The 141,958-nt window shown below is 43.2% G+C and overlaps 7 protein-coding genes and 1 long non-coding RNA gene across 13 annotated transcripts; 5 read left to right on the top strand and 3 right to left on the bottom strand.

Moving 5' to 3' along the window:
• Positions 1-7,696: 7,696 nt before the first annotated feature.
• On the bottom strand, positions 7,697-12,491 carry LOC136764476 (C-type lectin mannose-binding isoform). The gene is made up of 6 exons (XM_066718594.1): positions 12,348-12,491; positions 9,404-9,496; positions 9,131-9,258; positions 8,472-8,612; positions 8,200-8,311; positions 7,697-8,019 (listed from the first exon to the last, which is right to left on the bottom strand). Exons 2-6 carry the CDS (start codon positions 9,462-9,464, stop codon positions 7,910-7,912), a joined length of 552 nt encoding a protein of 183 aa, XP_066574691.1. The 5' UTR covers positions 9,465-9,496; positions 12,348-12,491; the 3' UTR covers positions 7,697-7,909.
• Positions 12,492-23,175: 10,684 nt separating this feature from the next.
• LOC136764475 (uncharacterized) lies at positions 23,176-26,462 on the top strand. Its single transcript, XR_010821201.1, has 3 exons — positions 23,176-23,476; positions 24,718-24,973; positions 25,819-26,462. It is a non-coding gene; the product is annotated as an uncharacterized LOC136764475 (long non-coding RNA).
• A 799-nt stretch (positions 26,463-27,261) lies between these two features.
• LOC136764474 (ribosomal protein S6 kinase beta-2) lies at positions 27,262-38,273 on the top strand. Of its 3 annotated transcripts, none has more exons than XM_066718591.1 (16): positions 27,262-27,371; positions 28,029-28,104; positions 28,216-28,253; positions 29,305-29,419; positions 29,626-29,694; positions 30,006-30,153; positions 30,301-30,358; positions 30,573-30,673; positions 30,762-30,852; positions 30,959-31,049; positions 31,155-31,262; positions 31,494-31,556; positions 31,674-31,751; positions 31,924-32,031; positions 36,294-36,406; positions 37,225-38,273. In XM_066718591.1, the coding sequence occupies exons 2-16, from the start codon at positions 28,030-28,032 to the stop codon at positions 37,412-37,414; spliced, it is 1,446 nt and encodes a 481-aa protein (XP_066574688.1). In that variant the 5' UTR covers positions 27,262-27,371; position 28,029; the 3' UTR covers positions 37,415-38,273. The 3 variants fall into 3 exon arrangements, with proteins under 3 accessions (XP_066574688.1, XP_066574689.1, XP_066574690.1); XM_066718592.1 differs by having other exon boundaries at positions 27,358-27,443; XM_066718593.1 differs by lacking the exon at positions 27,262-27,371 and adding an exon at positions 27,473-27,537.
• A 308-nt stretch (positions 38,274-38,581) lies between these two features.
• On the bottom strand, positions 38,582-44,455 carry LOC136764473 (uncharacterized). The gene is made up of 2 exons (XM_066718590.1): positions 44,143-44,455; positions 38,582-39,811 (listed from the first exon to the last, which is right to left on the bottom strand). Exon 2 carries the CDS (start codon positions 39,799-39,801, stop codon positions 38,989-38,991), a length of 813 nt encoding a protein of 270 aa, XP_066574687.1. The 5' UTR covers positions 39,802-39,811; positions 44,143-44,455; the 3' UTR covers positions 38,582-38,988.
• Positions 44,456-60,594: 16,139 nt separating this feature from the next.
• Positions 60,595-69,252, bottom strand: LOC136764472 (CD48 antigen). Of its 2 annotated transcripts, XM_066718589.1 has the most exons (7): positions 69,087-69,252; positions 63,154-63,492; positions 62,224-62,526; positions 61,977-62,138; positions 61,677-61,753; positions 61,523-61,579; positions 60,913-61,031 (listed from the first exon to the last, which is right to left on the bottom strand). In XM_066718589.1, exons 1-6 carry the CDS (start codon positions 69,133-69,135, stop codon positions 61,550-61,552), a joined length of 960 nt encoding a protein of 319 aa, XP_066574686.1. In that variant the 5' UTR covers positions 69,136-69,252; the 3' UTR covers positions 60,913-61,031; positions 61,523-61,549. The 2 variants fall into 2 exon arrangements, with proteins under 2 accessions (XP_066574685.1, XP_066574686.1); XM_066718588.1 differs by lacking the exon at positions 61,523-61,579 and having other exon boundaries at positions 60,595-61,031.
• A 16,237-nt stretch (positions 69,253-85,489) lies between these two features.
• LOC136764471 (SLAM family member 5) lies at positions 85,490-103,355 on the top strand. Of its 3 annotated transcripts, XM_066718584.1 has the most exons (8): positions 87,055-87,522; positions 87,792-87,816; positions 87,992-88,066; positions 91,793-92,095; positions 92,717-92,986; positions 94,336-94,608; positions 96,760-96,897; positions 102,054-103,355. In XM_066718584.1, the coding sequence occupies exons 1-8, from the start codon at positions 87,424-87,426 to the stop codon at positions 102,086-102,088; spliced, it is 1,218 nt and encodes a 405-aa protein (XP_066574681.1). In that variant the 5' UTR covers positions 87,055-87,423; the 3' UTR covers positions 102,089-103,355. The 3 variants fall into 3 exon arrangements, with proteins under 3 accessions (XP_066574683.1, XP_066574681.1, XP_066574682.1); XM_066718585.1 differs by lacking the exon at positions 96,760-96,897; XM_066718586.1 differs by lacking the exons at positions 87,055-87,522; positions 87,792-87,816; positions 87,992-88,066 and adding an exon at positions 85,490-85,548.
• Positions 103,356-113,775: 10,420 nt separating this feature from the next.
• LOC136764006 (Fc receptor-like protein 3) lies at positions 113,776-122,289 on the top strand. The gene is made up of 7 exons (XM_066717836.1): positions 113,776-113,910; positions 114,795-115,106; positions 116,402-116,674; positions 118,730-119,002; positions 119,738-120,007; positions 120,624-120,767; positions 122,234-122,289. The coding sequence occupies exons 1-7, from the start codon at positions 113,865-113,867 to the stop codon at positions 122,287-122,289; spliced, it is 1,374 nt and encodes a 457-aa protein (XP_066573933.1). The 5' UTR covers positions 113,776-113,864.
• Positions 122,290-123,353: 1,064 nt separating this feature from the next.
• On the top strand, positions 123,354-137,963 carry LOC136764470 (SLAM family member 9). The gene is made up of 7 exons (XM_066718583.1): positions 123,354-123,502; positions 123,751-123,897; positions 124,546-124,848; positions 126,767-127,039; positions 128,661-128,930; positions 131,351-131,488; positions 136,653-137,963. Exons 2-7 carry the CDS (start codon positions 123,852-123,854, stop codon positions 136,685-136,687), a joined length of 1,065 nt encoding a protein of 354 aa, XP_066574680.1. The 5' UTR covers positions 123,354-123,502; positions 123,751-123,851; the 3' UTR covers positions 136,688-137,963.
• Positions 137,964-141,958: the final 3,995 nt, after the last annotated feature.

Here is a 141,958-nt window from a genome sequence, read left to right as displayed (position 1 = left end):
TGTCACTTTTTACCCAGTGGAGGAGGGGCGGGAGAAACACCACACCGCCCGCCCGTCCTCTCTACACGCTTAGAAAAGTGGTTCTTTGCGGTTCTGTATGGCACCGAAGGCGGCTTTGCCCATATTTATAGAACCACTGGCTGCGAGAGGCGCTATATAGAACCCGTGTGCAGACTGTCCGCAGCTGCCCTGCTCTCATTGGTCCAGATGGGTTCTCTGCGGATGGACAACAGCTGTCAACAGAATTTACGCGAGGCTGCCAGTGAATTCAGATTTTCTCATTTCTGTGGTAAGTATGAACAGCGTTATATTTAAGTTTTTTTATTATTATAATTTGTATTAACATGGTTAAATTGAGTCACTTAATTACCTAGAATATCGATTATGTAAACTCCCTTTCAATAACATTACGTCAATATCTTGTTTATCTATCTATGGATATTAATACTAAGTTCCAAGATGTTGGTGAGATTTATTTTACAGGCGTAATTATGTAACCAACCATTATTCAGAAAATATATACAATCTATTTCCTAGAATAAAAACATTACTTGATGTTACCAGAATTAGATTTTTCTTGGAAACCTTTGAAATCTTTTTAGATCGTGCTGATGCTGGGCAGGTACCAAAAACTATTCAGTTATGGTTTTGTGACGACTACTTTAAAGAATCGTTTTATGTATTATTATGTTTGTACACTCTTCCAGTATTCCCACCAGAAGTACTTGATGCTTTACAGAGGAAGGATCAATAGTTTATAAGGAAAGAAGGCTCGCTTGCGTGCAACATTAGTTCAAGTGCTTTTTGATGACATTGCAAAGCACACATGGTAAGATACACCAATGCATAAGTAACATACATTTAATATTCTCTATTGGAACAGGCATGGTGATATTAAAATACAGGTTTACCAGTATTCATTTCAATATATTCATGTATATGACATCAGAACAATACAGAGCCTTATTAGCCTTATTACATTACTTTAACAAACATGATTTATTCTACACACCTATTTAATATGAAATTATGGCACTTTGAGTCATCATTGATAATTCAATTTACAAAATGTGTTCAGATGTCCAGGGCAGTGTCATTACCAAATTTCAATTTCTAGAAGATGGAAGCCACTCTGGTTATGTAAGTGTTATATGTTACAGTTTCCTTAAATCCAAATGCTATGTTTCACTTAATTGTTACTTTTTATCCTATGATCATTTTTTATGCTATAACTAGCATGCCTCAGAAATTATTTTAAAAATGAGAGAGCCATTAATACACCTCAACACCCATTAATGAGATGAAGGCAAATATGGCATCAAAAGAAAAAGAAGCCTTGAAACAGTCTCAGATTGTGAAACATCAAGGACATCACAACAGCAGGTCTTATTATTGATGAGAGCATTTTTATTTTAAATTGCAATTTTAAAATGTTGTAAACTTCAGCCTATCTTCTAACCACAATTTACAGCAAATGTGTGCAATTCTAGTAAATTAAGGTTGTCTGCATATATAATTTCCTGCAGACTGCTAAAGTTGGAGGACTTTGGAGAGGATGACCATAGCTTCAATGAGCACATTAAAGCAATGCACCTAGAGATGGAGAAATGTAGGCCAAATCTGGAATCTGTCAAAGACAGAATGCACCACACTGTACATGGAAGGACAGAATTGATGCAAAGGCCTTCTGCAGAAGTCATAGTTTCCATTTCTTCAAATTCCTCAATTGGTAAGTTAATTTCTATCCTTCCTTTTCAACAAGTTTTAATGACAGAGTACACTGTTGATTTATAGGATTGTTATATATAATGTTATATGTAACTAACATGACCCTTGTGTTTCCTTTTAAGCTGCTGTATCAGGTGAAGGAAAGATTTGGAGAAGATCTGAACAGCAGTATAAACATTGGACTCCATTCCACTGCTCCCAATCCTAACAAATGCAAAGTGTTGGGCATTTGAAAAACTCTTAAAAAGATATATCCATGAAAATGTAGAGGAGTTCAAAAGGAAAGGTATGATAATTGTAAAATTTAATGAAAAGAGGAACATGTATTTAGATTTCAATAGTTTTGCATAAAATATTTTGTATCATGTCTGTATTCAAGTTGTTTCACTACTCTTGTTCGTATACAGAGCTCACTCGACTCACTCCCTGGATTACCTGAGATGTTGACTAGTGTTGAACTATACAGAGAGAACCAAAAAATTGCTTTATAGCACTATGCTATGGTGTTTCTTTAAGAGAAACACTGTTCCCTTTGTTTGATTGCAGGTTTTAACATTCATCCCCTACACTTACAGTGAAGATAGTCACTGTGAAAGTGTTTGTTGTTAAATCAGTAATCTGATTTATTTTTGTCTTTTTAGAAATATAAGCCAATGCAGCAGTTTTGTTCCTTCCTTCATTATTTAGAGTGAATGGAAAACTAATATTTTGTGTAAACAAGGTGAGTAACTTGATTTGGGTTAATAAATACATTCCTGTTTCTAGCGTATTCAGCAGTCATTGTCTGTGGGTTAATTACATTTCCTTTGAATTGATAAATTGATAAAGTAAAAGGATATATATTTACCATGTACTTTTTGACTTAAGTATCTGGAATTAATTTTGTGTGAGCATTTACCGTGTAACAAATTGAGGAGTTTGTTTCCACACAGTGCATATAGGAAATGAACAGGGACATGCAGAAAGGGGGGGACAGGGGTGGTGCACTTTGGTCAAGAGCCTCCCCCACCCCTCGCCGGATCCTGCTGTGTTTATACTACCCAACGATACATCAGCCCCACCCCCCTCGGCAACCCCCCCCCGATCAACAAATATAATATATCGTTGCCCTGAAATGATACTTTCCATGTATAATATTGCAATACATGATTTGTTGATGTATTTCAGGATCCAGAAGCAGCGACGCCAACAATTACATTTGAGTCACAAAGGAACAACCCCCTCCGAGCTGGGACGGTCAGCATCAAAATGGAAGTAGTAACCATCATACGGCCCTCAGCAGACATGGATGCCTCCATAGCCATGGGCTGTTTGTTGGCAGTGTATTATTTGTTTGGGGTGCAATACCCAAGAAGGGCTCAACACACTCTACATTGTATGGACACATTTTTGTTCAAATTAAATAAGGACAAAATGAAAATGTTAATACTGGTATTAAGGATGTGCTATATGTTGTCCTAAGAAAATCCAGGTTCTATACACTTTTAAGGCATTTTGAGTGTTACATATGAACATATAATTGTTATAAGCTTTTTGTTTTTGGTTGTATGTAATATAAATGTCAGCATAGTTTTAGCAATCTTATTTTTTATGTGTGTACATTTATATACTAAATAATTGTTTGCTAATAGTTCACTTTTTAACAATATGAAATACCAAATACTTATTGACATATAAGAACAGTTTTTTGAGTTTTTTGTATGTAATTAAATAGTTTCAAGCATAGTTTTAATAAATCTACTTATTTATATATATATAAATTATTTGCTAGTAGTTAACTTTTTACAATATTAAACAAAGCAATGTGTATGTATATATGAACAGGAAGATGATTTTTATAAGCATTTTTAATTTAATGAAATGTAATAGTAAATGTACTTATTTGTAATTATTATTTTAATATACATATATATGTTTCCCACTATTTAACTATTTAACAAATAAAAACAATGTTGAATGTTTATATATAAGTCTGGTTATCCATCCATTTCAATAAGCACTTCATCCAATACAGGGTCACAGTGAGCTGGAGAAAATAAGCTGACCAGGCAGGACATCAGGGCATCTTATATAAACACTTCTATAAATAAGTTCCACTAAGGTTTAATATGAGGTATATTAAAGCATTTCTTATTACCCCAGAAATGTCAAAGGGATCATAAGAGATCCCCCAATGGTTCTATGCCATGATACAGAAATGGCACCCTAAAAGGATCCATTCAGAACCATTTTGGTTCAGTGGAAAGAACCCCTTATGGTCCTTTTGAAAGAACCCCTAAAAAGGGTTCTATATAGAGCCATTTAGGGTGCCATATATGTATCATCGCATAGAACCTTTTGGGGATCTATACTGAACCATTTCTTCTAAGAGTGTACGTGCTTCAGGCTTCCCTTTTCCTTGTGCCGACATTGATCATTCAGTATTTGTTAGCAACATTTCCTACTGCAGAGGTGGAGTGATGCCGTCCTGCTCTGGCTCGCTTATCTGTCTTTACCTGCTATTAATCATCAATGGACATTCACTTGACAAATGGACATGTTGGTAGGGTGTTATAGTGTATACATTTTATAATAATATTTGTATACATGTTTAAAATAAAACACACTCGCCCAACGTGGGGCTCGAACCCACGACCCTCAGATTAAGAGTCTCATGCTCTACCGACGGACGGGCTCTTGTGAGAGATAGCACTGACCTGCTGCGGTGCTGGCATGGCCTCTGCCGGCTCACCAAAGAACTCTGTCAGCCAAGATGAGTGATAAAAGGATTAAATCAGTGAAGACGCGCCGACTGGACATTCAAATACATGAACAGTGCACCGAGAGGGCGGGAGAGAGTACACAATAATACGCACACTGGTGTGAAGTGTTTCAAAGTATTTAAGAAAGTAAATGAAGTAAACAAAACACTGCGCCCGAACAGGGACTTGAACCCTGGACCCTCAGATTAAAAGTCTGACGCTCTACCGACTCTGATTCCATCTTTCGAAAGATGGACAGAACCAATCACAAGCTTGCTATGCGCCGGGGGCGTGTCTCAGCAGCGCTGCGTCACCGGCGGACAGAATTCAGTCTGACTGCTGCAGGTAATGTGTTCAATATCTGAATTATATTAACCGTGGAGAACAATATTAATTCCTTTTCTCTATTGTGTAACGTTATAGCAAAGTGTCTTGACAAGTGTCGTGATCAAAGCTAGACTCTGAACGATTTTTTAAATCCCAACCGATATTTAAAGTGGTGGGCTGCCCCAAAACAACTATTGTTATTTGAACTAATTTAATAAGTATTTATGAATATCAAAATCAAATACTCTAAATAATGTAACTTTATTTTTGTCCATGTGCTCGACTCTCATTGTCTGCTGCCGGTCTCCGTTCTTATCATGATCTCTGACCCGAGTCCAGTCTTTAATATAATCGTGTTTTAGATTACTTAATTGAACCTTAATTGAATTAACAATCTGCTTAGATGTTACTTTTCAAATTGTTTAATAATATATACATAACTTAAAACCCCTACTGCTTAAAATAATTAAAATGCTCTGATTAAGAAATTATTCATAGTTACTTCAATTAAGGTTCAATTTAGCAATGGAGATCTTATCATTTGGCTGCTTTACACTATGGCTGCAGCATTTCAGGGAGTAATGACAGATGCTTTTAGCTCACATTAGTTACTGTGTCGTTTGCTGCCAGACACCAGGACAGGCTGACCACAGGGAGGTTCTGGTCTCCTCAGAAGAAGGTCGCGTTCTCCCCTGGAGTGGAGAGCCTGAAGCGGTGTGGGCTGGCGTCGACTGCTGTGCTTGCCTGGTGGCCAGACTGCTGCCGTCTTGTGGAGGCCATCTTCATCAGGCTGTGTGGGATCCACAAAGCTCCCAGAAGGAAGGTGAAGGGCTCATTGACGAGATGGTCTCTGATCTTTCAAGATTACCACAAGATCCGGCAGCTGAACTTGGCCAACGGGGCCATCATGCAGAGCACCACCCTGTTAGCTGGTACAGGTGAACCAGACAACCCTTGTCCAGTGGCACAATGGGCGGGTGAAGAAGCAGGACCTGGCTCTCATGCATCAGGGGATCAACCTGCCTGACCCTCTCCCTGTCGCTGCCGAGCATTTCGCACAGGCCAACGTCCACCCTGCTGTTGCTCCACCCCGGCCCCAGGGAGTGGAGCACACCTACAACCTGCCACGAGCACCGCAGGGCAGGCCAAACTGAAGAGGCATGCCACCTCTGCAGTGGTTCCACTACCATCACCACCACCACCACCACCGCCTGAGGCAGCTGCTCCCTCAGCCTCCTGCCTTCATCCCACCAGCAGCCTCTGTCCTCCCTTGTGCTCCCAGCACACGTGTCACCCTTGCCCCCCGCCCTGCCCCCCGCCCTGCCCCCACCTCCACTGTGTTCGTTGTGCCTCAAGCACAAGGTGCCCTCCTACCCTCTGGCACCCCCTGGTCCACCGCCACCTCATCATCCCACTGCCCCACGTGCCTACAAAAGGAAGGTGGAGGCAAACACATGTCAGAAGTGTGGGCAGTTCAGGACAGCGGAGACCGGGCACAGCCAGTTTAAGGGCACAATATATTGCCCGGCCACAGAGACTCTTTCTAAAGAGCAGTGGCTTAAGCAAATAAAAAAACTGTAGGGCAGAAGCAGAGGTTCCCAAACTGGGGTCCGCGACCCATCAGGGGTCCGCGAGGGGGCGCTAGGGGATCTGTGGCAAAATCTCTTCCCCCACGAAAAAATATCTCGTTTTATTTTAATTTTTTTAAATACATATTTTAATTGATCAATTATGAAAGAACGTACAGGCCCATCCATCTCATTAGGTGTGAGTTGACCTAGTGAGTGAGTATATAGTAGTGAGTTGAATAAGGTTCTATGTTCTCAATTTTTCCCTTTTATTAACATTGTATAATGAGCTTTTAGCTCAGGGGTTAGAGCACTGGTCTTGTAAACCAGGGGTCATGATTTCAAATCTTGCTGGGGCCTCGGAATTATATTTTGAGTCTTTTTTCCCCTATTAACAAGTACAGTCTGTATAAACTTCAACAAAACGGTAACGAGTAATAATCGCAAACTCCGTTTATGTTTAACAGCAATAGCATAACTGTCAGACAGAGCAGCTCTTTCCTTTCCCAATGACCTGCTGCAGCGCTGCCTTACACAGGGTGGTATAATGAGATTAAATTGTAATTTTTTGTCTCCTTCGGAAGACCACAAATCTGCTGCAGTTAGGGCAAAATGCAGCTGCACGAGTTTTGTCTCAAACGAAAAAGACACAACTTATCGTTCTTGTTTGAAAGCCTTGCACTGGCTATCTCCTATCTGTGACTGTTCGGATGGATTATGAGATTGTATTGCTTGTTTTTAAGGCAATGAATGATAGATCATCAATTTACATCACCGATCTTTTATTTGAATATCAGCCCAGCTCAGGTCTGCTGCTGCTGGCCTTCTCCAATTTCCAAACGTCAATGATAAAAGAGCGGGACTGCCTCATTGTCTTTTAATGCACCAAGACTCTTTACCACATCAGATCAGAGGGGTGACATCCATAGAACATTTTAAATCTCAACTAAAAACTTATTTTTAAGTTAGTTTTTACATAATTGTATTGTATTGTTGTTTGTTTTATTCTTTGTATGCACCTTGGGCTGGAAAATATGTATGCTTTAAATATGCTTTATAAATACAATGTATTATTATTATTATTATAATTATTATGAAAATGACCTTGAAAATTATCTGTCTGTACTCCATTTCATTGTACTGTTCTGTCTGTCTATCTGTATGTTTTTACTACACTGTATTGCTGTCTGTGTGTCCATCTGTCAGTACTCCACTACACTGTACTATACCGTCAGTCCATCCACACTATACTGTTCTGTGCTTTGTGTTGATGTATTTTCTTTCAATATGGCAGCCAGTGAGGACATGGTAAAAACGAATAGAGCCACACAGTTCTTACACACTGGCAATTTATTCAGCAGAGAAGCGGCATTCATGAATTCCATGATTGACTGATTGATTTATTGATCCATACTGGATGATGGATCAGCTGGTCTGTATGGCATTTCATCTTGCAGGTCTTTTGCAGGTCCTCTGACTCTCTGTTTACCTCTAGGATCTTATTGTAAGCAATGCAGCAAAGCGGTTTACTCCACCTCTCCCCCCTCACTCTCTTTCGTAATCTCTCTCCTGCTTGCTCTCTCTTGCTCTGTTCTTGAAGGCACAGACGTAGCTCTTCTGAGCAGAGCAGCGGTCATCATTCCACTTCCCTGTGTCTGATAGAGAGAGAGGGGGAGAGAGAGTGTTAATACAGTACAGTACAGACTGATATGCTACCCCTGCCTCCCTCCCTCTATCCTCCTCTCATGGAAACTCACCCCCCATTCTCTTTCTCTCCCCCTCCCCTTCACCCCCCTCCCTTCCTCCTTCCCTCTCTCTGCCACCCTGTCACTCACTCTTCCAGTTCATCTCCACACAGTCTTCCACATTGGCTGTGTTGTCGGGCTGCCCCGGGAGCCAGTTGCTATAATTCCAATCAGAACCATCTGTCCAAACAAACTTAGTAGTCTGAGAGAGAGAGAGAGATATTGGGTTAATAATACAATATAGTACAGACACACTCTGAGATATGCTCTGTTGGTTATACAAAACATGTGTTATACTGAGTGTGTAATTACGTATGTGTGTTATACTGTGTGTGTAAAACTGTGCAAGTCCACACTCTTACTCTGAACAGTTCAAACGCGCCCAGCCACACCCTCTGAGAGGTCTGGTTATACTTGGTCACCAGACACAGCACATTCACGTTCGCCTCATTATTGTGCACTGACACCAGGTGACCCCCGAGGACGCTCTTCCTACAGGCAAACTGAAACAGAGACCACAAGGGAGCAGGTTAATATATACACTGACTGACTGATACACTTTTACACTGACAAAATTTAATACAGACACAATTGGCATTAACTGGCATGGCCAGAGTGCTCTATATTTTCAAAGCTTTCAAGACACATTAAAGGATAGGGACAATACAACACATAATGCAATAAGAAATCATAATAATATATAAATAAGAAAAACAAGCAAACACTGAATTAAACAAAAAAACACCTTCCACTTTCTCAGTTCCTGATATAAACATTATACTCTCCCCCTTTTGTTAATGAATTTAATCAAGAACAACAGAAAAGTCAATAATCCCCCCCCCCCCGGGTGTATTACACAGCTTTCTTACATAGAAAGAGAGTCCTACAGACACCCCACCCCATCAAACATACATAATCTCTCTCTCTCTCTCTCTCTCTCTCTCTCTCTCTCTCTCTCTCTCTCTCTCTCTCTCTCTCTCTCTCTCTCTCTCTCTCTCTCACACACACACACACACAGTACCTCAGCTTCAGAGTAGTTGAGTGGAGTGCCCTCATACTTGGCACACAGGGATCCAATGCTGTACCAGTTCTCGTAGTTCTTCAGTGGACAGGGGCGAGGGAAGTTCACTGAACAGTACTTAGACATGTCTGAGAGAGAGAGAGAGAGAGAGAGAGAGAGAGAGAGAGAGAGTAAAATCTCAATGAAAAGAAAAATGTACCTTAGCATAGAAAAATACAGCATCGTACTGTACAACGCAGTCTGGTATAGTAAAGTTCTCTCTCTCTCTCTTACCCAGCGCAGTTCCAGCTCCCAGACAGAAGACCAGCACAACCAGAACTGACTTCACTGCCATCACAATATCTGTTGCTTCTTTCCTCTCTTTATCTGAGAAGGCAAGAACACATTACCTACATTAGCATAACAACAAACGAAACCGCGCAAGTATGAATCATGATGTCTCCCGGGGTTACACGCAGCCTACAGAAACCTTGTCTTATATATAAATACTGTAATTACCAAAGTCGCATAATGTTGCTTTACAATATGAAAATACCGTGAAACCTGTTGGGACTGAGGGGCAGAAGCGCAGTTGGCTTCTGGTTTGCTTTGCCCCTCACATTAGCAATCGCTAGTGCAGAAAATGTAATAATTTATGTTTAATCTTAATTGTATACTACTGAAAATAAATTAATCAACGTATACAGTTGCCCCTCGAGAACTCCGCCTATTATGTTAATATTGTATTTTCCAAATTTATGTTTGCTGCACTTATATAATATTTAGGGATGATTTAATAAAGCATATATAGCTATCGTAACACGAGCTTATTAGCAGCCTAGCTATAGCCTGTGACGTTACTGCGTACTGGCTCGCTACGAATCGCTTCTCTGTGCCTGCGAGCAGTGATGCATTACGGAAATGTTCGCAGCGAGCCTATGGTATTTTAAAAAACGGAGATTTAGCATTTATTTAAGTATTTGTTTTAAAAAACGAAATATTTATAAACTTGGAAAAAAAAAGTAAAATGTGAAAAAAGACACTGTTTGGTTGAACAATGAAACTGAAGACTCTTACTTTTTCAGAATAGCGAAACAAAGCCCCTGAATTCTGCGATTCTGTCAGTGCTCTCCTCAACTGGGATTTCTTAGCGCCCTACACACCCCTGCACGTCTATCTATTTACAAACGGTAATTTCATTCAGGGGCATGACACATTTGAGCCACCGTAACTCTGCCAGCTTCAGTGAAGAGCGCAAAGTGAGGATGTTCTAGAACAGGGGTTCCCGAAGTGCGGCCCCCCAAAGCCAACCTTCAGCCACCCCTTTTCTGAAGATGCATTATACTTTTACACTTCTTGAACATTTTCTGTTAAAAATTGCACATGTAACTTGTGGGACAATAATAAAACAACAATTAAAGTTCATAAATGTTCCATAACAGAAACGTACAGGAAATAAAATCGGTGGTTCATTTTGTACTGTGGCCCCCAATCCCATGCAACCTCGGGAAATTGGCCCTCCATTACCAGACATTGGGAACCCCTGTTCTAGAAGGTAAGAACATCCCTCACGATCCTTTAACATTATTTCTAGTGCACTGACGATACTCTAGCCACCCACCGTAATAATGATATAGGATTGTGGCACACACTGGTGTATTTGGTGATGCTAAAATTGTCATGACAGGTAGAGGTGAAGGGGCCCCTAAACTGAGCTTTGATTGGGGCCCCAAAATTGACAACCCCGCCCCTGGACTTAGGCTACTTAGCAATACCATTGCGTTGCCTTAGCTATGATCAAAACTTGGGAAGCTAGATTATCTATAGTAACATTATAAACAACTATTTTTAATATCAAACATGATTATTTACAGTGCTGTTGTCTACAGCAGATGTCTGCCCCAGGCTAGGCTTCCCTTCCTGGAGATTAAGCAGAACAAACTCCTCGCACACGTTTACACCAGTGACTTGAACTGGGGCTACAGATGCGAATGACATCAAACTTTATATATAAAAGTTTATTAAGTTTATTAATAAACTTTATTAAGAATGTTTTCCACTATTCGTTTATTTTATTTATCATCCATACATATCAATCGTACATAATAATGGAATGTTCTTCATTACAAAAAAGCATATAATATAAAATCCATAGTATGCAAATACTGTAATATATCGTAATATAAAAATACACTTAATATATAATCCACCACAAATAATACAAATACTGTAATACATCATACATTTATTTGACAATTATAAAATCCATAAAATATACAAAATGTATTTCAGGTGGTCTGGTTCGTTACTTCCCCAGACTAAAATATATATTAAATAAGCCAAATAACAATTACCTCCATAAAAATGCAAATATATTGGTAATAGCAGCTTCAATTGACTTTTTGATTTTACTTATTATAATAATTCCTAACGAGATAAAGACAGTTTTCAATATAGCTCTGTGTTCTAAAATACTAATTTAATATATAGCCTACATATAGTTAAATTTGGACATGCGTGCTATAATGCGGCTTGTTTTAAAGGCAGGAGGCAGACGTGCAGACGTCTTTGAAAATGCAATTGCATTTGGATTTTGCATTAACATTGTCAGCGAACTAGTAAATTAAAATGCAAATTGAATTTTTGCATTTTCATTATAATTTTGTCCCAAATAACGTGTGCATAAATGGAACATGATTATGCGATTTTCGGACTGCATAATGCTGTTCAATTTTGCATTATCATATGAATTAAGTCCTCTCCAAGCTAACACACAATGTTTCAACAACGTAAATTAAGTTGTGGCAACATTGTGTTTTAGCAGGGCTATGCTTCCATACATCAGTGGATCAGAGAGAACACTTCCCTACGTCCCTTATAAATAACATTTTGTAACTTATTTTATGTTATCAAAAGACATAGCCTATATTGATTGAAAATGCTTCGGTTGCGAATAAATGCAAGTGCTTTGGTTTTACTTGCTATAATAATTCGTAACGAGTTAAAATTACAACTTTGGCATATAATTAAGTTTGGATTTGCGTGCTAGTGTATTAACCCTCTCTGTCTCAGTGCAGTGTTAATGAATAGTGAATGCATTCATTTTTTCTAGTGGTGTTGTTAATTGCATTATGTATTTTATTTACAAAGTATAGTCCTTTGTCTTCTTCCCCTTTGTCTTAATCTTAAAAATCTCTCTCCCCCCATCCTCTCTAGATTTTCTTATGTTTAATCTTACCTTGAATCTCAGTGATTCTCCTTCTCTCTCTCACTCAAATTCTCTCTTTTTCTTTCTGCTGTTTCTCACCTCCTCCCTTGTTACCTCCTCTCTCTCCTTCTCACCTCCTCCCTCCTCCCTCTCTGTCTGGCTTTCTTACTCTGACAATCACTTGCTTTCTTTAATGTATATTTGTACTTCTCACCTCCTTCCTCCCTCTCTCTTGCACTCTCATTCTGTTAGACCTCCATTTCTTGTTCTAACATCTCCCCACACTCTCTCTTTATTTTTCTGACTCATAATGTTCTCTAAGTTTATTTATTCCCACATTGCTCTGGCCCTCAACTGGTTCAGTGACAAACCAACAGTCTCTAATCTGTTTCTTCCACCCTACTCACCATACCTTTACCCTATAGAGGGTTTATCAGCATGGCAGTGGAAGGTCTATGACCAAAATCCCTATGAATGGGAAAACCTTCTACAGGCTACGGAGGAGGCTTGTGGGGACATAGCTACAAAGTTATTCTGAGTGATCACCTTTATCCTATGGTGAAACATTTCTATCCTGATGGGAGTGGTCCCTTCCAGGATGACAATGCCCCCATCCACAGGGCACGAGGGTCACTGAATGGTTTGATGACTGTGAAAATGATGTGAATCATATGCTATGGCCTTCGCAGTCACCAGATCTCAACCCAGTTGAAGACCTATGGGAGACTTTGGACCGATCTGTTATACAGCGCTCTCCACTTCTATCATCAAAACACTAAATGAAGGAATATGTTTTGGAAGAATGGTGTTCCATCCCTCCAGTAGAGTCCAGAGACTCGTACAATCTGTGCCAAGAGCATTGAAGCTGTTCTGTCGGCTCATGGTGGCCCAACCCGTCTGTATATACTGTAATTACTGTTATTCTTGTTATTCAGATAATTGTATGGTCAGTGCAAACCTACTGACAAGCACTACTGCTACTGTTTGTCAAGCCAATACAGCAAACTTAAATTTGAAAAAATCAGAGATAGAGAGGGTTAATACAGTACAGTCCAATACAGAAACACTGGCTTGATTTTATAGTACATTAACAAACTGAAAGGGATGGGGAAGGTCAATGTCATTGTGTTGTTAGTTTCATTTCTGTGTCGTTTAACACCCCTTGCACAGGAAATTCAGAGAATGAGAGAAAGAGGTGAGAGGAGGCAGATAGAGGTGAATGTGGTGGGGGGTGGCAGAAAGGGGGGAGATAAAGAGAGAGAGTTGAATGTGTGGATGAAGGAAGAGAAAGAGAGTTATACCTTTTAAGACTTTTTAATACAGTAATTGTATTTTAAATAATATTGTGTTATTATTGTCAATGTTAAAATACTGTAGTGTCCAATCAATGTATAGTTCATTATATGCGATATTTTATATGAAATTATATATTGTTTCTGACTTTGTAATTTTCTTTGTATATTATCAGAGTTTGGGAGGTTAAGTTTCTTAATTGCTTGAGCACTTTTGTCCAAACAGAATTAACTTTTATAAAAACAATGAACATGCAGCCCCAAACTGAAACACTTAGACCAAAATCACAACTTTAATTTGCAAAATCCACTAAGACTCTCAAAATATTAAATACATGACACAAAATCAACTACCTCCATCAAAACATACAACTTATCTAATGAAAAGATATTGAAATCATTTGTTACATATGGCTGAATAAATACAAAATACTATCAATATACCCTAACATGGTTAACCCACTATGACATGTCTGTGCCATTTGTTGATACTGTAATTATAGCATGTACCATCAAAGACAAGTAAACATTGGACCGGATTAAATCAAAACTTTGACCCACCCGCTAATAGCAAGCTACAAACCTGTACATCATAGCAGTTACATTTATGATTAGAAGAAAGTGTCATCTCACTAAAAATGAAGCCGCAACTGAGTACAATTTTCGAATAGTGGGTGGGTCAAAGTTTTAATTTAATCCGGCCCTTTATCACAGCATAGGCTGTTTAATTTTTTACTAAAATTATTTTACCAAAGATGATCAATGCATAAAGAATGTCTATCAAGAGCAGGGATATCCAGAAACAAAAGGCTATATTTAACCTTTATCATTGTGTCCATTACAAATTCAATGATGCTGTACATGTGAAGAATATAGACAAAATACTCCAAGCTAACATATCACTGCAAGAACAAAGCAATGTCAAAAAAGGCAACACAAATACAGTATGCACCACATTCAGTCCATTCTTTCTTGTCGATCAGGCCACATGTTTTCATCAGCATCACACTGGATGTTTTCCCTTACAATGCAGTGTGGGAGAAATTGCATCACCATTCATGGGTGGGCTGCAAACCACTCAGTACCCAGATGGGAGCGATGGAAAGCAACATTTTCACATATGATATTGAAATGGGACATGTCAGCCTCACCAGCCCCATCTCTTCTGGTGGAACAACTCTGGTGCATCAAGAAATGAAAGGAGACATTGAGTATTGTATGGGCCAATTGAAGGGATGTGGTAAAGAACACCATGGCTGGAGAGAGTGGCATACATGGTGATGTTGGCGTCCTTTTGCCCTGGCACATTTACAGTGGCCCTCTTACCAGTGAGGTTCCTCCCTTGTCTCTTTACTTTTGAAAGGTCAGCTTCATCCACAGAAATGAATGTATGGGGTGGAAAGGCCATGTTTGACAACATGGTCAATAATTGTGGCATGAATTTCATCTGAAACATTACTTCTTTGTATTCCCCTTTGAGCAACTCCACAATCACACATCTGATCCCCTCTTCCTCTATTGGCCCTTCAACCTCTCCTTTGTCCTTGTCCTCGTTTTCACCCGCAGTCTCTTACTAGGTCTATTCTTCCAAACACCACTTTTATGCATGAATAAGGACTGATTGCTGAACAAACAATTGTACAGAGAAATTTTGCAGAAGAGGTTCACATTCACGGGAGTAATTTGTAATAAATATGATAAAAATGTTTTAATTTTATTTGACATGATATACTCAACTGAATTTTGTCTGTCTTTTGTAGATAGTTATTTCCTGATTTGCAAAATGTGCTGAGCATTTGCATTGTGCGTGACATGCAAACAAATAATACTGTTGTGCTCATTAGGTTATGATGGAGATGAAGTTGACCCCAGTTTAATTAAAAGTGTCTTAGCAATCAAGAAAAACTGTAATGCAGTGCAGTATAGACAGTATATCCATTTATTAGCTCTCACACATCAAGGTAGAGTGCAGTGAAGTCAGCTTGATGAATCTTGAAAAAGATGCCTGCTGGGAATAACAAGAAGAGACAGAAAAGCAAGTACATGGATCCGAGAACAAACACAAGTCAATAACATAATTGAAAGAGAAAACATGTTAAAATGGCAATGAGCCGTACACATTGCAAGAAGATAAGTACAGACCAAAGATGGAAAATGTGCTATAGTATGGATCCCAAGAGAGATTAGACTAGAAGATGAGAACAGAAGATTTGCTGGCGTGACCTGGAAAAGAGACACTGTACATTGGAAATAATATATACATCATATATAAGTGCTCGTCCTTACACTCGACAATACAGTAAAACTCACGGTGTCCTCACTTCCGCCCCGCACTTCACACGGTTCCTGCCCCGCTTGCCCCGCTTGCCCCGCACGCTGCTGTTGCGCTCGGAAGCCAAAGCAAAGCGGATGCTGTCAGAGTCCGGAGAATAACAAGTTGTCTTTCGCGCACGCCGTCTCTGTGAGGATCCCCGTGTTTGTGTTGCAGCCGCGATTTTTCGAGAGGTAGGTTGTGTTTATGTTGTGAGTTTGTAATTGTGTGTTCGAGTAAGAGAGAGAGAGTATTTAGTGAGTATGTGTGTGTGAGAGAGAGAGAGAGAGCGAGAGACAGGGATGGATATTGTGTGTGTCACAGAGAAGACTGATGGAGAGGCTAGATCTATGTGTATGTGTATGTGTATGTGTATGTGTATGTGTACATACATACATACATACATATATGTGTGTCTGTCTGTCTGTGTTTGTGAGGGAGAGAGAATGCGTGTGCGTGAAAGTTAGTGTCAGTGTTTACTTTTTTAGGGAGAACTAATTAATATCTCTCATTGGTGCTTTGACAGGGCAGACAGGGCTTCTGTGTTTGGCTGGCTCCCCTCACCTTCCCCCATTCTCCTCCTTCTTGTCCTCCGTCACCCCCTGTACCCACCCCACCCCCCACCCCCCACCCCCCCACCGCCACACAGAAGATGGGAAAAAACAAGCAATTATCTGAAGATGTGAAGCAAGCGATAGTGGACGGACACAAGGCAGGAGAGGGTTACAAGCTGTTGTCTAGGCGACTGGGCCTGCCACACTCTACGGTGGCCACGGTTGTCAAAAAGTACAAGGCCCGGGGCTCAGTGGCCACTCTGCCTCGCTCTGGCCGTCGGAAAGCTCTGTCTCCCAAAACCAGCCGCCTGCTTGTCCGCAGGTACGACAGGAAGAGGACAGTGCTGACTGGACACCAGAGTACTTAGGGAGAGAGAGTGAGAGTGTTGTCTGCTGTAGTTAGTTTGTTGGTGTGTCAGTCAGTCAGTGTATCAGTCACTCCATTCACAGGCACACTCCCTCTCCTTTTCCCTCCTCCCCCCAGGTTCCAGGAGAATCCCGGAATGACGGTGCGTGAGGTGAGGGGGGAGCTGGCATCCAGTGGGACCCTGGTGTCCCTGTCCACTGTGGGCAGGGTGTTGCACGGGAGACACCGCCGGAAGACAGGGGGTAAGGGGGGGGTGGAGGGAGAGGGAGAGAAAGAGAAAGAAGAGGGCGAAGGCTGTGGAGGTGGGGGAGGGGGAAAGCGAGAGAGTAGGTGTGGGGGCAGGAATGAGGCAGGGACAGAGGGACAGAGATGCAGATGTAGAAAGGATAGTTGGGGGGGGGAGGTAACAGTTAGCGGGCGTGGAGGGGGGCGAGGGCAGCAGAGCCATGGCAGGGGGGGTGGTAAGGGACAGGAAGGACTATTTTGTCCCAGAAGGTGTGGAGAGGAGAAGAGGAGAGAAGGGGGGAGTGAGGTAGTGAGCAAGGGAAGGAGAGCTGGAGAGGGGGATGTACAGAACGCTGCCCTTCCACCTGAGAAGAAACACGGCTGGGAAAGAGAGAGTGAAAGCGAGGGAGAGGAGGGAGATGGGAGCGATACAGACTCTTCGTTTACCACTGAGCTCCTGCTGGCAAGCGCCCAAATGAGACGAAGATACATTACGGAGAGCAAAGCACTCTGGGAAGATTGGCAGAGTGAGGAGGAGGAGAAGGCGGAAGAGGAGGAGAGAGACAGAGAGAGGGAGGAGGGGGAGAAAGGGGGAGGGAGGGAGGCTGAAGAGGCAGATTCATCTGTCAGTGTGGCTGTGATGGCAGGGAGTGGACTGGAGAGAGGGGTAGGAGGAGGCAGAGAGGGAGGAGGGGGAAGGAGCAGGGATGGCTACAGTGCAGAGAGAATCCGAGCATTTTTTGAGCTGATGAAGGGCAAGAGAGGGACCCATTAAATCGCTAATATTAAAGTTTTAATTCCATTTCAGTTTGAATTCACTTTCAGTTCCATTTCATTGACTGCAAGTTCATTCCATAGAGTTTAATTGAGAGGGGAGAGAGGAACGGTGTAGAGAGGGCAAGAGAGATGGCAGTGCTGGGTCTGAACCAAGCAAGAAATCTTTGAATAAATTCCATTGATAAATCAATGTAGACTTTGACTGCAAGTGGACTGAGTCCAAAGTTTTCACACACATAAACTGAGAGGCAGTCACACACTGAGAGTCTTCCTCTTCTCTGAGAGTCTTCACTCCGTTCAGTCAGCTGGTCGAGGTGTCTCTCTTTGAGACTGAATTAGTGCTTCAGCACAGACTAACCACTGACTGGATCCCACTGAGAGGCCAGGAAGAGCTCAAGCAACTCCCAGCTCGTTGCCCTGACCCAGACGCACAGTAAAACCAAGTCAGACACACATGGTGAGAGACTTGCGGCTGCGTAGTTTCATCCACAAGTATGTGTTCAACCCAACTGAATCAAGACACTGAACACCATTGTGTCTAGACACTTCAGCCCCAGAGAGACTAGTGGACAGATTCTAGGGAAGGAGAGTGTGTGTGTGCATACATGTGTGCATAAACATTAGATGTATCGATAAACATATATGTTAGTGAATATATAGAATAATATACATATATAACTGAAAAATGTTGTCTTGTGGAAGTAATGAATGGGGGTTGGAGAATGTTTGCATTTTTGTAAGTGCATAACCAATTACAATTATAAGAATATTTGAATCCTCTTGAACTGATGTCCAGGTTTTACTGCAAATGATCTTGGAAAATTAAGATAATCCCCCCCTTCCTTTAAAATTTTAATTTTGTAACGTGTATGTGTGAGTTGGGGGGAGGGGGGTTGTCTAATATGGAGGGTCATCAGTGTCAAAATTAAGATGAACGTGATTATGAAGATGAACATGAAGAGGATTATGTGCATTGGATTAGCCAATAAGCACACTGGCTACCGACCACTAGCTCTGATTGACAGAGTTCAATGTTTTGTCACATCGAAAAAGAAAAAGATATACAAGAAATGCTACGAAATGTAGAAGCGCACTGAGAAATGTGAATAGCAAAGAGACAAACAGAATAAATATATACGTGTTGAAACTAATGAATGAATAAATAAATGTTGAAATACATAAACAAATAGATGAATAAATAAATAGAGAGGTCTTATTGTCCATGTATTCGTTTACTCATGTATTCATTTTCTCTGTGTATTTATTTTAAATTTCAGTTTGGATAGTCCATATATATATATATATATATACCTAAAAGACATAATCCATACATCATAATTGGAACCCACAAAATACCACTGAAGATGAATATGAAGATGCAGATGCAGACTGTCCGCTTTTACAATGTTGCCATAGAAAGTGGTCGGAAGTCAGACACAAGAGCGATGGCGGACAGACGTGTTTCAATGGAAGTTAAAACTTAATAGTTTCTATATTGTATTTTGTTTGTTTTTATTCGGGAACATTTACAGAGACACATCTACTCGCTCACACGGTATCTATAGATAAAGGGAGGTGTTAAATGAAGTCCTACATTTTAATGTATTGCATTTATTTTAGGCTTTATACAATGTATTGTGGAGCTATAGAACACATACACATACAGATATAGGTAGGCTATATTCATAATGTAACGACTCGGGGGTTCCGGCCGTGGTGGGGACTCGAACCCCGTTCTCCCGCCACGATGCAGATTCACCGGGTTGCCTTTAGCAAGGCTTGAAATCGCTATGCTATGTAGTGGTTAAGGCGCATGACTGTGAGTCTGGTATTTTGTGGGTTCCAATTATGATGTATGGATATTTTTTAGGTATATATATTTTTTTTACAAATATATCTAATTTCATGTAGTTACACGGTTTCATAGTATGGAGGACTATCCAAACTGAAATTTAAAATAAATACACACAGAAAATAAATACATGATTAAACAAATACGTGGACATTTAGGCCTATCTATTTACTTATTCATCTATTTATTTGTTTATGTATTTCAACATTTATTTATTCATTCAGTAGTTTCAACACGTATATATGTATTCCGTTTGTCCCTTTGCTATTCACATTTCTCAGTGCGCTTCTACATTTTGTAGCGTCTCTTGTATTTCTTTTTCTTTTTCGATGTGACAAAACATTGAACTCTGTCAATCAGAGCTAGTGGGCGGTAGCCAGTGTGCTTATTGGCTAATCCAGTGCACATAATCATCTTCATAATCATCTTCATAATCATCTTCATAATCATCTTCATAATCATCTTCATGTTCACGTTCATAATCATCTTCATGTTCATCTTCATAATCATGCTCATGTTCATCTTCATGTTCATCTTCATAATCATGGTCATGTTCATAATCATCTTCATGTTCATCTTCATGTTCACGTTCATAATCATCTTCATGTTCATCTTCATGTTCATCTTCATAATCATGGTCATGTTCATAATCATCTTCATGTTCATCTTCATGTTCACGTTCATAATCATCTTCATGTTCATCTTCATGTTCATAATCACGTTCATCTTAATTTTGGCACTGATCACCCTCCATAGTCTAAGGCAGTCACCAAGTTTGTTAAGTATCCAATTGGGTTTATGTTAACCAACTCCTTGTCTTTTGATACAAAGTGATGTTTGAATTAGACCAGTGCTGCCAAAACCCAGTCCTCAGGTGCCCCTATCTGACAGGTTTTATAGGTAACCTTTAATCAATGCTTTCTTAACACCTGGAACAATTTCAATGTGATCAATTAAGCAGGAGATTTGTAAAATGACTATGTAGAGAACTGGTGTGAAGAAAATGAACAACCCTTTTCAGTCCTCAGTGACCAGAGTTCCCTTAATTGAACAAGTTATTTCCCTAATTGATCAATAATTTCCACATGGTCCTAGTCTGTCAATATGAGCAATTTAGGGTGACTGACAAAACTTACTGGAAAGGGGCTCTCCAGGACCGTTTGTGGGCACCACTGAGTTAAACACACCATGAGTAATTAAGGGTCTGGGTATGGGAAACTGTAAGTGAACCCTGGTTTAAGTAGCTCACTGGAAGGGGATAATTCAAATCAGGTGTTTATTGCATGAGGTGGATCTTCAGGGGTGACTTTTGGAGGCCCCACACTACTGTGGGTATTTATCTGTGTCATTTGAAATAGTGGGGAAAGAAACCATGGTTTGTGAGCTGGTGAGTGTGTGAGAGAAAGTGTGTGTTACAGTGGGGTGTAGTGAGTGTTTGTCTGTTAGTGATTGTGTATCAATGAGTTTGTGTAAACTTTAGTGTACTATAATACACTCTGCTCTTTAGTGTTCTCCTGTACTGTATAGTATGTAAGTTAGTGTGTTACAGTGTATGTACTTAACTGTGCTATGCTTCACTATAGACTTGTGTGCTATACTTTGTTCTTCTATTTACTTACTGTACTGACAAATCTACAATATTTATTGTATTGTACTATAGCATACTGAACTATAGGCTTATGTACTGTACTGCTTAGTGTACTTTAAATATACTGCACTATTTAATGAACTGCTAATATACGGTACAGTACTACAGTATTTACCACACTACATCATACTATTTAGTGCATTGCTTAGTGTAATACTTTAGTGTATTACTCTACACTCTTTACTGTAACATCAAATGTGCTGTACTTTATTACACTACAACCTTTTCTCTACTGTACCACACAGTATGGTTTGGTGTGCTGGACTACACTACAATTTTTACTGTACTACACTTCACTATTTAGTGTACTGCACTATACTACACTAGTGTTTAATTAGGGCAACATTTTTATTGCAGACTGCAGCTGAAAGTGAGATGGGGGTGGTTTAGTACTAGTTGGGAATTGCTGGATTGTGTTGTGTTCATGTTATGTGTGATTGAAGAAGTTTTGAAAATGAGTGATGATTAAATGCCACTTATATCACTGGTCTGTGTGTCTCAGTTCATGTGTGTATATCTGAATGTCTATCTGTGACTGTGTGAATCTGTGCCTTCTGTCTCTCTCTCTCTCTCTCTCTCTCTCTCCCTCCCTACCTCTTCCCCTGACTATACAACATTAACAATACATGCATAAATCACCCTCTCTGTTTCTTTTCCCAATGCCTTCTGTCCCTCTCTGTGCTCTTTTGTATATTGCATTCTATTCTCCTGTACTGTAGTGTGCAGGGTATTACAGTGTATCATGCTGTACTGTAATATGTAGGACTAGAGCTAAAGGCCCTTGCAGACCGTAAAATGACAAAAGTATGGGAGGTTTGCATGAGGCAGCGGAGGGTGTCGGCATGGTGCTAGTTTCAGTACTGTGCTGTTTAACACCTCTTACACAGGAAGTTCACAGGGGGAGAGATAGATGAGATGAGTGGTGAGAGGGGGAAGTACAGTAAAGACACACTGACTGACATTAACACTGCGCTGAAAGAGTTAATACAGTACAGACACACTGACTGACGACACTACAGTACATTAACACTGCACTGAGAGAGAGAGGGTTAATACAGTACAGACACACTGACTGACTGGACACTACAGTACATTAACACTGAGCTGAGAGAGAGAGGGTTAATACAGTACAGACACACTGACTGACTGGACACTACAGTACATTAACACTGCACTGAGAGAGAGAGGGTTAATACAGTACAGACACACTGACTGGACACTACAGTACATTAACACTGCACTGAGAGAGAGAGGGTTAATACAGTACAGACACACTGACTGACTGGACACTACAGTACATTAACACTGCACTGAGAGAGAGGGTTAATACAGCACAGACACACTGACTGACTGGACACTACAGTACATTAACACTGCACTGAGAGAGAGAGGGTTAATACAGTACAGACACACTGACTGACTGGACACTACAGTACATTAACACTGCACTGAGAGAGAGAGGGTTAATACAGTACAGACACACTGACTGACTGGACACTACAGTACATTAACACTGCACTGAGAGAGAGAGGGTTAATACAGTACAGACACACTGACTGACTGGACACTACAGTACATTAACACTGCACTGAGAGAGAGAGGGTTAATACAGTACAGACACACTGACTGACTGGACACTACAGTACATTAACACTGCACTGGGAAGGAACGGGCAGAGAGTGTACTGTACTCTATAACAATCAGCCTGTATACAGTAAGAAACAGAGACAGTGTTGTATACAGCCGACATTACGGTAGGTATTGCTGGTAACCCGGATGTGTGCACTGCCCACACTGCTGCTCGGCCGGGCCCACGGGTTGACCCGCAGGAAACCGGAAGCAAGCTGCAGCCAGACCGAGGCGGAAGTTCCGTGGTTTCGACGGACTGTTGACATCAGGGAACGACGCTGCTCCGTCTGTCTGTCTCTCTCTCTCTCATCCTCCCTTCCCTCGCATTCCATCCCATCCCTTCATCTCTCTATCAGTTTACTCCTCCTTTCGCCTCCCTTTGGCGTTTCTACTCTCTTTTTCTGCCTGATACCACTCTCTCGCTCGTCAGTTTATTTATTTATTTATTTATTTATTTATTTATATATTAACTTTCGCAAACTACAAAGAATAAGTACACAATAGGTAATTATTATTATTATTATTATTGTTATTATTATTATTATTTTTATTATGACTAGCTGGCATACGTATTAGCAGCATCCGTATTAGTATTGTTGATATTTCGGGACAGTGTTTTGAGGTGCGTGTTAGCTGTGACGTCATGTCCCCACTAGTTTTTTAATAAGTTCCTTGTTTTGTCCGTTTGTATTATATTCATACAAATATGAATAATACTTATTAGCTATGTTTGATGTTTTGTGTGTTTGTATAAGAGTGCGTGTCTAAATATACAGGTAAGCTCGTGTAATTATTATTTTTACTATGGCTATTTCTGCTTATAGCACTACTGCTGCTGTTTTATTGCTACATTCTCCATTCTCTCGCCTCCCCCCACACCTCCTCATCTCTCTCTCTCTCTCTCAGTGCAGTGTTATTGTACTGTATTTTTCAATCTATGTCTATACTGTACTATATTAACCCTCTCTATTTCTCTCTCGTGCAAATCCCTTATTTACATTCTCTATTCAAAATTGCTCTCTATCCCTGTGACAAATGTACAAGGTGACAGAGGCAGTAAATATATACTGTAAATAAACAGTCTCTTTCTCTCTCGGTATTAATGTACTGTAGTGTCCAGTCAGTCAGTCCAAATGCACTTTACAGGGCAGTCAGCATTAATGTACTGTGGTATCTAGTCAGTCAGTGTGCCCTACTGTATTATACCACAGTGTCCTATTAAACTCTGCCACACTATACTACACAATACTGTGCCATGCTATACTGCACTATAGTATACAACTGTATACTATCCTATACTTTACTGCACTATACTATAGTGTATTAACCCATATCTTACACTAATATACTGTATTATGACACACTAACCACCCTGCCTTCTCTCTCCTAACCTCCTTTATTTTCCCAATCCCAACAGTATACTAAACTACACTGTACTATACTACACTGTATTAAGGTATACAATACTGTACAATACGCACTGGCACTCAGGTTCAGACACACACACTGACCTTGAGATACAGATACACACACAAAGACACACTTTAAGATACACACCCTGACCCTAAGACACAGACTCACACCTCAGCCACACCTACCCCACGCACAACCGCGTCAATCACAACAGCTTCACAACTAGTGCACTCGGCCATTTCCACAACCACAACAACAGCGCAACAAGCTGCGTGACTTGTGTAGCAACACACAAGGGTGCACTCCTCATCAAAACAACTGTCGCACAACAGACCACACCGGCGACACAACCCAGAGACCCAGCGGCCGAGGGAGGAAGAGGAGGTGGTGGAGGACGAGAGGGACACCGCCACGGCGACCGCCCAGTCTCTACGCCCCTCCGTCGCCCCGGAGACGGGGGAGGAGGATGTTGCTGTGGGGGGCGTGAGTTGTGGTGCTCATGGCGAGGGGGGCATTGCCACGACGACCACCTTCTGCCTGGGCACCACTGGAGCAGGGGGGGGTGAGCTGACAGCCGCGGAGAGAGAGGTGAGGGAGAGTGTCAGTCTGTAAGTCAGTGTGTCTGTACTGTACTGTATTAACCCTCTCTCTCTCAGTGCAGTGTTAATGTACTGTAGTGTCCAGTCAGTCAGTGTGTCTGTACTGTATTAACCCTCTCTCTCTCAGTGCAGTGTTAATGTACTGTAGTGTCCAGTCAGTCAGTGTGTCTGTACTGTATTAACCCTCTCTCTCTCAGTGCAGTGTTAATGTACTGTAGTGTCCAGTCAGTCAGTGTGTCTGTGCTGTATTAACCCTCTCTCTCTCAGTGCAGTGTTAATGTACTGTAGTGTCCAGTCAGTCAGTGTGTCTGTACTGTATTAACCCTCTCTCTCTCAGTGCAGTGTTAATGTACTGTAGTGTCCAGTCAGTCAGTGTGTCTGTACTGTATTAACCCTCTCTCTCTCAGTGCAGTGTTAATGTACTGTAGTGTCCAGTCAGTCAGTGTGTCTGTACTGTATTAACCCTCTCTCTCTCTCAGTGCAGTGTTAATGTACTGTAGTGTCCAGTCAGTGTGTCTGTACTGTATTAACCCTCTCTCTCTCAGTGCAGTGTTAATGTACTGTAGTGTCCAGTCAGTCAGTGTGTCTGTGCTGTATTAACCCTCTCTCTCTCAGTGCAGTGTTAATGTACTGTAGTGTCCAGTCAGTCAGTGTGTCTGTGCTGTATTAACCCTCTCTCTCTCAGTGCAGTGTTAATGTACTGTAGTGTCCAGTCAGTCAGTGTGTCTGTACTGTATTAACCCTCTCTATCAGTGCAGTGTTAATGTACTGTAGTGTCCAGTCAGTGTGTCTGTGCTGTACTGTATTAACCCTCTCTTTCTCTCTCTCTCTCAGGATCAGTCTCTCAGTGAGGTGCTGTGTGTGCTGCGCTCCCTCAGGGCTCTGGCCATGTCTCAGGGCGAGCGCATCGCACAGCTGGAACAGCAGCTGGAGAGCATCGAGGAGGGACAAGTGTGAGGGAGAGTAAGAGGATAGGGGAGGGGGAGGGAGGTTTAAGGTAATACTGACACTAAGTCACTGATACATACCGACTGACTGGACACTATGGTACCTAGAGAGTAATTGTGTGACTGTGATTCTCAGAACAGTACCAGTATGGAAAGATGTTCAGTGTCTCAGCACAACCCTGTACGCCCTCTACACACTACACTGTGCGGTCTTCATTATTTCTAAATTGCTTAGCTTTCGTTTATTTGTTTGTTCATTGTTAATTACTGTTGTCTTCTAAATGAATGTTCTAGAATGTCTTCATTATTATTACTATTATTATGATTATTATTATGGTAACACTTAATGCATTCCTTTTGTTAGTAGTTTGTAGTTGCTGAAGCAGGTGGTGTTGGGGCAGAGTGGGGCATAATTGTGGTGCATTTGACTGCACTTACAGATGTTTATTAAAATATTATATGTAACCTAATATAATGAAAATGAATTGTAATTGAAAAGCTTAATGAAATGAATAAAGGGCTTCACAATGAGGTGGGTGGAGTGTGTTCTAATTGAGTCTCATTAGCTAATTGTTCTGGACCTCTGAATTACTATTATTTATTTACTGTATGTATGTATGTATTCTGTTCTGATCATCACAGATTCCACCCACAGTGATTGCACTACATGTACCCCACTTCATGTTGTGATTTTACTTGAATCCTAGTATGATGCTTTTATTTATTTTTTTACCAAATATGTTCAAAAATTATATATTCATAATCTATTTGAAATATGAACACAGTGCTGTTGAAAATTGGGCAGAGTATGTTCCTAGCAGGCAAGTTGTATCATATGGTCCATAGCCAATAAACAGTCAGTCACAAATTTCATAGCCAATCTGCAGTGCAATTTACAGCAATTGGAGCAGTTGCCTTTATTTAAAAATATAATTCAGTAATTATCAGCAACATTTATCTTTGACCATTCCATTAAGTAATGCATAATTACTGTATGGTGTACCATGCTAAAACATGATAAAACATTTTTAAAATATGCTAAATTTGCAGTTTGCAAAGTAGAGCATAATATAAAATTGTAATATAAGCATATAATATAGTTTGCACACTATGGTACAGTCCGGTACAATACAAAACCATATAGGACATTTTATTACAATACAGGAATATAAAGTAGGCTACAATATAGTATAAGAGACTACAGATCAATACAGCATACTAAAATATATTACAATATAACAGCAGAAGAGAAATTACTTTAATAATGACTAAATTACGGTAATCAGGATACGACGCGGTAGCCGCTTATACACTCGGCTTTACGGTAAAACAAAGACGATCTGAGTCGCTATTTGCTGACGTAAAAGGACACGTTAAAGTCCCGGAGTCGCACAAACACACTTCCAAAGAGTGATGACAGATGGTCGGATAAACATACAGGTAAACAAACACAAGGAGGCAGATAAAGAGAAAGGGAGCGGGAAGGAAGACACACAAAGCAAGAACGAAAGAGTGAGAAATAGAGGGATAAGTTCAAAAGACACGATCTCGGCTGTACTTCCGCACAGTGAACCGCATCAGCACCCTGTCAATCAATACTGTCCTTGTGTGTGTCTGGCAGTCATGTGTATATTTGTGTGTGTGTGTGTCAGAGTCAGTTTTGTGTATTTTTGTGTTTGTGCCAGTTCTGTCTGTCTGTCTGTCTGTCTGTCTGCCTGTCTTTCAGCCTTTGTGTCTCTCTGTGCCTGTTTCTTTTTGTATCTATCTGTATTTAACTCACTGTCTGTGTGTGTCTGTATCTGTATGACAGTAAGTGTTTCTGTTTATCTGTCTGTCTGTTTCTATCTATTTCCCAATATATGTCTCTAACAGTAAAATATCCTTCTATTAATATTATACGTTTTTTAACATTATTATTATTATTATTATTATTATTATTATTATTATTATTATTATTATTGCTGTAGTGGTCAGTATTATGGCATGTGCATCAAGGCAGTGATTTTATTTGACTTATTTTAACACTCACCTTCCCTTTCCCTCTCTTCTGCCCTTCTTCCCTCGCTTTCGCTCTCTCTCTCTCTCTCTCTCTCGCAGGATGGCAGGAGTGTTTGATATTGACATGGAGATGGAGGACCAGAACGATGCAGAGGAGAGAGAGAGAGAGAGTGAGGTACAGCTACACTGAGTCTCGACAATATAGATTGACTGATACACTGACTGACTGACTGACTGACTGAGTGTAGTTTGTAAACTGACTCATTGCCTTTGTGTGTTTCTGCAGGAGGAGTTTTTTGAAGTTACACCTAGTGAACTAGAATTGTGAGTAAAGTTGTGTGGCTTTCTGTGTGTCTGTTAACTCTCTCTCTCTCTCTCTCTCTCTCTCTCTCTCTCTCTCTCTCTCTCTCTCTCAGTGCAGTGTTAATGTACTGTAGTGTCCAGTCAGTCAGTGTGTCTGTGCTGTATTAACCCTCTCTCTCTCAGTGCAGTGTTAATGTACTGTAGTGTCCAGTCAGTGTGTCTGTACTGTATTAACCCTCTCTCTCTCAGTGCAGTGTTAATGTACTGTAGTGTCCAGTCAGTCAGTGTGTCTGTACTGTATTAACCCTCTCTCTCTCAGTGCAGTGTTAATGTACTGTAGTGTCCAGTCAGTCAGTGTGTCTGTACTGTATTAACCCTCTCTCTCTCAGTGCAGTGTTAATGTACTGTAGTGTCCAGTCAGTCAGTGTGTCTGTGCTGTATTAACCCTCTCTCTCTCAGTGCAGTGTTAATGTACTGTAGTGTCCAGTCAGTGTGTCTGTACTGTATTAACCCTCTCTCTCTCAGTGCAGTGTTAATGTACTGTAGTGTCCAGTCAGTGTGTCTGTGCTGTTCTGTATTAACCCTCTCTCTCTCTCAAATTCTGTCAAAAGTGCTTTATTGGCATGGCTAGTGCAAGTATTGCCAAAGCAGTAGTGATGACTGAGTAGATCAAACAATACATGATTCAATAGATAAATTACAATCATAATAAAATAATAACAATCGTAATGAAAAATAACAGGAGCAATAACAAAATGAATAACTCTATAAATGATTCTTGCCTGTCTCTCCCCTTCTCTTCTCCCTCTCTCTCTCTCTCTCTCAATTCATATGAGCTTTATTGGCATGACGATCTGGTGTTGCCAAAGCTTACAACATATAGTCCAGCCACAGGAATACTGGAAACAATAACAAAAACAATAACAAAACACACAATAAAAATAAATACAAAATATATGTATACAGTTAATTTTTAAATCCATAGTTTACAGATAGAAGTGCCCCCCCCCCTCCCCCCATTCAACAGTACCAGGCAGGTAACAGACAATGTCTCTCTCTCTTTCTCTATCAGGCCCCAGTGTGCGGAGGTGGAGCTCTCCTCTCTCAATGTGAACAGGGGGGAAGAGCGGGTGGGGGCGGAGTGCTTTGAGCTGCTCAGAGTGCTGGGGAAAGGGGGATATGGGAAGGTAAGTGGAAGATGGGGAAAGAGGGAGGGAGAGGTTAGCATACATTAATAGGGGCTCACTGACTGACTGATTTTATCTCCGCATTTGTTTTTGTTGTTGTTTCTATGTTATGGACTGTGAAGTTTTAACTTGCATGTTTGATAATAAACTTCTCTCCCAATCCTTCTCTCTCTCTCTCCCTCTCTCTCTCTCCCTCTCTCTCTCAGGTCTTCCAGGTGAGGAAGGTACAGGGTGCCAACACAGGGAAAATATTTGCCATGAAAGTGCTGAGAAAGGTATGGACCCTCCCCCCCCTCTCTCCATCCCTTCCTCTTCTCTTGCTTTCCATTAAATTACAAAATGCTTTTTAGGCATGACTTGACATTAGCATTGCCAAACCATTGACAGACATGTCCAGTGCTCAAGAACAGGGCAATGGGAACAATACATACAGGAATTTTACATTTTACATTTTAATGTATATTTACAGACATTTTACATAACATTAGTGTATATATAGTGTCAGAGTGCCTATGTCTGTGTCTCTCTGTCAATGTCAGTGTGTCAGTCAGTCATGTCGCATCCTTGCCCTCTCTCTCCCTGGCAGGCGAAGATCGTGTGTAACGCGAAGGACACGGCACACACGCGGGCAGAGCGCAGCATCCTGGAGTCAGTGCGTCACCCCTTCATCGTGGAGCTTCACTATGCCTTCCAGACTGGGGGCAAACTGTACCTCATACTGGAGTGTCTTAGTGGTGAGAGGAGAGAGAATGACAGATTAGCTGACTGAAAGATGTGCTGACTTGCTGACTGACTGACTGACTGGATGACACACTGACTGACTGACTAAATGATACTGAGTAATGTATTGATTCTCTATGGTATCTCACTCTCCCTGACAGGTGGAGAGCTGTTCATGCAGTTGGAGAAGGAGGGAATATTCATGGAAGACACTGCTTGGTAAGAGAGTGGGAGAAAGAGAAGGTGATGGAGTGAGAGATTGCATCAGTCAGTGTATCAGTTGGTCAGTGTGTGTCTGACAGTATATTATTATAGTAAAGTGTCTGTATTGTGTATTGCAGTGCAGTGTGTGGTAAATGTGTTGTGTTATTGGGGACCATGTGTTTCAGTGCAGTGTGTGCATTAAAGTTTGTTTTTGTCTTGTGTTGTACAGTTTCTACTTAGGGGAGATCAGCCTGGCTTTGGGGCACCTCCACTCCTGCGGCATCATCTACCGGGACCTGAAGCCTGAGAACATCATGCTGAGCCAGCTCGGTAACCATGGCAATGACACTGCAACAGCATCGCAGTACCACAGAGACAGAGCAGCACAATGAACTAACTCTCTCTCTCTCTCTCTCAGGTCATATCAAGCTGACAGATTTTGGGCTGTGTAAAGAATCCATCCATGAGGGGGCAGTCACACACACTTTCTGTGGGACCATAGAGTACATGTGTGTGTCTGTGTTTGTACTGTACTGTATTTTGTGTGTGTGTGTATTTTTAACATTTATATTGTAACTTTTTAACCCTCTCTCTCTCTCTCTTTGTCTCTCTCAGGGCTCCGGAGATCCTGACTCACTCTGGACACAACAGGGCAGTGGACTGGTGGAGTCTAGGTGCGCTGATGTTTGACATGATGACAGGATCGGTGAGAAAGAGAGCGAGAGACAGTACAGCACACATTGACTGAGACGCTGACTGAAATGTACACGTCATTGCTCTCTTTCTCTCTCTCTCTCTCTCTCTCTCTCAGCCCCCTTTCTCTGCGGAGAACCGGAAGAAGACAATAGAGAAGATCCTTCGCTGTAAGCTGAACCTACCCCCCTACCTCACTGTGGATGCCAGGGACCTCATCAAGAGGGTTAGTCTGTCTGTCTGTCTGTCTGTCTGTCCATCTGCTTGTCTCTCTCTCTTTGTTTGTGTGTGTGTCTCTCTCTGTATATTTGTCCGTCCAGTCTGCCTGCCTTCCTGCCTGTCTGTCTGTGTGTCTTTCTCTCTGTGTCTCGGTGCATTTGTATTTCAGTCTGTCAGTAAATTTACCAATACTATATTAACTCTCACTCTGTGTTTCTCTATATCCCTCCCTCTTTAGCTGTTAAAGAAGAGTCCAATTCAGAGACTGGGCTCCACTGCCGCAGACTGCGCAGATATACAGGTACCATCTGTCTGTCAGTGTCTTTCTGTCTCTGTCTCCATCATAATACACAGTAACACATTTCACACAACGCATATACAGTAATTACTGTCTCTCTCTCCCTCCCTCCTCCTGCAGAAGCATCCTTTCTTCAGACACATTAATTGGGACGATCTTCTCAACCAGAGAGTGGAGCCACCATACAAACCATTTCTGGTACTGTCTGTCTGTCTGTCTGTCTTGTCCTCTCTGTATTGTCAGTCTGTACTGTCTGTGTGTAAATGTCTGTCTATCCTTCTGAGTGCAGTATTAATGTACTGCAGTGTCAATCAGTGCGAATTAACTCTCTCCCTCTCCTCTCTCATTTTCTCTCTCTCTTTCTCAGTAGCAGTCAGAAGAGGATGTCAGTCAGTTTGACACCCGTTTCACCAAACAGCCACCTGTGGACAGTCCAGATGACACGTCCCTGAGTCACAGCCAGGAGCAGGCCTTCACTGTGAGAGAGGGAGAGAGATATTAATACAGTACAGTACAGCACAGACACTCTAACTGGACACTACAGTACATTAACACTGTACTGAGGGGGAGAGAGGGTTAATAAAGTACAGACACACTGACTGACTGGACACTACAGTACATTAACACTACACTGAGAGAGAGAGGGTTAATACAGTACAGACACACTGACTGACTGGACACTACAGTACATTAACACTGCACTGAGAGAGAGAGGGTTAATACAGTACAGTACAGACACTGACTGGACACTACAGTACATTAACACTGCACTGAGGGAGAGAGGGTTAATACAGTACAGACACACTGACTGACTGGACACTGCAGTACATTAACACTGCACTGAGGGAGAGAGGGTTAATACAGTACAGACACACTGACTGACTGGACACTGCAATACATTAACACTGCACTGAGAGAGAGAGGGTTAATACAGTACAGACACACTGACTGACTGAACACTACATGAACTAGTCGCTCCAGAAATGTAGCCGCAGAATTTGTCTTCTTAGGCAGAATTATCTTCCTCGTACAGAATTCCACAGAATAAGACACTTTTTTAATGACGGAAAGATGTAAAAAACTGAAAAAAGGTGGTACCATATATAAGCACTACATTACATAGTTAGTAGTGCCAATTTTCCATTTCATTCACTTGTAACAGCCATTTGTCAGTGATCGCCATCATGTATTTTTGCATGTTATCTTGCCTGCCTGGTGCTCAGGTTGCAGATCTCCCTAATCTAGTACAATTGTACAATGTAATGAGGACTGCGTATAGCAAGGATGTGGCTGTTATAATGGGGATTTCAATTTCCCAATCATAGACTGGGAAATCCCAGTTGGGACTACAGAAGCAGAAATAGAAATGGTTGAGATGGCAAATGACTGCTTTCTAACTAAGTTTGTGAGGGAACCAACCAGAGAGAGTGCATTAATTGACTTAATCTTAACAAATGACCAAGATAGAGTAAGAGGGACACTAGAGAAGCTTTTCCAGATCAGCAAGGACACAAGCACCCGGGGACACAAATGGAAATTGGGCTTCAAGGCATTCAAAACGGAAAACAGGAGACGCTTCTTCACACAGAGAGGCGTCACAATCTGAACAAACTCCCCAGCGATGTGGTAGAAGCTGAAAATTTGGGAACGTTTGAAAATAGACTGGATAGGATCCTTGGATCACTTAGATATTAATGGACACCAAACGAGCACGATGGGTCAAATGGCCTCCTCTCATTTATAAACTTTCTTCTGTTCTAATGTTCTTATGAAACAAAATACAAAGAATATGTTAAGAAAGGCATCAGGAAAGCAAGGAGTGAAATGGAAAGAAACATAGCTCTTGGACCTAAAACTAATGCAAAGACTTTTTAACAGCAAAAGGTCAATAAAGGAGGAAGTGAAACAGATAAAGGGCAAAAATGGAAGTATCTTGGAAAACGAACAAGATGTGGCAAATGTTCTAAATTAGTATTTTACAGAGGATTTACAAATGAAAAAAATGATAACATGCCACATGTTAACAACCAGTCCAGTCAAACCCTAAGAGAGATCAGGATAAATGAGTAGGAGGTACTAAAGGGACTAGCAGAATTAAAAACAAACAAATCACCTGGGCCAGATGGTATATTTCCAACAGTACTTAAAGAAATTAGGGAAATTATTTATGGGCTGCTAACTCAAATATTCCAAAAGACACTTAGAACAGGGGATGTGCCAACTGACTGGAAGACAGCAAATGTCATAGCAATCCACAAGAAAGGGGACAAAACTGAGCCAGGAAATTACAGACCAATCAGTCTCACCTGCATCACCTATAAAATGTTGGAAAAAATGATGACAGAAAATAGAGGAGCATCTTAATGACCATATTCTTGGAAACAGTCAACATGGGTTTAGACGAGGCAGATTATGTCTTACTAATCTACTAGAGTTTTTTGAACATGCAACTGCAGCTGTAGATCAGGTGAAAGCATATGATATGATATACTTCGATTTTCAGAAAGCTTTTGATATGGTTCCACACCAAAGACTGATCCTCACATTGGAAGTTGTAGGCATTCAGGGTAATGTAAGTAGATGGATTATGAACTGGTTGATGTCTAGGAAACAGAGGGTGTTGATTAGAGGAGTCGCTTCTAACTAGAGTGAGGTTGTTAGTGGAGTTCCACTGGGATCAGTACTAGGGCCTGTGCTTTTTCTAATCTATATTAATGATCTGGACTCTGGGATAGTTAGCAAATTTGCAGATGATACAAAAATATCTGGCTCAGGAGATACAATCTCGGCAGCACAGACTATTCAAAGGGACTTAGATAATATTCAGTTATCCAGGCCGACACCTGGCAGATGAAATGCAATGTGGATGAGTGCAAGGTATTACATGCAGGTAACAAAAATGTCCACTATAATTACACTATGGCAGGAATAGAACTAGATGAAGTATCGCATGAGAAAGACTTAGGAGTCTATGTGGACTCCTCACTTGCTTCCCCACATTGTTTGGATGGAGAAATAAAAAAGGCAAACACAATGCTAGGGTATATTGTCAAAAGTGTAGAATTGAGAACAAGGGCAGTGATGTTCAGACTGTACAATGCACTAGTTAGAGCTCATCTGGATACTGTGTACAGTTCTGGGCTCCACACTTCAAGAAAGATATCGCTGCTCTAGAGGCAGTTCAGAGGAGAGCAACCAGACTTATTCCAGGTCTGAAGGGAACGTCCTACTCTGAGAGACTGAGGAACTGAACCTTTTCACCCTGGAACACCCTGGAACAGAGGAGACTATCAAGACAAGTCTTGATCCAAGTCTTCAAATTCATGAAAGACATCGACCACATCAAACCAGAGGAGCTTTTCCAGATCAGCAGGGACACACGCACCCGGGGACATAAATGGAAATTGGGCTTCAAGGCATTCAAGACAGAAAACAGGAGACACTTCTTCACACAGAGAGTTGTCACAATCTGAACAAACTCCCCAGTGATGTGGTAGAAGCTGAAAGTTTGGGAACATTTAGAAATAGACTGGATAGGATCCTAGGATCACTCGGTTATTAATGGACACCAAACGAATGGCCTCCTTTTATTTGTAAACTTTCTTTATGTTCTTTTCTTATCTCAAATCAAATTAGCACACATTAAAACTGAAGTTTATGTTTTTTGTTTGTTTTATTATGTAGTCACAATAGTCTAATATATTTTATAATAGACAATTACAAAATAACTAGCTTTGTAATTATATATTATACAATTGTTATACAATATTTAAAGTTTTTTATTTATAGTAATGCCATCTAAAAGTAATGTATGTTTAAGCCTTTAAAGTTCATGTAATTGTATGCATTTTAAAATCATATTTATTCTATTTGAATTTCACATTGATTTGTCATGACATATTAGCATTGTCATTCAACTCGTAGTGTTCTTTTTGATACATGGAAATTGTATACAAGTTTAAGCTGCTATCAATGTCTTTTAATTGTTAATTTCATTACAGGAAACAGATTTTTTCTGATCTTATTCACTACCACAGAATTCCACAGAAAACACATTTTTAAATTGCAGAATTTAAGAACATTTCTGCAGATTTCAGGGGGACTCATTAACACTGCACTGAGAGCTAGAGGGCTGCACTTCCACTCACTGCCACAAGTGGGACAAGTGAGTCAGTCAGTGTGTCTGTGCTGTACTGTATTAGAACATAAGAATATTAGAAAGTTTACAAACGAGAGGAGGCCATTCGACCCTTCGCGCTCGTTTAGTGTCCATTAATAACTAAGTGATCCAAGGATCACATCCAGTTTATTTTTGAATGTTCACAAATTGTTGGCTTCAACTACATTAACCATCTCTCTCTCAGTGCAGTGTTAATGTACTGTAGTGTCCAGTCAGTCAGTGTGTCTGTACTGTATTAACCCTCTCTCTCTCAGTGCAGTGTTAATGTACTGTAGTGTCCAGTCAGTCAGTGTGTCTGTGCTGTATTAACCCTCTCTCTCTCAGTGCAGTGTTAATGTACTGTAGTGTCCAGTCAGTCAGTGTGTCTGTACTGTATTAACCCTCTCTCTCTCAGTGCAGTGTTAATGTACTGTAGTGTCCAGTCAGTGTGTCTGTACTGTATTAACCCTCTCTCTCTCAGTGCAGTGTTAATGTACTGTAGTGTCCAGTCAGTCAGTGTGTCTGTGCTGTACTGTATTAACCCTCTCTCTCTCTCTCTCTCCCTCTCTCTGTCTCTGTAGGGGTTTACCTATGTAGCTCCATCAGTGCTGGAGAGTCTGAAGGAGAGATTCTCATTCGAACCCAAGATACGTTCACCACGGAGACAAAATAGCAGCCCCCGCACGCCCGTCAGGTCTGTCTATCTGTCTCTGTGTGACTCTGTGTGACTCTGTGTCTGTATGTGTGTCTCTCTCTCTGTATGTCTGATCTGTCTGGTCTCTGTCAGTGTCTGTACTGTACTATTAACCCTCTCTCTCTCAGTGCAGTGTTAATGTACTGTAGTGTCCAGTCAGTGTGTCTGTGCTGTATTAACCCTCTCTCTCTCAGTGCAGTGTTAATGTACTGTAGTGTCCAGTCAGTGTGTCTGTACTGTATTAACCCTCTCTCTCTCAGTGCAGTGTTAATGTACTGTAGTGTCCAGTCAGTCAGTGTGTCTGTACTGTATTAACCCTCTCTCTCTCAGTGCAGTGTTAATGTACTGTAGTGTCCAGTCAGTCAGTGTGTCTGTACTGTATTAACCCTCTCTCTCTCAGTGCAGTGTTAATGTACTGTAGTGTCCAGTCAGTCAGTGTGTCTGTACTGTATTAACCCTCTCTCTCTCAGTGCAGTGTTAATGTACTGTAGTGTCCAGTCAGTCAGTGTGTCTGTACTGTATTAACCCTCTCTCTCTCAGTGCAGTGTTAATGTACTGTAGTGTCCAGTCAGTGTGTCTGTACTGTATTAACCCTCTCTCTCTCACTGCAGTGTTAATGTACTGTATTGTCCAGTCAGTCAGTGTGTCTGTACTGTATTAACCCTCTCTCTCTCAGTGCAGTGTTAATGTACTGTAGTGTCCAGTCAGTGTGTCTGTACTGTATTAACCCTCTCTCTCTCACTGCAGTGTTAATGTACTGTAGTGTCCAGTCAGTCAGTGTGTCTGTACTGTATTAACCCTTCCTCTCTCTCTCTCAGTCCAGTCAAGTTCTCTCTGGCTGAGCCGTTCAAGTCCAGCCCAGGGGAGGGACAGAAACACGGAGAGGAGCAACACAAACATGCCACACCCACTCACAATGAGGTCACTGCCTCCCAGCCAATCAGGACACCAGGGCGTACCAAGAAACAAAAAGCTCTCCGGGGTGGTGGGGGGCGGAGTGGCAGATAGAGGAGCCCAAATTATATATTAACTAAATACAAGAGAGATATATATTTATAAATGGTGTTATTACAACTTACCAGTTTATTCCAAAATAATGTTCTTTTTACTCTTCTGTCTCTGTGAGATCTTGTCAGTACAGAGATTCCAGGTGATGATGATGATGATGATGATTGTTATTATTTACTGATAATAGTCATGATCAGTATTTAAGAAAGCACTATGTTACTGATAATTACTAGTATTGTGAATTCTATCAACTACAAGTGTGTGTCAGTCTTTGTGTCAGTGTGTGTGTGTGTGTGTGTGTGTGTGTGTGTGTGTGTGTGTGTGTGTGTGGGAGTCAGTCTCTCTATGTGTATGTGTGTGTGCGTGTGCATGCATCAGTCTCTGTGCGTGCCTACGTGTGGCTGTGTGTGTGCATGCATCAGACTCGTGCATGTGTGTGTGTTAGTGTGAGTGTGTCAGTCTCTGGGTTTGTCTGCATCTGTCTATCTGTCTGTCTGTCTCTCTGTCCGTGCCCAACTCTTACTGTTTAAGCCTTGTAGACACTGCTGTTTCAATGGGACAGTAGACTATACAGCCATTTGGTTTATATAAGAAACCAATTATTATTATTTCAAAAACTTGGGACAGACCACTGATAATCATGATTGTAATTATTGTTTGTAATAAAATTTTGGAGAAGGACAAGATAATTTATTCATTTGTTTAATTAATTGTGATTTTAGAATTGATTGTAATATCCTCTTCCTCTCTCTGTGTGACTCCATCTCTTCATCAGTCTATTATGTTAGTCACAGGTTGAATGGATCTCTCTCACCCTCTATGACATCACCTCCATGTTGGTCTATCTCAATCGGTGTTGCCATATCAGTCTATCATTGTAGCTTATCTCGTTTCCTCTCCCCATCCCTCAGTCTCCTTCCCTCCTCTCTCAGTATGCAGTATGGCACAGTATTATTATTTTTGTCATTTAGCTGATGCTCTTATCCAGGGTGACTTACATTTATACAGCTGGGTATTTTACTGGAGCAATCTAAGTGAAGTACCTTGCTCAGGGGTACAACAGCACTGCCCCACCAGGGATTCAAACCCACAACCTTCCAGTCATGAGTCCAGAGCCCTAACCAATACTCCACAGTGCTATTACTCAAACAGACATACAGACACTGCTTAAAAAATACAAAAATTTATTCATTTTTCTTGTAATAAAAAAACAGAAACAAACACTTAGAAATTCATACACTTGGGAAAAATAACATCTCTTTTAAAATTTGAATTTAAAAAAAAATATCATATATATTTAAGATTAATATACTAATTTACTAAATATGTTCTAGTCCTATTAATAATGTACAATCCATCCTGATTTGAATATATACCTCTAATGTCATTACAGAAGTCTGCCCCCCTCCCTCCTTCACTTTCCCACTTCCCTCCCCTCCCATCTCCTTCACCTTTCTTATTACACCTGAGTTACATTCTCAACCTCTCTTCCTCCCCTCTATCAAATGTTCACTTCTTTTCACTTCTCCCCTCCACTTCCCTCTCCCCTTCTCTTTCCTTCATCTCTCTCTCCCTCACAGTGCCGTAAAATCTTCCCTCTCTCCTCCTCCATCTCTCTCCTGCCCCCTCCCCTCCCAAATGGCACTCCCGGAAAACTCCTTCAGGTCCACCAAGAGCCCTCCTCCCTCTTTCCCCCTCACATCTCCCTCCTCCTCCTCCTCCTCCTCCTCCTCCTGTCTCTGCCTCCCCCTTTCCCTCAGGTCACAGCCTTCCAAGCTGGAGTAATCATCCTCAGAAGAGCAGTCGTCCTTGCTGTCCACGTTTCCTTGCTCCACGTCCCTCTCGCTCTCCTCCTCCCTCTCCTCCTCCTCCTCCTCCTCCTCCTCGCCTTGCTCCTCTGCCTCCCCCCCGCGGGGCAGCAGCTGCACGCCCAGCCTGTCCTCCAGAGCCCTCACCCTCTCTGCCACCCTCTCCGCTGCCACTCCCCCAGCCCTCCTCAGGGCTTTGAAGGAGTAGGCCCCCTGCGTCTCTTTGTTCAGTCTCCTGCAGCAGTAGAAGAAGAGGAGGAGGAGGAAGATGAGGAGGAGGATGAGGATGATAAGGGGACGGGTGGAGTCCGTTGTGTAGGTCACAGAGATGGCCTTCGTCATGGCTTTGACCGCCATTGTCGTAGTAGTAGTTCTAGTTGTGATGGTGGTGGTCTTCTTCGTTGTTGTGGGCTGTGTCGGTGTCTTTGTTGTTGCGGGCTGTGGCATGCTGTTCGGCATTCTCGTGTGTAAGGCAATGCTGGTGTTGGGAGTGGTGCCGTTGGCGACACAACTGTACTGGCTCAGGAGGGACAGACACACCACCCACAGCACTGTGGTCATTGGGACACTCCACCGCATCGCAGAGACACTGAGAGAGGGAGATAGAGGGAGATGCATGCTGACTGACTTAAAGACAGTGTCACATTAACCCTGCCATGGGTCCCCCTCTCAATCTCTTTCTCTCAATTCAATCCAGCATGTTTTGTTGACACACTTTATATAATATACACTCACCTAAAGGATTATTAGGAACACCTGTTCAATTTCTCATGAATGCAATTATCTAACCAACCAATCACATGGCAGTTGCTTCAATGCATTTAGGGGTGTGGTCCTGGTCAAGACAATCTCCTGAACTCCAAACTCAATGTCTGAATGGGAAAGAAAGGTGATTTAAGCAATATTGAGCGTGGCATGGTTGTTGGTGCCAGACGGGCCGGTCTGAGTATTTCACAATCTGCTCAGTTACTGGGATTTTCACGCACAACCATTTCTAGGGTTTACAAAGAATGGTGTGAAAAGGGAAAAACATCCAGTATGCGGCAGTCCTGTGGGCGAAAATGCCTTGTTGATGCTAGAGGTCAGAGGAGAATGGGCCGACTGATTCAAGCTGATAGAAGAGCAACTTTGACTGAAATAACCACTCGTTACAACCGAGGTATGCAGCAAAGCATTTGTGAAGCCACAACACGTACAACCTTGAGGCGGATGGACTACAACAGCAGAAGACCCCACCGGGTACCACTCATCTCCACTACAAATAGGAAAAAGAGGCTACAATTTGCACAAGCTCACCAAACTTGCACAGTTGAAGACTGGAAAAATGTTGCCTGGTCTGATGAGTCTCGATTTCTGTTGAGACATTCAGATGGTAGAGTCAGAATTTGGCGTAAACAGAATGAGAACATGGATCCATCATGCCTTGTTACCACTGTGCAGGCTGGTGGTGGTGGTGTAATGGTGTGGGGGATGTTTTCTTGGCACACTTTAGGCCCCTTAGTGCCAATTGGGCATCGTTTAAATGCCACGGCCTACCTGAGCATTGTTTCTGACCATGTCCATCCCTTTATGACCACCATGTACCCATCCTCTGATGGCTACTTCCAGCAGGATAATGCACCATGTCACAAAGGTTGAATCATTTCAAATTGGTTTCTTGAACATGACAATGAGTTCACTGTACTAAACTGGCCCCCACAGTCACCAGATCTCAACCCAATAGAGCATCTTTGGGATGTGGTGGAACGGGAGCTTCGTGCCCTGGATGTGCATCCCACAAATCTCCATCAACTGCAAGATGCTATCCTATCAATATGGGCCAACATTTCTAAAGAATGCTTTCAGCACCTTGTTGAATCAATGCCACGTAGAATTAAGGCAGTTCTGAAGGCGAAAGGGGGTCAAATACAGTATTAGTATGGTGTTCCTAATAATCCTTTAGGTGAGTGTATTTGCAAAAGAAGATATAAATGGTACATAGATGCAGGAGTAATATTAGTGAGACAAAAAAATCATAACTAAATTAAATGTAGAAGATGCATATAATACGTCCTTGTAATTACAGTAACATCATAACATTATAAACAAAACATTAGAAGAACGGTAGGAGAGGAAAAAAAACAACTTAAAATTTAATTGTTTTTATCTCTCACTCTCTCTTCCCCTTAAGACCCCCCACCCCCCTCTGTGCACACACACACACTTTATCTCGCTCTCTTTCTCTCTCTGACAGGAAGTCACTTAGTCTCGCCTCACAAGTTGTGCACCAGCAGGACAGGAAGTGAGCAAGAGCGTGTGGTATAGAGCGATGGAAAATAAAAAGCTGAGGTTCATCTCTCTCTCGCTCTTTTGCTACCTTGCTCTCTTGCTCTCTCTCACTTCTCTTTCTATCCATTTACCAGTCAACCCTGCTCTTCATTCATACAGACAAGAATTGGCCCAGTGTACTGTATTGCACCATACCGTAATATACTATAGTGTGCTGTACTATACCTATACTATGCTGTACTATACTAATCTATACTATAGTGTGCTGTACTATACCTATACTATGCTGTACTATACTAATCTATACTATAGTGAGCTGTACTATACCAATCTACACTCACCTAAAGGATTATTAGGAACACCTGTTCAATTTCTCATTAATGCAATTATCTAACCAACCAATCACATGGCAGTTGCTTCAATGCATTTAGGGGTGTGGTCCTGGTCAAGACAATCTCCTGAACTCCAAACTGAATGTCTGAATGGGAAAGAAAGGTGATTTAAGCAATTTTGAGCGTGGCATGGTTGTTGGTGCCAGACGGGCCGGTCTGAGTATTTCACAATCTGCTCAGTTACTGGGATTTTCACGCACAACCATTTCTAGGGTTTACAAAGAATGGTGTGAAAAGGGAAAAACATCCAGTATGCGGCAGTCCTGTGGGCGAAAATGCCTTGTTGATGCTAGAGGTCAGAGGAGAATGGGCCGACTGATTCAAGCTGATAGAAGAGCAACTTTGACTGAAATAACCACTCGTTACAACCGAGGTATGCAGCAAAGCATTTGTGAAGCCACAACACGTACAACCTTGAGGCGGATGGGCTACAACAGCAGAAGACCCCACCGGGTACCACTCATCTCCACTACAAATAGGAAAAAGAGGCTACAATTTGCACAAGCTCACCAAACTTGCACAGTTGAAGACTGGAAAAATGTTGCCTGGTCTGATGAGTCTCGATTTCTGTTGAGACATTCAGATGGTAGAGTCAGAATTTGGCATAAACAGAATGAGAACATGGATCCATCATGCCTTGTTACCACTGTGCAGGCTGGTGGTGGTGGTGTAATGGTGTGGGGGATGTTTTCTTGGCACACTTTAGGCCCCTTAGTGCCAACTGGGCATCGTTTAAATGCCACGGCCTACCTGAGCATTGTTTCTGACCATGTCCATCCCTTTATGACCACCATGTACCCATCCTCTGATGGCTACTTCCAGCAGGATAATGCACCATGTCACAAAGGTTGAATCATTTCAAATTGGTTTCTTGAACATGACAATGAGTTCACTGTACTAAACTGGCCCCCACAGTCACCAGATCTCAACCCAATAGAGCATCTTTGGGATGTGGTGGAACGGGAGCTTCGTGCCCTGGATGTGCATCCCACAAATCTCCATCAACTGCAAGATGCTATCCTATCAATATGGGCCAACATTTCTAAAGAATGCTTTCAGCACCTTGTTGAATCAATGCCACGTAGAATTAAGGCAATTCTGAAGGCGAAAGGAGGTCAAACACCGTATTAGTATGGTGTTCCTAATAATCCTTTAGGTGAGTGCATGTTCTCATTCTGTTTACGGCAAATTCTGACTCTACCATCTGAATGTCTCAACAGAAATCGAGACTCATCAGACCAGGCAACATTTTTCCAGTCTTCAACTGTCCAATTTTGGTGAGCTTGTGCAAATTGTAGCCTCTTTTTCCTATTTGTAGTGGAGATGAGTGGTACCCGGTGGGGTCTTCTGCTGTTGTAGCCCATCCGCCTCAAGGTTGTACGTGCTGTACTCTACTTATCTAGACTATACTGTACTATACTATAATGTGCTGTACTATTGTGCTATTGTACTAATGTGCTGTTAAGTCGCCCTGGATAAGGGCATCTGCCAAGAAATAAAAATAATATTAATAATGATAATCTATACTATACTGTAGTATACTAATCTATACTATACTATACTAATCTATACTATAGTGTGTTGTATTATACTAATCGAATTATAGTGTAGCAAAGTGTACTCTACTGTGCTGTAGCTATAGTGTAATATAGTTTAGAAGACAATAGTACTGTACTATACTGACTGACTGAAACACTGACTGACTGACAAATACAAAGTTAAGGTTAAATATTTTAATTTGATTAAATGCCACTGTCACTCCAGAGAGAGATACATTTATTGTCTTTATCTGTCGGTATAAGAATGTCTCCTCCTCCCTCTCTCTCTGTCTCTCTCCTCCTCCTCTCACCTCAATGACCCCGTCCACTATACACACTGACCCCAGATACATATCAGTCAGTCCATAAGAGTGCTAGCTCTTCTCTCATTCTCTCCTTCACACACTCTCTACTTCTCTCACCCTCTCCTCCATCCTTCCCCCCTCCCTTTTATTTGCTTATCCCTCTCCTCCCTACCTCTCTGCTCTTGTTCTCCCTCCTTCACCCTCTCGCCTTCTTTCTATGCCACTCTCTCCCTCCCTCCTTATCCCTTTCTTCATCTTCTGTTTTCATTCCATTTCGTGTGCTCTGTCACTCACTCTCCCTCCCTCCTGCCTTCTATCCTCTTCACTACTTCCTCTCCATCTCCTTCCCTCCTTCTCAGCCTCCCTCTCCCTCCTTCCCAGAAACCACACAGAATTGATACAAACACACACACTTACCTCAGTCTGGTTATATGTAGGAAAAGTAGTCTTGGTCCAGAGGCACAGAGAAACTGATTTGTCTTGAATTAGTTGGGTCTGATTTTCAAGTCTTTTTTATGTTTCCCTGAGCAGAAGCACGAAGATCAACACTGGGGCAGGAAAAGGAAGAAAAATAAATAGAGACAAATCGTGACAGAAAAGAAAGAAGAGAATGACAGATTAAGAACAAGCAGCTACATAAAGATGAGATTTCTTGGTTTTCAGTTGAGCTGAGGTGCTGAGTGTATATTTTTAAAAAATGCACCCTGTCTCTCTATTCTGAAATGGAGAGAGAGAGAGCGAGAGAGAGAGGGAGGGAGGCAGGCAGGTGGTGGTGGTGGTGGGCGGGGGGGTGATGGGGGGTAAGAGGTGTGGCTTAGTGTGAAGTATTTTAGATCAACTTGTTTTAAATATTTTAAGTTGCTGGAATAGTGTTTAGAAGAAAGCCAATTGGTTTAGTGTACTGTACTGTATAATGTATATATACATATTCAAAATATTGACCAGCAGAAATTGGATTATGTAGGAGTGAGAGCATGGCTTAGTGTAAAGTTATTTTATAATCTTTAAATATATATAAATAGTGTATATTTAGTTTTATGCAACAGAGAGAGGTAATACAGTACAGTACAGACAATGGACTGACTGGACACTACAGTACATTAACACTGCACTGAGAGAGAGAGAGAGAGAGAGAGAGAGAGAGAGAGAGAGAGAGAGAGAGATAAGTATAGATATAGAGAGGAAGAGAGAGAGCAATTTTACAGATATGGAATTGCTAAAAATAATTTTTGGTTCACTTTAAATTTAGAGAGAGAGAGAGAGAGAGAAGGAGATTGATAGGGAAGATAGAGATAAAGGAAGTCTTATATGTATATCTACATATACAAATATTCATACCTATATATATAAAGGTCTTTGTAGTTTCATATTAAAAGGAGTGGGGGGATGGGGGCATGAGTGGTTGCTTTAATGTACAGTCCATGTTGAACAATTGTCTTCTGCTTTATGATATATGGGAAAACAAAAACTGGAGTTGATTACAAATAGTTTTCCATTTTTATCTAAGTACTTTTTATTTGAATTTTTTATCCTCTCTCCCTCTCGATGAGGTCTAGTAGCATAACAGGATGTGGTAGCAAATTAACGCGCTCTCTCTTTTTCCTCTCTGTCTCCATCTTTCTCTTTCACCCTCTTTTGTGTTCATAGTCTGTACATTATTCTGTTTGTCAGTGTGTCTGTGTGAGTGTGTCTGCACTGTGTTTTATATCCATACATGTCTGTCTGTCTCTCTGTGGGTCTTAGTGTGTGTGTCTGTCTCATTGAATGTGCATGTGTGTCTAACTGTGTGTGCATGTGTGTGTGTCTCTCTCTCTATGTCTCAGTGTGGTCTCCGTGTCTCTTTCAATATGTCTGTGCATCAGTCTAATTCTCTGAGTCTCACCCAGTTTTCTCTCTCTTTCGCACTCTCTCAATTAATTTAATTGAAAGGGTGCTTAATTGATATGTTGCCAAAGCAGTTTACATATTGAAATACAAAGGAAACATATAGCAGGGATATCTTAATACAGTGGGACAATCACAGCAGGCATAGGAGCTGAGCAGGTGAGTAACTGATAATGATACAGAATTAATGGAAGAGGAGATAAATAACAAAAATAAGTAAAACAAATAATAAATGTATTAGAGAATAAAAAGTACTAGTAATAATAATATACATATTTGCACACATACTTACATAGATACAGACACATATATACCCTTATAAAACATACATCTCTCTGTATGTGTGTGTCTCATTGTGTGTGTGTGTGTGTGTGTGTGTGTTATGAGTCCGATGTGTCCCACAGACCACATCCTGTTGTAGGCATGTGTCAGTGTGTGTGTGCCTTTGTGTTTGTGCTGCAGTGGTACTCACCACTGTGTTGTAACACTATTAAGACTCTGGAAGTAAGCCATTTTAGCCCTATAACAATGGGTCTATTAACACAGTTCCGTGAGGAGCCACTGACTGACTGGCACTCTGGTACAGGAAGCAGGGGCCCAAGGATGGACCACTGGGGCACTCCCATGGTACATCTCGTTTAAGAGTTGCTTTATCACTTCATAGTCATAGCTTCATAGCTCTTCACTGTCCTGCAATATCTGGAGCTGATAATCAACCAGAATCCTATTGTACTTACTAATGTACTACAGCTTCAATTTGTACAAAAAATACTATAATAAATGCAAAATCTCCATTTTGAATAATAAATATTTGCTATTTGACTACATATTTAACTTAATTCGAAATCTGGGTTTTGAAATAAATATTTAACTTAAATCTTAAATCTCTGTCTCACAAAATAAATGGTTTATATTAAATGTAAATGTTAAGTCTTAATCTAAACCTAAATGTTAAATCTGAATGTAAACACAATGTAAAATCTGGGGGTTGCAAAATAAATATTTAGCTACATGCCAAAAAAAAAAAAAAAGTGTGTTGTTTTACATTTGACGCCCAATATTTCAGTAACACCGCAGCTGTAGTGTATGTCAGTGCTGGTATACTGCCATCGTGTGGTGAGGCGGGATAATAGAGTGCATCAGGACAGTGTAGTGTACACAACAGATTTTACACAATGCTGCTGAAAAAGCAGATGTAAACTCATATGAGTAAACTCCCAGCACCATTAACAGTGCTTGCATATTCAAACAGAAGACAACTATGCTTACACATCGAAATAGAAGACAAGTTCATTTCCCAGCTGCAATTTACACATTTTCATATTGTCTATGTTTGTTTTAATGTACGTAATGTTTAGTGTAAGAAATCAGTATGATCTTTTTTTTTTTAAATAGTCACCTTCTTCTTTTATGCAGTGTGGGTCAATGTAAAAGGCAAACAGAGTGTTAGGGTATATTGTCAAAAGTGTAGAATTGAGAACAAGGGCAGTGATGTTCAGACTGTACAATGCACTAGTTAGAGCTCATCTGGATACTGTGTGCAGTTCTGGGCTCCACACTTCAAGAAAGATATCGCTGCTCTAGAGACAGTTCAGAGGAGAGCAACCAGACTTATTCCAGGTCTGAAGGGAAAGTCCTACTGAGAGACTGAGGGAACTGAACCTTTTCACCCTGGAACAGAGGAGACTACGTGGGGACTTGATTCAAGTCTTCAAAATCATGAAAGGCATCGACCACATCAAACCAGAGGAGCTTTTCCAGATCAGCAGGGACACACACACCCAGGGACACAAATGGAAATTGGGCTTCAAGGCATTCAAAACAGGAGACACTTTACACAGAGAGGCGTCACAATCTGGAATAAACTACCCAGTGATGTGGTAGAAGCTGAAAGTTTGGGAACATTTAAAAATAGACTGGATAGGATCCTTGGATCACTCAGTTATTAATGGACACCAAACGAGCACGATGGGTTGAATGGCCTCCTCTCGTTTGTAAACTTTCTTATGTTCTTATGTTCTAAGACAAGGATTGCCATATAACTGAAGCATATTTATGTGTATATTGCATAAGTATTTACATTAAGTTAAACAGTGAAGGTAGTAATTCAACTTGGTGCTTTAGCTCCAGCACAGAATGCTAGACATCCATGTCATGAGCCTGCAAGCAACCAATTATTAACTACTAATAATATTAAACTATTAAACTTACACTTGAGTAAAAGTAAAAATACTCTATCAAAAGCTTACTCTAGTAGAAAGACTCCTATTCAAATAGTACTTGAATGAAAGTGAAAAAGTATCTACTTTCAAGAGTACTTAAGTAAACAAAAGTAAAAGTAAATATTATAATTTTAGCAATAAAGTGAATGTGCATGTGTCTGTGTGTGAGTCTTATGAAGGGGCACACAAGAGGTACATTTCATGTTTTTAATTCAACATTTTATTTAAACAATCAAGGTATTTTTTACTGTTCGTTCGATTTTATCTTGAAGAAAACCACGTCCAACAAAAAAAAATATATATATTTAAGCACAGATCTGTGCATTTCTTTCCTTTATATTCAGTATTAACAAATGGTAACGTTAGGCTATACACTTCTTGAGAAATCAGAGGTTTAAAATATTCAAATTAACTTAACTCAATTAACTCAAAATTATTTATATAATATTTTCAGTTTTTCTTACCGCACCTCACTGTTCGTTCAATCAATCAAAATGCAGCAGTCCCATCTTCGTGATTTCCTTGGTCGAAACTATTTTGGTTAGGCTAACGCTGCAACAAACTTTTAGTCTAGTTAACAGTGCCATCTAATTTTGACAGTATTTTATAAAATTTTATGAGACAGTTAAGGTCAGAGAAATTATCAATATTAGTGAGAGTGTAGGCTAAAAAAAAAAAAAAAAGCCAGCGTTTGAATGCTCAAAAACAGACTTTGTTAAGGAATGCATTTTATTATCGGAACTAACAAAAATTCGCTTTGCTGTGTCCAAAAGAATATAAAGAACCTGTGCTCTGAAAAGTTCAACTTGTATTGCTCAATGCATAGTATTGTAACAGTTTTCAAACTTCACTGTCAAGTAGGGGTTCAGAAACAAGAGACTGACAACGTTAAACAATTCAATGCTCTTTATTTCTTACGTGCACTTACATCCCACCTTTAGAAAGGCAGGAATTAGCAGTAAAAAGAACTGAGGAAAGACAAGGTGGGAAGGGCTGATTCCAGCCCAAACGAGATGACTCGGGGGGGAAACAGAACACTAGACAGAAGGACACACAGAGGGAGGACATGGGGGAACATAATGCGGTACACTAATTAATATCTCAGCAGCCCCTGCACGTGGCGCACATACTAATGAGCCTGGGCGGCTCTAGCCCCCTGGTGGCTGTTACACAGCCCCCTCCTCAGGGTCAAGCATCCAAGCAGCCTCAAACAATTTGCCCAGGCTGCAATCATAGTCCAGCAGGGGGGACCTAGTCCGGGCCCTCTGGCTCTGGTGCCGCGGGGCCCTGGCCGCGGGGGTTGGTTTCGGTGAGGGTCCCTTCCGGCGGTGGGGATTGTGGAGCCATACCTTGTCTCCGGCGGCGAATCCCGGGCCCCTGGTGTGCTAGGTGTGGTGGCGCTTATCGTGGGCCCCAGGTGCTGGTGGGGTGTATGTGGCGCAGTCGCTCCTGAGGCTCCCACACATGATCTGGTTCTACCGGGGGTCCGACTCTTGGGCCTGGCCGTTGGAGAGGAGGTCTAGGCCTAGGATGCAGGCTTCGCGGATCGGGGCCAGCCAAGACTTATGCTGGAGCTGCTGGATGCCGACCTCCACCCACAGCATCTTGGTGTCCAGCATTTGTATTTGTAAAGAGTATTCTTACTCTTCTCCATAGAAGGGGCCAGTCTACCCCTTCTCTTCTCTTACTCTTCTCCATAAGAAGGGTGATCCAATGGATCTTAAGAACTGGCGGCCAGTCAGCCTCTTGTGCACCGACTACAAGATACTGGCCAAACCACTTATGCTACAGCTACAGCGGCCACTCCCTCAAATCGTGGGTCAGAATAGTACATTTCCCTCCCGAAACCTGCTGGACTATCTTGGCTAATGCTACACATGTTTGCCTCACAAATACACAGAAAGGTGTCTCCCCACCCAAGTGTTCATGTACAGAAGGGGTTTAGCCCTGTTTGACACCTGCTCCCACAAGGGCTGCCTGGGAAGGGAGACAGAGGTTCATATTTTTAGGGACTGCCCCTCCGCTTGAAGGGTCTGGCTCCTGTGGTTTTGTTTTGTTTATTTGTCTAATGCATTGACTGTTCTAATGTTTATTTAAATACATCAGATTGTTTTGTTTTTATTTGTTTTTTATCTGATGCATTTTCCATTAATTTTCAATGCATTAGATTGTTTCTTTAGATTGTATTGTTATTTTCTTACATTGTTTTGTTAGTTTGCCATCCTTACACTAATTGTTTTGATGCTTTAACGCACTTTTGAGTTCACTGTTGGAGAAAACATTTTAAGGATTTTAATATTTAGAAATTATTTTAGAATTTTTTTTTAAGAATTGTAATCTGTAATCTGTAAAGAGAATTAAAATGTTGAATGTAATGTAAAACAGTATTGTACTAATATAACTAACAAAGTTAGTTAATTGAGGAAATAGGCTGGTCTGTTAATAGATCAACTGCTACCTTGTACAGGTAGAGGAGCCCTAATACAATTTAATACACAAATGTGTGGCATAGGGGACAACAATTTGGGTGAGAAATTTCCCGACTGGAAATAATGCGCGCATATTGTGCTATGTTCTTATCCAAAAAACATGTTAACACTGTCGGTTATTGCTAGCATATTTATAATCCTCCTTGTTGTGTGATATTTTTCATTTTGGTATTTAAGAGTATAGACAAATGTTTATTTTCAGCATTGTTTACCTACTGTTTTCATTCTCCCTTCTTATACCAGTAATGCGATTGATACATGAAGACACATGATCACTGGTATCATTGCAGTGTGTGGCGATCCAACTTAATTAACGTGGGAAGTGGCTCTTACACAGGTTCGAGGTTAAAAGAAAAGTACCCATACCTTATGTGTCCGTTTAGTTTTGCGTTTGGGAACACGCTCCAGTTTTCGCTTCTGTTACTAGTCTGGGGAGAAGCCGCCATTGCAGTCTATAGCAGGGCACACGACGCGCCCCGGCTAAAGAAAGTTGCAGTTGTACTATGGCAACGTTAATGGGGAAAGGGGTTTATAATGACTATAGGTAAACCCTGATTTTTAACCAATAAACTAACAAAATTAATGTTATATAAATTAGATCTGTATTTATATATTTAAATCTGGAACTGTAGAAAAGTGTGATTACCATTTATTATTAGTTCGCTACATGTTATTGTTTTTGCTCTCCGTTTCCTATCCTTTTGGTTTGTTCCATCAAGGGAAGGGTTGGTATATAAGGCCCAAGGTTTCTCATACAGGAGGTTATAGGCATGACTGCTGAGTTTTGATTTGATTGCAATTAGTACTTTTTGCTTTTGTTTGTTTGTTTATTTATTTATTCATTTATTTATTTGTACCTGATGCCTGACCAGCTATACTCCAATAAACAGTTCCGGGTTTATGGATTCACTACCAACTTTGGCTTTTTGAATGATCACTCTACCAACTTGGCTGCTTGACCACATTAAAAGTAGGGTGTGCAATCTTCTCCAGAAACATTTTTTGTTATACTGGTTGAAAATCTCTTCACATCCTCATAGCAATCAATACTTTAAGTGGTCTAAATGTGTATGTGTATGTGTGTGTGTGTGTGTGTATATACACTCACCTAAAGGATTATTAGGAATACCTGTTCAATTTCTCATGAATGCAATTATCTAACCAACCAATCACATGGCAGTTGCTTCAATGCATTTAGGGGTGTGGTCCTGGTCAAGACAATCTCCTGAACTCCAAACTGAATGTCTGAATGGGAAAGAAAGGTGATTTAAGCAATTTTGAGCGTGGCATGGTTGTTGGTGCCAGACGGGCCGGTCTGAGTATTTCACAATCTGCTCAGTTACTGGGATTTTCACGCACAACCATTTCTAGGGTTTACAAAGAATGGTGTGAAAAGGGAAAAACATCCAGTATGCGGCAGTCCTGTGGGCGAAAATGCCTTGTTGATGCTAGAGGTCAGAGGAGAATGGGCCGACTGATTCAAGCTGACAGAAGAGCAACTTTGACTGAAATAACCACTCGTTACAACCGAGGTATGCAGCAAAGCATTTGTGAAGCCACAACACGTACAACCTTGAGGCGGATGGGCTACAACAGCAGAAGACCCCACCGGTTACCACTCATCTCCACTACAAATAGGAAAAAGAGGCTACAATTTGCACAAGCTCACCAAAATTGGACAGTTGAAGACTGGAAAAATGTTGCCTGGTCTGATGAGTCTCGATTTCTGTTGAGACATTCAGATGGTAGAGTCAGAATTTGGCGTAAACAGAATGAGAACATGCACTCACCTAAAGGATTATTAGGAACACCATACTAATACTGTGTTTGACCTCCTTTCGCCTTCAGAACTGCCTCAATTCTACGTGGCATTGATTCAACAAGGTGCTGAAAGCATTCTTTAGAAATGTTGGCCCATATTGATAGGATAGCATCTTGCAGTTGATGGAGATTTGTGGGATGCACATCCAGGGCACGAAGCTCCCGTTCCACCACATCCCAAAGATGCTCTATTGGGTTGAGATCTGGTGACTGTGGGGGCCAGTTTAGTACAGTGAACTCATTGTCATGTTCAAGAAACCAATTTGAAATGATTCGACCTTTGTGACATGGTGCATTATCCTGCTGGAAGTAGCCATCAGAGGATGGGTACATGGTGGTCATAAAGGGATGGACATGGTCAGAAACAATGCTCAGGTAGGCCGTGGCATTTAAACGATGCCCAATTGGCACTAAGGGGCCTAAAGTGTGCCAAGAAAACATCCCCCACACCATTACACCACCACCACCAGCCTGCACAGTGGTAACAAGGCATGATGGATCCATGTTCTCATTCTGTTTACGCCAAATTCTGACTCTACCATCTGAATGTCTCAACAGAAATCGAGACTCATCAGACCAGGCAACATTTTTCCAGTCTTCAACTGTCCAATTTTGGTGAGCTTGTGCAAATTGTAGCCTCTTTTTCCTATTTGTAGTGGAGATGAGTGGTACCCGGTGGGGTCTTCTGCTGTTGTAGCCCATCCGCCTCAAGGTTGTACGTGTTGTGGCTTCACAAATGCTTTGCTGCATACCTCGGTTGTAACGAGTGGTTATTTCAGTCAAAGTTGCTCTTCTATCAGCTTGAATCAGTCGGCCCATTCTCCTCTGACCTCTAGCATCAACAAGGCATTTTCGCCCACAGGACTGCCGCATACTGGATGTTTTTCCCTTTTCACACCATTCTTTGTAAACCCTAGAAATGGTTGTGCGTGAAAATCCCAGTAACTGAGCAGATTGTGAAATACTGAGAGCGGCCCGTCTGGCACCAACAACCATGCCACGCTCAAAATTGCTTAAATCACCTTTCTTTCCCATTCAGACATTGAGTTTGGAGTTCAGGAGATTGTCTTGACCAGGACCACACCCCTAAATGCATTGAAGCAACTGCCATGTGATTGGTTGGTTAGATAATTGCATTAATGAGAAATTGAACAGGTGTTCCTAATAATCCTTTAGGTGAGTGTATATATAGCCTGCAAGTTTAGTCCATGTTAATTCCTCTGTTCAGTGAAAACTCACCCAAATAATAATCATTATTTCACTGTTATTTTTATCCATAGCATCCTTCCAATCAATCCACAAGATCCATGTGAGATTTAAATATTGAGAGCTGTTGGATTGTGTGTTTTCTTCCCTCCTCACTATAGTTTTTCAAATGTTTAAACAAGTGAACTAATTATATTCAAGGTTTGCTTTTCTTCATAAATGTTACTTGTTCACATTTTTCTCAGCAAGTGCCTGCATTAAAAGAGGAAATAAACACCTGTTGAATCAATCTTCTACTTTCAAAATAAAATTAAAACAGGATAAATGCACACACTTTAAAATGCAATATGTGCAATCCACCTTTGGCTTTAAGCATCATGAATTCACGACCTTTCATACTGCATGTCAATTTAAGTTCATACTTAAATGCACACCTCCTCAAGATGACATAAAAAGACATTGATGACATTAAATGCACCTGGTCTGCAGCCAAGTCTGTTACACTTCCTGGGACAGAAGCATTCATCGGTAAGACAGCCTTTTATTGCAGTTACATTAGTTAAAATGTGCAGTATTGTATCAAGTTAATATTTAAGGCCCATATACATTAGTACGGCAATACTGTATATGCAATTCCTCTATAATAAGGGTATTGTGAAAATGGGGGTAAATGTTTGGAAATGGGGGGGAAATTGGCTCCACAGTGGGGGGAATTTCAGAGCAGCATGTGGCAACCCTGGAACCTTGACACTGTGGAGAGCGAGTGCGAGAATGGAAGGCGAGCCGCAGCTCCTTATGCTCCTTCTTTCTTTTTTAAAAAACATAATAACCGTAAATAAGTTGTTTAACCTGCAAATACGACATGAGGTAATCTGAAAGCGTTGCAATCGATTCCACCAACACGTCTCTCCTGCTGGCGCTGAGACTCTGCTCTGTGTGTTCATGTGCTGGCCTCTCTGGATTGCACACACTAGCTTTAACTGAAGATTTAATTGACTGAGGAACGTGTCTCATGTTCAGTAGGAAGTTGGTTCTTCACAGAAATACCAGTTCAAATAAATAGTTCCCCAAGATAACACTATTTTAGTTCACAAGGGGACATCTTTCTTCTGTCAATTGGACATAAAATGGTTCTGGGGACATTCTTTTCAATATTGGAAAGCAACCCTTGGAAAGCTAACAACCCAATCTAAGACACAAACTTGTGGCATTGGGGACACTAGTTTGGCTGTCTATTCCCAGTTCCACAAATATCTCCCCAGCATGAAACTAGTGTAGATTTAAAGGGAATCCTATTGTACTTTAGAAGGGGACCCTTTCTACTATCAACAGGAGCAGGAATGCTTTTGGGGACTATTTATATTTATCTTTTAAATATTAGAAAACTTCCCTTGGAACTCTCACATTGCAATATAAGACATTCAATTGTGGCATGGGGTAAACCACTTTGGGTGCCTATTCGCAGTTGCACAAAAGTGCCCCAGCATAACATTACTGTAGGTTTAAAGGGGACCCTTTCTACTATCAATAGTAGAATAGTTGGGGCCATTCCTTTTAAAATGCAGAAAGTCAGCCTCGGAACACTCACAATGCACTTAGAAATACATCATTGTGGCATGGGGGTCACCAATTTGTGGGTCTATTCCCAGTTCCAGAAATAGTTCCCTTGCATAAAACTATTGTAGCACTATTGTACCTTAATGCCACCATTACTTTTACAAATTCTGTTCAGTTTAACAAATTGCAGAAAATGTGTATTCATTATTATTAACAGTTATTAGTTTAAAGTATTATAACGCCCCCCCAGTGGGTGTGTTAACTATTGGATTCACTGCCACCACCTTTTTATACCCGGTAAAGTCCGGACTACAGGATTAAACCAAGACAGGAGGAGACCAATTTTACTATATAAATTCAGGTAAAAAATACAGAATGCCAGAGAACAATAGTCATTTATTTGTGCCCTGTATACAAATAGAAAGGGATACTTGGGATATGGGGAAAAGTCTCTGACCCTCACTCAATATAAATCACAATACGCACCAAATCATAAGAAAACCACCCCAGACGTCAAAAGAGAACTTAATATTAAATAAACCAAACCACTCACTCATAAGGCAACCAATAAATACACAAAGCAATTTAAAAGAACCACATAATAAAGCAATATAGAGAAACTCCACTGCCCTACACCTTGTCACCCAACCCCCCCAGATGTAAATGTAGCACCTTTTACACACCTAAGTGAATGTCTGATACTAGTTAAAATAGGCAATTAATAAACAACCCTATTATTTCTATAATAAATAATCAAAAATACAATAACCTAAATAGGAGCTTTAAGGTACAGTTAAGCTATACAAGGCAATACAATTAAATCAGCAGTAGAAAATACACCTTAGGGCAAAGTTACATTACAATGACTGTGTGTATGCCAGTGTGTATGTATGCGTGTATAGGCAAGTTCAGAGTCAACAGCAGAGGGGAGTGAAGAGCACAGCTAGGCAGGAGAACTCGACTTCCCTCGACTTGCTCCAGCCAAGGCACAGCAATATGGAGTCAGGTCAGTCTGAGCACGGCCGTCGGGGGTGATCAAGCTCGGGCAATTACGGACTCAAACTGCGCAATCTTCGCTGTCTGGCTCCAGCCAAAGGACAGCAATGCGCAATAAGGTCAGTCTTAACTGGCAGTCAGGACGACAAGCCAATCTCAGGGTCTCCAGTCTCTGCTTTCAGTCTCCCTGCCCTATTCCTTTCTGATCTCTACATTATTACTGTCCAGTCCGACTCGCAACTCAACTCTCAACTAATCACTCTGCTGAACACACCTGTAATTGCTGGATGTTCCAGTCTTCTTCTCTACATTAGCACGTGAATTTAATGAGGGGGCATTACAATATATTATACAAATCTGGGGTAAGAGTAATATGTTAAGGGAGTCAAGTTGTGCCATTTAAAATACATCCTCTGTCTGCTCAATCAATAATAATAATAATAATAATAATAATAATAATAATAATAATAATAATAATAGTGTAACGATCTGGGACTGGGGGGGGGGTCATGTGCGGTATGTGTTTTGTGTTCATTCTGTTCTGTTAATGTAACTGTTTATTTACTTCCGGGGGTCAGGGGTTGGCCCCATGCGGGAACATGGGGGGCGCCGTCTTTGGGGAAGCAAGATACGTGGTAAGAACTAATAAAGAGGGGTGCCCCGGTTCCCACGCCACAGTTGTAGTTGTTTTGGAGGGGTGAGAGAGTGTCACTCCAGCTTTAGACCAAATGAAGTTCTTGTTGTTTGCACCCTGTGCTTCCTCCCTTATTTCTTCTCAACGTCATGGACCGTAACAGAGCCGAGAAAAACAGTAAATGTTACAATAGGTTCTAGAAGAGCACACCTCGTTTTTTTTTAAACGCTACAGAAACATTATTGCAATAATACTAGTTTAGTACTTGTGGACAAATTGGTAGTTTGTCCCTCCGTACCAGCCATACTGTGATTACGTTCTTACACACCGGCATGTGCACGTAATGGAAGTGTAGACCTAATGCCAATATACATGCTTGCAGCTTGGTCTGGTGGTTAATAAAGGTTACATACTGTTCTCAATACAAGTGCCTCCACTCGAGTCAATCTACATGGTGTCAGAAGAAAAACACATATTTTATATAGTTAGATGCGTTGAAGATGGGTGTAACTTATTAGCTAGACAACAATCCATCCATTTTGGCAATTGCAGCTCGCAGACAAGAGGGAGAGGAGAACAATGGCTGACGGATTTTGGCTACCATAGCCTCTGATCTTCAATGGTAATATAGCAGAGAACTGGCGGATATTCGAACAGGAATATGACATCTTTCTCGCCACAGCAAACAGTGACAAATCAGATAAAACAAAACCTACATACTCCTCAATCTGGCGGGACCGGAGGCTATCGAAAGGGAACTTTCTTTCACACATGCTCTGGCAGTCCTCGCTGCCAATGGACAAGATATCGTTACACTGGGATCCAGATATTCTGAAAAGAAAATTCAGAGGAGTATGCAACTCAGAGACAAATGTCACAATGGAAAGACATTCATTCAACACCAGAACTCAGAAACCAGGTGAAACCATTGAGCCATATTTAAGTGTATTGAGAGACAAATCCAAAAACTTGTAACTACGGGGCATTACAAGAGGAACTGATCATAGACAGATTGGTTTGTGGTTTAAGAAGCGATAACATAAGGAAAGTGCTACTTAGAGAAAGCGAACTGACTCTGACCAAAGCTATTAGAATCTGCCAAGTTAGCGAGTTAACAGAACATCACACAAAGGTGTGAGTGAGTGTGGATGCTGTGCACTACGCGAGGAAAAGGCGCAAATCATAAGCAATGCAAAGACCAATCCGCAACGAACGACATAACAAATTGCACAAACTGCAGAGGAAATCACCCAGCGAAGCGAGAACAATGCAAAGCCTATGGACAACAGTGTCATCATTGCAAGAAGCTCAACCATTTTGAATCTCATTGCAGGTCCACACTACAAGGCAAGTACTTTAAATCTGTCAACCAGCTAACAGAAATTGATTAAAATAGCAGTGACGAATCATTCCACATTGATGGCTTAACATTAGATGCTAGTGAAATAGACACTGTTCAAGAGGACATTGTAAAAGGCAAAAAAGAGATTCACTGCTGCTTGACAATTGATGGCAAAACACTTGAGCTTAAAGTAGACACAGGAGCAAAATGTATTGTGATTTCAGCTGATACTTATAAATCTGTGAAACACTGAGGAAATTAACAAAGGGCAAACAGCAAAACTGGTAGCCTATGGAGGAACTGTGATTAACACAAAAGGGACTGTGCTACTAGAGTGTCATACAAGCAAACACAGGTCGCACACACTGCAGTTTCATGTAGTGGACAAAAGTGTTCTGCCACTGCTTGGCTTACCAGACCTGATGGACCTGGTATCTCTAAATGATGAAGTGCATCAGATTGAACTCAATGAAGACTCCAGCCCGAGTCACACGAAATATTCTACGCTACATGTGACTTATTCAATAAAAGTGGATCCAAATGTAACTCCAATAGTCCATCCACCCCGCCGCATACCTGTTGCTATGCAAGATAAAGTAAAAACAAAACTAGAAAACATGGTAAGACTGGGAGGTATTACACCCATCTCAGAGCCTACTGAATTGGTGTCTTCAATGGTAGCCATGCAAAAAAAAGAAAAGACACAGACAAAATACAAATTTGCATCGATCCCAGAGACTTGAATGAGGCTCTCATGTGACCTCACCATCCAATGCACACAGTAGAAGAGGTGGCTTCACAAATGTCAAATGCCATTGTGTTTTCTGTCCTTTTTCGATGCCAAAGGTTCATTATGGCACATCAAACTGGACAATTAATCTTCTCTTTGCACCACTTACGCTACCCCATTTGGCTGATACCGTTTCTTGAGAATACTATTTTGGATCAACTTTGCATCTGAGGTTTTCCAACGGGCCATGGCGCAAATCTTTACAGGCTACCCATGTGCCATTATCGTTGATTACATCATTATTACTGGGAAAGGAGTAGCATGATGAGAACCTGAAGTAAGTGCTGAACAGAGCCCAGCAGGTGAAACTGAGACTGAATCCTCTCAAATGCAAGTTCAGTCTAAAGCAAGTAAGTTATGTCAGACATCTCTCTCATGTGCACCAAGAAAGAGCACATCACAACACCTCACAGAACAAGACAACTTTGAAGTGATGACAGTACAGCTGATCTCTTCCAATAGTTTACATGAACTACGAGAGCACACAGCAAATTAAGATTAATTAAGATGAACGTGAATATGAACTATTTATTTGTTGATTTATTTCAACATGTATTTATACATTCATTAGTTTCAACATGTATATATTTATTTCCCGTTTGTCTCTTTGCTATTCACATTTCTCAATGCGCTTCTACATTTCGTAGCGTCTATTGTATTTCTTTTTTCGATGTGACAAAAGATTGAACTCTGTCAATCAGAGCTGGTGGGCGGGACCAGTGCGCGTATTGTCCTATCCAGAGCTCATAATCATCTTCATGTTCACGTTCATAATCCTCTTCATGTTCGTCTTCATAATCATCTTCATAATCATAGTAATAATCATCTTCATGTTCATGTTCATATTCATAATCATAATCATCTTCATGTTCATAATCACGTTCATCTTAATTTTGGCACTGATCACCCTCCATAGCAAAGGACAATGCTCTGCAGACTCTCAGCACCATTACCAGGCATGGATGGCCTGACCGTGTGAACAGTAGAGGTCTACACGGGACCAAAAAAGTGTGCCCGAACCCGAAGAGACCCGGAAATGTCCTATCCGGACCCGACCCAGACCCGTCTATTAGTTGAAAGTTTGGACCCAGACCCATGCAGAACTGAGAAGTGCTGTAAATGTATCACACGGAACGTACTCGGACCCGTCTATTATTTGAAATCTGGACCCGGACCTGACCGGAGCACACAGACCCGATTGAACCCGATCGGCACAGATCCCACAGCTAATCGCTATTAACAAGTTAATTTCCAAGTTGTGAAAATAAAACTTAGTGTCTTACCTAATGTAACGTTGGTAGCTTCTCTCCTGTACCTGACCGTGACGCATTCAATCCATCCTCTTTGCTGATTGAAAGCGCCTGTATAATCCACTCATTATTTCAGCATCAAAAGTCCACTTGCTGTCAGGGTGGCGGATGACAAACGCGACTTTGCAGCTTTTCTATCTTACATTATACGATAACTGTGCATGTTTCAAGATAACCAAGGTTTATTACAAAATGCTCAAAACTTTGTGATGGTTTAACAGATCCAGATTAGCTCTAGATTAGCCAGCCTTTTTATCAGTTACCAGTTTCAACCCCTTTACTCACGTTTGCAGCTCCTCGCTTTGCACCCCTCGACTTCATTTCTTTCATTTGTCCCACCCTACCCTGTAATAATTACAGAAGAAAGCTTCCTCCAATCAGTGGCATAGTAATACTATTGTAAACTTCCTTTCTGGTTTAGAGTTACTGGCATTGGGTTTTTTGATTTGCCGTTGTGCTCTGACCTGATTTTGTTTTCCTGTTAATTATTTAGTTTTCCTTTTTGTCGTGTTTTCTGATGTGTTGTGTTTTTCTATTTGTTGGTGTGTTTTGGAGCTCATGGCCACTGTAGTATTCAAAGGCAGAAGTACAATAAATAAATCACAAATGCAAAACAAGCAGCAACACATTTTATTTTATTATTTTATTTGATCCAAAGTCTTACAGGCAAGGACACACACACACACACACACACACATTCACACTCCAGTGCAAGAGAACCCTCAATGCAACACTTCTCTCTTGTGGTTACTTTGTTAAATAAATTCATAAATAATGACTACAAAATAACTCTACTGATGGAGTAATTCGTTTCCCTATAAAAACACAGACCAGCTGTAATACTGAAAGGCTTTTGTATAAATAGTGCTTCACCAAACACACATTGTGAGTGAATGGCCGAATCTACCCATCCCCTCCATTCCACAGTCCCAGAGGCATCACTATAATCAGGAACCTCGCCTCCCACACCTTTTCAGCTCATCTTTGTCACTGTTATGGTTCTGGTTGATCATGTCATACACTGTGCTGGAGTATTCTCCTCTCTCTACTGATTTCTGCAAGAAAAAAAGGAAAATTGGAAGAAAACAACATTTTCAACAACATCAACACAGGCATCTTCTGTGGAGTTTATAATGTTATATACATCTCAAAACTGTTTTTATTCACTCTTCATCCCTTCTCTCCCATCGCCAGCCCTCAGTCTCCTCTCATTCTTTCCCTTTTCATATTTCTCTCCATGTTTGTGGTTTAGTTGATTTAAAGCAGTGAGGGAGTAACAGTGCTGTGTGAGAGAGAGAGAGATACGGGGACAGTGAGAGAGAAGAGACACCAAGAGACAGGAAAGATGGGGAGAGAAACTACTGGAGCTGGGAATGAAAGTGTGTTTCATAATGTGAAAGTGTGTTAACTAACACACACACACACACACACACACACACACACACACACACACACACACGCACACATACAAAGGGCTGTGTGTGGGAAGAGGGACTGAAATCTTGCTGTGTGCCTGAAGGGAAGTAAAAGGACCATATTGACAGACCTGGACTCTGTTCCTCCCTGAAACACCTCAATCTGTGACCACTTGTGGGTCAGATTCCTGTAGAGGAGAGTTTCAGTTCTGTTTGGAGACACCGATACACTGATACACTGACTGAGTATGGAAATGGAGACAGAGAAACAGAGAGATGGCTCACCTCACTGGGGACAAGGATGATCTGCACATCAGAGTACTGAACGCTTTCTCTCCTGTTGGCATCTGGAACATCAAACACTGAGACAGAAAACAATACAGTAAATTTCACTAAGCACACGCAGTACAAGGCCAGGTCACTGTGTAACACACCAGTCTATAACTGTAACACAGAGCCAGTACAGTGGCTTGTTTGCAACTGTAACATTAAGCACTGTGAGAGGAATACATTTTTAAATCCCGTTTGAAGCCTAGAGAAGTGATGTAAGCATGAGCAGCCACTGTACAAAGAGAGCGCCGATACCTTTCTCTCCAGTCACAACCAGCTTGAGTACAGGTCCACTGCCTGTACCACTCCTCCTCCTCCTGAACACCGTCCACAGCAGGACACACACACTCAACATCACAGCAATAATCAACACCACTGTCCAAAGGGTGGCACTGCCTGAGGCCCGTGCTTTGGGATCTGAGAAAGATGGATGAAGTTTAGTCAGGAGCCAGTGCTGTGTAGACTTTAGTATAGTATGTGGCACAGATGTCAGTGCTATTACCTTTGTGTAGACAGTGTTCTGGGCTTGTAAGGGTGACTTCCTTTTTAGTAACAGGGTTACTGGAAACACAGCTGTAGAAGTGAGAGAGTCCTTCTGTCTCCAGAGGGAGAGTCAGGGGGGTGTTGAGATCAGGGGAGCTGCTGTGGTTCAGGGGCTTCTCCTCCCCCTCTCTGTACCAGGACAGGGTCACCTCTCTCCCATTGGCCACGGAGCACAGCAGGATACAGTTCACACTAAGCTCGGTCCTGTTGAATAGACTACTATTTCTGTCATAGATGATCACTTGAGGTGTAGACACAGGCTCTGTATATAGAGAGAGAGAGGTGAAAGAGAGACAGGTAAATTAAACAGAGAAAAAGAGAGATTATCCTGTGCGATAATTGCAGTGTGATAACAGAAGACAAGCATCAAAAGACTAGAAAAAACACATCTAATCACTAAACTGCATCATAAAACACTACAAAGGAACAGACACACGGACACCTGAACTAAATGTTACAGCAGTGCAGCAGTGGAAACAGATGCAGCAGACTATTAGTGGCTGTAAACCAGACTATGTCTCCTAGCTACTCTGTAAATAAAATGGGCCCCATCCCTGGTCCTGCAGAGACAGTACAATTCAGTACAGTAGTTAGTTAGCATGCAGTTTCCCAGATCTTTAGAAATGGGTGGTTTTCAGAAGCCAAGCAGAGTCTTAAAAGTTTCTGGTCACTAAATATCTTCAATGACATAGAAAATGGAACAGAGACTCTATAATCCAGACAGCAATGGAAGCAAGAAGAAAGGCAGCCAAAAAGCATCCAAACAGGCAGAAAGCTCAGTCAGTCCTGTGTGCCATCTATTGAACAGGACTTCCCAGTTCCTACAGTCTATTATCCTCTCTGGGCTCAGCTTTCTGGCTGACTGTTGGAGAGAAAAAGTCTCACTTACTGTAGACTGTCAAGTTGAAAATTGTTTGAAATCTCAGTCCATCCACAGTCTGCACCAGATACAGTCCAGAGTCATTGCTGTGGAGGTCAGTGATGGTCAGAGAGCCGGACACCACATCCAGCTGCAGTCTGTCTGTGAACCTCTTCTCAAAATCAATTTTTATCTTCCCTTGGCTTAGCTCTGCTATTGGCCAGGTCTGTGGTTGAACCTGCGGACTGTATCTCCACTCCACTCTGTAGGCTGTGTGTATGTCAGGTATGTGGACAGTGAGAGAGACTGACCCCCCAACTGCCCCTCTCACTGTCTCCTCTCCACACTGGACTGTGCTCACCAGGATAGCTGAAACCACAAAAACACAACAGTGTATTAGCGTCATCACACACACACTCACTCACACAGTCTCTGGGAATAGAATAGTGCTTCAGTGCAGTTATAACAGTACTGTGTAATAGTGTCACACACTCACTCTCTCGCACACATTCACTCTCACAAACAGCAACACACTCATACACTCCCAGACACAAAAAGAAACTCACTTTGTTTGAATAGCCAGTCCTTATATACCTGGGCCACAGTGGGGCCATCTATGTACTAATAATCTCTCTCTCTCTCTCTCTCTCTCTCTCTCTCTCTCTCTCTCTTTTCCAGGAGATTAGAATACATTTGCATGGGTTTACAACTTTCAGTTTCCAAGCCATCATAAAATCCCCTTTTCCAGCCATTAAGGTTGATAATCTCAGGGACTTTTTCTATGTAAATATTCCCATTAAAATACACATGACATGAAAATATGAAGCGGTGAGATAGCAAGGGATTAAACATCAACAGCAATGCCCTCTCCCCCTCCCCCAATACCAGCACGCAGTGTGACACAAAGCAGGCTGTTCTTTATTCTGTATAGCCATTCAGCCTACATGCCCCATGATAAGATAAGACTGGTCTCTGGAGCAGCAGGAGACTCTGTGAGGCATGATGAGTCGCACTGTACAGACTGCACTGTCAGTGTCAATGTCTCGCGTCCTGGACAGGGTACATGAGACCATGACCATGTCACAGTGAACAGACACAGAGACTCCAGACCCAAACTGAGTCACGTTCACATCAGACCATCCATGCAGTGTAGAATGTCTTTGCTGTCTTGACTAGTGTAGAGTAGTGTAGTACGATATAGCATCATGTTCAGATTGTTGCCTGCACTGTGTACACTATAGTATAGCACAGGGCCCAGACTGGAGCCAGTACTGTGGGGACTATAGTATAGTATAGTATAGTATAGTATAGTATACTATATTTAGGAATAAAAGTTCCCTCTGCCCTTGGCACAAATTGTGACTAAAGAATAAGGAGTAATGAACTTCAGTCAGGGGCAGTAAACTATTTGAGTTTGTGTTAACCTGTCTGCTGTTGCTTGTTTTGCATATTTTTTATTTTATTTATTTTTTACTCTGAAAATCCCAGTGATGTATTTGGACTCGTCTCCCTGGCTGTAAGCAATTTAATCTAGAAGGATCGGTGAAATAACCCGTGATCTGAGAGACAGAGGGAGTTGTCTCGACTAGTGTAGTGTAGTGTAGTGTAGTGTAGTGTAGTGTAGTATAGTATAGTATAGTGGCCCACTGGGTCACTGATTGTATGGTAGCCTACAGTATAGGGTGCAGACTGGAGCCAGCACTGTGTGGAGTATAGCTTATAGAGCTTAGTAAATTCAGTACAAATTGAGTACCCTACTCAATGCAATCCTATTAATCATTTTAATTTTATTCAAGCGTCTTGCACGTACATCTCAAAGGGTAACGCACAAAAACGCCGTTTAAGCGAAACCGCGCTCCTCCGCGTCCCGCTGCACTGAACTGCGCAGCCGCGGCTTAACCTGCGAGCGCAGGCGGCAACAGTCGCTCTCACTCAGACAGAGATGACAGACATAAGAAACTTTTCTAAACGGCCATTAACTCCTGCGACTTCCTTGTCTTCACCTCCCCCGAAAAAAAACAGGCTCTTGGTTAAGGAAGTATCAAATGGTAAATACAATGCTGTAGTTTCTGATAAGAGTATGTCAGGTCTTGGTTGTTAACACAGGGGTCACGCACATGTAAGCCAGCACCTCTGGATGCGGACAAAGACGCACTCTGGGCATTGTTGTCCTAAGAGCACTAATAGATGTTCTTGTCATTGCCATTGAAATCTTTGATTAAAAACACACACACATGCAGACAGGCCTGAATGTGCCAACATACTGACTTCAATTAGTCAAAATGATTAGTTTTATTTGGTTTTAGTGTTCAGACAATGAGTTCTGCAAGCAAATGTGATAAACTGCAAATATTAGTTGTCACCGGTTTCATGGGTAACAGTTTTGTATTGTACATTAATACATATTTTATCATCACATATTTTATCCACACTAGTGCTCTTTAGCGCTTCAAAATACTTTCTGCATCTGCAGTGTAGCTCATATCAGATGGTGACACATGCACATTCAGGAATACAGTCCACACCCACACAAACGCACACTCAAACAAACACACACACAGACAGTTTTTCATTTAAAGTTTTTGTCACTTTAAATTGTTCAGATTTTTCAAAACAATGTCTTTATTCTTCAATAAAGTTCTTGTATAAATTGTATAGTGTGGATGTTATTTTAGCAAATGACCTCTCATTGTTACAACCATCCCCAGCTAGTGTTACAACTCACCCCAGTTGTGGGGTAGGTTGTAACAACGGGACTCTTTGTATTTGACACTAACTCATATAATCTGTGATTGTGTAGTAGATGTCCAAGTGAGTTATATTTGTAGAAGACAGATATGAGTAGTATATATCAAAGTTTGATAACAAACAACCACTGAGTTCTGACACTCAAACAAAAGGTGTTACTTTCATCCCTGGTCTCCCCTACTTAGAGTTTTGAGAACGTTAAGTTTGTTTCAGAAAATGTGCCAAATCGATTGAGAAAAACTGTAATTTTGACTGGGTTTCATTTTACTCACTTAGGCTCCCGCAACATCATTCTGTTGCTGGCTTACAACGCGTATAACGTGCATTGACACGCACTTATAAATATGATACAATAGAGAAGGCGTTGACACCACGCATGCACACCTACCTAAACATTATATAGATTCGATTAGAAAAGTTTATTGTCCATTAAAATTTACATAAAATGGAAATTTGCCTTCGGCATTCTGGCAACACAACACATGACAACAATAAAAACTGCTAAAATACATAAAATACATTAAAATACATTTCCAATAGCAACAGTGCTCATGGGCTGAAGGGGGAAGGCTTTTTTTTTAATATATAATTGTTCAAAATACAACGCATATCTGATTATTTGTTCTCATAGGCCTGCAGCGAGCGATCATATCCTGTTATTACCGTGTCAAAAGGAGTGGGGTTTGTGAGAATAAGGTTACAGAAAGAATCTGTACAAACTGCACGCTCCCTCCCTCTCGTCTGTGGCCGCAGAGTTTCCACTAAAACTAAGAGCTCCTGCAACACACAAGCACACAAAGACACAGACACATGGGCACACTACTAGAGAAGCACATGCAGGTCACAAACACACAAACACAAAGTCTTCAATCCTGTTGTCTGTGCGACCGCTTTCACTGCAACCTAGTTCACCACCGGCGCGGAAAGAAACCCACCGGGTGTGTAGGCCTGTGTGTGTCACAGTGTGTGGCAATGCACCGAGGTGGGGGGCTGTCAGGGGTCGCGGATTCGAATATCGAAGCCGGAAAGGGTCTTCTTGGCGGAGTGCGAGCCCCTAATACATATACACACCGTCCCAAAATCAAAGTTGTAAGCAGGTTCACATTCTGACACATTCTGCCTTGTATGCGTTACATTAGTAGTGAATTTCTTTCATTTTTCGTTCTGTCGTCTCAACAGTTAATTCTGTGCCCTCAACAGTTACTGGTGTGCTTTTTCGTGCTTATTCCAGGGCTCTCAAACTCAATTCCTGGAGGGTGGTGTGTAGCTGGTTTTCGTTCCAACCGATTCCTCAGTTACTTCATTTGTCCAATTAATTTTTCTATTTGACATATTTAAAAATATATATTGCGAGGTATTTTACGGTTGATGATGGTCTAAGAGTGCATTTGATTCATGGTACAGTTGCTTATAAAATATCCCGGGGCCTGGATAGGTGTTTAAATGTGTCTAGCTAATTAAACAATTAGACCAATTAAGTAATCGAGGACTCGGCTGGAACGAAAACCAGCATACACACGGCAATTAATTTGTAATACTTTTATAACTTCTTCCATTGGTTGAGCTCAGCGTCTGTACATCTCTTTTGTGCTATCCGTTTTTCGTGCTGCCTCTTCTCTGGTACATTGGCATTCATTGGTGTTTTTAAATGTTCTTTCTTCATATCAACCCCGCTAGTTCGGACTGTCTCATTACTTGTCTCCTCTCCTGTTCAGCGGGGACGAGAAACAGATTAATCTGATTTACATACAGGTGTCAGGGCAGTGTTAATGTGCTGATACTCTATTAATTGTCTCTGTAATTTATAAGTCAGGGGTGTCGCCTGGCTCCTGGAGGGCCACAGTGACATCTGGTTCTTGTTCCAACCCGCTTCCATGATAGGCTGGTGAGAATGAGTCTCACGATTCTCTAAAGACAGTACATGGTGTTGCCGGTAGTATTTAAATATAATAAAATACTTAAATTAAAGAATATCAGATGTGTGTGTAAATGCTTAACAATTAAGTGATTTGGAAAGCGCAAAGAAAACCAGAGGATATGTGTTTGGTGTTGGCTAATACATTGCAATTCCCGTAATAACTGAAGGAATGGGCTAACGGTTACATGTAGGATTTTTTTAGAGGTTTTAGGTAATTTATATGTCCTACAGTCTGCACTAAAATTAGGTTTAACGATCTCATTTTCCAGGTGCTTTTTGTGACAAGTCATGCTATTGTTATGTTATTAACGCGACACCGATCAGCAGGACTTGACAGGAAAATGTACCGGGCTTTCCGTGCAGAAGTGGACAAAAACCCCGATCTGAAAGAGTCAACTGTAAATAATTATAGTAATGAGAATAATCCATCCATCATGAAGGGGGAGGAGGGAATGCAAATAATATGTAATGTGCACCACATATCAGAAGTATTTTATGATTTCTAAAGCCGTAGGCCTATTCAAAGTAGAATAGTACAACTTTTGACAAACACGTAGGCTAAGCCTTAATATTGATTTAATGACACTAAACGAAGGCCTACCATATAAATAAACCCAATACAACAAGTTAAAACAACACGCACAGACACACGTTTATGCATCATACTTTTATACACGGATACATTAATTTAGCATTACTGCCAGAATTAGACAAATACTAAAACCCCGACCAATGGGAGACTGGCTGGGGACGCTGGGGTCGTACATATCTGTGTGTAATTCAACTAACCGGAATATTTGGGTTTGCAGGAAGTGTGCCGGTCCCGAGGTGCCGACAAAGGAGCTCTTTAATTGTGACAAAGTGATCATTAGTGGTTATTTCATTTTCATTCGTATTTTTCGTGTGTGCAAACGCACAAGTCCCGACTTCAATTTATTCATAGACCAATAAGTAAATACGGAACAGTAATAATAATAATAATAATAATAATAATAATAATAATAATAATAATAACAACAACAATATTTTATTCTGACGTAATGACAAAACAAATACAACTTTAGTGTTTAGTGATATTGAGTTAAGTGCCGTTACCTATGACCTAGGCTAGTTAAGCAGTTGTTTGGAAACGGAGCTGCTCCGGTTTTGACGTGGATGCAGCGGACCCGGGTGCAGGACCGTGCAGTACAGAGCCACACAAGGGCCACGGAGACACTCCCTGTACGCATCTCTCTGCCGGTGGACGTGCCATTTGGACGGCTCTCCAGTCTGTCGGTACACCTGTAACTGCTCTTACCTGCGGCGAGCACAGCCCGGCTCAGCAGCCTGCAGTCCACACGCAGCATAGCAGCCGGGTCTGAGCGTCTCTCCGCCGCAGCGCTGCTTGTGTGCGGACCGGCTACCAATTTGCGCCTCCACTGCAGCCAAGGCGGTTAAAAGAGAGGGAGGAGAGAAAGACAAATGGGGGGTGGAGACAGACTAGACTGCAGCATTGCTTTATATCAGCTGGGCATCCCATATGTAAACGAGATATAGAAACGGTTATGTGTCGTTGCAGTTCTCGTAAAATAAAAAACAATTCCGCAATGCTGAAGCAGAAATGCTGCGGATCAGGTGAGTGCAGTTCAAGCTGTCGTATCAGATGTCCTTAGTGTGATTTTCACAGGAATATGAGACGGGAAGAGAAGAGAAGCAGAGAGAGATCATTAGGATTCATTTCCCCAAACACTGGTCGTCCAGAAACCGACCAGAGAGAGAAAGACAGACACAGGCAGAAAAGATGAACCCGTGTGATGAAGCTGCAGATATTTGATAATAAGCTCGTATGGGAAATGTACACATATGTGGATATATAGCACAAGTTGATGCATTACGAATTTGGGCACGTTGTTTTAAAATGCTACCCTTATACACAGATATAAGTAGGAATTAGCAGTAGCCTATAGTTTAATATAGTGAAATGAAGTGCAGTGTAGTGACGCAACACTTGTCACAACACGTGTCATTGATTGAAATCTGTTTTTCTTGACAAGGAAATCTGAGATTTTTTGAAGAGAACATATCCAGGAAACATGTTAAAGGGGGAAAGTTTATGTGGTTGAATTATTTATTTTTAGACATCCTTCCTGCATAATTATTTTTAGTTTCAGGAAATGAAAAAATAAATCAAAATCCATTTAAGTTTCCTATCATACTGTGGATACGGAAATCCATTTGCGTTAGTGTTTTTTTTTTTAAGTATTATTATTATTAGTATTCTCCTTTTCTTAATTTTGTTAGGAAGTGTATAAGATTAGGCTACTACCTAATTCCCGTGCCCTCTAGTGTCCTCTATGAGGAAGCAGAACGAAAAAGCTTAATTATTTATTCAATCTAGAAACAAAACCTAAATCAAACAAAGAAAACCCTAAATCTAAGACACACGCGAAAAAGTCAGCGTAGTTTACATTTGGCGCCACATAAGAAAGACTATCCCCGGTTAGTGCGCCGGTTTCAGTCCGTGACAATTGACCGCATGTTATTGTTATTATTTACATGAATTAATTAATTAGAGAGTGAGCGGGGATACACGTATACATATGTTGACATATAACGTTATTTCTGTTAAATGAGAAATTACTATTTGTCTTTAAAGGATAGTCTTGGCTTTCCATCCCATATTCTTCAAAATATGTAAAGGCATGATCAGTACAGTAATTTAAACGGATCACAAGGTTGTTACATACACACAGCACATTTAACTGTGTAAAGATGCGTTTCTATTAATGATTAAAAGTAAGAATCAAAGTATTGTACAATGATTCCCAGAGCAGGATGCGAGCCCGGGTCTCTCCCATTCATTGTCTATGGTAGTTCTAAACCACTACGGACGCAATACTTCGTGCTGCCGCTACATCTTTTGGCGCTGTTGCGCAGTTTCTGCCTGCATTTACAAACGCCGTTTAGGTACTTTGTGTGTTTCGACAGCACGAAAAGCAGCTTTTAATCCCCTGTACATCGATATAAAAGTGGAAATGAACGTATATATAAAGCACTCGCGTTCATTCTACAGAGATCACAGTTACTGGGTATTAAAAGGATTACAAATATTTATATTTGATATCGTGGTAACTTTTATTTTCGTATTCTTTTAAACACGACACAGTGAAAATACTGTTATTTACGTCTTGTTCTTTTATATCCTATAATGTTCACCTGCTTCACTGACCACAGGAAGCACTGCTCGGGTAGTCTGTTTATTCTACATGATGACTAAAGTTGTACTAGGTGTGATGCAGGGTTTAAATGTGTTTCAATTTTACATTGTATTTATTTCGTTTTGATGTAATAGTCTATCAGTACCCTGGCTGTAAAAGCTTTATAATAGTTAAACAACAAATGCAATTCAAATGATAATTATTTGTATATGACATGCTATTGACATCAGACAGGTACACAGGAGGAGAAGAAAAATGGATGGGAATGTATATTTAAGGGGGCACCAGAAGCATTTAACTGAAAGAATGATAGAGATATAGTGGCAATGAGCTTGACAGAGGAAATTACATGGTGTGAAGTATCATATTAAAAAATAAACTGAAAACAGAAATAGGAGAGAGAAATGAAAAAATACTGTCAATATATTTTTTGTCTTTCTAACATTTTTGTTTTTCTGAAAACAGTTTAAATTTGATACACAAATCATTCTGGAATGGCACACAAGGAAATAGTACAGTGGACATGAAAGTATACATGTAACATCTATGTATTGCTGGTTTTACTACTATTGGATATTATATTAAACAGTTTAAATTTAAATGTATTCTTCAAATCCAAACAATAATTGTATATTTACACATGCTTGTTTTTGGTGAACCATTATAACTTACCATTATCTAAAAAGAATGCACCCACCTAGTTATTCAGACGTAACCAGTACCAGTGAATACTGGGCTTTACTGTAACAATAATGACAATCAAGTTATTGAATGTGCAGAATTTTTGTTATAAGTCACACAGAGAGAGTGATCTAATGACTTCAACTGTCCTTTGGGGGAACAAAAACAATGTAAGAAACTCTCTCTTACATTGTCCAATAACAGACTCTGAAATGTAGTTATTTGCCATTTAATAATACATTTTACTATTTACTTATATTTTATAAGGTACAGCAAATTGTTCTACAATGTAGAATTTCTACATGGGAACCCGTGACTCCTAACTAACTAGTGTATTCTTGGGTTGACCTTTTTGACCTTAAGCATGGACAGACTGAAGTATGGTCTCATCACACATTGAGCTCATGGTATAGAGGTGTTCCACTATTATTGGTTTAGTAGGAACAATATAAATTGTAAACTGAACAAAAGAGCACAGAAGAACAACAGTGAAAAGGAGGAGGACAGAAGGAAGAAGAGAGAGAGAGAGACCCGGCTGCCCACTGCTGACTAGACTGACCTCTCTGTGAGGAACAGTGAGAGAAATCGTGTTTAATCTTTTTCTTTCCTGTAACTCTGCAGAAGCTTAATATTACCTGTTTTAGTAATGTAATACAATTATATTAGTTTTCTATTTTTGTCACAATTAAATGATTATTGCACACCTGTTACTTGACTGTGTATTCCCTCTAAAAATAGTCTAATTGAGCCTATGAGATTTCAGTTCAACTATTTATTGGATTGGCTGAAAAACCAAACATAGAAAACCAAACATCCTCTTACACTTATACACTTGCTAACTTAGTAAGATTAATTTAGCAGTTGGCTTAATTAAATTCAGTGAGTTTGTGAGTTTCTTTCAACTGTCCCAAGAACAAGAAACATACAACTTTTCACCTTTACATGAATGCATCAGTTGCTTGAAAGAACTACAATGGTATTTGAGTAATAGAAATGTGAACACAGAAAGGTAAACAGTTACACTGGGTAAGTACACAATAAAATAAAGTTACACTTAAGATAATATGCTTCAAATAAAACTTAAGAATGAAAATGCATTACAGATAAGAGTTACTGGCATTCTTAATCACCTCAAAGCATACTAAGCACTGAAAGTCTCATTTTTCTTATAATGATTGTTACTATTATTAGCAGTGGAGTTATTCTACAAGCAAACTTGCATACGTGTGATGATATTATTCTCTGGTATACATCACACACAAGCACTGTAAATGAATGATGCGTGAGGATGTCCTAAAATGGACACCGTATTACGAACAATCAGCAGCAGTCTGAAGGCTTCGCTGATGTTGTAAGCTGCTGTTTTATCTGTTTCTTCACTGCTCTGTTCCAAGGCTGCTGTGTATCAGAAGCCAGATGGGCTTGATATTCACACGACAGTATTTGGTCACTTTGTGTTTTCCTTATTGGCCTCATGTTTGCATATTAAAGGAGTTATGTATGATTGAAAAACAGCTTAATTAGTCTAGGGCAGCGATGAAAATGCTGTTATTTGTCTGTCCGGTAGACAAGTCTCGGTTTTCTAAATTGTAAGTAACATGAAAATCAATTACTAAGATGTTCACTCATTTGTATAGAGCTCGGTGTGCTTTCTGTGTGCTCTACTGGCACTGCACGGGAATGTCTGCATAGACCCTGCGCTGCCTGTATCGCTCACTAGAGGGCGCACAGGGCCCACAGCGCACGCACGGAATTGTTAATATTAACTTAATGTGATAAAAACTAAAACTTCCAATTTGCATGCAGAACATCGATGTTGTAACCTCTTTTGTCCGTTTGTGTGGGGTCCACACAGTGCATAATGCGTTTGAAAACACATTAAAGTGGATATATACAGGAGGATTAACTATTTAAGAGGTAAGTATTCACTCAAGAAGAATAAATGCATTTGACTTTCAGACACCTGTTATGTATTTTCCTGCAAGACAAATCAAGAAGCAAAATACATTTATTTCAAATTTAGGAATATATAATTATTAATATACTATACTGTACTATACTATAGATGTACAACACAAAACAGTAAAAAATATAAAATAATGCAAAAAACACACATGGAGAGACATCGCTGAATAAAATTAAAAACAATCTGAGCAGATTTTAACTATTCGGTTTGGATTCAGTGATTTTCATGATCATGTTGTGATCAGAATCAGATTCAGACCACAAATTAGGATCAGCCACTGTTCTCCAAAAGCATGGGCTCCTCGGGAGACTGGTCCATTTCCTCAGTCACATGATCTCCCTCCTCCTGCTCCCCTCTCCCTCCTTCCTTCCCCATCTCAGCACATCTCTTGAGAAACATAAGGAAGCTTTCCACACTTGTCACCCCATCTCCTGGCAGCCAACTTCCCTTTTCACCCCAGTTCATCCCTACACACAGCTCCTTCAGCCCCCCCTGGAACTCTTCAGTACTGGCCAGCTCGGTCAGCACGGCCCCCAGCTCCCCAGTGTCAAACTCCGTCTCCACCAAACTCAGCAGAATGCAGAGGTAGTCTCTTCTGTCTGTCTCGCTTCCCCTTGTCCTTTCCCTCGCATGCTCCGCAGCCCTGAGCACTAGCCATTTTAGGAGACTACTCAAGATCTCCCACTTGATCACATCTCATACTTGATGACGCTCTGGGTTTTGCCCTTGGCCTTGGGCTTATAGGTGTACCCCCCTGTGTGCATTCCCACCAGTCGCCCATACTCGTCCAACACGGGTGATCCTGAGTGGAAGAAGCATGAGTTGTAGGTCAGCTTGCTATGGTCTCTGCCCAACTGATCAAAATCCTACTTCTCCTATGGCATGGATTTGCTTACCAACTGGATATAGCACTTGTTCTCCCAATGGTGCATGTTGATGGCAGGCATGCGATCATGGAACTCAATCACCAAACACAGATCCGTCTTCTTCACCCCTCTCTCAGGGTGGCCCACCACACAGATGGGTCGGAGGGTGGTCGAATCTCCGCAGCAGAGATGCTGAGAGGTCAGCCTTGGACTTCAGCTCCAGTAAGGTGTAGTCCAGCATCGGTTTAAATGCCACCAACTCTGGCTTGACTTCCTTCAGCTCTACCTGGCAGCCGACCTCCAGGTACTGGAATGTGACACTCACCTTCTTGCACAGTTTCGTACTGGGGGTGCACAGGAAGTCCCTCAAGACATGCATTGGTCAGGATGTAGTGACCAAACAGCAGGAATCACCCATATACACCCATATAAAAAAGGGTGTAATTCCTACACCGTTCACACAATTTGGATGTACCTACCCTCGAATTAAAGATGAAAGTCTACACCTCAAGAACATCTTGATTGTTTCCTTTCAAATCCATTGTGGTGGCGTACAGAGCCAAAATGATGACAATTGTCACTGTCCAAATATTTATAGACCTAACTGTATGATACAGATTTAGGGAGACTAGCTAGATGAAACAGTTTGCAGAAGTGTAGCAGAGATGGCAGAGAAGACAAGGAATGATGAGAATATATGTAAATACGAACATGAGAAGGTGAGAGATGGGATGACAGAAGAGAGCAGGAGGAGGAAAGAGCAGAGAAGGAGGATCATGTAGAGATAGGTGTGGTGGTTTGTATGGCAAAGCTAAGACAGAACAGAACAGTTAAAGAGAGGTTGTTGGAAACAAACCAAGAGCAATTGGCAAGGGTAACAGAGGACTTTATCCTAGATTGAATACGAAACAGGGACTGCTGAGAAGTACAGTGGACACAAGTGTGAGAAAAAGACAGTTAGAAGTGGCCTAGGGGCTGGAGAACAAGCCTGTGAGTCATTACTAGTGTAATCCAGAATAAACCTAAATAAACATTTACTGATTGATGCACCAGACATATAAAAGAGAATTGCAGTGCAATAACTACTGGAAATGATCAAGTGCAGTTCCATAGAGATGGGGGCATATTTTTGAACAGGGTTAAAGCAGGACTAGGTCCTGAATTTGAGAACATTCTGGAAACTGGAGGGATCAGGCTATCAGTCAAGGAGGAGAAAATGATTAGGACAATCAAAGCAGTCAGGACAGAGCAGGTGAATGACAGAAATGCGTGAAGTAGGGCTAAATGTAAACCCAATGAAGGCAAAGACCATGCAGAAGGAAGTGCAATGTTTAGACCACACCACAGACGCAATAAATAGAGCATAAATGAGGACAGGAGTCAAGCTGTAGCCCAAATCCCAAAACCGCAGAGGACTGGAATCTTAATGAAATGCACTGTTGTCATGGGCAGACAGGGAGCTATAACATGCAGTGAACAGTATTTGTGTTCTAGGCAGTTTAAAAAAATATATAATCATTGTACTGTATTGTTTTCATGGGTTTACTCGGGGGACAGAGAATGACGGAAGGCAGTTCTAGTGCTCTTTAGCACCCCAGCCTGAAGTGGGCAGGTGTGGTACATCATACATGATGGATTTGGCTAAAAGCATTGTGCCCTGCAGGTGCCTGTGATTCTGGGAAGTGGCCAGTTGCTCTTATCGTGACTTATCCCAGGGTACTATCGGGCCTTTATCAATCCCCTCTAGTGGATTGTGTTGCTTTTAATGATTTTATCTTTTTACCCATTTATGGAATTCTCACTGGTCATTAAATTATAAACCAAAATAAATGTGTAATTTCAGGAAACATCCATTGTTTCACTGTTAGTCAGCGTGCTGTTGGATACAGATGTAAGTCTGTTTAGGATCTAAGTCACTCCTCATACAGACTGATGACACACAATAACCTGGAATGGTTCCAGCTCACACCAGAGAGTCGATAGTACAAGGTCATGTAATACAACATCGCTTTACTTCATAGGAGAGTAAGACACACAGAGTGAGACTGAAAATGGAACAGAGAGAATTAAACTGAAACTGAGGAAAGAGGAGAGCAAGAAGGAGGGGAGGCCTAGATAAAAATAATGAATGAGGGGAAGAAACAGGTGGGAAATAAGTTGACATAGACTGGAAGAGAATGAGAGAGAGAAAGAGAGAAGCATAATGCTTGGAAACATGCTAATTTGTCACAATATATCCAGTCCTCCACCCCCCTAGGTTGTAGGTTGGTTGTATTATGGGTGGTTCTGACAAATAAGACGTGAAATTAACTCTGGAAAAGAGTACCCCGGGAAAAACATGCCATAATAATCTTTCACAAAGCAAAACTTGATTTAAGGTCAATGCACACTGAAACAGTATGTATACACCAGTTTGTTGCGTATAGGGCTGTGTAGCCGCAGACCAGTCAGGGTGCCCATGCTGATCCCTGTCCACTGCCAAAATCGCCTACAATGGGCACCTGAGCATCAGAACTGGACCACGGAGCAATGGAAGAAGGTGGCCTGGTCTGATGAATCATGAGTTCAAAGTGTTAACTTGGCCTCCAAATTCCCCAGATCTCAATCCAATCGGGCATCTGTGGGATGTGCTGGACAAACAAGTCCCATCCATGGAGGCCCCACCTCGCAACTTACAGGACTTAAAGGATCTGCTGCTAACATCTTGGCTCCAGATACCACAGCACACCTTCAGAGGTCTAGTGGAGTCCATGCCTCAACGTTTCAGGGCTGTTTTGGGACCTACACAATATTAGGCAGGTGGTCATCATGTTATGGCTGATTGGTGTATATATGCATTTACTTTATTGATGTACTTATTAGTTTTGATTAGTTATTGTTATTTACACGTCCACCTTGCCCAGCAAAGTGGTAGCACAGAAATTTGGCGAGACCACCTTCTTTCACATCCGCATCTGTCATGGAGTCTGGATCAGTCTGTACTCCTGCTACCACACTGAGGACGAGCTGCTCATCCTGCCCGATGGGTGCGGTCAGTGACCGAGACTGGCCAGGGCCAAGTGATTAGGCTCCAAAGCACTGGGGTCCACAGCCAGCACTGCTGCTCTTATTTCACAAGGCAAGTTGGCAAGAAAATAAACTGTGTGTGTCTCTGTCTCTCAGTCTCTCACTGTATCTCTGTGTATATTAGTCTCCTAGTTTCTCTCTCTCTCTTATCTGATTTCAAGTCAAATTAACTACTGGCATGACAGTCTCTCTCTCTATGTTTCTCTCTGTATAGCTACAATCACTGGCTGTACCTTTGCATTGATACCTATTTATGTTAAATATATTACCATATGAAAATACACGCAAAACTGGACCCATGTTTCTGTGGCTCTTCAGGCAGGCTGCCCTCCTCTCTGCCCGTCGCTGTGGCCCTGGCGTCAATTTTTCTGGTATCCCTGGCAGCCTGACCCAGGTGACCTATTGCTCTGAGGAGCAACTGCAGTAGCAGCATTTCATACCTCCTCTGTTGTTTTCACAGCTCCTCACTGCAAGGCCAAGTGATTCTCATTGATCTTGTGCTCCAATACAAGCGTTGGGACGTCTGCATCGGCTCCTCCCTCCCCAGACATACTAGCAAGTGCTGTTGATTTAGACCCAGATTTGTCATGAGCTTTGTCAATAGAGAGAGAGATAGTGTTAGGTTTCACCGAATTACAAAAAAGTCGTATACGGTTTTGGCATAATCTCTGTCCTTAACACTGGATTATTCCTCTAGCATCCTCATTGCCAAAAACACAGCCTGTAATAGATAAAAGGAAGTGTTGAAATATGACCAATTAAACTTAGCTACGGTGGGGGCACTTTAAAAAAAAAGCAGTATTGTATGTCGTTGTTATGTAGAAGACGTCAAACAGAAGCACAATAATAGTGTTAATTTGTTAATATTTGGGATTCATTCAATGACAGCGTTGTGACACTGCACTAGCACTCACAATGAACTACCCCAATTGAAAAAAATTAAGAAGCTTATCCTGTCACAGAAAGGATCATCACAATGAGACACCTTCTGCTTCTACCGTCAGCAGATCGGTCACTCTGGAATAACAGCACGGGCAATATCGTCACCCTTTCTGTACTGACAGGCTTGAGGCCATTGTGCTCATAGACACAGAGACCCTGTGTGTGAAAGGAAATGCCTTTTCACTGGTTGTTTCACAAGCATGCAAAGACTACACGACAAGCTACAGTGATAGTGTGTTTGCATATTTTATACAGATGTTTATAAGTTATTTAAATTGACTATATAAATATTGAACTATATATGATGATATTCTGTAATAAAGGTACATCTTATTACAGAATTATTCACACAGAGTCGTCACAATCTGGAACAAACTCCCCAGCGATGTGGTTGAAGCTGAACATTTGTGAACATTCAGAAATAGACTGGATAGGATCCTTGGATCATTATGTTATTAATGGACACCAAACCAGACCCTGCTGTACTGGACTGTAGCTCAGAGGTTATCATATTAAACTACACATACTCACAGAACAACAGCTGAAGGAAGAGGGGGTTGGCAGCATGAGAGCTGGCACTGTGTGGACGGCAGATACAGCCCAGCCAGCTCCCCCATGGCTCTGCACAGTGGGGCTTGGTGTCTGTGTGTGATCAGAGCCGCTGACCCGACAATTAATTCAGCTAAATTGAAACCATACACTTCTGAGAGAGAGAGAGGGGGCAGAGAGCGAGACAGAGTTAGAACAGGATAGATAGATAAACGTAGTCGAGGACACAAGCAACAGGTCAATTGATCGGGCAAACTAAATAGACAAGGCAATCCAGAGAACGAGGGACAAAGATCAGGCTTGGGTCAGGACATGCAAAATCAGGCAGTAGTAAGATTGGAAGACTTGGAATTGTTGCTAGAGAGGCAAGACAAAACTTTGTCTAGATGAGCGGGACAGATGCATTTAAATACAAGGGCTCATGATCAGTATAGCATGGGACAGGTGGGATACAGAATCAATTTGACTGTGATGATTGAATTGAATTCTTGAAAACAATGATCAGGGAAAAGAGTGAGGTGTGGGCGACCTCTAGTGGTGAACTTGGGGTTATTCAGCAGTGGATGTTACAGTAACACTAAAATAAAATATTTTTTTCCCTAGGACAAAACTACTACTTGTCCTGGTCCTTTTTTTAAAAAAAAACAAAGGAAATAGTCATGGCTAAATAAAGTCCCGCTATCTAGTGACACCCATACGTATAACCCACAGCAGTTAAGTCCTCTGAAAACACAACCGTGTTGATATGCAGGGTGTCATCGTAACCTACAATTACAAGCTCAGGTGAGCAGGGAGGTTGATCTGCATGAATTCACTTTGAGGTTGTTTGTGTTTTATATAATATGTATGTCTATTAGGAAAGGTAACTAGAAAGCTTGGGATACAGAAAAGAAGGATGGATGGATGAGGTTCTGAGATCTAAAGAGAGGAAATGATCTAATATCAGAGTTTGGGCTCAAAGCTTAATGCTATATATGGCAGAGTTATTATTATCTTTTTATTCATTTTGCTAATCTTTTGAGTCAGTTTACAGTTCTGGAATCTGCATTGCACTGTGACACTGCGCTGAATTACTGCACTGCACTGAGACACTGCGCTGAATTACTGCACTGCACTGAGACACTGCAGTGAATTACTGCACCTGCACTGCAGTGATGTCACAGCCTCACTGTGGAAATGGCAGCACTGTCACAGTCCAGTGTAGTGCAGCACAGCACAGTTAAAGCACGAGAGAAAGTGTGTTTTTTCTCTAAGGCTTCTCTTGCTTGAGCTTCTGCTTCCTTTCCATTTCACAACCATTTATTCTGAGGCTCTGCTTGTTCCTCTACTGGTTTCAGACCAATCTTAACTGGACTCTATAGAGAACCACAGACCAGCTGACTTCTGAGAAAATATGCACACACACACACATTGCAAAATTACTCTACAACAAACCAGCCAATGGGCAGATACAGTGTGTCCTGCTGTGTCCACAGGTGAGGTTCATGGGCACAGATACAGTGTGTCCTGCTGTGTCCACAGGTGAGGTTCATGGGCACAGATACAGTGTGTCCTGCTGTGTCCACAGGTGAGGTCAGTGGGCACAGATACAGTGTGTCCTGCTGTGTCCACAGGTGAGGTCAGTGGGTACAGATACAGTGTGTCCTGCTGTGTCCACAGGTGAGGTCAGTGGGCAGTTACAGTGTGTCCTGCTGTGTCCACAGACACGCTGACTGGGCTTGTTTATTCCTTCTTTATAAAGGTGCTTCTGCCTTCGAAATGACAAGCGCCCAGTGAGCCGCAGCAGCCAGAGGCAGAGAGAGAGGCAGACACACACCCAGACACGCACGGGTCTTTATTAAAGTACAGATAAAAAGAAAAGGACAATATATATTTTATATATAGAATAAAAGAAAGAAAGAAAAGAGATTGTAATCCTAATATACATAAACAATTTACTTTTTTGTTTGTTTTAATCAAACACAGAAATAACAAGAACGTATTGAAAGGTATTGAAAAATAATGTACATTTCAGAGTTATATACTGTATTACTACACCCGCTTAAGCATTATTTGACAGTGTTACACACAGCTCCTGTGCATAGAAGTTGCACTGTATTCCTACAATGCGCACATCATTTGAAAGATTATTCTCTTGACTGGCAGCAGGTTTCATTCTCAAATGCATCCAAATAACAGTTTCAGTGTCACCCACCATCTTCCAGAGCCCAGGGAGTAAACGTGCAGGGTGGAGGGGGTCTCATTCAGACGGTCACAGATCACTCACTCCAATTATGTACAATTGTTGTGTATCAGTACATTGTAAACAGAGTTTTCCATCTTGACATTTTGAGCTCTCTACAGGTGTGTGTTGCTTCTACCAAAACGTGGATGATCTTGTTTTGATCAAAACTTAGCGATCAAAGTTTGGTTTGCCATTGCTAGAACTACTAAATTACCTTAGCTGGTGAGTCAATTCGAGTAAGCTAGCGTAGTAGGGAGTTACAAAGGATAATACAGAAGTGTGAGATAGAGGATGTTTGGAAGAATTTTAATCAGAATAAAAGACAGTACACCTGGGTCAAGGTACGGGATAGTGCTCTCTCCTTGGCCAGGTTAGATTAATTAAGACCCATGGTGCCTACTGGCATTTTAACACCCTTTTAACTAATGACATGCTTTTTAGAATGCATTTTTTCTGGCAGCAATGGAAAGCACAAAAGCATGGTTTTACTTCCTGGGACAGTGGTGGGATGTAGGGAAGGTGCAGATTCGCCAGTTCTGTCAGCAGTACACTGCAAATGTCAACAAGAGTATAAATGAGTCTATGAGGGCCTTTGAGATGGACATACTGGAGCTCCAACGGGCTTTGGAGTCCACTCCCAATAGCAGGCTTGTTGCAGACTTCAAGAGCAAAAAATCGTCGCTCATTGACCTGCTGGATACGAATGTACAGGGAGCGCTGACGAGATTTGACAAGAGGTTCCAGAGTGTATCGCAGGTGGACACCCCGACCCGCTACTTCTTCAGTCTGGAGAAGAAGAACGGCCAGAGCAAACTGGTCCATTATCTCCGCACGACAGCCGGGCACGAGCTTGCGCGAGCCAGGGGAGATCCAAGGGAGGGAGGGCTGTGCCGTTCTATACACAGCTCTTCTCCAGTGAGACAGGAGGCAGAGAGGCGCCCCACACACGTAGGTTCCTCCAAGGTCTTCCATAGGTCCCCACAGAGTGGAAAAAGGGTTTGGAGGGGGAGCTCACATTGGAGGAGCTCTCCATTGCCCTCAGTGGACTGCACAATGCTAGTCCCCTGGCATAGACGGTTTCCCCGCAGAGTTCTACCGGGCCTTTTGGCCACAGCTGGGGGAGGACTTGCTGGCCGTGTACAGGGAGAGTCTGGCTCTGGGTGAGCTGCTGCTCAGCTGCAGAAGGGCAGTGATCACACTGTTGCCCAAGAAAGGGGATCTGCGTGACATAGTGAAATGGAGACCTGTCGCCTTGCTGTGTGTGGACTATAAGCTGCTCTCCAAAGCTCTGGCCAACAGACTGAGGGAGGTCATAGGGTCTGTGGTATACTCTGACCAGACGTACTGTGTACCCAGCAGGTCAATTTTTGACAACATTTTTCTGCTCAGGGATGTTTTAGCAGTCTCCAAGTTATTGGGTTTGAATACTGGGCCGATTTCTCTAGACCAGGAAAAGGCATTTGACCGGGTTGAGCACCAGTATTTGTGGGGGACCATGCAGTCCTTCGGGTTCAGCCCTGTCTTTGTAGCCATGATTCAGGTGTTCTACACAGACATTTACAGTGTTGCGAAAGATCAATGGGGGTCTGAGTGCTCCCTTCCCTGTGAAGAGGGGTGTCAGGCAGGGCTGCGCTCTCTCAGGCATGCTTTATTCTTTGGCCATCGAACCCCTGCTCCATGAACTGTGCAATGTCATCAGCAGACTGTCCCTGCCACACTGCCCCAGCCCCCCCGTCCGGGTGTCGGCCTATGCTGATGACCTGGTGGTTATGTTGGGAGGTGAGCGGGACATCAGGGCACTGCACACCACCCTCACAGACTTTCAGACTCTATCCTCAGCCAAGATGAACTGAGCAAAGAGCTGTGCCCTGTTGCTGGGGCAGCGGAAAGGCTGTGGCCCCCCAGCACTACCGGACAGGCTTACCTGGAGCAGGGGAAGTTTTAAGTTCCTGGGGTTGCACATGAGGGACGAGGCCAGTGAAAGGAAGAACTGGGAGGGGGTGCTGGAGGAGGTGTGAGGGCGGCTGTGTCACTGGCGCTGGCTGCTCCCCCAGCTCTACTACAGAGGCAGGACACTGATAGTCAACAACCTGGTGGCCTCCACACTGTGGCACCGGTTAGTGTGTGTAGAGCCACCACCTGGGCTGCTGGGGGAGCTGCAGAGAACCATCCTGGATTTCTTCTGGGACAGTTTGCACTGGCTGAGGAGAGGAGTGCTGTACCTGCCCTGGGAGGAGGAGGGGGGGCAGGGCCTGAATGATATCACCAGCAGGGTGTCTGCCTTTCGTTTGCAGTCAGTACAGAGGCTACTGTACTGTACGGCCCCCCTTCTCTGCCCAGGTGGGGGCGCTCCAGCAGGATATAGCTGTTTCTGATGGACTGTAGCAGACTGGACCTGTCGGCGCTTCTCAGATTCCACTGTAGCCTGCTGAAGGCCTGGGGCCAGCTGAGGGCCAGGAGAGTGGAGAGGTCCCTCAAGCCGGTGAGGGGGGGGTGCTGACGTGATTTCTTTCACACCAGGGGAGGCTGACAGCGTTCGTCAGGGGCACTGGAGGGCCGCAGCCAATTGTCAAAATGCTGCCTCAAATTCAAGTGCAGCCATAGGCGGCTGCCTAATCTTGCCTAATGTGAGGGCCAGCCCTGTGGGCGCCCCTATGAATGGACGGCGCCCCTAGCATTTGCCTGTTCCACCTATGCCATGGGTCTATGTGAAGGTGCCGCACCAGGGCCAGCTCTCCTCCTGAGCTGCCTGGAGCAGCCTGTACAAGCCCCCCCTCAATAAGAGAGCTGGAGATCTGCAGTGGAGAGTTTTACACACCATTATTGCTGTCAATTCTTTTATTACTGTTCTTAACCCTGCTGTGTCCGACGCCTGCACATTCTGTGCTCAGAGAGAGACCGTATTTCACTGTTTTAGCACATGCTCCCGGTTGTCACCCATTTTTAGTCTTTTAACTAATCTTTTTACTGATCTTAACCTGATTTTTAACACAATGGTTTTTATCTTTGGGGTGAGATACACCAGAAAGACCAGACATGTGGACCAGCTGGCGAACTTCTTGCTGGGCCAGGCCAAAATGGCCATCTATAAGAGCAGGAAGAACAGTGTGTGGGGAGGGCAGGGCAGGGAGGATGCAGTGAGAGTATTTGCTATGCTGGTCAAGTGTGGAGTCAGACTGGAGTTTAATGATTACAGACTGATGAACTATTTGGAGAGTTTTGAACAGGTCTGGTGTATTAATGATGCCCTTTGCAAACTGTATGAAGCAGAGCTGGTTTTTACCATTAATTTATTGGGTTTTATTATTCGATGGTTGTTTTGTTGTGTTTATTTGGTTTGCTTTCTTAAAAGGTGTAAAGATCAGAGATGGAGTTAACACTGTTTGTTGGGGGGGGGGGGGGGCGACAAACAAAGGAGAAAAATGTATTTTTTGTGTGAGGGTTTCTTTTGTATGAATGATTGCTTGTTGCAAACAGACAATAGTCTGATAGAAGTCAAAAGTCTCTCTCTCTCTCAGTGTACAGGAGCAGTCCTGCAGTGCTGAGCTCTCAGTCAGGCTCCAGTGCAGGATGAGCCCCTCCAGCCACTCACACTCTGCTGCCCTTCCCCCTCCCTGACCGCTACACAGCGCTGGAGACAAGCTGTTCTCATCATCAGCACCTGCACTCTCTACAGAGATTTCCCACAATGCAACACCTGCACATATAGCTTGGAAACTGCAAAGTTGCCTTCAATTTAGACTTGATAACATTTCTAGGAATGAAGCTGGTAATGATGTATAACTGCTCAGCTCTCTTCAGTTTACAGGAGTCTCTGCAGTGAGTTTCCTGCAGGCTGCCTTTAATCTCCTCTTGTCTCTCAGATTACAAATGTCTTCTCTGAGGCTAAACAGTTAAGCTGAAATCAATAAAATGATGTGGGAGCAAAATAAAGGTTTTAACAGTCAAGGGTATTCCTTTATTTTGCTTAAAAAATTGGAGGGAAGACAGGACATTCATAATATTCTGTTACAAATAGTAAACAGTGATGAATACATAAATATTGCACATGACTTCCTAGTATTGGAGTAGCTGGACTATCTCTGCAGGAATAAGTGCTGCACTGACACAGTGAGAGAAGCATTGCAGGACAAGGTGGGAGGAGCTGGACAGCTGGGCAGGGCCAGTTATAAAGCTGCAGCCTCTAGGGTTGAGTCCCACTGAAGCAGAGACACTTCACACAATGGGATATATAAGGGTCTTTCTGCTGTGCCTCGCCTGCTTCTGTGGTAAGACATTATTCTTATTAGGAGAAATAATAATAGTACAACTATTAGCTTGCTATGTCTAGGACTAATTATGTACATCTGCTACTGGTAATAATGATAAGCAGAAGTAGCAGCAGTTTCTGTAGCTGAAGTTAGGAAGTATGATTATTTTTGTGACAGTGACTTGTAAAATGCAATATGTCTTAGTTGTAAGTTCATAACCCTAATACACATGGAAAGCAATTGCTGCAATAAAGGACACTATTTCTAATATATTAAGTCTGTTGTTGATGTAAACAACATATGAAAGCACTCTTCATCTGACCCATATATATACAATATATATACACAGTACTTTGCAAACGTATTCATCCCATACCACAAATGTCACATTTTGATTAATTACAAATTACATTAAAAACATTTTATGTTTTACGTTCAAGACTGATGATCTGTCGTTGAATGTCACCAAAACCTGCAAAGAAAATATGTCAGTGTACTGTATTCAACCCATGGACATGGTGGAAGCATGAAAATGGGAACCCGGCACAGCTGCTGACCGTCTGGATCCTGTGTGTGCTCTCTAGCAGATAAAGCAATATAAACAAACAACTTTCATATACAATGTCAGTCTTAATTTTCATTTTTTATTATAATTTTTAACTCCAATTTCCCTCTCTCAAAGAAACAGTCCCAAACAAATAATAATAAGCCTTCAACAAAATAGGTCTCAAAATAAATTGCCCTAGCAGGCAAAATACTGTAAGTGTAGGAAGAGGCATAGCTAGGGGGTAGGCATACTAGGCAATTGCCTGGGGCCTCGATCTGAAGGGGCAGCGTTAAGCAGTTGGGGAAGTTACCCAATTAAGCCCATGTACCATATAAGCCCAGCTCATTTATTTTTTATAGAAGGATGATCTGTATCACAGCAAATATACAAAGCTGTTAGTGTCATGTTACTTTTATTTGGAGTCAATCATATTTTTTGTTCTTGAGTTATGCATGACTTTTTAGAAGTCACCCCAACATTTTGCTTTATGAGGGGCCCTCCCAAGCAATTTTTCTTGAATTTGGTGGCCAAACTTGATTAGCGTTGTTAAGAATTGTAAAATTTAAGAGAAAACATGATGAATTTGCTGGGGATTTAAAAGCTCCATTTTGTATTAAAAATATAGATTTCATGAGTTTCTGGAGCTAGCGCGGGACAGTCAGAATGATGGTCACATAGATAGATGCAGTAGAACAAAAATTGAGAAAAACGGTTGGTGACCATAGTAAATCAAAACATTTTAGAAGCTTCTTCAGATGAAACAATATTTAATGTTCTATCAATTATTATAATCTACAAGTTTTTGTCATATGGGTTTAAAATTAACAGTGTCCTTGAAAAGCCCATTAGCACATGGCTTGAAAGCAGAATAATTTAATTTGTTCTACCAACAATAAACATGGTCTAAGTTGTAAAAACGAATATAATATCTTTAAAGATATTACAGGTATACACTATTAAAAAGCATTGAGGTTAATTTCACATGGACCACTGCTGTTCTTAATAAGCCCACTAAGACCAGAACCCATTGTACCTCATATTAAAAAAGCCTTTAATTATTACTCAGAATGCATCCTTTTCATTCATGAACTGAACTACTTACCTTATTTTCATTATGGGGACAAAATGGGTAGAGTAGGGACTACAATAACATGATGGAAGCTTGCTGTGAATTTAGGGTGGACTGACAGAAGAATAAATTTAGTATTCTTAGAGTAGAGTATTTTGAGAAGCTGTTTTTGCCAGAGATCCGACATGGGACTGCCAAGAGTTTGATTTTTTGACAGTCATGCCTCAGATATTTCCCTGGCACTTGTGTCACCACCTATGGGTGCTAGGGGGTGACCATGGCAAACACGACTACGTCACTTTATGTCACATCCAATAAGATTCTCTCCCCAAGCAGGCTCAACAGACCCCAAGGCACCACAACACAGATGAGTAAGGTAAGAACAAGTTAATTTTATACTATGAAGGACTGATGCAAGGAACAGAGTCTGTTCAGTCCAAAAGTACACACAAGATATCATAGTTAAATTACATACACAGGTTCTATAATAGTAATTGTAATTAATAAAACTAGCTAAAATGCCTTTAATATATCTGGGCAACTAAAATCCTAACCATGAACAAAAATAAAATTATTCTAATACAATATACATCTAAAATGTCACTATTAAATGCTGATCTCAAACTCTTGATTTATTCCCCACAGATGGCACCGCACACAGACCCTGCAGGTGAGTGCACACCACCGCTGTACTCAAGGAACCTTCCCTTATCGTACGTGTGCCTGAAAGACAAAGATTTGGGAGTCCTACAAGGAAGAGATTAAGGGAAGGGCTGTGCAAACGAAACAATGTAAACAAGTCCTACAAAAGGAGGAAAGTCTAATATCCGTCTCCCTCCCTTCAGATGCGGCTGCTGCAGCAGACCCTGTCACTGCAATGGACAGTCTCTCTGGCAGAGGGAAAGGCAATCAATACCTGAGTAAGACAATTAAATGGGATAATTGTTCCAGCATTTAATTCTACAATGCATATAAACTCAGCAGAAAAAGAAACGTCCCTTTTTCAGGACACTATTTGAAAGATAGATTTTGTAAAAACAATAACGTTACAGATCTTTATTGTAAATGAACATGTACCTGTGTACCAGCTTACAGATGGTAGGCAATTAAGGGCCCAGTTATAAAAACTGGGGACACTAAAGAGACCTTTCTACTGAAGTCACCGCCTATGGGGTACGTAGGGGGGACACGCTCACGACCACGCCACCTCTTTTGTTTGAGGAGAGGACCTCGTTCACCCCAGTCAATCCTCCCCCCGGGCGGCTCGACCGGACCCCAGAACACCACCACACGGAAGGCAAGTTCACAAAATTACCAATTTATTATATATAGCTAGAACAGGGCATGAAGACTGTACTAGCGCAGAACCCTAGGAAATTGGCATCCCTAACATTCTAAAACCTATTAAAATGCCTTTAATAAAAATGGGCACATAAAACACTAAAAACCCAACCCAGAATAACAAGAGAACTAAATGGAATAAAACCCAATCTCCTAATATAAAACACAGAAAGCAGTCTCTTCTGTTCACAATAGGTGACACACACGGAAGAATCCCCTTCCTCTCGGAGAACACGAGTCTCTTGGCAGCTGGGTTGGAACCCCGTCGGCCAACTGGAACCCCAACAACTGCAGGTAGGGACAAGTATTAATAAGTGCCCAGATTGCACCAATTCAGTAATTAATTAATGTATTTTCTTCCATCCCGCAGTCACCCGTGTGCATCACAAAGACCGAAAAATGAATCACAGCAGGTAAGTCTCTAGCCCCAGGACAGGGAACCCTCTCCACAAAGCAAACCGGCAGAGATCTCAACAAAGTCTCAATAAAGAAAGTTCAACCTCTGCAACGTGTGGCTTCTCCTTTCCAATTATTCCCTTCTGAAGCATTACAACCGGGTACTTAACGCTCCGTAGCCTGCGCGGTCATCCCCAGCAATCCAGTGTCCGTGGTTTCCAAAGATCCCTTTATAATCCGCGCCGTTCACCGCTTTCCCAGCCTTCACTCACTCCAGCACTGCGCCTCGGTTCCCTTCTCCGCCAGATGTCCTGCTCAGTAGTCCATTGCTCTCACCTGAATGGCCATTTCTCTGGTCTTAAATACTAAATAGAAAAGTAGGGCACAGGAAAAAGCGACCATACTTCATAAATAACACAATCGTGAATAATAAAGTGCGCAAACAATTAAGTGAAAATAAATAAATAAATGTGATCAATTAATGCCAATGGCCAGTCACGCCCCACCCGTGACACGGACTCTGAAAAACACCAAAAGAAAGATGCCCAAGGTCCATGCTCAGATGCGTGAACGTGCCTAGGCATGCTGTAAGGAGGCATGAGGACTGCAGGGCAATACATTGCAATGTCTGTACTGCGAGACGCTTAAGACAGCGCTACAGGGAGACAGGAAGGACAGCTGATCATCCTCACAGTGGCAGACCCCGTGTAACACCTGCACAGGATTGGTACATCTGAAGATCACACCTGCGGGACAGCTACAGGATGGCAACAACTACTAACCACGTTACAACAGGAACACACAAGCCCTCCATCAGTGCTCAGACTGTCCGCAATAGGCTGAGAGAGGCTGGACTGAGGGCTGTGCGTTACAGGGAAGACATCCTCCTCCCTCATGTGGTACCCTTCCTGCAGGCTCATCCTGACATGACCCTCCCAGCATGACAATGCCACTAGCCATACTGCTCGTTCTGTGCGCGATTTCCTGCAAGACAGGAATGTCAGTGTTCCGCCATGGCCAGCGAAGAGCCTGGATCTCAATCCCATTGAGCACGTCTGGGACCGGTTGGATCGGAGGGTGAGGGCTAGGGCCATTCCCCCCTAGAATGGTCTGGGATCTTGCAAGTGCCTTTGTGGAAGAGGGGGATAACATCTCACAGCAAGAACTGGCAGATCTGGTGCAGTCCGTGAGGAGATGCACTGCAGGACTTAATGCAGCTGGTGGCCACTTTTTGCGGAGTTTATAGCCTCGGTTTCCAGTACCAACCTTTTCACGAGCCTCTCGCCATTTGCTCGCTCTCTGTCAGTCACCTCCACACTGGATCCTCCGGTCCCGTCCAGTTTCTCTTTAACGATTTGTAATCCACAGTATAAGTTATTGTTTACACAAACTGCATCTCTGCCTTTCCCTCCTACCCTGGTCTTTGGGGATTTTGCGCCCGCTGCTCTGCCCGCTGCTCTGCCCGCTGCTCTGCCCGCTGCTCTGCCCGCTGCTCTGCCCGCTGCTCTGCCCGCTTCCTGCTTGCACCGATATCTTCCTCTGAGAAAGGAGACTCCGAGGCTTTTGTAGCCGATTCACTGGGTTAGGGGGACAGGTGAAAGCGATTGATTTGATGACCAGGGAATCCACGTGGGAATGTCTACCGATGGTCTGTGCGCAGCAATTTACCAATAAACCCATCCAAATAATAATATAATTAAACAAATATAAAAACAATCAAACCACCAACACAACCAATAACAAATAATAAACCGACGCAAATAGTAAGTGAAATAAGTGCAACAACAATAAAAGGTAAACAAGGAAAAATAAATACACAAATCAATCAGTGATAAATCAACCCAATTAGTGATTCATTACGTCACACACCACTCGTGACACTTGCGATCAAGGCCAGAGAAAATTGGGTTTTGCTTCTTCGGCTCCCATCTCAACTCACCCACATCCTCCAGCCACTGGACAAGACAGTGTTTGGTAAAGTAAAAAGCAGGGAAGCACCGATATGAAAATTCTGGGCCGATATCCAATATTCATATAACTAGATTGGCCGATACTGATACCAATATTTTCCTATTATTTATTGACTTACAGAATGAGAGCAGGTCAGGGGTGAACTGTATTGCAGTCCATGTACATCATTCATATTTTGTTAAAGGTACAAGAGTTGAACAAATCGGATGCTGAATTAGACGCAATAAAAGCAGCACCATCAGACAGAAATATCGGTCAGAAATATTGGTGGCCGATTGATCAGTGCATCCCTAGTCAAAAGGTAATGGAGGAAAGAACTGTGCTGCCATTCCTGTGTTAGCAGGGACCAAATGTGAAAGGAGGAAATCCCTGCAAAACTAGATGTGCTTTCTATGGTCTCAAGCCAGAGAACATCATCGGTGGCTTTGAGAGCAATGGAACAATCCCTTTGATGGAAATTAGTCTCAGATAATATAAAAATACAATTTTAATTGGTTAGGTTGGTTATTTGAGGTCTGAATTCAATAATCTATAAAATATAAAGTGCTTAATACAATTTGAAGAATTTACTGTTAAAACCCTTGTGGGCTCATTTTTGGACACATGTGGGCTAAAAGGGTGCATATGTACCTTATAAGCCCACTCTGGACTTTTCACTTTTGCAATTAAATAAGTTAATTTCTACGTTAATAAGACAAAATCTACCTCAAATGATTTTGGGTATTTTATTTTAAAAATTAGAAAGCAAGCCTCTGAACACTCACATTGCAATTATCCATCATATTATTAATACAAAATATTACATTACAGTTTTGATTTACCAATCAAACAGCCTGGGACTAGACCAGCAGTTCTGGCATTTGCCACTCATTTGAGATTACCAGTCCATCACTATCTGTATTACACTGTTACATGCAGTTTCTCTCTTTCTTTCCCAGGGCTGTGTCCATCTCTTGTCCAGTCTGAGAGGCAGCTGAAAGCCACTGTTGGAGAGACTGTCAGTTTCCCAGCCCAAGTGACAACTCAGGGTTTCCTCAAGTACAGAGGAACTGAAACTATGGCAGCAGTGATCAATGGGCAGCTCATGCCTGTGGAGAGGTTCAAAGGGAAAGTGACCTGGAACAGCAGCACTGGACACTTCCACATCACACAGCTCAACACACAGGACTCTGGGGAATATGGAGTGCAGAACACAGAAGGAAACGTCTCAGACACAACAGTGTTCCAGCTGACAGTGTACAGTGAGTGTCTGTGTTCTCACCACAGAGCGGAGTTACTGTCAGTGTCAGTGCGGTGCAGTCAGTGTCAGTGTGGTACAGTCAGTGTCAGTGTCAGTGCAGTCAGTGTCAGTGCTGTGCAGTCAGTGTGAGTGCTGTGCAGTCAGTGTCAGTGCGGTGCAGTCAGTGTCAGTGCAGTACAGTCAGTGTCAGTGCTGTACAGTCAGTGTCAGTGCGGTGCAGTCAGTGTCAGTGCTGTACTGTCAGTGTCAGTGCGGTGCAGTCAGTGTCAGTGCTGTACAGTCAGTGTCAGTGCTGTACAGTCAGTGTCAGTGCTGTACAGTCAGTGTCAGTGCTGTGCAGTCAGTGTCAGTACAGTGCAGTCAGTGTCAGTGCTGTACAGTCAGTGTCAGTGTGGTGCACAGTGTGGTACAGCTGCTCTATACTGGGACACTGTACTGGTCACTGGTCTATACTGGGACACTGTACTGGTCAATGGCTTTATTACTGTGTCACTGGTCTATTCCTCTGAATAAACTATAATGTTGGAGACTCTTTCATGAGTGTTGATACAGTGACAAAATGTATATTTGAGTTGCTAAGAATACTGATTGACTAGAATTTCTTGTTGCTATCTCTCTACAGACCGTGTGTCCAAACCTCAGGTGTTCAGAAGGACCCAGGTCAGTCTGCTGTGCTCTTTCCTGTGCTCTGTGTCCAATGGGAGAGAGGTGACACTGTCCTGGTACAGAGAGGGGGAGGAGAAGCCCCTGAACCACAGCAGCTCCCCTGATCTCAACACCGCCCTGATTCTCCCTCTGGAGACAGAAGGACTCTCTCACTCCTACAGCTGTGTGGCCACCAACCCCGTCAGCACTGAGAGAGTCACAGTCAACACTGAGGAGCACTGCTTCAGTAAGTGACTGAGAAGATACTTGCCTTGTGGGTAACTGTGCTCCCATTGTGTCTACACTATAACCCCAGTGTGTCTCAGTGCAGTGTCTGTGTGTCTACACTATAACCCCAGTGTGTCTCAGTGCTGTGTCAGTGTGCTGTAGTGTGCAGTCAGTGTGTCTACACTATAACCCCAGTGTGTCTCAGTGCTGTGTCAGTGTGCTGTAGTGTGCAGTCAGTGTGTCTACACTATAACCCCAGTGTGTCTCAGTGAGTGTCAGTGCGGTGCAGTTAGTGCGTTGCAGTCAGTGTCAGTGTGGTGCAATTCCTGTCATGTTGCAGCTGTGTGTGTATTCATAAAGCGTCTGAGAGTGATAAATCGGTCCTAAGTGCCTGAAATATCTCAGAGTGACATCAATTTGCTCCTACTTTTACTGGAGTAAAAACTATTCATAAAGATTATTTAGAAATAAAAGTACTCCTAACTCAACCAACATTTAGGGGACCTCACGAGGACTCCTAGCTAGTTAGGAGTTGGGAGACGGCAGCAATGAGAAGATGACTGAGCGCAGCTTCCGTGAGAGAAAAGACGTGTCACAGCAGAATGATGATGAAGAGTTATTGCGACAATATTCTTGGTTACTGAACAAGTCACAAATGCAGTTTCTTCCGCAGCACTGTAGCAGAGATACAGGTGACAATGTTGTGGTGTCTGACCACAGGGAAAATGCAACAATGTAGCAGTGATGATTTGGGAGCATCATCACAGCCTTTTAATATCAGAATTTCCCATCAAACCATACTGGCATTAACACCTGAGATCATTGACAGTTTATTGATTTCCCCACCACTGCGCCTCAAATATCCCCAAAACAAGCCGCATTCATAATCAACAATTATATAATCAATGCTAGCCTAATCAATTCATACTGAGTGCTAGCTTATATTCATCAAGGGCTTTACATAACACCAATTCTATATCTGACTATTTTTAACATGAATAAAAGTAAAATAAGCCACAAAATGAATGAAAAATGATCCACTCATACAATGCATATTCATAATAAACTGTATATGCGGTGACGAATGCATGTTAACTTTCATTTGTATTTTATTCAATACAGAAAAAGTGTCTGAAACAGTGAATCGGTGTAAAACCCTTCATGTTTCCACCTGTGGAGAATTTCCTATGTACTACGGAAGAATAAATAGTGTTCAATTTAAGATGTTTTATGTATATTTTATGATTGTAATTATGAATGTGAAATGAATCAAGCATTTTAATGTCTGAAAAAGTGTTGAATTGATACTGAGTGTGCACTGAGCAGGGCTGCAGGTATCACTGCTGCTGTCTCTCTCTCTGTCTACAGACAATGTGTCCAGACCTCAGGTGTCCAATAAGACACAGGTCAGTGCTGGGAGCTGCCCTTTCCTGTGCTCTGTGGCCAATGGGAGAGAGGTGACCCTGTCCTGGTACAGAGAGGGGGAGGAGAAGCCCCTGAACCACTGCAGCTCCCCTGATCTCAGCACCCCCCTGACTCTCCCTCTGGAGACAGAAGGACTCTCTCACTCCTACAGCTGTGTGGCCACCAACCCCATCAGCACTGAGAGAGTCACAGTCAACCCTGGAGAGCACTGCCTGGGTGAGTCACTGTACAGATACCTGCAGACACCAAGCTCCTACTGAATGTATTCATAGTTTTCTGTACAGGCAGAACTGCTATTGTCTGTGCTAGACCTGCTCTGTAGACGGGCAGACAGACAGACAATGGGATAGCAGTGTTTCACCTATACTGGGGGGGTGGCTTGAGCCCAGGCTCATGAGCCGCACTTGGACAACCCCCCCAAAAAAGCACCTTAAAAACAAAAGCGTAAAAGTTCGCATGATCCGCCAACCGCTCTCGTTCGCTATGACACCCACCCAACAATCCACTAACCCCCACCTGGGACAGTTGAGTAACAGTCCGCCCTGCCTATGCGAATTTCTGGGGGAAACACTGGACAGTTACACACTTCTCTACCTGAACATTGTGGACACACACATTATGGTTAGTAGGACAGTATCTGTACATTCACACTCAGACAGTAATCAATCCTCATGCACATACTTATTGAAATAAAGAAAATAAAGTAGCCAATTCTTTCATTGAACATTGTAAAATGTTTTTTTTTGTTTTTAAAATTGAAAAGGTAATTGTCAACCCCTTGACATTCGTGTGTGTGTGTGTGTGTGTGTGTTTGTGTGTGAAAAAGAGAGTGCATTTGAGGTAAGTGTGTGTATCTGCATACTTGCGTTTGTGTGTATGTGTGTGAGTATATTACTCAGCAAAGAAAGAAATGTCCCTTTTTCAGGACACTGTATTTTAAAGATAATTTTGTAAAAATCCAAATAACTTTACAGATCTTTATTGTAAAGGGTTTAAACAATGTTTTCCATGCTTGTTCAATGAACCATAATCAATTAATGAACATGCACCTGTGGAACGGTCGTTAAGACACTAACAGCTAACAACAACTGCCGAGTTACACCAGGAATGCACAATCGCTCCATCAGTGCTCAGACTGTCCGCAATAGGCTGAGAGAGGCTGGACTGAGGGCTTGTAGGCCTGTTGTAAGGCAGGTCCTTACCAGACATCACCGTCAACAACGTCGCCTATGGACACAAACCACCTTCGCTGGACATGATTTCCTGCAAGACAGGAATGTCAGTGTTCTGCCATGGCCAGCGCAGAGCCCGGATCTCAATCCCATTGAGCACATCTGGGACCTGTTGGATCGGAGGGTGAGGGTTAGGGCCATTCCCCTCAGAAATGTCCGGGAACTTGCAAGTGCCTTGGAGGAAGAGTGGGGTAACATCTCACAGCAAGAACTGGCAGATCTGGTGCAGTCCATGAGGAGCAGATGCACTGCAGTACTTAATGCAGTTGCTGGCCACACCAGATAGTGACTGTTACTTTTGATTTTGACCCCCCTTTGTTCAGGGACACATTATTCCATTTCTGTTAGTCACATGTCTGTGAAACTTGTTCAGTTTATGTCTTAGTTGTTGAGTCTTTTCATGTTCATACAAATATTTACACATGTTAGGTTTGCTGAAAATAAAAGCAGTTGAAAGTAAGAGGACATTTATTTTTTTGCTGAGTGTATATATGTGTATGTGCAGTGTCAGTGTGTCTAAACTATAACCCCAGTGTGTGTCTCAGTGCTGTGTCAGTGTGCTGTAGTGTGCAGTCAGTGTGTCTACACTATAACCCCAGTCTGTGTCTCAGTGCAGTCAGTCCGTGCGTCTGCACTATAACCCCAGTGTGTCTACACTATAACCCCAGTGTGTGTCTCAGTGCAGTGTCAGTGAGCTGTAATGTACAGTCAGTCAGTGTTGTGCGTTACTCTCTTTCCTCTGTAACATTCTGTGACAGGACGCTGCTGCTGACGCTCACTGATTAGGTGCTCATGTGTCGCAGCTGTGTTGTCACTCCCTCACTAACAGGCTGCGGACCCACGGCTTTGGGCAATGAGCACCGAGGCGACTGTGATGTCAGTGGCAGCTGTGCTTTCTCTATTTAATCCCTCTCCTTCCCCGACGGAGGCAGCTAACCGCTGAGAAGGAGGACTGAGTCTATAACCCCTGTCTGCCCAGAGCACCCCGTTTGTGCACGCTTGTGTGTTTGTTTTGTTTTTGTTTTTTCTGTTTTTGTGTTCCCCCTTGACGTGCCTGAACTTAATAAAGCCCGGACACAACTGGAACCAGAGATTCTCTCTCATCCCCTGTTATTTGTGTCCGGTTTTCACACAGACATTGACAGTGGCTTCTCTACTCTGCTGTATGTGAATATTGGAGTCATTGCTGTGTTTGTGGCTCCAACAGTGCTGGCAGTGCTGTCTGTGAGTCGCATGACAGACGACCAGAGGAGACTGAGAGAGCAGAGGAAAGGCAGGTGTCTGTCTGTCAATGTGTGTGTGTGAGTGTGTGTCTGTCTGTTTGTCTATCTGTGTATGTCTCTTTCTCTCTCTGTCTCCATTGCTGTCTGTCTATGTGCCTCTCTCTTTCAATCTTTCCATGTGTCTGTGTGTGCGTGCGTGTGTGTGTTTGTGCTCCCTGCATCAGTATCAGTGTGTGCCCGTAGCTCCAGTTTTGCTCTCTCTTGCTTAGTGTATTATTATTATTTTATTTTATTTTATTTTATTATTATTATTATTATTATTTTATTTTTTATTTTTTTTATTTCTTGGCAGACGCCCTTATCCAGGGTGACTTACAACATAAGTGCAAAACAAAGTGCAAAAATACAGTTAAGTAAAAGGCATCAATCATTACAAATTCAATTTAACTAAAACATAGCAATTCAAAATATAATACATTTTACAAATTCCAATTTACAATTTACACAGGCAAGTACAGTAAGTGAGGTCCTACATCCTGGACGGTAAAAGCTAAGTGCTGTCAAGATGTAGGGTCACAGTCAAGGGCTACGGGAAAGGGAGCAAGGAGGAAAACAAATCAAAAACACAAGAAGCAAATAAAACTGTGAAGTGTTATATAGCAAGGATAAAAGGACTAATATTACAAGTACTGTCGGAAAAGATGCATCTTGAGTAAGCACCGGAATGAGGTCAAGGACTCTGCAGGTCGTTCCACCATTTAGGGGCCAGGGATGAGAAGGAGTGGCTCTGGAGGAAGGAGAGTGGAGAGGAGGCAGAGTTAGTCTTTTGGCACTGGAGGAGCGCAGTGGTCTGGAGGGGATGTATGGAGAGACGAGTGACTGAAGGTAGCTTGGTGCAGTGTGGTCGAGACAGCAGTAGGTGAGGGTCAATGTCTTGAACTGAATGCGTGCTGGTATCGGGAGCCAGTGGAGGGAGCGGAGCAGTGGAGTAGCGTGTGTGAATCGTGGCACAGAGAATACCAGACGAGCCGCAGAGTTCTGGATGAGCTGGAGCGGCGGGTAGTAGTTGCAGGCAGACCGGCCAGGAAGGAGTTGCAGTAGTCTAGGCGGGAGAGGACCAGTGACTGGACGAGTCGAGTAGTCGGTGAGGAAGGGACGGATCCGGCATATGTTGCTCAGGAAGAATCTACAGGTGTGTGTCAGCGTGGTGATGTGCTGGGTGTAGGAGAGCGCAGGATCGAGGGTGACTCCTAGATTTTTAGCGGAAGAAGAATGAGAGAGTGTGGTGGATTCCAAGGGGATTGAGATGGGGAGGTCAGCAGAAGGTGAGGAAGAGTGGGGGATAAACAGGAGATCCGATTTGGAGAGGTTGAGCTTGAGGTGGTGTGAGTGCATCCAGGTGGAAATAGCAGACAAGCAGGAAGAGATGCGAGAGGGGATGAGAGGGTCAGAAGAGGGAAAAGACAGGAAGATCTGGGCATCATCAGCATAGAAGTGGTAGGAGAAACCATGGGATGCGATGAGGAGGCCCAGGGAGCGAGTGTAGAGAGAGAACAGGAGCGGACCCAGGACGGAGCCTTGGGGAATGCCTGTGAGGAGAGGTTGGGGGGTGGATGAGGAACCTCGCCATGTCACTTGGTAGGACCGGTTGCCGGATTGCAGAGGATCAAGGAGTGAGTGTTGGGACAGAAAGTCAGAGAGCTGATGGTGGACAGCCTGCTCGAGAGTCTTTGAGAGGAAGGGGAGTAGGGAGACAGGGCGGTAGTTCTGAGGAGAGGTGGCATCAAGGGTTGGTTTCTTGAGCAGTGGGATGACAGCAGCTTGTTTAAATGGAGAGGGGAAACAGCCAGAGAGGAGTGAGGAGTTGAGGAGGGACGAGATGAAGGGGAGATGATCAGGAGCGGTTGCTTGGAAGAGGCGAGAAGAGAGAGGGTCCAGGGCACACGTAGGTTTGTGACGTAGGAGGAGAGCAGAAACTTCAGCATCTGAGAGAGGTGATAATGAAGAAAAGCTTGATTGGTGGGAGGTTTGGGTGTGATGGGAGAGGAGGGTGGAGTATTGAAAAGCCTGCGGATGTCTGCAATCTTGGAGGAGAAGAAGGAGGCGAAATCATCAGCAGTGAGAGATGGGGGAGGAGGAGGGGGGGGGAAGGTGGGAGGAGAAGGTGGAGAAGAGTTTGCGAGGGTTGTTGACAGTGGATTCGAAGAGAGATTGGAAGTAAGACTTCTTGGCTGAGGTGAGTGAGGAGGAGAATGTGGACAGTAGAGAGCGGTAGACTTCGAGGGCAGCTGGGAGTTTGGTCCTTTTACACTTCTGTTCTGTGGCACGCAGACTAGTTTGGGTTGAGCGGAGAACAGCAGAGAGCCAAGGCTGAGGAGGGGAGGGACGGGCAGGACGAGACATGAGAGAGGACAGAGAGAATCAAGGGAGGAGTTGAGGGAGGAGAACAAAGAGGAGGTAGCACAGTTGACAGATAGATGGGAAAAACAGTCAATGGAGGGTAAGAGAGTGGGTGGAGTGAGGAGGGAGGGGAGGGAAAGGGAGAAGGAGATTAAGTGGTGGTCCGAGATGTCATGGGTGTGACAAATAGTGTTGAAAGGGAGCAGCCTCTAGAGAAGATGAGGTCAAGCTGGTGGACGGCCTTTTAGTGAGTGGGGGGAGACGGGGAGAGAGAGAAGTTAAAGGAGTGAAGGAGAGGAATAATCCGGCACAGTGGGAAGGGTTGGAGAGGTGGATGTTGAAGTCTCCCAGGAGGATGGTAGGTGAGGACAGCGAGGGGAGGGAGGAGAGAAGAAAGTTGAGTTCATCCAGGAAGGAGGTGAGTGGACTGGGGGGACGGTAGAGAACTAGAAGGAAGAGGTGAGAGGGAAAGGTGATTTCCACTGCATGGAATTCAAAGCTGTGGATCGAGATAGAGGAGAGGGGGGGGGACAGAGAAGAGGAGAGAAGGGGAGAGCAGGAGCCCTGTTCCTCTTCCCCGCCCGGTAAGACGAGGGGAGTGGGACAGGACGAACAGAGAGGATAGTGCAGCAGGGCTGGTAGAGTTGTCTGGGGAGATCCATGTCTCGCTGAGAGCAAGGAAATCCAGAGACTGGTGGGAGGCGAAGGCAGAGATGAAGTCGGCCTTGTTGGAAGCTGAGTGGCAGTTCCACAGGCCTCCAGAGAGTGGAGTGGAGTGGAGTAGAGGGGAGGGAGGAGGAGGAGGGGAGAGGCAGGGAGATGAGGTTAGAGGGATTAGGGAAGCAATGGCGCGCAGGTGCATGTCGAAAAGACGGAGAGAGCAGGACGGGATTTGGAGAGATCGTCATGGCTTCTTGCTGTTGCTGTGCGGCGTCTCCTCACAGTCTTCTCCTCGCTGAAGTCCCGCAGCTAGAGTCCCTGCCCTTTGGAGATGGGGCCCTTCGTAAGGGGGCACTGAAGGTTGCTGGCACTGATTGCTGCTGCAGAGGTGTGGGGGGCGGTTAAATACGACACCTGTAACTAATTAAGACAGTGCACACCTGTGTTGGGTTGAATGACACAAGGCTGGTCAGGATGGCCCTCCCTCCCACGCAGGACTGCCAATAGCACAATTAATGGCCGCTTAATATCTCAATACAGATAAAGATAGTGCCAGACACACGCAGTTACACTGAACAATAGCTCGTAGTAATGTTAAACAAATGCTAAATAATCACAGCCTACAGTGTAACGCTTCTGATTGCAGACAGGGCGTGTCAAGTGATGCGAAGTAACTTGCTAAATTCACTAACAAACAGTCGCTGCTCTTACTACACAGGTGCAAGATATACAATTTGTAGCTAAACAACAAACCACGTAAACAATCAATGTAACTTAACTAAAGTAGGAAAATCATGAGAAAATGCAATACTTAGCTGCGGCAACTTGAGTGACTTCTCAGCTGGCTATGTATGTATGTGAGTGTGTGTGTCTTTATACATCTGCACACTCTTTGACTTTGTGTTTTAGGCTCTAATAGAAAAAGACTGGCTGATCCAGAATGATGGATCAGTCCTCAGGGCAGCAGATCAGACTCCCTGTGCAGCAGTGTGATCCTCTTCAGGAGCTCAGAGGACGCTGACCGGCTAAATGATGATGCGTCTCTTTAACTCAATGTCATTCTCTCCATTTCACACTGATAATGTGGCTCTTTACTGTAGCTCTGTATTGTCTTCATCCATTCACTCTGCTGTGCTGCCCTGTGTTCTGCACTGCACTGAGACACTGTGCTGAATTACTGCACTGCACTGAGATACTGTGCTGAATTACTGCACTACACTGAGACACTGTGCTGAATTACTGCACTGCACTGAGACACTGCGCTGAATTACTGCACTGCACTGAGACACTGTGCTGAATTACTGCACCTACACTGAGACACTGCACTGAATTACTGCACTACACTGAGACACTGCACTGAATTACTGCACTACACTGAGACACTGCACTGAATTACTGCACCTACACTGAGACACTGCACTGAATTACTGCACTACACTGAGATACTGCACTGAATTACTGCACTACACTGAGACACTGCACTGAATTACTGCACTACACTGAGACACTGCACTGAATTACTGCACCTACACTGAGACACTGCGCTGAATTACTGCACTGCACTGCAGTGATGTCTCAGCCTCACAGTGGAAATGGCAGCACTGTCACAGTCCAGTGTAGTTCAGCACAGCACAGTTAAAGCACGAGAGAAAGTGTTTATTCTCTAAGGCTTCACTTGCTTATACTTCTGCTTCCTTTCCATTTCACAACCATTTATTCTGAGGCTCAGCTTGTTCCTCTACTGGTTTCAAACCAATCTTAACTGGACTCTACAGAGAACCACAGACTAGCTGTCTTCTGAGAAAAGATGACACACACACATTGCAAAATTACTCTACAACAAACTACAATCCGTGAATGGGCTTCTGAAAAGCGGAAATATATATTTTTTATATATATATATATATATATATATATATATATATATATATATATATATATATATATTCATGTTTTATTCTCTATTGCAATATATGTGTAACATAATTGGTCAGTCCCCACTGTGTGTCCACAGGTGAGGTCAGTGGGCACAGTTACAGTGTGTCCTGCTGTGTCCACAGGTGAGGTCAGTGGGGACAGTTTCAGTGTGTCCTGCTGTGTCCACAGACAGGCGCTGACTAGGCTTGTTTATTCCTTCTTTATAAAGGTACTTCTGCCTTCGAAATGACAAGCGCCCAGTGAGCCGCAGCAGCCAGAGGCAGAGAGAGAGGCAGACGCACACCCAGACACGCACAGACACACCTCAGAGACTGCGCTCAGTCCAGCTGCTGTCCTTCCCCCTCCCTGACTGCTACACAGCGCTGGAGACAAGCTGTTCTCATCAGCATCACCTGCACTCTCTACAGAGATTTCCCACAATGCAACACCTGCATTTACAGCTTGGAAAGTCGCCTGCTATTTCGATTTGACAATTTTTCTGTTTCTTGTGTATAATTTCTTATAATAATAATAATAATAATAATAATAATAATAATAATAATAATAATAATAATAATAAAGCTAATAATGATGTATAACTGCTGAGCTGTTTTCAGTCTACAGGAGTCTGTGCAGTGAGTTTCCTGCAGGCTGCCTTTAACCCCCCCCCCCCTCTCAGATTACAAACGTCTTGTTTGATACTAAAAAATACAGCTGAACTCCATCAAACTACCAGTGTGAGCAAAATTAATGTTTTAATAGTCAAGGAAAATAAGTCTTTACAAGAATAACTAGAGGGAAATAATAATTATTATAATAATAAGACAGGAAATAATTTGTTACAAATTGTAAGCAGCGATGAATAAATAAATATCACTTCCCAGGATGTAGAACTTGTATTTTGTATTTACTGTATTTTCCTGTACATTTGTGTTATTTTGAAGTTGTAATTGTATTATGTTTAGATTTGTATTATTGTTATTTTATAATGCTCTTATATATCGGTGCTGGATAACGCCATGGATAACAGTGTCTGCAAAGACAGGGGTTCCCAAACTTTTTCTATCCAAGGACCCCTTTCCTAACCAGATTCTGACTGAGGACCCCACCTATAAAAAATGCCACAGCTGCCTCATTATACTACGTTAATAAAAGGAAAAATGGAGAACATAGAACCTTATTCTTAGCTGACAAGTTCGGATTCAAACTCACTTGTAATGAAATGGATGGGCCTGTATGTTATTTCATAATTGATCAACTAAAATATGTATTTCAAAATATATATATATATATATATATATATATATATTATTAGTAGTAGTAATAGTAGAAGAAGTAATAGTACAACTATGCTGCTCTTTCTATGGCTACTTATGTACTTCTGCTACTGCTAATAATATTAAGCAGGAGTAGCAGCAGTTTTACAGCAGCAGTGTGTTTTAATACGCAATATGTCTTAGTCTAATACACCCTAATACACATGGAAACCTGTGGAAAACAATTGCTACAATAAATGAAACATTATTTCTCACCTGTGTCTGTAATTGATGTGAACAGTATATGAAACAAAGCATCTGAACAATATATATATATATATATATATATATATATATATATACAGTGCCTGGCAAAAGTATTCACCCCTACTAAATATGTCACAGTTTAAATTAACTTTTTAAATTCAAAACTTGTATGACAAGTTTGACAACTTGAATGGCATCAAAAATTGCATAGAATATATATAGATTCAATTGTACTGATTGCATAAGTATTCACCCCCCTATGCCAGTTCTTGATGGAAGCACCTTTGGCAGCAATTACTGCTGTAAGTCTTTTTATTCAGGTTTATTCCAGATTTGCACAGTTGGGTGGTATAATTTTTGCGCATTGTTCCTTGCGAATTTGCTCCAGTTCTGACAAGTTCATTGGGGATTGTTGCTGCAATCACATATTTAAATTTCTAATACTTTGTGGGCTCCTGATCCTGCCCAGTGTAGGAAGTATACACTCACCTAAAGGAATATTAGGAACACCTGTTCAATTTCTCATTAATGCAATTATCTAACCAACCAATCACATGGCAGTTGCTTCAATGCATTTAGGGGTGTGGTCCTGGTCAAGACAATCTCCTGAACTCCAAACTGAATGTCTGAATGGGAAAGAAAGGTGATTTAAGCAATTTTGAGCGTGGCATGGTTGTTGGTGCCAGACGGGCCGGTCTGAGTATTTCACAATCTGCTCAGTTACTGGGATTTTCACGCACAACCATTTCTAGGGTTTACAAAGAATGGTGTGAAAAGGGAAAAACATCCAGTATGTGGCAGTCCTGTGGGCGAAAATGCCTTGTTGATGCTAGAGGTCAGAGGAGAATGGGCCGACTGATTCAAGCTGATAGAAGAGCAACTTTGACTGAAATAACCACTCGTTACAACCGAGGTATGCAGCAAAGCATTTGTGAAGCCACAACACGTACAACCTTGAGGCGGATGGGCTACAACAGCAGAAGACCCCACCGGGTACCACTCATCTCCACTACAAATAGGAAAAAGAGGCTACAATTTGCACAAGCTCACCAAAATTGGACAGTTGAAGACTGGAAAAATGTTGCCTGGTCTGATGAGTCTCGATTTCTGTTGAGACATTCAGATGGTAGAGTCAGAATTTGGCGTAAACAGAATGAGAACATGGATCCATCATGCCTTGTTACCACTGTGCAGGCTGGTGGTGGTGGTGTAATGGTGTGGGGGATGTTTTCTTGGCACACTTTAGGCCCCTTAGTGCCAATTGGGCATCGTTTAAATGCCACGGCCTACCTGAGCATTGTTTCTGACCATGTCCATCCCTTTATGACCACCATGTACCCATCCTCTGATGGCTACTTCCAGCAGGATAATGCACCATGTCACAAAGGTCGAATCATTTCAAATTGGTTTCTTGAACATGACAATGAGTTCACTGTACTAAACTGGCCCCCACAGTCACCAGATCTCAACCCAATAGAGCATCTTTGGGATGTGGTGGAACGGGAGCTTCGTGCCCTGGATGTGCATCCCACAAATCTCCATCAGCTGCAAGATGCTATCCTATCAATATGGGCCAACATTTCTAAATAATGCTTTCAGCACCTTGTTGAATCAATGCCACGTAGAATTAAGGCAGTTCTGAAGGTGAAAGGGGGTCAAACACAGTATTAGTATGGTGTTCCTAATAATCCTTTAGGTGAGTGTATGTCTAATAGCATTAATATGTCATTAGTTATGTGATTAATTAACAATTGGAATTAATAACTGTCATGTCCTCACCTCACCAACAGAATACTAATCCTGTCTCTGGTATCACATTCCATAGCCATGTGTGCATTCAGTTTAATTTACATTCTTCCCTCCTATTGGTCCAGCACCCCACTGCTCTGCTATCTGCTCCCTCAGCCTTCTCTACATATATCCCTCTGTTCCTTCCAGTTTTTGTAAAGTCTTGCTTTCTGTATAGAAACAATTCTGAGCCCTTCATTTGTGTGTACAGACTGCCTGTTCCTGACCTTGCTGTCTTTGATAATGACTCCTGGATTGTCCCTTGAACCCCGTTTGCTGGTTGACTGACCTTTTGCCTGCAATACTGCTACTGCTGATTGTGATAATACTAATAAATAATAATTTGCAATAATAAATCCATATCAGTGTAAGGACCAGCCTAATAAGTATACTTCCATATAGACATTACTCTAATTCTTCTTCTTACTCATTAATTAATAATTAATAATTGTTTTTGTTATTCATCAAATACATTGATTTTTATCTTAGCTGGAGGATCTTGGTTTGATCAGGGTCACACATTAATTTGTTTTTTTGAATCTTTGTTTCTGTTCCTGTTCTTTGCAGTTGATCTGCTCTGTGTGGAGACGCTGCACAGTTGTACAGTTGACTAGTGTTCCCTGTTTCTAATGTCATGTTTATTTCCTCTGTCCTTTCCAGGCATCTGCCCGTCTTCCCCTCAGTCTGCAGTGAGGCTGCAGGGCGCTGTGGGGGGGGCAGTCTCTCTCCCAGCCCCAGTGTTAGACTCAGGGTTCTTGATATATGGAGGCAGAAATATTGGAGCAGTAGTCAAAGGGCAGAGAGCCCCTGCACTGGAGGACAGCTTCAGAGGGACAGTGCTCTGGGACAGCAAGACTGGACTCTTTCAGATCACAGGCCTGGACACACAGGACACTGGGGAGTACACAGTGCAGAACACAGGACAGCAGAAGACAGTCACCGTGTTCCAGCTGACAGTGTACAGTGAGTGTGTGTTACTCACAGAGCGGAGTTACGGTCAGTGCGGTGTGAGCTGGACTGAGTCCATGAGCCACACAATTCAAGTTAAGATTAAGAACGTCATGAGGTTTTAAAGGGTGTGTAAAAAAAAAAAAAAAAAAGCTCTCACTGATGATACACTCTTCTATATGGATAGATGGTGACCAAAGTGGAACTATAAGAGAAGCCCCTTATGTTCAAATTCCCATTCTCCTAGATTTCTCCATGTTCCCAAGGTAGGAGGCAACATAACGAGTTGCCGCCCCCCTTGAACGACCCTAAAAAAAATAAAAAATAAAAAAATCACCATGATCCCCACACCTCTGCCAACAATCCACTAATCCCCCCCTCCCCCTGGGGACAGTTCAGTAACAGGCTGCCCTGCCAGTTTGAGGAGGGGAGCCTCACCATCACCCTATCCCTCCGTGCAGGTTTAAATCCCAGCTGTGCACCACAAGACGCATCAGGTAAAAATATTTGTATGAATTCATTTATTAGCACAATACAGAACACATCACAAAACAGACCATCGAGACGATTAGATCCCCATTGAGTTAAAATCGCCATCTCCAAATTTAGGCCAAAACAAAAGAAAGAAAAACATTGACATTCAGCGAGAAAGAAAAGAAACATACTAACAAAAATCTAACCTATTAAAAACTGTCCATTAGTCCATTTCTTTCTCGGGAGTCTCATTGCAAACGAGGGAGACTCCAATCCTTAAACACTGAGACCCAGTCTTGTCCCAGTAAAGTCCCAGTCATCTAACTGGCCAGCTGATCACCCAGCACATTTCAATCCCATCCCCTTCCGTCTGATACAAGAGACAGCGGGAGAGTGCATAGCCGGCTGGCTGGACCCCCTCACAGCCCATTCTGGCTGATCCCGGACTCCTCCGCTGTCATTTTCTCTTACCGGGGATTCCCAATGTGGGCTCCAACAATTGCGCAATACAAGGTGGGGGGTTAAGACGACGGAGCATCATAGTCCTGAAGCAGCGTGGTGCCCGCTCCACCTCAACCATTTCCCTGGCCCTCCTGTGGGTGGTTAGGGGCACAGTGTCTGTCAGCCCCTTATTCCACCCACCTGGCCCTGGGTGCGGAGTTGGGCTTCTCTCTCCTCCTCTGATACTCGTCATCGCCATCATCATCGCCACCACCTCCTTCTCTCTACTCCGTTGTCCAGCTGCACGCTACCCTCTGCCAGGAGCTTTCTGAATTGGCCCCCTCTCCAGTCATGGTCTGATTTCTTTTGTCCCCCGGGTTGTCTCTGTCCATGTGCTTTTATTACCAATGTCTGTCTTGGGCTGAAGCCTGTCATGATGAAAAGCTGTGATCAATGCAAGTGAACCTCATGGCAGTGATTAGAGCTGGAAAAAAACTTGTGCAAATACAGAACAAAGCAATCACATAATCAACCCAATTAACTAATAAGTGACAAATATAATAATAAATCAATACACTGAAATTACAACAGAAAAGTATTTGTGTTAAAAAACCCTCTTTCACCATCTCTGATACCTATGCAAGTTTCTGGGGGAAGCACTGGATAGTTACACACGAGTAGTAATATAGGACTACTCACACATCTGTACTAAACATTGTGGACACACACATTATGGATGTTAGTAGGAGAGTATCTGGACATTCACACTCAGACATGAATCAATCCTCATGCACTCACTTATTGACATATAGAATATGAAATTAGCCAATTCATTCTTTGAATATTGTCAATTGTTTTGTATTTTTTGGTACAATTTGAAAGAAAAGTGTCAACCAATTGACTCTTACACTCGTGTGTGTGTGAGAGAGAGTGTGAGTGTGAAGCGGCCCTTTGGCATCGAAAGAAGGAGGCAGAGAATTTCCTACGGGTTTCTTTGTTTATTTTGCTTCAGTTGCAATAAACTTTAACGTTCAAGAATGCCTTTGTTTGAATTCAGTCATTTTCATGCATCACATTCCTCTGCAGCACTGTATTGAACACAGTGATTCGTTGTATATCATCACAGCACCTCAAATCACCTCAAAGCACTGTAAAACTCGCTACGCTTTCCAAAGAGTTACTAATACAAAACAAAAAAATCACATTTTTAATGATATTTAGATCTTCTTTGTGTAAGCTCATGTAACTCACATGAACTCTCTTCCGTGTTACAAAATCACCTTACGTACCTAATGCCCTCTAGTGGAGACATAAAGCACAAATGATTTAAAGAAAAAGAAAAGGGGGCGGTCATTACAGAGTGTATGTATATGTGCATTTGAGGTGTGTGTGTTGTAAGTTGTCTGTAAGATACTCCCTCACACAGCATGTCCTTCACACATTTACAGTGTCTCTCTGTCTCTACAGGCCCAGTGTCCAGTCCTCAGGTGTCCAGTGTCACCCAGGCCAGTGCTGGGAACTGTACCCTGCTGTGCTCTGTGTCCAATGGGAGAAATGTGACCCTGTCCTGGAACAGAGACACAGACGACAAGACCCTGAAACACACCAGCTCCCCTGATCCCAACACCCTGACTGTCCCTCTGGACATCCCTGACCTCTCTGTGTCCTACAGCTGTGTGGCCACCAACCGCCTCAGCACTGAGAGAGTCCCAGTCCACCCTGAGGAGCACTGCTTCAGTAAGTGACTGAGAAGATACTTGCCTTGTGGATAACTGTGCTCCCATTGTAACACTGCAGCTGTGTGTGTCTGAGATATGGTCTGTAGTGCCTGAGGGGCCGCCTCTGTGTGGACAGACAGACAGACAATCTGGGCCTCTGTGGGGACAGACAGACAGACAGACACTGGGCTTCTGTGCGGACAGACAGACAGACATTCTGGGCCCCTGTGTGGACAGACAGACAGATAGACACTCTGGGCCTCTGTGTGGACAGACAGACAGACAGACAGACACTCTGGGCCTCTGTGTGTCTGTTTCAGCGTATCTGTGCTGGACCTCTGAGTTCTGTACATCATCACAGGTTAATCATGTGTCTGTGGGAAACCATCATGACAGAGCAGATGCTGTTGCTTTCTCAGTCCTGTAGATGTTATATTCTCTATTCTGTAGATGGTGTTGTTCTCTGTGTGTCTACACTATAACCCCAGTGTGTCTCAGTGCAGTGTCAGTGTGTCTACACTATAACCCCAGTGTGTCTCAGTGCAGTGCTTTCTCTATTTAATCCCTCTCCTTCCCCGACGGAGGCAGCTAACCGCTGAGAAGGAGGACTGAGTCTATAACCCCTGTCTGCCCGGGGCACCCCATTTGTGGACGCTTGTGTGTTTGTTTTGCTTTTGTTTTTTCTGTTTTTGTGTTCCCCCCTTGAAGTGCCTAAACTTAATGAAGCCCAGACACAACCGGAACCAGAGACTCTCTCTCATCCCTCGTTATTTGTGTCCGGCTTTCACACAGACATTGACAGTGGCTTCTCTACTCTGCTGTATGTGAAGATTGGAGTCATTGCTGTGTTTGTGGCTCCAACAGTGCTGGCAGTGCTGTCTGTGAGTCGCATGACAGACGACCAGAGGAGACTGAGAGAGCAGAGGAAAGGCAGGTGTCTGTCTGTCAATGTGTGTGTGTGAGTGTGTCTGTCTGTCTGTGTCTCCTTCTCTCTGTCTCCATTGTTGTCCGTCTATGTGTCTCTTTCGATCTTTCCATGTGTGCGCATGTGCGTGTTTGTGCTCCCTGCATCAGTATCAGTGTGTGTCCGTATCTCCAGTTTTGCTGTCTCTCTTGCTGTGTGTGAGTACGTGTGTGTGTGTCTTTCTACTTCTTCACACTCTTTGACTTTGTGTTTTAGCCTCTGATAGAAAAAGACTGGCTGATCCAGAATGATGTTCAGCAGTGTGATCCTCTTCAGGAGCTCAGAGGACGCTGACCGGCTAAATGATGATGTCTCTTTAACTCAATGTCATTCTCTCAATTTCACACTGATAATGTGTCTCTTTACTGTAGCTCTGCTCCACTGTGCTGCCCTGTGCTACTGTACTGCACTGAGACACTGCACTGAATTACTGCACCTACACTGAGACACTGCACTACACTGAGACACTGCACTGAATTACTGCACCTACACTGAGACACTGCACTACACTGAGACACTGCACTGAATTACTGCACTACACTGAGACACTGCGCTGAATTACTGCACTGCACTGAGACACTGCACTGAATTACTGCACCTACACTGAGACACTGCGCTGAATTACTGCACTGCACTGCAGTGATGTCTCAGCCTCACTGTGGAAATGGCAGCACTGTCACAGTCCAGTGTGGTGCAGCACAGCACAGTTAAAGCACGAGAGAAAGTGTGTTTTTTCTCTAAGGCTTCTCTTGCTTGAGCTTCTGCTTCCTTTCCATTTCACAACCATTTATTCTGAGGCTCAGCTTGTTCCTCTACTGGTTTCAGACCAATCTTAACTGGACTCTACAGAGAACCACAGACTAGCTGTCTTCTGAGAAAAGATGACACACACACATTGCAAAATTACTCTACAACAAACTACAAACCACAATCAGTAAAGAAAAGAGGAAATATATTTTTAAAATATAAAAAACTTTAGCATTCATGTTTTATTCTCTATGTATATTTTAATATATGTGTAACAGAATTGGTCAGTGGTAAGTGGGCACAGTTACAGTGTGTCCTGCTGTGTCCACAGGTGAGGTCAGTGGGCAGTTACAGTGTGTCCTGCTGTGTCCACAGACAGGCGCTGACTAGGCTTGTTTATTCCTTCTTTATAAAGGTGCTTCTGCCTTCGAAATGACAAGCGCCCAGTGAGCCGCAGCAGCCAGAGGCAGAGAGAGAGGCAGACACACACCCAGACACGCACAGGTCAAACTGCATCTGTATCACCCAGACTGACACAGACACACCTCAGGTGAGACTGCGCTCAGTCCAGCTCCTCACACTGACAGAGAGCGAGCGAGTGAAGACACCACAGCGCCTCTGGACCAAACACTCCCACCAGCATGAGAACAGCCCCCACTGCAGTCTCCTGTCCCTCCCTCTCCCTCTCCCTCTCCCTCTCTCGCTTTCTCTTTCTCTCTCTCTCTCTCAGTGTACAGGAGCAGTCCTGCAGTGCTGAGCTCTCAGTCAGGCTCCAGTGCAGGATGAGCCCCTCCAGCCGCTCAAACTCTGCTGCTCTTCCCCCTCCCTGACCGCTACACAGCGCTGGAGACAAGCTGTTCTATCAAAAACAGAAACGTTCAGATCCAATTATGTAAAATCGTTGTGTATTAGTACAGTGTAAACAAAGTTTTCCATCTTGACATTTTGAGCTCTCTGCAGGTGTGTGTTACTTCTACCAAAACGTGGATGGTCTTGTTTTGATCAGTAGACTGTCCGGTTGCAGAATATGTCATAGTTGTCAATATTTTCTGAGATTTTGTATTCCTACTCAGACCAAGTATCCCCCCACCCTCCATTTCAGAATGCAGAGGGGGGGCATAAATGCAGCAGGTATAAAAAACAGGTTTTTCACATCAGAGAATGCTTCACATGGTTAGAAAGCTGAGGGTCTCAGCTTTAATGGGATACCAAACACTTTTAAGGTTACCAGAGAGGTTTGTCAGCTTAAGGGGTTAAATTTTGTTAAACAAAAAGATTCCATGATTTTTTTATCTCCAATTGTTTATTTGTTGTATGCATTAATTTCAGAGTGCATTGTGTAGATAGAAAATAAAATTGGTGCTAAAATTGATCGATTGATTGAAAAGTTATTTGAGCAAGTCCAGTTGAGATGGGAATTGTCTGTGAGATTCAAGGCAAACCAGCTAAGAGCAGTGCCAGTGATACCAACCCAGTTTGTGAGGCGGTCTAATAGAATGGCATGATCAACTGTATCGAAGGCGGCACTAAGATCCTATAGAACTAAAATGGATGAATTAGTAGCATCAGCATTTCTGAGAAAGTCATTGGTCTCTTTAAGTAGAGCAGATTCAGTGCTGTACATCGTGCGAAAGCCGGACTAGAATTTTTCTAAAATATTCAACTTGGAGGTCGGTCTAAAATTATGTAAATCAGTGATATCCAGATTGGCTTTCTTCAAGAGAGGCTGAACTATTGCTAGTTTAAATCAAGATGGGACTGAGCCTGTAGCCAGAGAGCTGTTAATGATGGACAAAATATCTGTGCAAACAGATCCCATAACCTCTTTCAGTAATCTTGTGGGAATAACATCCAGAGGACAGGTGGAAGACTTCATGTGAGTCGCTACATCAATAAGACACTCAGCTGCAATGGGCTCAAAGCAGCTTAACTTTACAGAGCTTGAGTGAATGATGTTAACAACTTTTACAGGGGAAGAAATCTGAGACCTGATATTAGCGATTTTGTTGATAAAAATAAAAACTTATCACAGAGCTGTGAGGAGGAATCCAAACTATGAGTAGATGGATTAATAATATGATTAATAGTATTAAAAGGACTCTTGGGTTGTGCCTATGTTCAGCAACCAGATCGGAAAAATACTTAGCTCTTGCATGTCTAAAAGCCTTGCTAATACTAAACATATGATCTTTTAAGATGGTATAGTGAACGTGTAATTTTGATGCTTTCCATTTATGCTCAGCCTTCCTTCAATTCCGTTCTAAGGTATGTCAATTGTTATTTATCCAGGCCCCTGCTTAAAGATTTTATGCACTGGACCCTTAGCTGAAAATGCTAGAGACAGTTTCTCTGCTGTTAAGCAATTAACGATGCGAGAACTAACAGGGAGACTTTTGTAGCCACTGGGGTAGGAAACTGAACATCTAATATAATACACAAATGATCAGACACACAAAGGTCAGTTTTGCACAAATTCTCAAGATTAAGGCCAAGAGACAAGACCAAATCTAAGGTGTGGCTAAGACAGTGAGGTTGCAGAAGGGTCGAACCCAGGTGCGGAGAAGCACGTAGTCGAACAGGCGTGTGTCGAGGGCCAGCAAACAGAATCCATGGGAGCAGGGCAAGAAGAGTGGTCAAGGGGGCAGGCAGGAGGTCAGGCGATTAGGCAAACAAGAATAGTGGAAGTGTGGAGGGAGGATGACAAATTATCAAGTTTAATGTTAAAATCACCAAACATCTATTTTTTGTCATATTTCAGAATTACCATAGACAAGAAATCTGACCATTCAGATAGACATACAAAATTGTGTTTAGGGGTTCTGTAAACTATGGCACAGAACAAGGTACAATGACCACCCAAGGAGAAAGTGATCACATCAAATGACATAAAGTCATCAACAGACCCAGGACTACACTTCAAGTTGTTCCTATGCAATACCGCCACTCCACCCCCACGGCCACTGATTCTAGGCTTATTCCTAAATGTAAAATTCAGGGGGTACACCTCAATCAGTTAACAGTGTTCACCACCTTTTAACCAAGTTTCAGTAAGCATGAACAAATGTAGTTCTTGAGAGGTTCAGAAATCATTTATAATAAGACACACAGGCTAAACAGTTCAGCTGAACTCAATGAAACGATGTGTGTGTGCGAAATAAAGATTTTAACAATCAAGGAATACCTTTAAAAAATTGAGGGAAGACAGAAAATTCATAATATTCTATTACACATTTTAACCACTGATGAATACATAAATATTGCACATGACTTCCTAGTATTGGAGTAGCTGGACTATCTCTGCAGGACTAAGTGCTGCACTGACACAGTGAGAGAAGCATTGCAGGACAAGGTGGGAGGAGCTGGACAGCTTGGTGGGGCCAGTTATAAAGCTGCAGCCTCTAGGGTTGAGTCCCACTGAAGCAGAGACACTTCACACAATGGGATATATAAGGGTCTTTCTGCTGTGCCTCGCCTGCTTCTGTGGTAAGACATTTTATAGTAGAAATATTAGTAGTACAACTATTATCCTGATATTTCTATGACTACTTATGTACTTCTGCAACTGATAATAATAATAAGCAGAAGTAGCAGCAGTTTTTGAAGTTAGGAAGTATAATGTTTTTTGTGACAGTGTTAATACACATTATGTCTTAGTCATAACCCTAATACACATGGAAACACATGGAAAGCATTTGCTGCAATAAAGGACACATTATTTCTCACCTGTGTCTGTAGTAACCAGTATATGAAAGAACTCTTCGTCTGACCAATACATATATACAGTGCCTTGCAAAAGTATTCACCACCTACCCCGAATGTCACATTCCTCCCAGCCCCCAAAATGTTTTATGACCAAGGAATTTTTAAATCCATCAATAACAATATCAAGGAGGAGCTTAATAGAATGGAGTCAATGGGCGTTATCGAAAAAGTCACAGAACCAACTGAGTGGTGTGTGGCCATGGGTCCAACGTTTTACAGCTGCAGTATGAGCTGCTTAAGTCTGATCGTGACAAAATAGTAATGTAATTAAGAGCCTACTAATCACAGCATCACAATCATCATAGCATACTGAAAAAAAGGCAGAGGACTTATCCTCAATATAGCCTGATCAAAACATTACATTAAAAGCTTGCTTTTTCCTTCTCTTCATACACAACACTCATTTGCATTACAAATCTTATATTCAATATACACCAGCTCACAGACACTTTCTTCTTACAAAGATGAAGATTCAGTAAGAAACCTGGTGGTAAAAGCTGAGGTCGTCCCCAAGAACATCTTGGGCGAGTCTCAAGAGTTCAGCCTTTAATGCACTATTGTCAGAGGACACCAGCTCACAGCCGCTTTCTCTCTGTTCGTGACAGCTCCAGGTCCAGCTGCTGCCCAGTCTGCACAGAGGCAGCTGAAGGGCACTGTGGGAGAGTCGGTCACATTCCCAGCCCGAGTGGCAGAGCGGGGGTTCCTGTCATATGGAAACAGTGGCAATATTGCATCAGTGGCGCCAGGGAAAGGTGTGAGTGTGTTTGGGGCGCAATTCAGGGGCAGAGTGCACTGGGACAGCAGGACTGGACACTTCCAGATCACAGATCTGAGCACACAGGACTCTGGGGAGTATGGAGTGCAGGACATCGGAGGAGATGGACCTGTCACAACAATATTCCAGCTGACAGTGTACAGTGGGTGTCTCTATTTTCTTAACAGTGTATGGATATTGTCAGTTTATTATAGTCAGTGTCAGTGCAGTGCAGTCAGTGTCAGTGCTGTACAGTCAGTGTCAGTGCTGTACAGTCAGTGTCAGTGCGGTGCAGTCAGTGTCAGTGCTGTACAGTCAGTGTCAGTGCAGTGCAGTCAGTGTCAGTGCTGTACAGTCAGTGTCAGTGCGGTGCAGTCAGTGTCAGTGCTGTACAGTCAGTGTCAGTGCAGTGCAGTCAGTGTCAGTGCTGTACAGTCAGTGTCAGTGCGGTGCAGTCAGTGTCAGTGCTGTACAGTCAGTGTCAGTGCAGTGCAGTCAGTGTCAGTGCTGTACAGTCAGTGTCAGTGCAGTGCAGTCAGTGTCAGTGCTGTACAGTCAGTGTCAGTGCAGTGCAGTCAGTGTCAGTGATGTACAGTCAGTATCAGTGCAGTCAGTGTCAGTGCTGTACAGTCAGTGTCAGTGTGGTGCAGTCAGTGTCAGTGCAGTCAGTGTCAGTGCGGTGCAGTCAGTGTCAGTGCTGTACAGTCAGTGTCAGTGTGGTGCAGTCAGTGTCAGTGCAGTCAGTGTCAGTGCGGTGCAGTCAGTGTCAGTGCTGTACAGTCAGTGTCATTGTGGTGCAGTCAGTGTCAGTGCATGCAGTCAGTGTCAGTGATTTGGGAGCATCATCACAGCCTTCAATAAGCAGAATTTCCCATCAAACCATACTGGCATTAACACCCGAGATCATTGACAGTTTATTGATTTCCCCACCACTGCGCCTCAAATATCCCCAAAACAAGCCGCATTCATAATCAACAATTATATAATCAATGCTAGCCTAATCAATTCATACTCAATGGTAGCCTATATTCATCAAGGGCTTTACATTACATAAATTCTATATCTGACTATTTTAACACTAATAAAAGTAAAAAATAAGCCGCAAAATGAATGAAAAATGATCCACTCATACAATGCATATTCATAATAAACTGTATGCCCGGTGACTAATGCATGATAACTTTAATCTGTATTTTATTCAATACAGAAGAAGTGTCTGAAATAGCGAATTGGCGAATGAATATAACCCAGTGTTTCCACCTGTGGACAATTTCCTATGTACAACTGAAGGATAAATAGTGTTACATTTAAGATGTTTTATGTATATTTTATGATTGTGATTATGAATGTGAAATTAAACTAGCATTTTAATGTCTGAAGTAAAAGTATTGAATTGGTACTGAGTGTGCACTGAGCAGGGCTGCAGGTATCACTGCTGCTGTCTCTCTCTCTCTACAGACCATGTGTCCAAACCTCAGGTGTCCAGTGATACCCAGGCCAGTGCTGGGAGCTGTACCCTGCTGTGCTCTGTGTCCAATGGGAGAGAGGTGACACTGTCCTGGTACAGAGAGGGGGAGGAGAAGCCCCTGAACCACAGCAGCTCCCCTGATCTCAACACCCCCCTGACTCTCCCTCTGGAGACAGAAGGACTCTCTCACTCCTACAGCTGTGTGGCCACCAACCCCGTCAGCACTGAGAGAGTCCCAGTCAACACTGAGGAGCACTGCTTCAGTAAGTGACTGAGAAGATACTTGCCTTGTGGGTAACTGTGCTCCCATTGTGTCTACACTATAACCCCAGTGTGTCTCAGTGCAGTGTCAGTGTGTCTACACTACAACCCCTGTGTGTCTCAGTGCAGTGTTAGTGTCTCTACACTATAACCCCAGTGTGTGTCTCAGTGCTGTGTCAGTGTGCTGTAGTGTGCAGTCAGTGTGTCTACACTATAACCCCAGTGTGTCTCAGTGCAGTGTCACTGTGTCTACACTATAACCCCAGTGTGTGTCTGTGCAGTGTCAGTGTGTCTACACTATAACCCCAGTGTGTGTCTCAGTGCAGTGTCAGTGTGCTGTAGTGTGCAGTCAGCGTGTCTACACTATAACCCCAGTGTGTCTCAGTGCAGTCAGTCAGTGTCAGTGCAGTGCAGTCAGTGTCAGTGCTGTACAGTCAGTGTCAGTGCTGTCAGTGTCAGTGCTGTACAGTCAGTGTCAGTGCAGTGCAGTCAGTGTCAGTGCGGTGCAGTCAGTGTCAGTGCAGTCAGTGTCAGTGCGGTGCAGTCAGTGTCAGTGCTGTACAGTCAGTGTCAGTGCGGTGCAGTCAGTGTCAGTGCTGTGCAGTCAGTGTCAGTGCGGTGCAGTCAGTGTCAGTGCTGTACAGTCAGTGTCAGTGCAGTGCAGTCAGTGTCAGTGCAGTGCAGTCAGTGTCAGTGCAGTCAGTGTCAGTGTGGTGCAGTCAGTGTCAGTGCAGTGCAGTCAGTGTCAGTGCTGTACAGTCAGTGTCAGTGCTGTACAGTCAGTGTCAGTGCTGTGCAGTCAGTGTCAGTGCAGTGCAGTCAGTGTCAGTGCGGTGCAGTCAGTGTCAGTGCTGTACAGTCAGTGTCAGTGCAGTGCAGTCAGTGTCAGTGCTGTACAGTCAGTATCAGTGCAGTCAGTGTCAGTGCAGTGCAGTCAGTGTCAGTGCTGTACAGTCAGTGTCAGTGCGGTGCAGTCAGTGTCAGTGCTGTACAGTCAGTATCAGTGCAGTCAGTGTCAGTGCAGTGCAGTCAGTGTCAGTGCTGTACAGTCAGTATCAGTGCAGTCAGTGTCAGTGCAGTGCAGTCAGTGTCAGTGCTGTACAGTCAGTGTCAGTGCGGTGCAGTCAGTGTCAGTGCTGTACAGTCAGTGTCAGTGCAGTGCAGTCAGTGTCAGTGCTGTACAGTCAGTGTCAGTGCAGTGCAGTCAGTGTCAGTGCTGTACAGTCAGTGTCAGTGCTGTACAGTCAGTGTCAGTGCAGTGCAGTCAGTGTCAGTGCTGTACAGTCAGTGTCAGTGTGGTGCAGTCAGTGTCAGTGCAGTCAGTGTCAGTGCGGTGCAGTCAGTGTCAGTGCTGTACAGTCAGTGTCATTGTGGTACAGTCAGTGTCAGTGTGGTGCAGTCAGTGTCAGTGCATGCAGTCAGTGTCAGTGATTTGGGACCATCATCACAGCCTTCAATAAGCAGAATTTCCCATCAAACCATACTGGCATTAACACCCGAGATCATTGACAGTTTATTGATTTCCCCACCACTGCGCCTCAAATATCCCCAAAACAAGCCGCATTCATAATCAACAATTATATAATCAATGCTAGCCTAATCAATTCATACTCAATGGTAGCCTATATTCATCAAGGGCTTTACATTACATAAATTCTATATATGACTATTTTAACACTAATAAAAGTAAAAAATAAGCCGCAAAATGAATGAAAAATGATCCACTCATACAATGCATATTCATAATAAACTGTATGCCCGGTGACTAATGCATGATAACTTTAATCTGTATTTTATTCAATACAGAAGAAGTGTCTGAAATAGCGAATTGGCGAATGAATATAACCCAGTGTTTCCACCTGTGGACAATTTCCTATGTACAACTGAAGGATAAATAGTGTTACATTTAAGATGTTTTATGTATATTTTATGATTGTGATTATGAATGTGAAATTAAACTAGCATTTTAATGTCTGAAGTAAAAGTATTGAATTGGTACTGAGTGTGCACTGAGCAGGGCTGCAGGTATCACTGCTGCTGTCTCTCTCTCTCTACAGACCATGTGTCCAAACCTCAGGTGTCCAGTGATACCCAGGCCAGTGCTGGGAGCTGCCCTTTCCTGTGCTCTGTGGCCAATGGGAGAGAGGTGACCCTGTCCTGGTACAGAGAGGGGGAGGAGAAGCCCCTGAACCACAGCAGCTCCCCTGATCTCAGCACCCCCCTGACTCTCCCTCTGGAGACAGAAGGACTCTCTCACTCCTACAGCTGTGTGGCCAGCAACCCCGTCAGCACTGAGAGAGTCACAGTCAACCCTGGAGAGCACTGCCTGGGTGAGACACTGTTAAAATATCCTGCTTTGTGGATGATTGTACACAGAGTGAGCTCCTATTGTAACACTGACAATGTGTATACCTTAGATAGAGTTTGTGCTGCAGAGCTGCAGACTATGTGTGCACAGACAGACACTGAGCCTTTGTGTGGCTCTTTTATTATAAGTGTAGAAAATTAGATCAGGCCTGACTGAACACAGACACTCTGTCAAGCAGCTGATCTGATTGGCTGCCGGCTCATGTCTTAGCAGCTTTGTCCCCTGATCAGCCACAACAGAGAGGGAATAGCAAGTGCTTGGGTTAGGAGCTCCACACAGTAACATAGGGTGTCAGTGATGTGTCCACAGCTGTGGGAAACAGGATGATGGAGTGGCTGTGTTTCTCACACTGTGATCAAGTGTCCATGTTTGTAGTGCTGCTCAGCCTCTCACACTGGAGTCTGTGTGTCAATCCAGCTGTATGAGGGAGCAGAGGCTGCAGTGCACACTGAGCATGTCAAGAGCCGGGCTCTTCTGTGGCTGCGGTCCAGGCTGTACTGACACAGTGGGGCCCAGTCTCCTCAGACACAGCTGAGACAGTCACAGTCAGTGTGCTGTGTACTGCCAGAGGGCCCAGGGACACTCAGCCTGCTACTGACAACACTGTACTGACTTGGGTTTCCTGTTGGTAATTGTGTTCTTTTGTCAGTGATTTTAGTCAAGTGCTTGACTAGTGCTGCTGCCTCTCTCTCTACAGACCGTGTGTCCAGACCTCAGATGTCCAGTAAGACCCAGGTCAGTCTGCTGTGCTCTTTCCTGTGCTCTGTTGCCAATGGGAGAGAGGTGACCCTGTCCTGGTACAGAGAGGGGGAGGAGAAGCCCCTGAAACACACCAGCTCCCCTGATCTCAACACCAACCTGACTCTCCCTCTGGAGACAGAAGGACTCTCTCACTCCTACAGCTGTGTGGCCACCAACCCCGTCAGCACTGAGAGAGTCACAGTCAACACTGAGGACTACTGCACTGGTGAGACACTGTAGAGATATAATATTATTTTGCTATCACTGTTTTGTTTTATTGTCTTATTTAATTTCTGATGATTTAATCCATATTAAAAGGGCTACAGATTTCACATAACTATCCATTCTATGTCCAGAGACAAACCCTGTACAATGTTCCACAGTGCAGTCAGGTGTAGCTCAGTGCAGAATACACTGCTGATGAGATCCAGAGTCAACACTCCTGTTTCACTGCTCTCTCTCAGTGCATTTCTATTGTGAGTCAGTGTCAGTGTGTCAGTGTGTCTACACTACAACCCCAGTGTGTCTCAGTGCAGTGTCACTGTGTCTACACTATAACCCCAGTGTGTGTCTCAGTGCTGTGTCAGTGTGTTTACACTATAACCCCAGTGTGTGTCTCAGTGCTGTGTCAGTGTGCTGTAGTGTGCAGTCAGTGTGTCTACACTATAACCCCAGTGTGTCTCAGTGCAGTGTCAGTGTGCTGTAGTGTGCAGTCAGTGTGTCTACACTATAACCCCTGTGTGTTTCAGTGCAGTGTCAGTGTGTCTACACTATAACCCCAGTGTGTCTTAGTGCAGTGTCAGTGTGCTGTAGTGTGTTTATTCTCTCTCCCTCTGTAACAGTATATAAGCATAGTGGCAGCACTGCAGCGCTGGCTCTGAAGATTGCAGTGACAGCTGTGTTCTCAGTGCTGACAGTGCTGGCCGTCCTCACTGTGATTCACATCACAGCCGACCTGAAGAGACTGAGAGAGCAGCTGAGTAAAGGCAGGTGTCTGTGTCTGTGTCTCTCTGTCTGTCTGTCTGTACAGGGCAGTGAAGTCCAGTGAGAGTCTATTTGAAATAAGGTGTTTGTATTCTCAAGATTTTGCTTCTAATTCTTTTTCTTCCTCATTGTTTTGTACATTTCTGTATTTTTGCGACATCTTTCACTAGTCCTCTCCTCTGTGCTCTCAGTGCTGCCTGTTATCCATGCTGCTGCCAAACCAGTCAGCTGACGTCTGAGAAAACAATTTTAGATTATAGAGACAGAGAAAGAGGGTTAATACAGTACAGTACAGACACACTGACTGACTGGACACTACAGTACATTAACACTGCACTGAGAGAGAGAGGGTTAATACAGTACAGACACACTGACTGACTGGACACTACAGTACATTAACACTGCACTGAGAGAGAGAGGGTTAATACAGTACAGACACACTGACTGACTGGACACTACAGTACATTAACACTGCACTGAGAGAGAGAGGGTTAATACAGTACAGACACACTGACTGACTGGACACTACAGTACATTAACACTGCACTGAGAGAGAGAGGGTTAATACAGCACAGACACACTGACTGACTGGACACTACAGTACATTAACACTGAGAGAGAGAGAGAGATACATTGACTGACTGCTATACTGACTGGTTTAAACTTGAAAGAGAGACAAAAGTGTGTTTATTCTCCAAGTTCTTCTCTTGCTTAAGCTTCGGCTTCCTTTCTATTTCACAACTAGTTATTCTGAGGCTCTGCTTGTGCCTCTACTGGTGTCAGACAGAGACCAGCTGGACTCTACAGGAAGGAAACCACAAACCAGCTGACTTCTGGGGGGAAGAAATACACACACACTTGCAGGCAAACACACACAAGACACACACCAATTAGCCTACAGCAAACCACAATCTGCCAATGGGCTTCTGACTGGAGGAAATGTATATTTGTAAAATATGATTATCTTGAGTATTCATGTTTTGCTCTCTATCTATATTTGATTTGTAACAGAATTGTGTCCACAGGTGAGGTCAGTGGGCACAGTTAAAGTGTGTCCTGCTGTGTCCACAGGTAAGGTCATTGGGCACAGTTACAGTGTGTCCTGCTGTGTCCACAGACAGGCGCTGACTGGGCTTGTTTATTCCTTCTTTATAAAGGTGCTTTTGCCTTTGAAATGACAAGCGCCCAGTGAGCCGCAGCAGCCAGAGACAGAGAGAGAGGCCGACACACACCCAGACACGCACAGGTCAAACTGCATCTGTATCACCCAGACTGACACAGACACACCTCAGGTGAGACTGCGCTCAGTCCAGCTCCTCACACTGACAGAGAGAGAGAGCGAGTGAAGACACCACAGCGCCTCTGGACCAAACACTCCCACCAGCATGAGAGGAGCCCCCACTGCAGTCTCCTGTCCCTCCCTCTCCCTCTCCCTCTCTCTCCCTCTCTCCCTCTCTCTCTCTCTCAGTGTACAGGAGCAGTCCTGCAGTGCTGAGCTCTCAGTCAGGCTCCAGTGCAGGATGAGCCCCTCCAGCCGCTCAAACTCTGCTGCTCTTCCCCCTCCCTGACCGCTACACAGCACTGGAGACAAGCTGTTCTCATCATCAGCACCTGCACTCTCTACAGAGATTTCCCAAAATGCAACACCTGCACATACAGCTTGGAAACCACAAAGTTGCCTGCAATTTATATTTTATTCTTTTTCCATTTCTTTTGTGCATTATTTCATACTAATAAAGCTGATAGTGATGTATAACTGCTGAGCTCTCTTCAGTCTACAGGAGTCTGTGCAGTGGGTTTCCTGCAGGCTGCCTTTAATCACTGAACATACAAAAGTTAAAACACAATTACAATAGGGAACAGCGTCACACACGTCCTTGTTAAATTGCACCCTTAAAAGGTATAAAATATCAGCCCCAGTGTGTCACAGACAGCAGCCTGCAGCTCAGAGAGCCAGCGCTGAGAGACTGGACAAGGGTCCCAACCACAACCAGCAGCACTGACGCAGACACACACAATAGAGCCATGTGTTACTATAATAATAATAATAATAATAATAATAATTGTTATTATTATTATTATTATTATTATTTAAGGAATAAGTCATTCTAGCATCTGAAATCAGTGTTGCGTTGTGAGACAGCAGCTGTAGGGAATATGAAACAGGATCAGTGACAAAAGTGTTCACCTCCTGCACAAACTTGTATTATTATTTGATTTCTTAGCAGACACTGTTATCCAGGGTGACTAACAATTGTTACAAGATACCACCTTATTTTTTACATTTACCCCTTGATACAGCTGGGCATTTACTGGAGCAATCTAGGTAAAGTACCTTGCTCAGGGGTACAACAGCAGTGCCCCCACCTGGGACTGAACCCACACGCCCACTGCACACTACTGCCCCAAATAAGGGCCCTGAGGTGTAATGAAGGGTGAGACACGATGCCAGTGTTGAGCACATGCGCACTGCAGCTGAACCCACCGCTCGAAGCCCAGTTGCTGAGGCCTGGTGGCGCTGCTCCCCCTAGCGCTCCGAGGCCGCCATCACACACACAGGGCGCTGCAGTGAGAGCGCCAGTGTAACTCAGAGCTGCTGAAGCGCTGGGGCTGCGAGCTCAGACTCAGAGACACCCGAGTGAGCAGAGCCACTGCCAGCCGCCATCTTCATCATCATCGTCGTCATCATCACTGCAGCAGGGCGCAGCGGCGGCCAGTGTCGTGGGGTCAGTCGCAGGTGGGGGACATTGCTGTTGTACGCTTTAGCAGGTACTCTGTGTAGATTATTCCAGTGAACAGACAGCTGCATGACGGGCAATTGTATCTATTCACTGCAAACTCCCTGGATATAAATATCAGAATAATAACAATGTCCGTGTCCGGTGGTTCACATATGAATGAGGTCGATGTCGGTCTTTCTCTCAGCTGTGTCCTGTCCACGGATACTGAGCTCTCATCACTGTTACAGAAATCACGTTTTTACAGAAGCGCCTACACTGTCACCGCGACCAGAGGCGGCACCGCCACCCGAGTCCCCCGCCCGGCTGCCAGTCCAGCCGCCACACAGCAGAGGCGCCGGCGCGGCCATGGCCCTGTCCGCAGCGAGCCTCCTGCTGCTTCTGGCGGCGAGCGGTGAGTCTCAGCCCCGGCGACAGAGCACTGCTGCCCGGCTCTCTGCGCGGCGCTGTGGCGCCGCTGGGACCTTGATGGAGCAGCGCCGACTGGCTCTGTCTGTCTCTTACGTCCCCTGTGTCCATCTCGTTGATGTCTCTGTCTCTGCCTCAGTCGCTCACAGTGTCTCTGTCCTTGTCTCTCGTGTCTCTGTTTTACAGACACAGTGGCCGGAGCGGCGGATCATTCAGCGGCTGCGCACAGCACTGCATTAGTGTCAATATACAGCACTGTCACTGTATATGCACACGACATAGTGCTACTGCTCATCCTGGCTTAATACTACTGCTACTACTAATACTAATACTAATGAATGCATATCAGTGTAATTACAAGCCTAGTAAGTAAACTTTCATATAGACATCACTCTAATTCTTCTTCTTCTTCCTCTTTATTGTTATTGTTATTATTCATTAAATACATTGATTATTGTATCTTAGCTGGAGAGATCAGGGTTTGATCAGGGTCACATATGAAATGGTTTTTGAATCTTTGTTTCTGTTCCTGTTTTTGCAGTTGATCTGCTCTGTGTGGAGACGCTGCGCAGTTGTACAGTTGACTAGTGTTCCCTGTTTCTAATGTCATGATTATTTCCTCTGTCCTTTCCAGGCATCATCTCGTCTTCCCCTCAGTCTGCAGTGAGGCTGCAGGGCGCTGTGGGGGGGGCAGTCTCTCTCCCAGCCCCAGTGTTAGACACAGGGCTCTTGAGATACAATGTCAATGTTGCACTGGTGTTCAAGCGGGTGTTCATTGAACTCAATGTGACGAGGTTCAGAGGCAGAGTGACCTGGAACAGCAGCACTGGACACTTCCACATCACACAGCTCAACACACAGGACTCTGGGGAATATGGAGTGCAGAACACAGAAGGAAACGTCTCAGACACAACAGTGTTCCAGCTGACAGTGTACAGTGAGTGTCTGTGCTCTCACCACAGAGCGGAGTTACTGTCAGTGTCAGTGCTGTGCAGTCAGTGTCAGTGCGGTGCAGTCAGTGTCAGTGCTGTACAGTCAGTGTCAGTGCGGTGCACTCAGTGTCAGTGCTGTGCAGTCAGTGTCAGTGCGGTGCACTCAGTGTCAGTGCTGTGCAGTCAGTGTCAGTGCGGTGCAGTCAGTGTCAGTGCTGTACAGTCAGTGTCAGTGCGGTGCAGTCAGTGTCAGTGTGGTACAGTCAGTGTCAGTGCGGTGCAGTCAGTGTCAGTGTGGTACAGTCAGTGTCAGTGTGGTACAGTCAGTGTCAGTGCGGTGCAGTCAGTGTCAGTGCTGTGCAGTCAGTGTCAGTGCGGTGCAGTCAGTGTCAGTGCTGTACAGTCAGTGTCAGTGCGGTGCAGTCAGTGTCAGTGCTGTACAGTCAGTGTCAGTGCTGTACAGTCAGTGTCAGTGCGGTGCAGTCAGTGTCAGTGCGGTGCAGTCAGTGTCAGTGCTGTACAGTCAGTGTCAGTGCTGTACAGTCAGTGTCAGTGCTGTACAGTCAGTGTCTGTGCGGTGCAGTCAGTGTCAGTGTCAGTACAGTCAGTGTCAGTGCGGTGCACTCAGTGTCAGTGCTGTACAGTCAGTGTCTGTGCGGTGCAGTCAGTGTCAGTGCTGTACAGTCAGTGTCAGTGCGGTGCAGTCAGTGTCAGTGCTGTACAGTCAGTGTCTGTGCGGTGCAGTCAGTGTCAGTGCTGTACAGTCAGTGTCAGTGCTGTACAGTCAGTGTCAGTGCGGTGCAGTCAGTGTCAGTGCTGTACAGTGAGTGTCAGTGCGGTGCAGTTAGTGCGTTGCAGTCAGTGTCAGTGTGGTGCAATTCCTGTCATGTTGCAGCTGTGTTTGTATTCATAAAGCGTCTGAGAGTGATAAATCGGTCCTAAGTGCCTGAAATATCTCAGAGTGACATCAATTTGCTCCTACTTTTACTGGAGTAAAAACTATTCATAAAGATTATTTAGAAATAAAAGTACTCCTAACTCAACCAACATTTAGGGGACCTCACGAGGACTCCTAGCTAGTTAGGAGTTGGGAGACGGCAGCAATGAGAAGATGACTGAGCGCAGCTTCCGTGAGAGAAAAGACGTGTCACAGCAGAATGATGATGAAGAGTTATTGCGACAATATTCTTGGTTACTGAACAAGTCACAAATGCAGTTTCTTCCGCAGCACTGTAGCAGAGATACAGGTGACAATGTTGTGGTGTCTGACCACAGGGAAAATGCAACAATGTAGCAGTGATGATTTGGGAGCATCATCACAGCCTTTTAATATCAGAATTTCCCATCAAACCATACTGGCATTAACACCTTAGATCATTGACAGTTTATTGATTTCCCCACCACTGCGCCTCAAATATCCCCAAAACAAGCCGCATTCATAATCAACAATTATATAATCAATGCTAGCCTAATCAATTCATACTGAGTGCTAGCTTATATTCATCAAGGGCTTTACATAACACCAATTCTATATCTGACTATTTTTAACATGAATAAAAGTAAAATAAGCCACAAAATGAATGAAAAATGATCCACTCATACAATGCATATTCATAATAAACTGTATATGCGGTGACGAATGCATGTTAACTTTCATTTGTATTTTATTCAATACAGAAAAAGTGTCTGAAACAGTGAATCGGTGTAAAACCCTTCATGTTTCCACCTGTGGACAATTTCCTATGTACTACGGAAGAATAAATAGTGTTCAATTTAAGATGTTTTATGTATATTTTATGATTGTAATTATGAATGTGAAATGAATCAAGCATTTTAATGTCTGAAAAAGTGTTGAATTGATACTGAGTGTGCACTGAGCAGGGCTGCAGGTATCACTGCTGCTGTCTCTCTCTCTGTCTACAGACAATGTGTCCAGACCTCAGGTGTCCAATAAGACACAGGTCAGTGCTGGGAGCTGCCCTCTCCTGTGCTCTGTGGCCAATGGGAGAGAGGTGACCCTGTCCTGGTACAGAGAGGGGGAGGAGAAGCCCCTGAACCACAGCAGCTCCCCTGATCTCAGCACCCCCCTGACTCTCCCTCTGGAGACAGAAGGACTCTCTCACTCCTACAGCTGTGTGGCCACCAACCCCGTCAGCACTGAGAGAGTCACAGTCAACCCTGGAGAGCACTGCCTGGGTGAGTCACTGTACAGATACCTGCAGACACCAAGCTCCTACTGAATGTATTCATAGTTTTCTGTACAGGCAGAACTGCTATTGTCTGTGCTAGACCTGCTCTGTAGACGGGCAGACAGACAGACAATGGGATAGCAGTGTTTCACCTATACTGGGGGGGTGGCTTGAACCCAGGCTCATGAGCCGCACTTGGACAACCCCCCCAAAAAAGCACCTTAAAAACAAAAGCGTAAAAGTTCGCATGATCCGCCAACCGCTCTCGTTCGCTATGACACCCACCCAACAATCCACTAACCCCCACCTGGGACAGTTGAGTAACAGACCGCCCTGCCTATGCGAATTTCTGGGGGAAACACTGGACAGTTACACACTTCTCTACCTGAACATTGTGGACACACACATTATGGTTAGTAGGACAGTATCTGTACATTCACACTCAGACAGTAATCAATCCTCATGCACTTACTTATTGAAATAAAGAAAATAAAGTAGCCAATTCTTTCATTGAACATTGTAAAATGTTTTTTTTTGTTTTTAAAATTGAAAAGGTAATTGTCAACCCCTTGACATTCGTGTGTGTGTGTGTGTGTGTGTGTGTGTTTGTGTGTGAAAAAGAGAGTGCATTTGAGGTGAGTGTGTGTATCTGCATACTTGCGTTTGTGTGTATGTGTGTGAGTATATTACTCAGCAAAGAAAGAAATGTCCCTTTTTCAGGACACTGTATTTTAAAGATAATTTTGTAAAAATCCAAATAACTTTACAGATCTTTATTGTAACGGGTTTAAACAATGTTTTCCATGCTTGTTCAATGAACCATAATCAATTAATGAACATGCACCTGTGGAACGGTCGTTAAGACACTAACAGCTAACAACAACTGCTGAGTTACACCAGGAACGCACAATCGCTCCATCAGTGCTCAGACTGTCCGCAATAGGCTGAGAGAGGCTGGACTGAGGGCTTGTAGGCCTGTTGTAAGGCAGGTCCTTACCAGACATCACCGTCAACAACGTCGCCTATGGACACAAACCACCTTCGCTGGACATGATTTCCTGCAAGACAGGAATGTCAGTGTTCTGCCATGGCCAGCGCAGAGCCCGGATCCCAATCCCATTGAGCACATCTGGGACCTGTTGGATCGGAGGGTGAGGGTTAGGGCCATTCCCCTCAGAAATGTCTGGGAACTTGCAAGTGCCTTGGTGGAAGAGTGGGGTAACATCTCACAGCAAGAACTGGCAGATCTGGTGCAGTCCATGAGGAGCAGATGCACTGCAGTACTTAATGCAGTTGCTGGCCACACCAGATAGTGACTGTTACTTTTGATTTTGACCCCCCTTTGTTCAGGGACACATTATTCCATTTCTGTTAGTCACATGTCTGTGAAACTTGTTCAGTTTATGTCTTAGTTGTTGAGTCTTTTCATGTTCATACAAATATTTACACATGTTAGGTTTGCTGAAAATAAAAGCAGTTGAAAGTAAGAGGACATTTATTTTTTTGCTGAGTGTATATATGTGTGTGTGTGTGTGTGTGTGTGTGAGAGGTAAATTGTCCCAGTCTGTAAGATACACCCTCAGACAGCATGTTCTTCACACATGTACAGTGTCTCTCTGTCTTTACAGGTCCAGTGTCCAGTCCTCAGGTGTCCAGTGTCACCCAGGCCAGTGCTGGGAACTGTACCCTGCTGTGCTCTGTGTCCAATGGGAGAAATGTGACCCTGTCCTGGAACAGAGACACAGACGACAAGACCCTGAAACACACCAGCTCCCCTGATCCCAACACCCTGACTGTCCCTCTGGACATCCCTGACCTCTCTGTGTCCTACAGCTGTGTGGCCACAAACCGCCTCAGCACTGAGAGAGTCCCAGTCCACCCTGAGGAGCACTGCTTCAGTAAGTGACTGAGAAGATACTTGCCTTGTGGGTAACTGTGCTCCCATTGTAACACTGCAGCTGTGTGTGTCTGATATATGGTGTGTAGTGCCTGAGGGGCCGCCTCTGTGTGGACAGACAGACAGACAGACAGACAGACAGACAGACAGACACTCTAGGCCTCTGTGTGTCTGTTTCAGTGTATCTGAGCTGGACCTCTGAGTTTTGTACATCATCACAGGTTAATCATGTGTCTGTGGGAAACCATCATGACAGAGCAAATACTGTTGTTTTCTCAGTCCTGTAGATGTTATATTCTCTATTCTGTAGATGGTGTTGTTCTCTGTGTCTACACTATAACCCCAGTGTGTCTCAGTGCAGTGTCAGTGTGTCTACACTATAACCCCAGTGTGTGTCTCAGTGCAGTGTCAGTGTCTCTACACTATAACCCCAGTGTGTCTCAGTGCAGTGTTAGTGTGCTGTAGTGTGCAGTCAGTGTGTCTACAGTATAACCCCAGTGTGTGTCTCAGTGCAGTCAGTCAGTGCGTCTACACTATAACCCCAGTGTGTGTCTCAGTGCAGTCAGTCAGTGCATCTACACTATAACCCCAGTGTGTGTCTTAGTGCAGTCAGTCAGTGTGTCTACACTATAACCCCAGTGTGTGTCTCAGTGATGTGTCAGTGTGTCTACACTATAACCCCAGTGTGTGTCTCAGTGCTGTGTCAGTGTGCTGTAGTGCGCAGTCAGTGTGTCTACACTATAACCCCAGTGTGTCTCAGTGCAGTGTCAGTGTGTCTACACTATAACCCCAGTGTGTGTCTCAGTGCAGTGTCAGTGTGTCTACACTTTAACCCCAGTGTGTGTCTCAGTGCAGTCAGTCAGTGCGTCTACACTATAACCCCAGTGTGTGTCTCAGTGCAGTCAGTCAGTGCATCTACACTATAACCCCAGTGTGTGTCTTAGTGCAGTCAGTCAGTGTGTCTACACTATAACCCCAGTGTGTGTCTCAGTGATGTGTCAGTGTGTCTACACTATAACCCCAGTGTGTGTCTCAGTGCTGTGTCAGTGTGCTGTAGTGCGCAGTCAGTGTGTCTACACTATAACCCCAGTGTGTGTCTCAGTGCTGTGTCAATGTGCTGTAGTGTGCAGTCAGTGTGTCTACACTATAACCCCAGTGTGTGTCTCAGTGCAATGTCAGTGTGTCTACACTATAACCCCAGTGTGTCTCAGTGCAGTGTCAGTGTGTCTTCACTATAACCCCAGTGTGTCTCAGTGCAGTGTCAGTGTGTCTACACTATAACCCCAGTGTTTGTCTCAGTGATGTGTCAGTGTGTCTACACTATAACCCCAGTGTTTGTCTCAGTGCTGTGTCAATGTGCTGTAGTGTGCAGTCAGTGTGTCTACACTATAACCCCAGTGTGTGTCTCAGTGCAATGTCAGTGTGTCTACACTATAACCCCAGTGTGTCTCAGTGCAGTGTCAGTGTGTCTACACTATAACCCCAGTGTGTCTCAGTGCAGTGTCAGTGTGTCTACACTTTAACCCCAGTGTGTGTCTCAGTGCAATGTCAGTGTGTCTACACTATAACCCCAGTGTGTGTCTCAGTGCTGTGTCAGTGTGTCTACACTTTAACCCCAGTGTGTGTCTCAGTGCAATGTCAGTGTGTCTACACTATAACCCCAGTGTGTGTCTCAGTGCAGTGTCAGTGTGTCTACACTATAACCCCAGTGTGTGTCTCAGTGCTGTGTCAGTGTGCTGTAGTGTGCAGTCAGTGTGTCTACACTATAACCCCAGTGTGTGTCTCAGTGCAGTGTCAGTGTGTCTACACTATAACCCCAGTGTGTCTCAGTGCTGTGTCAGTGTGCTGTAGTGTGCAGTCAGTGTGTCTACACTATAACCCCAGTCTGTGTCTCAGTGCAGTCAGTCCGTGCGTCTGCACTATAACCCCAGTGTGTCTACACTATAACCCCAGTGTGTGTCTCAGTGCAGTGTCAGTGAGCTGTAATGTACAGTCAGTCAGTGTTGTGCGTTACTCTCTTTCCTCTGTAACATTCTGTGACAGGACGCTGCTGCTGACGCTCACTGATTAGGTGCTCATGTGTCGCAGCTGTGTTGTCACTCCCTCACTAACAGGCTGCGGACCCACGGCTTTGGGCAATGAGCACCGAGGCGACTGTGATGTCAGTGGCAGCTGTGCTTTCTCTATTTAATCCCTCTCCTTCCCTGACGGAGGCAGCTAACCGCTGAGAAGGAGGACTGAGTCTATAACCCCTGTCTGCCCAGAGCACCCCGTTTGTGCACGCTTGTGTGTTTGTTTTGCTTTTGTTTTTTCTGTTTTTGTGTTCCCCCCTTGACGTGCCTGAACTTAATAAAGCCCGGACACAACTGGAACCAGAGACTCTCTCTCATCCCCTGTTATTTGTGTCCGGTTTTCACACAGACATTGACAGTGGCTTCTCTACTCTGCTGTATGTGAAGATTGGAGTCATTGCTGTGTTTGTGGCTCCAACAGTGCTGGCAGTGCTGTCTGTGATTCGCATGACAGACGACCAGAGGAGACTGAGAGAGCAGAGGAAAGGCAGGTGTCTGTCTGTCAATGTGTGTGTGTGAGTGTGTGTCTGTCTGTTTGTCTATCTGTGTATGTCTCTTTCTCTCTCTGTCTCCATTGCTGTCTGTCTATGTGCCTCTCTCTTTCAATCTTTCCATGTGTCTGTGTGTGCGTGCGTGTGTGTGTTTGTGCTCCCTGCATCAGTATCAGTGTGTGCCCGTAGCTCCAGTTTTGCTCTCTCTTGCTTAGTGTATTATTATTATTTTATTTTATTTTATTTTATTTTATTTTATTTTATTATTATTATTATTATTATTATTTTATTTTTTATTTTTTTTATTTCTTGGCAGACGCCCTTATCCAGGGTGACTTACAACATAAGTGCAAAACAAAGTGCAAAAATACAGTTAAGTAAAAGGCATCAATCATTACAAATTCAATTTAACTAAAACATAGCAATTCAAAATATAATACATTTTACAAATTCCAATTTACAATTTACACAGGCAAGTACAGTAAGTGAGGTCCTACATCCTGGACGGTAAAAGCTAAGTGCTGTCAAGATGTAGGGTCACAGTCAAGGGCTACGGGAAAGGGAGCAAGGAGGAAAACAAATCAAAAACACAAGAAGCAAATAAAACTGTGAAGTGTTATATAGCAAGGATAAAAGGACTAATATTACAAGTACTGTCGGAAAAGATGCATCTTGAGTAAGCACCGGAATGAGGTCAAGGACTCTGCAGGTCGTTCCACCATTTAGGGGCCAGGGATGAGATGGAGTGGCTCTGGAGGAAGGAGAGTGGAGAGGAGGCAGAGTTAGTCTTTTGGCACTGGAGGAGCGCAGTGGTCTGGAGGGGATGTATGGAGAGACGAGTGACTGAAGGTAGCTTGGTGCAGTGTGGTCGAGACAGCAGTAGGTGAGGGTCAATGTCTTGAACTGAATGCGTGCTGGTATCGGGAGCCAGTGGAGGGAGCGGAGCAGTGGAGTAGCGTGTGTGAATCGTGGCACAGAGAATACCAGACGAGCCGCAGAGTTCTGGATGAGCTGGAGCGGCGGGTAGTAGTTGCAGGCAGACCGGCCAGGAAGGAGTTGCAGTAGTCTAGGCGGGAGAGGACCAGTGACTGGACGAGTCGAGTAGTCGGTGAGGAAGGGACGGATCCGGCATATGTTGCTCAGGAAGAATCTACAGGTGTGTGTCAGCGTGGTGATGTGCTGGGTGTAGGAGAGTGCAGGATCGAGGGTGACTCCTAGATTTTTAGCGGAAGAAGAATGAGAGAGTGTGGTGGATTCCAAGGGGATTGAGATGGGGAGGTCAGCAGAAGGTGAGGAAGAGTGGGGGATAAACAGGAGATCCGATTTGGAGAGGTTGAGCTTGAGGTGGTGTAAGTGCATCCAGGTGGAAATAGCAGACAAGCAGGAAGAGATGCGAGAGGGGATGAGAGGGTCAGAAGAGGGAAAAGACAGGAAGATCTGGGCATCATCAGCATAGAAGTGGTAGGAGAAACCATGGGATGCGATGAGGAGGCCCAGGGAGCGAGTGTAGAGAGAGAACAGGAGCGGACCCAGGACGGAGCCTTGGGGAATGCCTGTGAGGAGAGGTTGGGGGGTGGATGAGGAACCTCGCCATGTCACTTGGTAGGACCGGTTGCCGGATTGCAGAGGATCAAGGAGTGAGTGTTGGGACAGAAAGTCAGAGAGCTGATGGTGGACAGCCTGCTCGAGAGTCTTTGAGAGGAAGGGGAGTAGGGAGACAGGGCGGTAGTTCTGAGGAGAGGTGGCATCAAGGGTTGGTTTCTTGAGCAGTGGGATGACAGCAGCTTGTTTAAATGGAGAGGGGAAACAGCCAGAGAGGAGTGAGGAGTTGAGGAGGGACGAGATGAAGGGGAGAAGATCAGGAGCGGTTGCTTGGAAGAGGCGAGAAGAGAGAGGGTCCAGGGCACACGTAGGTTTGTGACGTAGGAGGAGAGCAGAAACTTCAGCATCTGAGAGAGGTGATAATGAAGAAAAGCTTGATTGGTGGGAGGTTTGGGTGTGATGGGAGAGGAGGGTGGAGTATTGAAAAGCCTGCGGATGTCTGCAATCTTGGAGGAGAAGAAGGAGGCGAAATCATCAGCAGTGAGAGATGGGGGAGGAGGAGGGGGGGGCAAGGTGGGAGGAGAAGGTGGAGAAGAGTTTGCGAGGGTTGTTGACAGTGGATTCGAAGAGAGATTGGAAGTAAGACTTCTTGGCTGAGGTGAGTGAGGAGGAGAATGTGGACAGTAGAGAGCGGTAGACTTCGAGGGCAGCTGGGAGTTTGGTCCTTTTACACTTCTGTTCTGTGGCACGCAGACTAGTTTGGGTTGAGCGGAGAACAGCAGAGAGCCAAGGCTGAGGAGGGGAGGGACGGGCAGGACGAGACATGAGAGAGGACAGAGAGAATCAAGGGAGGAGTTGAGGGAGGAGAACAAAGAGGAGGTAGCACAGTTGACAGATAGATGGGAAAAACAGTCAATGGAGGGTAAGAGAGTGGGTGGAGTGAGGAGGGAGGGGAGGGAAAGGGAGAAGGAGATTAAGTGGTGGTCCGAGATGTCGTGGGTGTGACAAATAGTGTTGAAAGGGAGCAGCCTCTAGAGAAGATGAGGTCAAGCTGGTGGACGGCCTTTTAGTGAGTGGGGGGAGACGGGGAGAGAGAGAAGTTAAAGGAGTGAAGGAGAGGAATAATCCGGCACAGTGGGAAGGGTTGGAGAGGTGGATGTTGAAGTCTCCCAGGAGGATGGTAGGTGAGGACAGCGAGGGGAGGGAGGAGAGAAGAAAGTTGAGTTCATCAAGGAAGGAGGTGAGTGGACTGGGGGGACGGTAGAGAACTAGAAGGAAGAGGTGAGAGGGAGAGGTGATTTCCACTGCATGGAATTCAAAGCTGTGGATCGAGATAGAGGAGAGGGGGGGGGACAGAGAAGAGGAGAGAAGGGGAGAGCAGGAGCCCTGTTCCTCTTCCCCGCCCGGTAAGACGAGGGGAGTGGGACAGGACGAACAGAGAGGATAGTGCAGCAGGGCTGGTAGAGTTGTCTGGGGAGATCCATGTCTCGCTGAGAGCAAGGAAATCCAGAGACTGGTGGGAGGCGAAGGCGGAGATGAAGTCGGCCTTGTTGGAAGCTGAGTGGCAGTTCCACAGGCCTCCAGAGAGTGGAGTGGAGTGGAGTAGAGGGGAGGGAGGAGGAGGAGGGGAGAGGCAGGGAGATGAGGTTAGAGGGATTAGGGAAGCAATGGCGCGCAGGTGCATGTCGAAAAGACGGAGAGAGCAGGACGGGATTTGGAGAGATCGTCATGGCTTCTTGCTGTTGCTGTGCGGCGTCTCCTCACAGTCTTCTCCTCGCTGAAGTCCCGCAGCTAGAGTCCCTGCCCTTTGGAGATGGGGCCCTTCGTAAGGGGGCACTGAAGGTTGCTGGCACTGATTGCTGGTGCAGAGGTGTGGGGGGCGGTTAAATACGACACCTGTAACTAATTAAGACAGTGCACACCTGTGTTGGGTTGAATGACACAAGGCTGGTCAGGATGGCCCTCCCTCCCACGCAGGACTGCCAATAGCACAATTAATGGCCGCTTAATATCTCAATACAGATAAAGATAGTGCCAGACACACGCAGTTACACTGAACAATAGCTCGTAGTAATGTTAAACAAATGCTAAATAATCAAAGCCTACAGTGTAACGCTTCTGATTGCAGACAGGGCGTGTCAAGTGATGCGAAGTAACTTGCTAAATTCACTAACAAACAGTCGCTGCTCTTACTACACAGGTGCAAGATATACAATTTGTAGCTAAACAACAAACCACGTAAACAATCAATGTAACTTAACTAAAGTAGGAAAATCATGAGAAAATGCAATACTTAGCTGCGGCAACTTGAGTGACTTCTCAGCTGGCTATGTATGTATGTGAGTGTGTGTGTCTTTATACATCTGCACACTCTTTGACTTTGTGTTTTAGGCTCTAATAGAAAAAGACTGGCTGATCCAGAATGATGGATCAGTCCTCAGGGCAGCAGATCAGACTCCCTGTGCAGCAGTGTGATCCTCTTCAGGAGCTCAGAGGATGCTGACCGGCTAAATGATGATGCGTCTCTTTAACTCAATGTCATTCTCTCCATTTCACACTGATAATGTGGCTCTTTACTGTAGCTCTGTATTGTCTTTATCCATTCACTCTTCTGTGCTGCCCTGTGTTCTGCACTGCACTGAGACACTGTGCTGAATTACTGCACTGCACTGAGATACTGTGCTGAATTACTGCACTACACTGAGACACTGTGCTGAATTACTGCACTGCACTGAGACACTGCGCTGAATTACTGCACTGCACTGAGACACTGTGCTGAATTACTGCACCTACACTGAGACACTGCACTGAATTACTGCACTACACTGAGACACTGCACTGAATTACTGCACTACACTGAGACACTGCACTGAATTACTGCACCTACACTGAGACACTGCACTGAATTACTGCACTACACTGAGATACTGCACTGAATTACTGCACTACACTGAGACACTGCACTGAATTACTGCACTACACTGAGACACTGCACTGAATTACTGCACCTACACTGAGACACTGCGCTGAATTACTGCACTGCACTGCAGTGATGTCTCAGCCTCACAGTGGAAATGGCAGCACTGTCACAGTCCAGTGTAGTTCAGCACAGCACAGTTAAAGCACGAGAGAAAGTGTTTATTCTCTAAGGCTTCACTTGCTTATACTTCTGCTTCCTTTCCATTTCACAACCATTTATTCTGAGGCTCAGCTTGTTCCTCTACTGGTTTCAAACCAATCTTAACTGGACTCTACAGAGAACCACAGACTAGCTGTCTTCTGAGAAAAGATGACACACACACATTGCAAAATTACTCTACAACAAACTACAATCCGTGAATGGGCTTCTGAAAAGCGGAAATATATATATTTTATATATATATATATATATATATATATATATATATATATATATATATTCATGTTTTATTCTCTATTGCAATATATGTGTAACATAATTGGTCAGTCCCCACTGTGTGTCCACAGGTGAGGTCAGTGGGCACAGTTACAGTGTGTCCTGCTGTGTCCACAGGTGAGGTCAGTGGGGACAGTTTCAGTGTGTCCTGCTGTGTCCACAGACAGGCGCTGACTAGGCTTGTTTATTCCTTCTTTATAAAGGTACTTCTGCCTTCGAAATGACAAGCGCCCAGTGAGCCGCAGCAGCCAGAGGCAGAGAGAGAGGCAGACACACACCCAGACACGCACAGACACACCTCAGAGACTGCGCTCAGTCCAGCTGCTGTCCTTCCCCCTCCCTGACCGCTACACAGCGCTGGAGACAAGCTGTTCTCATCAGCATCACCTGCACTCTCTACAGAGATTTCCCACAATGCAACACCTGCATTTACAGCTTGGAAAGTCGCCTGCTATTTCGATTTGACAATTTTTCTGTTTCTTGTGTATAATTTCTTATAATAATAATAATAATAATAATAATAATAATAATAATAATAATAATAATAATAATAAGATAATAATGATGTATAACTGCTGAGCTGTTTTCAGTCTACAGGAGTCTGTGCAGTGAGTTTCCTGCAGGCTGCCTTTAACCCCCCCCCCCCTCTCAGATTACAAACGTCTTGTTTGATACTAAAAAATACAGCTGAACTCCATCAAACTACCAGTGTGAGCAAAATTAATGTTTTAATAGTCAAGGAAAATAAGTCTTTACAAGAATAACTAGAGGGAAATAATAATTATTATAATAATAAGACAGGAAATAATTTGTTACAAATTGTAAGCAGCGATGAATAAATAAATATCACTTCCCAGGATGTAGAACTTGTATTTTGTATTTACTGTATGTTTTCCTGTACATTTGTGTTATTTTGAAGTTGTAATTGTATTATGTTTAGATTTGTATTATTGTTATTTTATAATGCTCTTATATATCGGTGCTGGATAACGCCATGGATAACAGTGTCTGCAAAGACAGGGGTTCCCAAACTTTTTCTATCCAAGGACCCCTTTCCTAACCAGATTCTGACTGAGGACCCCACCTATAAAAAATGCCACAGCTGCCTCATTATACTACGTTAATAAAAGGAAAAATGGAGAACATAGAACCTTATTCTTAGCTGACAAGTTCGGATTCAAACTCACTTGTAATGAAATGGATGGGCCTGTATGTTATTTCATAATTGATCAACTAAAATATGTATTTCAAAATATATATATATATATATATATATATATATATATATATATTATTAGTAGTAGTAATAGTAGAAGAAGTAATAGTACAACTATGCTGCTCTTTCTATGGCTACTTATGTACTTCTGCTACTGCTAATAATATTAAGCAGGAGTAGCAGCAGTTTTACAGCAGCAGTGTGTTTTAATACGCAATATGTCTTAGTCTAATACACCCTAATACACATGGAAACCTGTGGAAAACAATTGCTACAATAAATGAAACATTATTTCTCACCTGTGTCTGTAATTGATGTGAACAGTATATGAAACAAAGCATCTGAACAATATATATATATATATATATATATATATATATATATACAGTGCCTGGCAAAAGTATTCACCCCTACTAAATATGTCACAGTTTAAATTAACTTTTTAAATTCAAAACTTGTATGACAAGTTTGACAACTTGAATGGCATCAAAAATTGCATAGAATATATATAGATTCAATTGTACTGATTGCATAAGTATTCACCCCCCTATGCCAGTTCTTGATGGAAGCACCTTTGGCAGCAATTACTGCTGTAAGTCTTTTTATTCAGGTTTATTCCAGATTTGCACAGTTGGGTGGTATAATTTTTGCGCATTGTTCCTTGCGAATTTGCTCCAGTTCTGACAAGTTCATTGGGGATTGTTGCTGCAATCACATATTTAAATTTCTAATACTTTGTGGGCTCCTGATCCTGCCCAGTGTAGGAAGTATACACTCACCTAAAGGAATATTAGGAACACCTGTTCAATTTCTCATTAATGCAATTATCTAACCAACCAATCACATGGCAGTTGCTTCAATGCATTTAGGGGTGTGGTCCTGGTCAAGACAATCTCCTGAACTCCAAACTGAATGTCTGAATGGGAAAGAAAGGTGATTTAAGCAATTTTGAGCGTGGCATGGTTGTTGGTGCCAGACGGGCCGGTCTGAGTATTTCACAATCTGCTCAGTTACTGGGATTTTCACGCACAACCATTTCTAGGGTTTACAAAGAATGGTGTGAAAAGGGAAAAACATCCAGTATGTGGCAGTCCTGTGGGCGAAAATGCCTCGATGCTAGAGGTCAGAGGAGAATGGGCCGACTGATTCAAGCTGATAGAAGAGCAACTTTGACTGAAATAACCACTCGTTACAACCGAGGTATGCAGCAAAGCATTTGTGAAGCCACAACACGTACAACCTTGAGGCGGATGGGCTACAACAGCAGAAGACCCCACCGGGTACCACTCATCTCCACTACAAATAGGAAAAAGAGGCTACAATTTGCACAAGCTCACCAAAATTGGACAGTTGAAGACTGGAAAAATGTTGCCTGGTCTGATGAGTCTCGATTTCTGTTGAGACATTCAGATGGTAGAGTCAGAATTTGGCGTAAACAGAATGAGAACATGGATCCATCATGCCTTGTTACCACTGTGCAGGCTGCTGGTGGTGGTGTAATGGTGTGGGGGATGTTTTCTTGGCACACTTTAGGCCCCTTAGTGCCAATTGGGCATCGTTTAAATGCCACGGTCTACCTGAGCATTGTTTCTGACCATGTCCATCCCTTTATGACCACCATGTACCCATCCTCTGATGGCTACTTCCAGCAGGATAATGCACCATGTCACAAAGGTCGAATCATTTCAAATTGGTTTCTTGAACATGACAATGAGTTCACTGTACTAAACTGGCCCCCACAGTCACCAGATCTCAACCCAATAGAGCATCTTTGGGATGTGGTGGAACGGGAGCTTCGTGCCCTGGATGTGCATCCCACAAATCTCCATCAACTGCAAGATGCTATCCTATCAATATGGGCCAACATTTCTAAATAATGCTTTCAGCACCTTGTTGAATCAATGCCACGTAGAATTAAGGCAGTTCTGAAGGTGAAAGGGGGTCAAACACAGTATTAGTATGGTGTTCCTAATAATCCTTTAGGTGAGTGTATGTCTAATAGCATTAATATGTCATTAGTTATGTGATTAATTAACAATTGGAATTAATAACTGTCATGTCCTCACCTCACCAACAGAATACTAATCCTGTCTCTGGTATCACATTCCATAGCCATGTGTGCATTCAGTTTAATTTACATTCTTCCCTCCTATTGGTCCAGCACCCCACTGCTCTGCTATCTGCTCCCTCAGCCTTCTCTACATATATCCCTCTGTTCCTTCCAGTTTTTGTAAAGTCTTGCTTTCTGTATAGAAACAATTCTGAGCCCTTCATTTGTGTGTACAGACTGCCTGTTCCTGACCTTGCTGTCTTTGATAATGACTCCTGGATTGTCCCTTGAACCCCGTTTGCTGGTTGACTGACCTTTTGCCTGCAATACTGCTACTGCTGATTGTGATAATACTAATAAATAATAATTTGCAATAATAAATCCATATCAGTGTAAGGACCAGCCTAATAAGTATACTTCCATATAGACATTACTCTAATTCTTCTTCTTACTCATTAATTAATAATTAATAATTGTTTTTGTTATTCATCAAATACATTGATTTTTATCTTAGCTGGAGGATCTTGGTTTGATCAGGGTCACACATTAATTTGTTTTTTTGAATCTTTGTTTCTGTTCCTGTTCTTTGCAGTTGATCTGCTCTGTGTGGAGACGCTGCGCAGTTGTACAGTTGACTAGTGTTCCCTGTTTCTAATGTCATGTTTATTTCCTCTGTCCTTTCCAGGCATCTGCCCGTCTTCCCCTCAGTCTGCAGTGAGGCTGCAGGGCGCTGTGGGGGGGGCAGTCTCTCTCCCAGCCCCAGTGTTAGACTCAGGGTTCTTGATATATGGAGGCAGAAATATTGGAGCAGTAGTCAAAGGGCAGAGAGCCCCTGCACTGGAGGACAGCTTCAGAGGGACAGTGCTCTGGGACAGCAAGACTGGACTCTTTCAGATCACAGGCCTGGACACACAGGACACTGGGGAGTACACAGTGCAGAACACAGGACAGCAGAAGACAGTCACCGTGTTCCAGCTGACAGTGTACAGTGAGTGTGTGTGTTACTCACAGAGCGGAGTTACAGTCAGTGCGGTGTGAGCTGGACTGAGTCCACGAGCCACACAATTCAAGTCAAGATTAAGAACGTCATGAGGTTTTAAAGGGTGTGTAAAAAAAAAAAAAAAAAGCTCTCACTGATGATACACTCTTCTATATGGATAGATGGTGACCAAAGTGGAACTATAAGAGAAGCCCCTTATGTTCAAATTCCCATTCTCCTAGATTTCTCCATGTTCCCAAGGTAGGAGGCAACATAACGAGTTGCCGCCCCCCTTGAACGACCCTAAAAAAAATAAAAAATAAAAAAATCACCATGATCCCCACACCTCTGCCAACAATCCACTAATCCCCCCCTCCCCCTGGGGACAGTTCAGTAACAGGCTGCCCTGCCAGTTTGAGGAGGGGAGCCTCACCATCACCCTATCCCTCCGTGCAGGTTTAAATCCCAGCTGTGCACCACAAGACGCATCAGGTAAAAATATTTGTATGAATTCATTTATTAGCACAATACAGAACACATCACAAAACAGACCATCGAGACGATTAGATCCCCAATGACTTAAAATCGCCATCTCCAAATTTAGGCCAAAACAAAAGAAAGAAAAACATTGACATTCAGCGAGAAAGAAAAGAAACATACTAACAAAAATCTAACCTATTAAAAACTGTCCATTAGTCCATTTCTTTCTCGGGAGTCTCATTGCAAACGAGGGAGACGCCAATCCTTAAACACTGAGACCCAGTCTTGTCCCAGTAAAGTCCCAGTCATCTAGCTGGCCAGCTGATCACCCAGCACATTTCAATCCCATCCCCTTCCGTCTGATACAAGTGACAGCGGGAGAGTGCATAGCCGGCTGGCTGGACCCCCTCACAGCCCATTCTGGCTGATCCCGGACTCCTCCGCTGTCATTTTCTCTTACCGGGGATTCCCAATGTGGGCTCCAACAATTGCGCAATACAAGGTGGGGGGTTAAGACGACGGAGCATCATAGTCCTGAAGTAGCGTGGTGCCCGCTCCACCTCAACCATTTCCCTGGCCCTCCTGTGGGTGGTTAGGGGCACAGTGTCTGTCAGCCCCTTATTCCACCCACCTGGCCCTGGGTGCGGAGTTGGGCTTCTCTCTCCTCCTCTGATACTCGTCATCGCCATCATCATCGCCACCACCTCCTTCTCTCTACTCCGCTGTCCAGCTGCACGCTACCCTCTGCCAGGAGCTTTCTGAATTGGCCCCCTCTCCAGTCATG

The sequence above is a fragment of the Amia ocellicauda genome, chromosome 12 (assembly GCF_036373705.1).
Source record: "Amia ocellicauda isolate fAmiCal2 chromosome 12, fAmiCal2.hap1, whole genome shotgun sequence".
NCBI lineage: Eukaryota > Metazoa > Chordata > Actinopteri > Amiiformes > Amiidae > Amia > Amia ocellicauda.
Note: the sequence above shows the minus strand (reverse complement) of the source record. Positions and strands in the feature narration are given on the sequence as shown.

Bases quoted from the DNA above. Each gene is read 5' to 3' on its own strand.
- LOC136764476 (XM_066718594.1), bottom strand. From the start codon at position 9,464: ATGGCAGTGAAGTCAGTTCTGGTTGTGCTGGTCTTCTGTCTGGGAGCT. The intron at 8,613-9,130 runs GTACTGTGTGTG...TCTCTGTTTCAG, and splicing joins TCAACTACTCTGAAGCTGAG to TTTGCCTGTAGGAAGAGCGT. The intron at 8,020-8,199 runs GTGAGTGACAGG...TCTCTCTATCAG, and splicing joins TGTGGAGATGAACTGGAAGA to ACACAGGGAAGTGGAATGAT.
- LOC136764474 (XM_066718591.1), top strand. From the start codon at position 28,030: ATGGCAGGAGTGTTTGATATTGACATGGAGATGGAGGACCAGAACGAT. The intron at 29,695-30,005 runs GTATGGACCCTC...TCTCCCTGGCAG, and splicing joins CCATGAAAGTGCTGAGAAAG to GCGAAGATCGTGTGTAACGC. The intron at 31,752-31,923 runs GTACTGTCTGTC...CTTTCTCAGTAG, and splicing joins CACCATACAAACCATTTCTG to CAGTCAGAAGAGGATGTCAG.
- LOC136764473 (XM_066718590.1), bottom strand. From the start codon at position 39,801: ATGCGGTGGAGTGTCCCAATGACCACAGTGCTGTGGGTGGTGTGTCTG.
- LOC136764472 (XM_066718588.1), bottom strand. From the start codon at position 69,135: ATGCTGCGTGTGGACTGCAGGCTGCTGAGCCGGGCTGTGCTCGCCGCA. The intron at 62,139-62,223 runs GTAATAGCACTG...CATCTTTCTCAG, and splicing joins AGAACACTGTCTACACAAAG to ATCCCAAAGCACGGGCCTCA. The intron at 61,032-61,676 runs GTGAGCCATCTC...TTTTTCTTGCAG, and splicing joins TCATCCTTGTCCCCAGTGAG to AAATCAGTAGAGAGAGGAGA.
- LOC136764471 (XM_066718584.1), top strand. From the start codon at position 87,424: ATGGCAAACACGACTACGTCACTTTATGTCACATCCAATAAGATTCTC. The intron at 88,067-91,792 runs GTAAGACAATTA...TTTCTTTCCCAG, and splicing joins GAAAGGCAATCAATACCTGA to GGCTGTGTCCATCTCTTGTC. The intron at 92,987-94,335 runs GTAAGTGACTGA...CTCTGTCTACAG, and splicing joins CACTGAGGAGCACTGCTTCA to ACAATGTGTCCAGACCTCAG.
- LOC136764006 (XM_066717836.1), top strand. From the start codon at position 113,865: ATGGGATATATAAGGGTCTTTCTGCTGTGCCTCGCCTGCTTCTGTG. The intron at 115,107-116,401 runs GTGGGTGTCTCT...CTCTCTCTACAG, and splicing joins ATTCCAGCTGACAGTGTACA to ACCATGTGTCCAAACCTCAG. The intron at 120,008-120,623 runs GTGAGACACTGT...CCTCTGTAACAG, and splicing joins CACTGAGGACTACTGCACTG to TATATAAGCATAGTGGCAGC.
- LOC136764470 (XM_066718583.1), top strand. From the start codon at position 123,852: ATGGCCCTGTCCGCAGCGAGCCTCCTGCTGCTTCTGGCGGCGAGCG. The intron at 127,040-128,660 runs GTGAGTCACTGT...CTGTCTTTACAG, and splicing joins CCCTGGAGAGCACTGCCTGG to GTCCAGTGTCCAGTCCTCAG. The intron at 128,931-131,350 runs GTAAGTGACTGA...GTTTTCACACAG, and splicing joins CCCTGAGGAGCACTGCTTCA to ACATTGACAGTGGCTTCTCT.